Source organism: Podarcis liolepis, assembly GCF_965112155.1.
Source record: "Podarcis liolepis genome assembly, chromosome: 17".
Lineage (NCBI taxonomy): Eukaryota > Metazoa > Chordata > Lepidosauria > Squamata > Lacertidae > Podarcis > Podarcis liolepis.
Genome location: NC_139571.1, coordinates 35,655,002 through 35,775,623, shown reverse-complemented (window position 1 = coordinate 35,775,623; position 120,622 = coordinate 35,655,002). Strand labels below are relative to the sequence as shown.

General features: G+C 43.3%; 2 protein-coding genes across 2 annotated transcripts; one reads left to right on the top strand and one right to left on the bottom strand.

The window, feature by feature from the left end:
* Positions 1 to 15,222: 15,222 nt before the first annotated feature.
* On the top strand, positions 15,223 to 90,309 carry TNKS (tankyrase). Its single transcript, XM_083481668.1, has 27 exons — positions 15,223 to 15,885; positions 22,296 to 22,520; positions 24,215 to 24,310; positions 39,953 to 39,989; positions 40,659 to 40,734; positions 50,331 to 50,425; positions 51,871 to 51,937; positions 53,083 to 53,269; positions 54,114 to 54,235; positions 57,135 to 57,226; positions 57,317 to 57,395; positions 62,124 to 62,295; positions 64,417 to 64,496; positions 65,288 to 65,433; positions 66,005 to 66,170; positions 71,108 to 71,327; positions 71,523 to 71,632; positions 72,557 to 72,745; positions 74,007 to 74,244; positions 75,197 to 75,279; positions 75,544 to 75,664; positions 76,263 to 76,360; positions 77,715 to 77,789; positions 79,032 to 79,137; positions 80,277 to 80,463; positions 81,775 to 81,931; positions 83,385 to 90,309. Exons 1-27 carry the CDS (start codon positions 15,318 to 15,320, stop codon positions 83,469 to 83,471), a joined length of 3,879 nt encoding a protein of 1,292 aa, XP_083337794.1. The 5' UTR covers positions 15,223 to 15,317; the 3' UTR covers positions 83,472 to 90,309.
* Positions 90,310 to 95,283: 4,974 nt separating this feature from the next.
* On the bottom strand, positions 95,284 to 110,509 carry DUSP4 (dual specificity phosphatase 4). The gene is made up of 4 exons (XM_083481910.1): positions 109,619 to 110,509; positions 99,360 to 99,496; positions 96,566 to 96,785; positions 95,284 to 95,938 (listed from the first exon to the last, which is right to left on the bottom strand). The coding sequence occupies exons 1-4, from the start codon at positions 109,995 to 109,997 to the stop codon at positions 95,553 to 95,555; spliced, it is 1,122 nt and encodes a 373-aa protein (XP_083338036.1). The 5' UTR covers positions 109,998 to 110,509; the 3' UTR covers positions 95,284 to 95,552.
* Positions 110,510 to 120,622: the final 10,113 nt, after the last annotated feature.

Genomic DNA, 120,622 nt, shown 5'->3' with positions numbered 1-120,622 from the left:
CTTACATGTGTAAGAACCACACTGTAAAAGTGTCGTTGCCATTCTCCATAATTTCTTGGCTGGTGGCAGAGGATGTCGATTGTAAATGCTTGAGAAGGGTGGGTTTAAGGTGGAGGAAAAGGACGTTGAATGAAAAGCACCAAAAGACAGACACCCAGACAAAGCTGGTCCATTGTTTACAAATGTAGCAGGGATTCTGACATGCGGCATAAATGAAGGGAAGGGCTTGCCTGGTCTCTCACCATGCCTACACTTATGGAATGTCTCAAATTGCCAGTTCCAATATTTACCTTACTGTAATAGCCACAGGCCTCATTGTGCTACACCCTGTGTAAACACCTAGCAGGAACCGGCCCCTGTTGAGAAGCACACCCCTCGGCAGGTTGGAGTTGCTTGGCATATAACGTGGCTCCTGTTATGAAAAGCCAGAGAGTGTTCCTCCACCCGCTACAAAGGAGATGGAGAAGGAATGTGTCAGGAGGAGATCAAAAGTACAATTGCTGTGCAAAACCTGGGGGGGACGGGGACGATTAGGAGTTAAAAATGGTATAGAAGTCCGCTGAGAAAAGTACCTCAGAAAACGCACGGGAAGTGAAGGCCCTGTGCTTAAATTCAGAACATCTCTTGGTTTTTGTTTTACTGCTTATTTAGAACAGCAAGGCAATCCCGCGTATCGGTGGATATTGTGCGCTGTGAATTAGAAGTTGAAAAAGCAGCTCATTGCTCATGAGTGGTTGCTGGAGATTTGGAGTTCAGGGGAAAGGGAAGCCCCCTCCCTGCCATGTTGAAATACAGAGGAAACCCAATGCGTTGAACAAAGGGCCACTAAGCTAAGGAAACAACCATGGGCTGTGTATCATTTTCTAGTAGGTGTGATAAATTAAATTTATCTATCCTCCAGGATAAATTAAATTATATGGAAACAGAGATGCAGTGGATTTCCCTCTCCTCAAAAGAGGCATCCTGTTGCATTACTATGAGCCTGATCTAGACCTGGTCTTGACCTCTCTGGAGCATACTCAAAACAGTGCAAAAACACAGGGGTAAGTCTCTCTCTCTCTCTCTCTCTCTCTCTCTCTCTCTCTCTCACACACACACACACACACACACACACACACACACACCCTTCACCCAAAGGTCTTGGTGAGGTACACACACATATTTGAAGCCAAACTGACAATATATGAGCTAAAACCAAAATACATAAATCACGCTATGACCTCTGAGAAAAATGTCCTTTAGATGGCAGCAGGAACCAGACACTGCGTTAAAGAATTTTGTGGCGCATGTGCACCATGCTGTGGCTTCATGGAAGAGAACACATTCTGCATGTCGAAAGTTCAGGCTCTTCTCTTGATACCTCCAGCCAAAAGGCTCTCAGGTAGCAGAATTGAGGATGTTCTCTGCTGAAGACCTTGAAAAGCTGTTATGGACAGCTTAGGCTAGAGAGAGGAATGGACTGATGGCATAGGAGGCAACTATATGCTTCTGCCTGGGTCTCTCCCTCAGCGGTGGCTGCCCTGGTGCAGGAGGCAGGACTGACTCCCAATGTTGCTGCAAGCTAGGGAGTGATTCCCTTGCACTTGGGCTGGGATAAGTGACCCTTATTCCAGGTTCAGCTGCTGCAGCACAGCTAGACATAAAGACTGGACCTTTGAGAGGTTTTGCATTGGTCTGCGTTAAAGGTGAGATCAAAGGCTGTTTTAAAAAATTGCCAAAAATCAGATGTTATAATTACCAATCACTAAATGCCAACCTAGCAGTTCGAAAGCATGTCAAAGTGCAAGTAGATAAATAGGTACCGCTCCGGCAGGAAGGTAAATGGTGTTTCCGTGCGCTGCTCTGGTTCTCCAGAAGCAGCTTAGTCATGCTGGCCACATGACCCGGAAGCTGTACGCCGGCTCCCTCGGCCAATAAAGCGAGATGAGCACCGCAACCCCAGAGTCGTCCGCGACTGGACCTAATGGTCAGGGGTCCCTTTACCTTAAATGCCACCCCACCAGTTAAGTCAGATACTGTACTTAATTCCATTGCAACTATGAAAACAGTCAAATATTGGTCCACATATCTACTTGGGCAGGACCTCAGATGGTTATCCACAACACCAAGGTCTCATTTACTTGCTCATTTTCCAATGCCAGCAATGCCCTTCTGCAAAGGGCAAACAGGCTAGTTTGTGCAAAAGACTAATTGAATCTGAAATTTAATAAAGTTGTGGCCAATTTTAATCCTATAGCACTTTGTCTTGAGTCATTATTCCACTCAGGGGTCACCTGGGGGTACGGGAGACTCTGCCTGTCCATGCAAATGGAAATACTAAAAAACTAGCGGGGGAACATTTCATTTTTCTGGGCACTCAGTAAATGACCATCTTGGAGTAGTTACCCTGGAGCAATTTCAAAGGGAGACAGCAGCATGCAGTCACTGAATTACAATTCAGCAAGTTACAGATAGGTAGCCGTGTTGGTCTGCCATAGTCAAAATAAAAAAATTCCTTCCAGTAGCACCTTAAAGACCAACTAAGTTAGTTCTTGGTATGAGCTTTCGTGTGCATGCACACTTCTTCGTGCATGCACACGAAAGCTCATACCAAGAACTAACTTAGTTGGTCTTTAAGGTGCTACTGGAAGGATTTTTTTTAATTCAGCAAGTGTTTTATTGATATCACTTGTGGGCTGAACAAGACAAAGGATCATTGCTGTCTGACCTCATTGTTTACAACCTCACTCACCCCCTGCTGCCATGTATATATGTTCCTGCAACTTGGGAAAACGCTTCATGTATCTCATATCCTCCAACATTTCTCTGGTTTCATAATGATAATTTTACTATTTATACCCCACACATCTTACTGAGTTGCCCCAGCCACTCTGGGCAGCTTCCAACATATACTGTACAAAAATATAACAAAACACTAAACGTTAAAAAAAGCTTCCCTATACAGAATTGCCTTCAGATGGCTTGGGGGCTGGATATCTCCATACCCTCCAACATTTCTCCAGTGAAAAAAGGGACATTCTAAGGAAAAGTGGGACATTCTGGGATCAAATAAGAAACTGGGATGGCTTCTCTAAATCAGGGACATACCTGGAAAATAGGGACACTTGGAGGGTTGGGAAGTGGACTGTAGTCCAAGAGAACTTATGCTGTATAAATTTGTCACTCTTTAAGGTGTCATAAGACTCTTTGTTATTTTTATCCAACAGCGATAGAAACAAAACGTCAGATATAATATTTTATGGGGTGTCAGTATTCCAGAACAAAACAAAACACCAAATTATTTTGAGAGTATCTGATGAATTTTTCGCATCAAGCTTCATACTGGAGAATTTGGGGGAGCAAATTCATATACTGTACAGGGAGAGAGAGAGGACCGTTTTGCCTCAAATGACTGTTTTGTAATTCTGGAACAATTAATTTGTATGAAGGGTGAAATTAATGCAAACTTCTAAGAAACCTGTTGGGTTTTTTCCCCCTCAGGAGAGGATAATAGTTGGGTGTTTTGTTTAGATGGTCTTTTGGGTGGGGGGGTCTTTCAACTGATGTGCTACTCTGAGTGCTGTCGTGTTTTCTGGACAATTCAGCTTAATGTATTATTTCTTTTCCTTCCCGGTTTAATGCGGTAGAGATGACTGCTGGTTTTACAAGATATCCCAGGACCTTTCGTGCTAGGAAGGTCACTTGGAATTAAAAAGGGGCCTCTGAAACCGAATTCCAGCTCCAACACTACTAGGCAGGAGGAGAGAAGCAGCCTGTGAGCCTTTGAATTCTGTAGTCTCACATCTTGACTCTCTGTTATTCTCCCTGCCTGTGTATATTAGCCTGACCAGAGTGGCGCTAACGTTTTGTTTTCAGAGAGAGCTATCCAATTCTCTTTTGTTCTTGGAAGCATGAGATGCTAACCCCTTGGAAATTTTCCAGACTACCCATTTCTGGGGTACATTTGACCAGTCCAAGACTGTTTCATGAGGGCACTTTAAAGTGTCTCTTACTTTCAGTTTTCTATAAATATGCCCTCTTGGGAAAAGCAAGTCCAAAGCAAAATCCTCTTGCAGTTAGTTCCCTTGGCTTGGCCAAGCTATGTGCAACACAGGGCCTTGCAGGAGAAGGAAATACATACACTCTTGAACGTGAGCCTGGCCAGCGAGGTCTTCTAAAAATCATCACTGGCATCTTGATCGCAGATCTGTTATCACCAACTGTACCAAGGAAGTATTCAAAAACAGTTTTCTTTGGTTTTTCTCTTTCTGTTCGGGTTGCCTGTTTTTCCAGTGGTTTCTGGAGCTTGCTCTGCAGATGTTGTTGGTGATAATGCTGTCTACTCCAGGGGTGAGAAAGCATGTCTGAGAAATATGGGCCCTTTCAGGCTCCCAAGCTTCAATAATAATAATAATAATAATAATTTATTATTTTTACCCCACCCATCTGGCTGGGTTTCCCCAGCCACTCTGGGCGGCTTTCAACAGAATATTAAAATTGTTGTTGTTGTTGTTGTTTAGTTGTTTAGTCATGTCCGACTCTTCATGACCCCATGGACCAGAGCACGCCAGGCACTCCTGTCTTCCACTGCCTCCTGCAGTTTGGTCAAACTCATGCTGGTAGCTTCAAGGACACTGTCCAACCATCTCGTCCTCTGTTGTCCCCTTCTCCTTGTGCCCTCAATCTTTCCCAACATCAGGGTCTTTTCCAGGGAGTCTTCTCTTCTCATGAGGGGGCCAAAGTCTTGGAGCCTCAGCTTCAGGACCTGTCCTTCCAGTGAGCACTCAGGGCTGATTTCCTTCAGAATGGATAGGTTTGATCTTCTTGCAGTCCATGGGACTCTCAAGAGTCTCCTCCAGCACCATAATTCAAAGGCATAAATTCTTCGGCGATCAGCCTTCTTTATGGACCAGCTCTCACTTCCATACATCACTACTGGGAAAATAGTCTATTAAACATTAAAAGCTTCCCTAAACAGGGCTGCCTTCAGATGTCTTCTTCTTTCTCATTGTACATCCCCTTCCATCAGCCTGAGGGCCTCATTCCTTATTGCACAACCCTTTGGGAGCCACATACTGATAGTGGGTGGGGCTAGAGGCAAATGTAGACAGAGCAAGGGATGCAACTCTTAATCACATGCGCACCCCCCCCCCAATCACAGCATGCAAGAGGCATTACCAGGAGGGGGACACAATCCACTCAAGGAAGATGTGGAGTGAGACTGGTGATGGGTATAGTCTGGGAGGGCCATGTTTGTTCCTGGAATCTGTGCTTCCTGACCCCAGCTCTACTCCTTCAGTTACAAGAGCAAACCAGGCTTCTTTTTCTCTGGCCGGTGCCAGACCCTCCAAGTGTCCCTATTTTCCAGGGACAATCCTGGATATACAGAAGCCGTCCTGGTTTCTGATTTGATCCCAGAAAGTCCCACTTTCCCTTGGGATATCCCTATTTTCATCAGAGAAAGGTTGGAGGGTATGGAGTTCTGCGACCCCTGAGCCATGTTCTCCATGTAACTATACAACCTTTAAAGGTAAAGGGACCCCTGACCCTTAGGTCCAGTCGTGACCGACTCTGGGGTTGCGGTGCTGATCTCGCTTTATTGGCCGAGGGAGCTGGCGTACAGCTTCCAGGTTATGTGGCCAGCATGACTAAGCCGCTTCTGGCGAACCAGAGCAGTGCACAGAAACGCCGTTTACCTTCCCGCCGGAGCAGTACCTATTTATCTATTTGCACTTTGAGGTGCTTTCGAACTGCTAGGTTGGCAGGAGCAGGGACCAAACAACGGGAGCTCACCCCGTCGCGGGGATTCGAACTGCCACCCTTCTGATCGGCAAGTCCTGGTCTCTATGGTTTAGCCCACAGCGCCACCCGCGTCCCTTATACAACCTTTAGAAGACATATAAAGGCAGCCCCACATAGGAAAATTTTAAATGTTTAATTATGTTTTTATATATGTTGGAAGCCGCCCAGAGTGTCTGGGGCAACCCAGTCAGATGGGTGGGGTATAAATAACAAAATTATTATTACAAATTTTAATAAACAAAAATCTGCCCTTATTCCCTTATGGGGGACACAAGAGCCCTTATAGAGTCCTTTGTAGGTTCTATATCGGTAGGAGAAAATAACAGAGGCCAACCAGAGAATATTGAGAAGCAAAGCAGCTAGTAAGCCTGATCTTTATTGAGACTGTTGCAACAGGGTGCTCCCCTCACACACAGGAAAGGAGGAGGACCCAGAACAATGGTGTGCCCACCCTTATAAAGACATTTTAAATTGACCGCCTTGGAGTCCAAGACCACCTCCAGAAACATCATACATACATCACAGAAGGGGTGTAGCTCAAGACCACCCCCCAGATACATCATACCTACATCACAGAAAGGGCGGTCTACAACAGAAATCTGAGTGCGTTGTTTATCTCCTGTCTGGCAGGTTACCTGTTAATGGTTACTTGATTGGATTACCTGGGAAGCCTGGCCAGTCTTTTGTAATGATAAATACTTAGTTCCTGAGCCAGGTCACAGGCTCACCCTATTCATACACAGACATACCCTTAAGACAGGATTTGTGAACAAAAAGACAATGGGGAGGCTTTTCCTTAAAAAAAAAAAAAATGGAACGCTTCACGAATTTGCGTGTCATCCTTGCGCAGGGGCCATGCTAATCTTCTCTGTATCGTTCCAATTTTAGTATATGTGCTGCCGAAGCGAGCACGACAGTGGGGAGGCTTTTCCATTTTCCTTCGACCTTGCTGAGAAATATTTGAGGTCAATTTGGGAAGGACAAAATGGTTTCAGGACCTTTTCTGTGGGGTTTCAGACATGTGGTTTATATATGCAGTTATGAACATTATGTGTGTGTGTGTGTGTGTGTGTATACACACGGTATATATATATGGCCTTAAATTTTTTTATTTCACAATTATTATGGAATAGGACATCCCTATTTTCATCGGATAAATGTTAGAGTACGCAGTTGACAACCCTGCCACCTCTTTAATTTCTGCATTTGCTGCCCTATCAGTTGAGTTGGTGCTATTATTCCAATGCAAGGTTGCTACCTGTTTTATTGGCCCAGTGGCTCCTGAGTCTTTCATGACAGCCTGCAGTAAGGAAATCTAGCAGATGGTGCTTTTTCCAGGAATGGAGAGAGAGAATGTGTGTGTGTGGGGGGGGGGGGGGGAATTCTTTGGTTAAATCTCTGCACCTAAGACTACTGTTGAAGCACAAAGGGAAGGCTGGGGGGGGGGGAGGTGGGCCCCACATTCCTTAACACAATTGTGGAGATGGGGGCGGGGGGGGGCAGAGGCTTGCCAAAGGCCTCCTAGTACTTTCCACCGACCAAGGTGGCCTTTGAACTGGGATCATATGTGATGTGGATGCACGCTTCTGCTGGAGGCAAATAATGCTTATTCCAGAGAATTGGAGGAAACCTTGAAAGCAAGACTGACACTTGTGATAAGTGCAGACACCCCCTCCCCACAATTTTGCAACTGCGCTGGGAAAACAAGCCTGGCAACTTTCCATATCATCTCAAAAGCAGCAAAACGTGTTCCACCAGAAGCTGACTGCGGGACAGAATAAATGCCCGTGTGTCCAAGCGATGCCTTTCTTTCATCACTTTTCATCACCTCTCCTATAAGCTACAGTCTTATTGCTTTCCCTTGAATGGTGGTCCGTGCAGCCGGCTAGGCGAGATGAGCTCTGGTGATGCAGATACCGGGCTGCAGATCCAGAGGAGCACAGCATTGTGAGGAGAGAACTGCTGGGTGAGGTGGCTGCAGTCACCTTCCTTATCCACAAAGGGTCCAGCCTCCCCACTAGTACAAACATCCATTCGAAGCAGGAGAGTGGAACTTGTGAGCTGTGATACTCGCAGGGTGGCTTTAGGCCAGTCACAGTTTCTCAGCCTTAACCTACCTCACAGGGTTGTTGTGAGGATAAAATGGGGAGGAAGAGAACCATGTGGGTTGCCTTGAGCTCCTTGGGAGACGAGATGGGATATAAATATGGCAAATAAGTAATAAATACAAATATTTAAGCTTAGGCCCACATCGGCTCTCGATGGTCTTCTAAGTGTAAGCGAGTACAGTGGTACCTCAGGTTAAGAACTTAATTCGTTCTGGAGGTCCGTTCTTAATCTGAAACTGTTCTTAACCTGAAGCACCACTTTAGCTAATGGGGCCTCCCGCTGCCGCCGCACGATTTCTGTTCTTATCCTGAGGTAAAGTTCTTAACCCGAGGTACTATTTCTGGGTTAGTGGCGTCTGTAACCTGAAGCATCTGTAGCCTGAAGTGTATGTAACCTGAGGTATCACTGTATTTGACTAGATTGCTGGGGAGAGGGTACTTGAGTAGAGAGGTGCTAGGTGCCACACTTTGGGAAATCCCATTGCACTCTGCTCTGCTCCCTCTTTCTTCCCATCCAGGGCAGCCCTGCCCTCTGCCTACCCCCCACAGCTGCTGAGTCAAGTGGGGCTGAGCCTTGACAGTGACAGACTCTCTTCCTCCTCCTCCCCGGCACTCTAGTGATTGCTTTGAACTGCCCAAGGGAGGGAGGCAAGCAGCAGTGGTCATGGAGAAGCAATGGGATGCTGCTCCCTTTTAGCCGCCACTGCCACTGCCGCTTGAGATGAACATCAGCCCATTGTCTTCCCTGAGCCCTGCGGCAGTGCTGGTGGGGAAAATTGGGACATTCCAGGATCAAATCAGAAGCCAGGGGGGGTTTCATAATTCTGGGACCGTCCATGGAAAACAGGGAGACTTAGAGGGTATGAGAGTAGTGTTTTCCAGTACAGTGGTACCTCGGGTTACATACGCTTCAGGTTACATACGCTTCAGGTTACACACTCTGCTAAGCCAGAAATAGTGCTTCAGGTTAAGAACTTTGCTTCAGGATGAGAACAGAAATTGTGCTCCGGCGGCGCTGCAGCAGCGGGAAGCCGCATTAGCTAAAGTGGTGCTTCAGGTTAAGAACAGTTTCAGGTTAAGAACGGACCGCCGGAACGAATTAAGTACTTAACCCGAGGTATCACTGTCCAGTGGTACCTCAGGTTACAGATGCTTCAGGTTACAGATGCTTCAGGTTACAGACTCCGCTAACCCAAAAATAGTACCACAGGTTGTTGTAAACAAAAGTTGCCCTTTTCCCTTATGGGGTATCCAACAGCCCATATAGAGTCCTTACATTAGGTTCCCTATTGGTGGGAGAAAATAACAGAGGCCAACCAGAGAATATTGAGAAGCAAAGCAGCTAGTAAGCCTGATCTTTATTGATCTGTTGCAACAGGGTGCTCCCCCCACCCGCAGGAAAGGAGGAGGAACCCAGAACAATGGCACGCAAAGGCCTTATAAAGATTTTTGAAATTGCTACCCTGTATATCCATGGGGTCATGAAGAGTCGGACATGACTAAACGACTAAACAACAACAACAAAGATCAAGACCACCCCCAGAAACATCATACATACATCACAGAAAAGGCGGTCTAAAACAGAAATTTGAATGTTGTTTTTCCTTTTTCCCTCAGGTTATCTGATTGCCTTTCCTGATTGTCTTTCCTGATAGTCTGTCACCCATTAAAATGCTGATTACTCAATTCCTGAGACAATGGGAAGGCTCCCTGACCCCCTTCCCTCCTTGCAGGGAGAACATTTGGTCACTTTGGGAATCAAAAAGGTTTCAGGTCGGTCTTTCTGTGCTGATCTATGTACGTGCTTGGTTGGTACACTTATGAACATTACCATATATCTAAGACCTCAAAATTCCTATCACAGAGTTAAGAACTTTGCTTCAGGATGAGAACAGATGTCGTGCGGCAGCAGAGGGAGGCCCCATTAGCTAAAGTGGTACCTCAGGTTAAGAACAGTTTCAGGTTAAGAATGGACCTCCAGAACGACTTAAGGTCTTAACCCGAGGTGCCACTGTAAAGTGCTGGGGAACCTTGCAAGGCTTATTAAAGGTAAAGGGACCCCTGACCATTAGGTCCAGTCGTGGCCGACTCTGGGGTTGTGGCGCTCATCTCGCTTCACTGGCCAAGGGAGCCGGCATACAGCCTCCGGGTCATGTGGCCAGCATGACTAAGCCGCTTCTGGCGAACCAGAGCAGCGCACGGAAACGCCATTTGCCTTCCTGCTGGTAAAAGGTAAAGGTAAAGGTACCCGTGCCCGTACGGGCCAGTCTTGACAGACTCTAGGGTTGTGCGCTCATCTCACTCTAGAGGCTGGGAGCCAGCGCTGTCCGCAGACACTTCCGGTTCACGTGGCCAGCATGACGAAGCTGCTCCTGTGAACCGGCACCAGAGCAGCACATGGAACGCTGTTTACCCTCCCGCTATAAAGCAGTCCCTATTTATCTACTTGCACCCGGGGGTGCTTTCGAACTGCTAGGTTGGCAGGCGCTGGGACCGAACAATGGGAGCGCACCCCGCCGCTGGGATTCGAACCGCCGACCATGCGATCGGCAAGTCCTAGGCGCTGAGGTTTTACCCACAGCGCCACCCGCGTCCCTATCGGTACCACTGGAGCAGTACCTATTTATCTACTTGCATTTTTCGTGCTTTCGAACTGCTAGGTTGGCAGGAGCAGGGACTGAGCAATGGGAGCTCACCCCGTCACGGGGATTCGAACCACCGACCTTCTGATCGGCAAGTCCTAGGCTCTGTGGTTTAACCCACAGCACCACCCGCGTACCATTGCAAGGCTTATTAGATGATATTCAAAGAGAAGATCACTTTTGACAGGCATGCTTTCTTGAAGGATAACATGCCTGCTTCCACTGAACTTCTGCAATGTTTGGCGTGTCAGGGGGTCGCTCTTGGTTCATCGTGCGTTCCAAGAATCCTGGCCGGTGCCCTGCATGGGCAGAGCATGCTTTTTTCTCCCTCCCTCCCAAATATGCCCCAGGACAATCTGTAACGCACTGACAGATGTGCTCAGCAGACAAGCTAATGTGGAAAGAGTTCCCCGAAGGTGGAAAGTCTGAAAACTTCTCCCTTAACAAAGTTTTAACTGTATTTGAAATAAAAAAATTCCTTCCAGTAGCACCTTAAAGACCAACTAAGTTAGTTCTTGGTATGAGCTTTCGTGTGCATGCACACTTCTTCAGATACACTGAAACAGAAGTTGCCAGATCCTTCTATATCCTTCTTAACTGTATTTGGTAAGGGTTGCTGCTGGGAATTGCAGCTTTGTGGGAAGTCAGCGACAGTGCTCAGAATTCTTTGAGACGGGGAATGTGCTTTGAAGGTGGCTGTGGGTGTACGCCGCTGTAGCTCAAAAAAAGTTAAGGTTGGGAAAGGTTTGGCTGAGTAAGGTGGAATAAACTTAACTAGTAAATGCAGTAAGACTGCCTCCATGTGGTTATCTGAGTAACCTGATTAACTTTTGGCCTTGGCTGTTGACAGCAAAGATAAAAGGAAGACTTGTATCATCAGAGATCGCTGCAATTGGTTTCAACTTTGCATTTCAACCCCTGTTGCAAGCCTGAAATCTGTGAGGCTGAAATGTATCTTGTGATTTCCCCTCTCCCCTTTTTGGTCCATTTTGGATGCTGAACCTTTATTGTTGTTGTTGGTATATGTCTGTCTCCAGAGACAATGGAGTGTGCCTCAGGAGGTGAAGTCAAATTGCTGCATTAGCAGCACCAAAGTGAGCTACCCAGGGTGCAAGTCTGGGCAGTGTGTATGGACATCCTGGGCTGTACAGAAGACAAATTTGGCAGGGGCAGTTTGGGGATAGAATAAATTATATGCTATGCTCCTGGAAGGGACGCGGGTGGTGCTGTGGGTTAAACCACAGAGCCTAGGGCTTGCCGATCAGAAGGTCGGCGGTTCGAATCCCTGCAACGGGGTGAGTTCCCGTTGCTCAGTCCCAGCTCCTGCCAACTTAGCAGTTCGAAAGCATGTCAAGTAGATAAATAGGTACCACTCCGGCGGGAAGGTAAACGGCATTTCCGTGTGCTGCTCTGGTTCGCCAGAAGCAGCTTAGTCATGCTGGCCACATGACCCGGAAGCTGTACGCCAGCTCCCTCAGCCAATAAAGGGAGATGAGCACTGCAACCCCAGAGTCAGCCACGACTGGACCTAATGATCAGGGGTCCCTTTACCTTTTTATGCTCCTGCAAACAAACCCCTGCTTCTTCACATTTTGCAATGTATTTCTGTGCACTAGCAATTTTTTTTTAATGTAAAAAGTTGCATACAAATTTCTTTCTGGTGTATGCATTGAAAAGCATGTATTTCACATAAAGAGTGCACACAGCAGGATGGAACAGGGTGCAAGGAACCTCTGAGTTCCAGTGAGACCAAAAGCACATTGGAATTCTCTGATCATCCCATCCCTAGTAGAGAACACCCCCTGGTGACTATATTTTATATCTCGCACAATTCCCCTTGCAACTGATGTGTCGGATTCCTCTGTTGGACAACATTAAAGCTCATCTGAAAGAGAATGCTGGATACAGCCCAGCATAAGAAGTACAACACAAATTCCACATGCAAAACCAAACACCATCCCTAATATGAATAACAGTGCCACAATTTAAGTAACATAATCAAATGAAACTCTTGATTCAACTTTGGATGAAGTTGCCTCTGTTGTTTCCAAGGCTTTTGGCTGCTCAATCTGGTACAGTAGTTCTAGAATCCATCTTGCCTCAGCTACCAAGGGCTTAAAGAATTCTGATTGAAAGAGTCTCCCCTTAGGTGGAGATTCCTCCAGTTATTATCACAGAATGTGGAAATGGTGCATCCAAAATAATATGCAAAAGGTTAATGCTGTAGCACAGAATCCTGCTATGTCATATGCCTGAGGCATTTCCCACCCCCAGTTAGTTGAATTATCAACTGTTGTTAAGTTTTAACTGTTAGAGCAGCAAGTATATTGTGTTATGCTACTGTCTGCCTCAGAGTGAGTCTGTAAAGGTCAGTCAGTCTCAGATAATTTTGTTTTATATAGACGCAGGAGTTGGTAAACGGACAACTGAGGGATGAGGAATTTGCTTTAAATAAATGGATGTTAATTAGAGATAAATCTGCAAAATAAGCAGAATGAAAAAGGGGAAGAAATGGAAATATCTGAGAAAGAGACTGGGAATCCAGTTTTTTTTTTGGGAAATGTATTAAATTAGCTTTAATTTGGTGTTGATGTGTTATAAATTTTAAAAATAAATAAAAATTAATTGACAAAAGAAGAAAGTGAGGTTTGCGGCATAAACCAGCACTAAACCAGCACACCACTTTGGCACCAGTTTGCAATCAGTTGGACAAAGTTGGAGGTTTAGCCATTTCCTTGTGACCCCTGTCTGAGTGTGTTATAAGAATTTTAAGGTCTCAAATATAGAATATTCATAAATGCGACGCGGGTGGCACTGTGGTCTAAACCACTGAGCCTCTTGGGCTTGCCGATCAGAAGGTCGGTGGTTCGAATCCCCGTGATGGAGTGAGCTGCTGTTGCTCTGTCCCAGCTCCTGCCAGCCTAGCAATTCAAAAGCACACCAGTACAAGTAGATAATTAAGTATCGCTGTGGTGGGGAGGTAAACAGCATTTCCATGCGCTCTGGTTTCCATCATGGTATTCCGTTGCGCCAGAAGCGGTTTAGTCATGCTGGCCACATGACCCAGAAAGCTGTCTGTGGACAAACGCCTGCTCCCTTGGCTTGAAAGCGAGATGAGCGCCGCAACCCCATAGTCGCATTTGACTGAACTAAACCATCCAGGGGTCCTTTATTTTTACCTTTTTTATTCATAAATGCACACATATATGAACCATGAGTCTGAAATAGTATGGGAGAGTAATCCTGAAGCCATTTTGACTCTCCCAATGACCTCAAATATTCCTCGACAATGGGGGAAGTCTTCTCATTGTCTTTTTGATTGTAAATCCTGTCTTAAGGGCATATTTGTGTATGAATAGGTTGAGTCTGTGACCTAGAGTCAGGAACAAAAGTGTTAAGCATCACAAAAGAATGGCCAAACTGCCCAGGTAATGCAATCAGTGACAATTATCAGGTATCCTGGCAGACAGGATTTCTGCTGTATACCACCTCCTTCTGTGATGTATGTGTGATTTTTTTTGGGGTGGTGGTGGTCTTGGGCTACAGGGTGGTCAACTTCAACTCTATGTAAGGGTTTGCGCCCCATTCTTCAGGGTTTCCCTCCCTCCTGCTTTTGGTGAGTCGGGACCCTGTTGCAACTGTTTATTTTCCTTCAATAAAGATCAGGCTTACTAGCCGCTTTACTTCTGGTTGGCCTTTGTTATTTTTCTCGTACAGATAGGGAACCCACTTAAGGACTCTATTCGGGCTCTGGAATATCCCCAAAGGGAAAGGGAGCAGTTTTTTCTTATAACACGTGTAAATTACTCATTTCGGAGAGCAGCACAAAACATGAGGTTTGCAGCAAAAACTGCACAAAACTTAGGCACCTGCTTGAAGTCAATTGGACAAGGTTGGATTTATTGGCAATAACTTGTGACCCCGATTTGCTGTTGTCATTCAGTTTGGGGGGGCGGCACAAAACAACAGGGTTTCCGGCACAAAACTAGCACAAAACTTTGGCATGCAGAATTTCTGGGTCACACACTAATGAAGCTTGGGATAGTAAACATCCACAGAAACAAACAGAAGCTCAGCTTTAAAAGCAGAAGAATTCAAGTAGGCAGGAAGACTCTCAAGATTGCATGTGCCTAAGCTGAGATTGCAGTTATCTTGTTGTAAATTAATTAAGTTTGGAATTGGACTGTAAATAGGTTTCCGGCATCCCCTCCAGGCTTCGGCTTTTATAGCCCTTCCTATAGAAGTGGCCGATAAAAAGAGGTCAAACCAGCTAGGCGAGCTTAATCTAGCAGATAACCCCTTTTTTGTGAGGAGACTTTGCATAACTAAAGAATTGGCTAAGTACAGGTGAAATGGATAGCGGGAGTCCCTTCTGATGTCATCAAAGCGTGCAGGAAAGACAACAATAATAATAATAATAATAATAATAATAATAATAATAATAATAATAATAATAATACTTTATTATTTATACCCCGCCCATCTTCCAACAAAACACTAAAATACAAAGAAGAGAGTCTTAAGCCCTATCTGTCTGTTTCCTTGGAAGTAAGCTCCCCTCTTCAGCAGGGCTTACTCCCAAGTCAGCAGGCAAGAAAGAGCTGGGCTCACTTTTAGGCCCCGCGCAGGGAACCAGTTCCCTACGCGCTTCCGTAGCCATCACGACGCGTGACGTCACGTCCCCCCAGCCCGGGCGCTGATTGGCTGCGAGGAGGCGGAAGCGAGGGCGGGCGCTCCGTCGCCGTTGCCGCAGTGACAGGACCGGGCCGCTCTTAAGAGCTGGGAAATGGCGGCGGCTTCGTCGTCGCGTCGCTCCCAGCAGCAGCAGCAGCAGCAGCAGCAGCATCACCCGCCTCACCACCCGGCCGCGACACCCGCGTCGCCGCCGCCGCCGCAGAGCCCCAGCCTTTCCCCCCTCGGAGCTTCCCCTCAGCAGAGGCCCAGCCTAGCCGGACCTGAGGGGGAGGCTCACGGGAGCAGCGGCCGGGAGGCGGCGGCGGAGAGGCCTTTCTCCCCGGAGAGCGTCTGCGAGGCCGCCGGGCCTCCTCCCCCTCCGGGCTCGGGCGCCAGCAGCGCCGCCAACAGCAGCACCAGCAGCAGCAGCAGCAGCTCCGGCTCGTCGCCGTCGTCGTCGTCCTCGGCCGCTTCCAGCCCGGCCGCCGCCGAGAGCCCCGAGCCGCCCGCCCCGCCTCTGCAGCCGCCCCCCGCGCCCGTGGGAAGCGGCACTTTCCGGGAGCTGCTGGAGGCCTGTCGCAATGGGGACGTGACCCGCGTCCGGCGCCTGGTGGATGCCACCAACGTCAACGCCAAGGATATGGCGGGGAGGAAGTCCACCCCCTTGCACTTCGCGGCAGGTGAGGGGGCGCCGGGGGGGAGGGGCGGGCAGCTGCCTGGGGCGCGTTGCCCCGAGAGGGTCCTCTGGTGCTTGCGGGGAACGGCCCCGTTGCAATGCTTAAGTGTGCTTAATCCGGGAAGGGAATGTCGTTGTTGTTGTTGTTTAGTCGTGTCCGCCTCTTCGTGACCCCATGGACCAGAGCACGCCAGGCACTCCTGTCTTCCACTGCCTCCCGCAGTTTAGTCAGACTCATGTTTGGTCAGACACTATCCAACCATCTCATCCTCTGTCGTCCCCTTCTCCTTGTGCCCTCCATCTTTCCCAACATCAGGGTCTTTTCCAGGGAGTCTTCTTTTCCCATGAGGTGGCCAAAGTATTGGAGCCTCAGCTTCACGATCTGTCCTTCCAGTGAGCACTCAGGGCTGATTTCCTTCAGAATGGAGAGGTTTGATTTTCTTGCAGTCCATGGGACTCTCAAGAGTCTCCTCCAGCACCATAATTCAAAAGCATAAATTATTCGGCGAGTAGCCTTCTTTATGGTCCAGCTCTCACTTCCATACATCACTACTGGGAAAACCATAGCTTTAACTATATGGACCTTTGTTGGCAAGGTGATGTCTCTGCTTTTTAAGATGCTGTCTGGGTTTGTCATTGCTTTTGCACCCCAATATTCCACTCCTCCATCTGTACGAGGTTGAACATGGTTGCAGAAGAGGCAGAAAGGCTCTTTACTTTCATAATAATAATAATAATAATAATAATAATAATAATAATTTATTTATGCCCCACCCATCTGTTTGGGCTTCCCCAGCCACTCTGGGTGGCTTCCAACCAAGTATTAAAATACAGTAGGGATGCTCCTTCCACATAGATCAGAGGCAGAGAGGGCAGAAAACTTGTCTGTTTATAATTTGACACCCAGGTGGTTGGCTTCCTGCTGGAATGGTAGTGGGTGGGCGGGCCTCCGCTCTGCTTGTTGTGGTCCACTTTGCTTGTAGTGGCTGGATCAACAGCTCCTCCTCCAGCCCAGAGTCCGAGGGCTGCGCAGCAATCACGCACCTATCCTGTATGTGTGTGTGTCCCACACAGGGGCAGCAAGGGAAGGGGCATGGATGCAGTAGTTGCCCTTTCCAGGAGCAGCCTCTGCCTACTTGGCCCTTTCTCTCTGGGCTGCCCGATTGGGAGGATTGGGCCCTCTGACAGGTTCCCACTTCCCTACTAGGGGGGAAATGTGCAACCAAACCAAGGGGTAGGAGGTGGTGTTTGCTGCCTCCCTGGGGCAGCCATCCACCCCACTGCTCTTTTTCATTCACTTTCCCCTTTTTTGTGGGTGGTAGTCTCTGGAGGACGGGGGTCTAGTATATAAGTAAGTAAGTAAGCAAGCAAGGGGAGGAGTTGCTGCTGCCTCATCCTGCTCTGTTTGGGCAGTCCAGCAGGGAGGAACAAATCCTTTCAGGTAAGAGCTGCCTCTGCCCAGACTCCCCCCCCCCCCCACAAAGGAATAGCAAGGAGAATTGGTGATTAGTTAGCTGCCCAGAAGGAATGCCCATCTGTTCTTTCTCTCTCTCTGCTAATATTGGACTCACAGCAGGGGTGATGAGGGAAGACAAGAAGGCCTTGAAAGTTCTCTGACTGTGGGCCTGCTATAAACTAAGCCACCCTGGAGAGGTGAATGGTCAATGAGCTTTTTAAGTTCTTCATTCACCACCTCTTAAAGGACAAGGGTGTAAACTAGAGGCCCATAGGCCCTTGATGTCACTTTAAGGTGAAGCATCAGATGCTTCTAAGGACCACTTCACATATTGCAACATTACTGCTATTAATATTTCAGGTGTATACCATAAAATGTTGATGAGGCAACCACTTGTATCCTGTTGGTACAGATTTTAGCACAGGAGTAGTGAATGTGTTATGCTCAGCCCCAGCCTGTTTGCCATTGGTCAGGGATGATGGAGGTTGTAGTCCAAAAACATCTGGAGGGCCCCGCATTGGCTACCACTGCATTCTGTGGTTGAGGTTTTTATGATACCTTAGACTGGTATAAGTTTTTGTGAATTGGAATCTGCTATTTTTCTCTGCAGATAACTGCTACCATGAGTTGCCCACTCTGTGTGAGCAGTTTAGTGTTGGCCGTGATAAACTTGTGTGAGATTGCTGCTCTTGTCTCCAAAGTACAGTGTGATTTATTGAGTTTGCGGAATACGGAGGGAGAGTTTGCATGAGTTACTTTATTGGCCTTTTCGTGCAAATATTATATAACATTATTTATTACATTTGTTAGTCACTTTGTAGCAAAAAAGTCTCAAAGTGATTTAACAAGATAAAATAATAAATAAATAAATAATAAAAAAAAGAAATAAATTAAAGCCAAAAATCTAGCAAATGATGTGCAATACAAAATCCCTAAAACTCTTATCCTACAACACAATAGGAACAAGAAGTCCCATCTCGCCCCCACTAAATGATGAGCATTACATTTTAGAATGCACTGAGAAGAGCATTCTACAAATGAAAAGGCCACCACTGAAAAACAGATTTGTTCACATGAGCAGTTAATTGTGGAAGGGGGGGTTGTTGGGTTGTTGTTTTTTATTATGATTATCTACTTTGTGGTTTTATATTCTGATTTTATCCTGTGAATCTCCCTGAGGTATAGGGCGGTATAGAAATTCAATAAATAAATAAATAGGCTAGTTGTGAGAACTGTCTCAGAGAGCCAGCAGAGTCTGCACCTCCTAATTTAGTGTATTCTTGTTGGCAAACTTCAGCTTCTGTTGCCATGTAATGAGTGAAGAGTCTCTAGTAAGTATAGAACTAATGCTTCTCTTTTCTCAAAAGTATTGTGTATCTTAGTTAGAGCTTAGGACTTTTCCTGAAAGTCACACTAAAAGGACAAGTCCACATCTGTGCTTACAGAATCGTAGAATCGTAGAGTTGGAAGGGACCCTGTGGGTCATCTAGTCCAACCCCCTGAAATGCAGGACTCTCAGGAAGATCATACATGGCAGGTATATGCAACTCAGTGGTATCCAGAGTAGATCCACTGAGATGAATGGACCTAAATTGGTCATGTACATTAATTTCAAAGGGTCTAGCCTGAATATGACATAACACTAGATACAATCCATATTTATGTAGCTTTTAGATTCAAGAGGACATCAGACCAGTATCTGGTGTTTACTTCATATAAAATGTTTACTTTAATACCCACGGTTTTAAAGGATTTATGTCAACTGAAGAAAGTGTTCAAAAAGTTGGTTTAAAGGGGTTACATGAAAAAAATTGATGCAAATCCCATTGGTATTTATTAGATTTGCTGAGCTGACAAATAGGATGTGTCTGACCTTAAGGAGCTCAGCTTGGGATTTCCTAGGGTGTTTTTCTGTGCCATGTTCATGGAGCCTTTTTTAGTATCAAGGGCAACTGACCCACAGAAAAAAATCAATTGGGGGCTGCACACAACTATTAGTCAGGTAATTAACTGTACTCTATTCTCTTATAAATATCATAGGTTCATATATTGTAATGGCTGGAAGATAATGCTGGGGTTTTGCTTAGCTCCTCAGGTGGGGATCAAGTGATTAGCCTAAACCAGGCATGGCCAAACTTGGCCCTCCAGATGTTTTTGGACTACAATTCCCATCATCCCTGACCACTGATCCTGTTAGCTAGGGATGATGTGAGCTGTAGTCCCAAAACATTTGGAGGGCCAAGTTTGGCCATGCCTGGCCTAAACAATATAACTACCACTCCTAGAGAGAGGCGGGAGTGAAGACACTGTGAATTAATACTTCTCTTGGAGCAGGAAAGACAGGTGAGGGGGGAATCTTGGAGCACTTTCCAGTAGCAGCACTCAATTTGTTGCTGTACCCTCTGGCCCTTTCTGGAAGGAAGTGGCTCCCTAGAAATGCTTAGAGGCTGGTTGAGATTAAACATGTGACAGCATCCACCTCATAGATTAGAAGTTCCCATCCTTGGTGCAGGTCCCCCCTCTTCGAGGAGACATATGTTCAAATCTCTACTTAGCCATGAGGCTTACTGGCTGGCCCTCTCAGCTTATTCTACCTCATGGGGTGGTTGTGAGATAGAATAGGGGGAGGGAAGCATGCCCTGAGCAATTTGAAGAAGAGTTGGGGGGATGTAGTGTCTCCTGCACTACACGGATGACTGTCTTCTGGTGGGCCAATTTTTCTTTTTCCTTTTCTCTGAACAAAACTTCTTGTAGCTCAGTCTAGCAGCTGAACAGTATGAGGAGTAAGCAAGTTTTTCTTTTCCAAAACTAGCTATTCCTTCTTTCAAGTAGGTTTCTCCCAAACATAGGTGGCCCTAATTTCACACTAGTTACCAAATTTAAGAATTCCTGAAAGGCATCCATGTTGTCCCCTTCTGTCTTGCAACTCGCAGACAATTTTGACAAGAATCGGAAACTACTGTTTATTAGGTTATATGCGATGTGTGTTTTTTCCAAATCAAATTCATATTTTTGCTTGCATTACTTTTTTGTATGTAGGTACAATTCTACTCACTATTTGCAGTTATTATTTTTTAAAAAATGTATTGTTTACACCTTTGTCTAGGACAGCAGTTTTCAAACTTGTCATGGACCCTTTGAAAATGAGTGGGGGCCTCAGTGGATGACTTAAACATTTTTCTTCCGTGCACCATCAAAACCAGTGCAGTATTATGAAAAACATGATAGTTGGGTACCAAAGGAATAAAACTGGAAATTTGTTTGTCTCCTTTATATGCCGGTGCCTAAACCAGACAATCCCAATCAGTAACTTTTTGGCAGTTTGAGATATATGGCTTCATTGACTAATAACTAAGAAAGCTGAACATGTCTGGTACACTAAAATTACAGGTTGACTGAAAATACAGCATTGGGCACCCAGACTATGAACCCTAGGCCTTGTTACCCTATGCAGTAAATTCAGTATTGGCCCTAGCAAGCTTGATCACTTATGTAAAAAAAAATTACAAATCAAGTGCAGCACCAAGTACAAATATTCTTACCAATTCTGCATTCTTTCCACAGTCTACATAAATGGCATCGTAAGCCACCAAGAGCTTCTGGACTAGGACAATTTGCAAATAAAAATCTTAGTCAAATCCAGTACTAGGTAATTTAATCCTGTGCTCTTGGCAGTTAATAGCTAGTTTGGTATATGTTCTGGGGTTTCAACCCTGAAGGCAGAGAAATGTGGACCTCATAACTACAGAGTAGGCACATTTCATTTTGGGGTGTTGTAGAAAGAGACAAGTAAAAGTGCCATTATTAAAGCCGTTAGCGCTATCTCATTTGGGTTACAATACCCATCCTTAGTCAATTGTGTTCAGAAATGATGAAGTCAGATTACAAGTGAACATAATAGCAACTGGAGCTACTGCCGAATGAAAAACCTTCAAGAGATGAGGCTGGAAATAAAGGGGTCTCTTTATCCTTTTTTTTAAAAAAAGTGGTGAACTGTGAGAAGAGAACACTAGTTTTCCACATATCTCATAGGTTAAATATTCTAGTGTAAGGACTATTGATTTAAAATTATGGTTTTGTACTCAGGCTGAGATTATGCAGTAAGTGATGCTGCTTGCTCATAATCTCAGTTACAAAGAATCCTCAGCCTCAGAAGAAAAACACTGGGCATACTCAAAGTAAAAAAGAAGGTGCTAGTCTCTTCATGAAGTTCGGTTGTGTATGGGAGGCTGACGCAATTTACTAGCACCGTGGTCAATGGGTCATCTGGATCCCAGAATACCAAAAGAACTGTGCCATCTGCGGAAGCGTTTTGCTATAGAAATAGAGAAGCAAATATATTAAGCATTTCACAGGACTCTTAAGCAGGGATCTTGTGTTTGCTGCCCCATTTTCTTGAGCATTGTTAGCCTTACGGCATGGTATTTCAGGCTGTTCGGTTCTGTGTCTGTCCTCACCTGCACTAAAATAATTACTCATATGACCCAAAAGTGTGCCTTGGAACAGTACCTTTTCAGTGCTCTTATACCATTGATAACATTTTTGTTATTTAGACTGATAGGAAGGAGAACTTGCTAAAATGGCAGTTTCATCAGGGATTTCATTGGGGCTGTTTCAATAGAGGAAAGGGCTGAATCCCCTTCCACATGTTGTGTGATCCTAGTCCAGATTGGGACTCTCTGTGGTTACTTCTTGAAAACCACCACCAAATACACAGATGCCAATGCAAAAATGTATTTACTGTTGTGATTTGGCCCTCTGGTGGTACAAACAGGTAGGAAGGAGCTACCTTAAACTACATGAAATTAGCAAGAAAATAGTATTCCATATTCATGAATCCAATCTAAGTCTTAGTTTGCACAATGTACTAGGTGAACTATATATATATATTTGTTTGTTCTAAATGTTTGTATAGTTCAACATTTTAATGGTTTTTCTCAAATTACATATTTTTGCAGGTTTTGGAAGAAAGGATGTAGTGGAACACTTATTACAGACAGGAGCCAATGTCCATGCTCGTGACGATGGTGGATTGATACCTCTTCATAATGCCTGTTCATTCGGTCATGCTGAGGTAGTCAGCCTGTTGCTGTGTCAGGGTGCAGATCCAAATGCCAGAGACAACTGGAATTATACTCCTCTGCATGAAGCTGCTATCAAAGGCAAGATAGATGTGTGTATTGGTAAGTGCATCTTTCCAAAAATATGTCTTTTTTCAGTGGTTTTCAATAGTATTATATCTTATGGGCCCATAGTTGTTACTGTATTTACTCAAGTCTAATGCGTCATTGAATCTAATGCACACCTCAGTTTTCAGACCTTTGAAACCAAAGTATTTGCTGGCGAATGTAAATGTGTCATCAATTCTAATGCGCACATCAATTTTTGCAACTTAATTTGGCCCAAAAAGGTGAGCATTAGAATCGAGTAAATACGGTATCTTATAACAATAATACTGATACCAAAGCAAAAATATTCAGGTGCTACAGAATGTCTGAAAAGTCCTCTTTACATCAGTTCCTCTATATTTATCAGCAAACTATTATGAAATATACAGAGAACTTAACTGATACAATCTTTGTTTTGGCTGTTCATCAACTTCCTTGGTTCTTTGTTTTTTGATGAAGGATTCTGATTATATCTCCATTATCAGCTCACAGGTATTATCTCCAGACCAACTCGCCCATCGTGCATAAACCTCTTGTGTTTATCTTTCTTTCTGCAGCTAGATTGTTAGTGGCCTCCTGTTGGAAGTCCAAATCATGTCCTTCCTGAGAGGAGTGGCTAGCGAAAGATCAGAATATCTGACACATAAATGGAGAGTCCTTAAGTGTTCATTAAAAACATATCTTTTTTATTTGACATGGTAAAAGTTTTTTCATATCTTAACTCTGTTGAACAGCCCACTAAACCCCCCACAGGTAAACTTGTGGAGAGGCTTTATTGACAGCTGAATTGACTCTCTCTCACACACCCCTTTTTAAATATGTGATAGTTGAATGTGGTATTGAATTCTCAATTGTTTTCAGGTTTTCCTTCCCATTGTATTTTTCCTTTTATTTTTTCTATTTCTGCATGCATTTGTATTCAGGTCTCTTTTCACTTTTAAGGTATTTTTGTATTGGTTTATATTAACAAATTTCTATTTTTTAAAAAAATGAAGGATTTTGGTCAGATAAATTATATTATTTGTTCACCCTAAAGAATAAGGGAGAAAAAAAAGGAAAAGTGAGCATGATCCTTAATTATCTGGAATCCCTTTTGAAAGAAAAAGAAATTTACATGGCTACCTGCTAGTGTAAAACACTGCACAATACTTCAGTTTATTGCTTTAGTTTCATGCTTTCATCTGTATAGGAGTGTAATAGCTAATATATGAAAAACTAAGCTGAACAAAAGTCAGCATTATTAGTAATCCAAAGTCAGACAACTTGCTGTTACTGCTATGCTACCACCACACTATTCTATGCATAGCCTGTGCAGATTTACAGTCTAATAATTGTCTGGTAAGGCTTTGTAGCTTGCTAGCCTTCTGGAAAAAAGATAACTAGGGATGCAATTCTGTGAGCTCTTTTCTGGTAGCAAGGCCTGTTGAACTCAATGAGACTTGCATCTGAGTAGACATGGCTAACTCCATGGGCCAAATGAGACTGCTTTTTTCTTTGAGCAACAACTGCCCTCTCCTCTCCCTGGATAAGATACTTTTGAAACATGTTTCGAAGTCATTTGAAATGCAAAAATGGAGGGGGAGATGCTCTCTTGATTGTGGCCTTGTGTTTGTGTGTGTGTAATACATTATATGGTTACTGGGACTATTTATGGCCAATGTATTCATTCTGCAAGTCAGTTTTCAGAGCTTTCCTCCTTCTTTGCACAGTGCTACTGCAGCATGGAGCTGATCCAAATATTCGAAACACAGATGGGAAGTCGGCCTTGGATCTTGCAGATCCCTCTGCAAAAGCTGTACTTACAGGTGAGAAGTATTCAGGTTCTTGTTACCTTACAGTGTGTAATCAGTCTCTTAAACTACTCCTTAGTTTTTCTACTATAAAACGGCACAAATGTACACAGCATGTTTACAGATTTCATTGTAGTACTTAGTGAGGACCAAATGTTATAAATATTATTTATTTCATAAAATTTCATAAAGTTGCTTGTTGTACTTCCTTCCTTACGGCACTCTACAACTAACTTGCAGTTAATGTATTTTGGTTGAACTGTAGTGATACCGATATCATTTTTCTATATATTTACTTCATTTACTATAAACCATTTCAATCCTTTACAACTTATATACAGAAAGGAACTGATGATCATTTGTAGAATTAAAGAGAAAGTAGCATGTCTAAAGTTTACATGACCAAATATGCTGATTAAATGAAGTCTGCAGTTTTCCATATCTATTTAAAGGGCTTAGGAGTTGTAGCAAGGGATGAAAAGCTAAAATCTATATTTCTATTTTGGTGATCGATCAAGATGTCACTGTCTTTCTTGAGAGTCTCACATTTTGAGGATGTAAAAGACAGAGTACTGAGTAAAATGTTAGGAATATAGTTTATTTTCTCATCTGTTTCTTTATTCACTTGCAAGCAAAAAGGAAGTCATTTGAGACTCATGGGGAATAGAAATGAGGGGTGTTTTTTATTTACGTGAGGATGACACAGTAGCTTGCTAGAATTATTATGGAAAGAAGAGTTTTGCAAATTATGTGAATCCCTGATGACTTTTCTCATCAGAAGCTAAAATCATGCTCAAATCGAGTACAGGGACAGAAATTACATGGAGTCCATATGGAGCCGAGATTATTTAAGGCAGCATTTCTTTCCCTTGCCCTTTAGGGTGTTACACCAGCTCTCACCAAAATCCGCTGCAGCAAGGGTGTGGAGCTGAGCACCTGGGATCCATGCAGTTAGAGCAGGTGAAATACTCCTAGAGATGATAAAATAAATGTTTTTTAATGACACCAAATAAATTAGTCAGTTTTGGTCATTCCTTAGAGAAAATCTTCTAGTTCTTTCCTGCTAGACCTGTTAACCTTGGTTAGTCTTCAAGTAAGATAGCCATGTCTTCAAAATTTGTCAGCAGCTTGTGGCTTCTGAAAAATTTTCTCTGCACTTTGGATCTGACAGTTTAACTCTGTAGCCTGTAGTTTTTTAAGACAATGCTTAACCAGAGTGTTCTTTTTGGCACCACATCTTCATTATATTGATATGGCACAAATACATCAGGCCAACAATTTGGGTTGCAACTAGAAACATATCAGTTACAGTACTTTTGTTAGCATTTACTGTTTGTTAAAAGAAAGGTGCTATTGTTTATTCCTGGAGTAACAACGTTGCTTGGTCAGGAATATGGCTGAATTGCTCCATATGTATATTGCAAATTGTTTACATCCCTTTTCTCCACAAGGTACCTAGAAATGCATTCTGAAAAATAGAGGGTAAAAGATCACAGATCAATTTCATTGTTTTCCAAGACCCCAGTGTTTCTTCCTGCCTTCTATGTTCCTGAGTAGGCAGTGAGGGTTGACTTTTGTTTCACACAAGCCAGCATTCCAACACAGTTTAGGCCACTGTGTCAATTTCACAGGCAAAGTTCTATAAATGCATAATCAGATCCTATGTCTTCAGCTGCAGCTAGTGAGTTCTTCAGTCTGATGCTGCTCATCTGCCAGGAAGGTAGAGAGATTGCTTATTTTAGGCTCAGCTAGTGCTGTAGCATGTAAGACAAGCCATCAGCCTATGTCAGTTCTTAGGGAAATTCCAGAAGTTAAAACAATTTCCTGTTATTTATTTAAATAGACCACAATAATGAATTCTGTATGTTTTGTTAAGAAATCAAATTATTTAAAGTACAAGTGATATGATCTGATCAAAGGGGATTATGAACAACCTCCTATAGCATCTCAGTTCACATCCTTGCTTTTAGCTAAGCTACGGTAGAGTCATACTGTACTAAATTTGGTAGATAGTGGCAGCTAACAATCCATTGGTCTATTATTTTTATCCTTACGATAAGGTGAGGCATTTAGATGTCCAGTTAAATTGGTCTTCCAAGTGACCCCTACAATGTGCTGGGGTACAGAGAAGGCTAAGAACTCACTCATAAAGACCATTGGGTACATCACACATCTGGGTGAAAGAATACATGGAACTCAAGTCACTGAGGCCTCTGATACCACGTTTGGAAGACTCAAGATTCATATAAACCCTAAAGAGTTACAGAGAAGTTAAGTCAATACTCCACCTTGCCTTGTACCGTCAAGTCTCTACCTGGGGACCTCAGACAGATCTTTCCCAGTCATTTATTCTGAGAGTAATACCTGGAGATGTACTCCAAATCTCACTTAAGCAGCGTGCCACTAACCGACACTGCCTTATTCCTAGCTTTTGTGATGCTGGTGTGTGAGAGAATCTGCTGCGAAAGGTATAGACTTGCACTATTTTCAGTTTCAAGTGTTTTTCTGCCTTTAATTATATCACCCTTCAGTTTAACTTCCCTCTCAGTCTTTTATCTGCTTTTAATGAAGGAGTTTATGTTTTGGCAAAGAAATGAAAATCCTGATAATGTGAATTTTTAATACTACATCTGTTCACAGGAGAAAGAAAACGTGCATTCGCCAGCTTATAACAAAGGGAAAAGAAAAGCAAATGTTCCCAAGCAAGCACATTGCTAGGTACTTAAAAAGATTAAGGGCACTGGTCCATAGGCACACATTAGCATATGCTAAATTATTTGTATAGACGCAAATTGCAATTTAAATGCCACAGAAGGCAAGCCAACTAATTTCCCATCCAAATCACCCCATATAAATTATTTAATTAACATGCACCCCAGCCCAGATGATCCCAAATCATTCTTCTTCAGTGTATTTACCCCCAATTAATTTCCCAACAGATTTCATTCCAAATGATTTTGGTTTCCCTACGTATACCCCATCATCTATAGTGAATCTTAATTTATTCCTCAAATTTATACATTACCCAGTAACAAAGATCACCCTGCTCAGTTCAGATTCTTCAGCTCCGTTACCCACCCAGAAAAACTTTGAAAAATCTTTGAGGCTGTGGACTAATTTCTAGCAATGCCGCTGTTCCCAAGGAATAAATGCTGGGGAAAGGGAGAAAGCCCTACTCAAAAACTGCTCCAGTTTTCCCTAGCTTACTTAATTTCACACAAAAAGGGTGGGTGAAATTTTTGCCACTTTCGTTAACCTTAAAATACAACCTTTAAAATGTGTCACAGAAGCAACTAGTTTTATTATAGGTTGGTATTTTGTTGATGTAGCAGACTAAAATATCTACTTTTTGACATTTGTGTTACATTGGTTGTGCTTGGGGATCTTGGAAATGTATCCCTGCCCCAATAGAGGCTACACAAAGTAGGAGCATGCATTTTGAGGGGTAGAGCGAGGGTGACTCAGGGAGGGGAGATAGCATCACTTCTGGAAGCTGTACATCCCAAGGGACCCTCTGCTCACCTGTGCTCAGTTGCTGCGGGTCTGCCCTTGCCAGCCTGGTGAATCTTCTGGAGGGCACCAGGATGGCGAAAGCTGTTATTGGCTAATCTATATTCTTACAAAGGGACACGGGTGGCACTGTGGGTTAAACCACAGAGCCTAGGACTTGCCGATCAGAAGGTCGGCGGTTTGAATCCTCGCGACGGGGTAAGCTCCTGTTGCTCGGTCCCTGCTCCTGCCAACCTAGCAGTTTGAAAGCATGTCAAAGTGCAAATAGATAAATAGGTACCGCTCCGGCGAGAAGGTAAACGGTGTTTTCGTGCGCTGCTCTGGTTTGCCAGAAGCAGCTTAGTCCTGCTGGCCACATGACCTGGAAGCTGTACGCCGGCTCCCTCAGCCAATAAAGCGAGATGAGTGCCGCAACCCCAGAGTCGGCCACGACTGGACCTAATGGTCAAGGGTCCCTTTACCTTTACTATATTCTTACAAGTGACAAATAACTGCTAACAGCCTTCTGCTGTCCAATTAAATACATTTTGATTTATTAATTATCAGAGTTTTAATCTACAGACCTTGGACAAAGCGTTCAGTCCCATAGAACTTGGCAAACATGCAGTGGATTTAGTTGTGAGGAACTCGGGCTGATAGGTCATGCTCAGGGTAGATCTTCTTTTGGGTAAAAGTTACACTTCTGAATTCTAGTAAAAAAGCTGTTTGTAACTTGATGAACACAGCAAACCTTCTGTGCCAAGGGTAGGGAACCTTTGATCTTCAGATGTTGTTGGAATCTTAAAATCCATCAGCTCTAGCTAGGGTGTCTAATGATGTCAAATGATGAGTGCTGCAGTCCAACAGGGTCACAGGTTCCTCACTCCTCTGCCCTCAGGAACGTCCTCCCCAATACCCATCAGATTCATGTATGTATGCATAATTCCTCGTGATCCTGTTCTGAAATCATGAAGTAGAAGTTTCGCTAAAGAGGTATTGGCAGTATTGTAACTTGGGTAAAAATAAGTGAGGAATCGTAGCTAAGGGTCTTTATATTGGCCAAGGTACGACTTATGGTTCTTGGTTTATTTTCAGCTTCCTTGCAGTAGCATTTTAAATTTGCCAAAGTGTTTTATATTATTTTATTCTCACAACAGCCCTTTAAAGTAAGGCCATAGTGCAATTTTATCAAAACATGGTTTATTCATATGCAGCCGTTCCACAGCTAAGCCATGCTCAAGGTGGCTGCAATTTCCCAAAAAAATCACATAGTTCAGTCTGTTACAAAAATATAAGAAAATTTTAAATAGTCATAGACAATAAAGGGCAGGTGGGAACAGGCCAGCAAAACAGGGAGCAAGTCTTGTAGGTAAGATGAAAAGAACAGTACTACCACCTTAAGGACTATCCTGTAGATTATTGCATAAGCTTTCTTGGGCTAGAATAGTCTTCATCAGATGCATCATTCTTGGTATTCCTTGACGTTTATATGCAATGTTACTGTTACACACTTAAAACCAATTCATCTTGGCATAGCTACCTAGGTGGTGAACAAAAGATGAGAGCTAGTCTCATCTGGAGGTGGGAAGACATGCAGACTTGACTTGCTCTATGCATTGTGTTCAAAGCTATGGCTTTCAGGGGTTCCCTGGAAACCTAATGGGTAATGGGGGAACAAGAACTGTTTGACTGTTAATGCTGCGAGTCCTTCCACCTTATGCTCAGCCTTTCTCTCTCTGTGAATAAAATCATTTATCCACTGCATTCTCTTGTGACCTTCATTCTAAGAAATCAAAACCCAAGGTAAGCACTGGCACTCCCTAGTGTCTCACATTGGTTGGAGATTGCATTACACTGGCACTCTCACTCCTAAAGGAGTAAAGAGAAACACATTTCCTCCTTCTGAAAGCATCAATAGCTAGTTGTTTCTGTGTCAACATACATGTACTTGTGCAGATCTTTAGACATGTGCAAAGGGTGCTTAACAAAATAAACTGGTTTGACTGCTTTAGCAGTACCTTCTGCAAAATCTCATTTGATAGATATAAAACTAGAAGCCTGGAGGGACCCAAGATATCATTGAACCCAACCCAACCCTCCAATCCTTTATTAATACGTTTGCTATAGGCTTAAAATGCCACTGGGCAATCTAATTCATTTCTCTTGTAAGCAGTGGCTAGTAGGATATCCCTTTGAAAACATACCACATCGTTTTAAGGAATGGTACCCCACAGCAACACCATGCAGTGGGTCTATGGCAAAGAGGAGGAATGTTAAATTATGGCTCCAAATCAACACTCCCTGCTGGGCTGAATTTTCTGAATGGCTGCTTGGGTTGTAATTCTATATAATGGAATTAATAGTGAACTATAAATGAGGCCCCCCCCCGACATTTTATTGGAGATCAAATTATTATTTTGGTAGACTTGGTCTGCCTTTACAGCCTGACAAGTTGGCTATCCCCCTTTGAAGAGAAAATGTTCTATGAACATGCTAGCAGCTGCTATTCAGACAGTGGAATGTGCTACAGTGACCTAGCAAATTGAATTAAAATGTTAGATGTTATCATCTGCAAAGAATTGTAGCAGTAAATGGTCAATCATCCTGACTCCAACATCTTCAGCAGTAAAAGCAGTGATGTTAGGAGTGTATTACAACCGTGAACCAGAGAACTGCTGCTGATTTGCATGTAATTGCAGAAAATTGTAGCAGCTTGCATTTTTTTTAATGAGGTGATTGCGAGGACATAGCTGATGGAGAGCTTGTTCTCTTTCCTGTGATATATTTATAATTCACTGTGTGAGTCTAGACATAACAAATTTTTTAGAGACAGTAATAAAATATGGATTTACATTTAGATATCAAAATGACAGTTTGCACACTAACAAATTTTCAGCAGAAATATTTGCAAAGAAGTTAAAGTGGACATCTTAATGGAAATGCATAACGTAATCTGCTGAAAGACCAATATTACATACCAATGTTAATACTTAACCTTTTTAGCTATATGACCAGTTGAGATGAATGGGAATGAGTTTAGAAATCATGGTAGTTGGCATGATTCAGAACTTATTAACGCATATGTTTGAAGGGTGCTGATGAACATGTGAATGTGAATTTTGGACTTTGTAGTCTTGTTGCTTGATCTGTCATCACCTTTGCTATTTCTGTTCCTCCTCCCATGGCCCTTGTTCAACTGTCTGTTTTCAGCTGTCTTTTACTTCCTTGCAATTTCTGTATTGTTGTCTGGTTATAGCATATCTCTTTATATACAGGTATATTTCCCGCTATGACTTGGGGCAAGTTGCTTTTGCCTGCTTTCTTCTAACAACTCAAGGTCCTCTGGCAATTTTGATCGTGTGAAAATCTATCACATATTCCCCCTCTTTTCTCTATAGAGTAATGAGCTGTGGATACAGGAACTGCTTGTTTATATACAATCACAATAGTGACATCTTACAGTTGTGTTAAAAATCTCCTGGTAGCTCTAATCCACGCAACCCCAGTTGTTGGTTAACTTACTGTGATACCATGGAATGTTTACATACACAAATATTACCAAAAAAGCCTCGGGATTTTAAAAAATGCAACTGTGTGCCCTTCCTCTGCTGCTGTTCTGTCTCCATTGTGCTGCACTAACCCAGATGTCTAGCATCACCTGTTGACAGTAGGAGAGGCAGTTGGTATAGTGTTATAACAATTTACTGTCACAAATAGCACAGCACCAAAGGCTTTTAAAAGTCACTGTGTTGCATTAGATTTATGGCATCACTGTCTGTTTTTCTTGATAGATTAAGACAAAACATAAAAACTTTTCATCTTGTAATAATTTGCTGCTTCAGATTTTTTTATAGGAAATAGATCTCTGAGAGGCATTATTGAGTTTATATCTGTCCAAGTTTGACTTTTATGGTAGTTTGTTTGTTGCAGCCACAGTTCATCCACAACTTCATTGTAATGAGCTGCAGAAGGTGTGGATATAACTGATAGAGCAGTTTTGATATGATTCTTGTGCATTGTACAAAATGCATGTGGATCTATTTTAGCAGGGGTGGCGTGACAAGGCTCTCTGGGCCAGCTCAACTCCATGACAACCATAGGACTGTCCCACATTGTCGCTGGCCGAACACATGGTTAGGACATACCCTTGATTTTAGTCTGGGGGTTAGTCTGGATTATTTTGGTGGTGGTGTGTGATTTAACCCTATTGGAATGGTCAGACCATCTGTAGCTTGGTATTGCAGCGCAGATCCCCACTGCAAAGTTGAGGGGCCCATGAGGATGGCCTGCCCCTGGATACTTACAGAATCTGACAGATGCATGAATGCTTTGGGAGATTTTCCACAAGTCATATTTGGCAATTGTAATATATAAGCAGTTTATAAAGGCTAATTAATTAATTAACAACACTTCCCAGGTTACTTATCTTTTTGCTCCCCTGCCCCCAAGACCCATAGACTTTGGCAGCAATGACAAAAAACAAAAAGAATTAAATACAGCACTGGGGTGGATGGAGAGGTTTAAGACTCTCTGATTAACTGGTGCTCTGATGGAGATGCAGTTTTCCCCTTCTCCTGCCGCAATACTAATAATCTGATGAGTGGAGAGGGGACTGCAGATGTCGTAACTGCATAGGGGTGGCACATGAAAAAGTGCCTATCACAATGATATTAAATGCTGACATAGATAAAGGTGGTGGTCTCTGAGGGATGGGATAAATGACAAAATACCATCTACCTCAATGCTTAGATAATGTTTCCAAAGTCTGATAAGGGGTAAGAGCTCATCCACCTTACCATGAATCTTCATGGAGGCTTTTAGACTATGCCCTGGTCATGTTTGTTTTTAAAGGCACATGGCATAGCCACTTTGCTGAAGCCAAGCAGGACTGCGTCTAGTAATCAGCTTTGAGTTGTATGGTGGAGGAAGGCAAGATATACACACACTAAATAAAATACAGGTACCCCATAGCAGTGCTCTTACTTTAAGATTGTTTTCCTTCAGCACTCTCATTTTCAAAAGATAAAATGCCAAACAGGTTGTTTCCCTGCAGCGAAGCCATCACTGCTCCAGGTCTCTCCTTCATTATGTTGCTGCAATTCTAACACTACTGTAGTAGCATTGGCTACCCCCAGCATTGAGCTAAGGCAGAAATCCCTTCCCATCCAGCAAGCATGGTCATGTATCCTCCTTTGTTTGAAGGGCCGTCCAATCATCTTGTTCAAAGAAGGGAGGCAAGGGCCTTGACTTTGCCCATCAACAGTTAACATCTTGATTGCTTAGGCCACCTGGTCTCAGCCTTCCTTGTAATGTTGAGATTCATTGGATTAAAAAAAATAAATTCTAGTAATTGCTTCTAAATGTGCATTTATACATACATATTAGCACATGCACATTTTAGTGTGTGTGTGTGTGTGTGTGTGTGTGTGAGAAAATGGCCATTCTACTCCCCCCGATGCTTGTTGGTACAAGCCCTAAAGCCAGCAACCTTGTTCTTCATTTGCCCTTCTGGAGTGATATAGCTTACAATTTTTGGGTGCATCTTCCCTTAATTCTTCGGTTCTGTTGGCAGGCTGCCAACTCATGAGCCTGGGAGACACTCCACTCCAGTACTTCCTATATGCCTCTATAGTTTTAAAAATGGCTTCGGTGATTCACTTTGCAAGAGAAGACAAGGAGGCTGCTTGAGGCCTGCCTGAGGGAAAAGGTAGCTGAAGAAGTTGGTCATCTCAAGGGAGTGCATGTTGCAAGTCATATATGCAGGACATGACCCTGGGCAGTACAATCCAGTTAGCCATCAGTACAAAAAGTGCCCCTTCAGGTCCATTATTCCAGTTTAAAATCCAATCATGCTAATCAAGGAGTTGCCCTGTCAGATAAAGCAACAAAAGAAAACTCAAAAGTAGTAGTGGGGTAGGAGAACTGAAAATAATGCCAATATATTTCACATCTGGCAACCAATGTGACTCTTTGGTTTCAGATAGTACATGGGTAGATGAGTTTTAAAAGCCTGGGGCACAATTTTTCAGGGCACTCTAGAGGCTATGGTGGCTCATCTACCAGAAGTAATGTATTTAGTTTTAACTTTGGAAGTGTATACTCAATTCTGACCAAACTAAGCATCCTAAAGCAAAAGATACACCAGGAGACAGGTACTGGAAAACATGACTGCCCAGGAATTAAGCATTTCTTGTATCAAATCAGTTTTGGAATTTGCTCTAAAGCCTTCGTTTACAAGGGTCTATAAACTCCAGGTTTCCCAGTAAAAAATATTATGGTTGCCTAGATCCACTCTCCCTGTAATCACTTGCTGAATCACTCAAACTGCCAGGCCAGAACCTGTTGTCCTTCTTTGCTTTTCCTCCACTACATCTGGTTTCTGCTCCTTTGGGCACATTTGCTGTATGTCAGGCTTCCTCAACCTCGGCCCTCCAGATGTTTTGAGACTACAATTCCCATCATCCCTGATCACTGGTCCTGCTAGCTAGGGATCATGGGAGTTGTAGGCCAAAAACATCTGAAGGGCCGAAGTTGAGGAAGCCTGCTGTATGTAGTCCTCTTAAGGACTCCGTACAGTCTCCTGCCTCCTGATGGCTGAAGCAGGGTTCTCTTTTCCAGTTGCCAAGAAGCCTTTTTAAAGGGCTCCCTCTTACTTACTGTTCTTGCTCTTGGCTTCAACATGCCCAGGTTCTCTTTCCCATTGCCCAATGGTGCTTTAATTGGTGATTCATACTCTCTATTCTGCCTTCTGGAGAACCTTTCCTTACAAATCATCTGCTCCTTCTGTCCCCTGTGTGTGTGTGTGAGAGAGAGGTTTTTGTATGTCACCCTCTGGTCCTCCCTTCCCAGCTGTTCAAAACTGTGCCCTAGTTTGTAAAATGAGTCCACAGAGAAATGAGTCCACTACTGTTCTTCCTTAAGCAGCATTGACCTCCACCTCACCCACCCTTCTCTTGCACCCTGTGTGCTTGCTCTTTCTTGTATGCATGTTGTTAGGTTAGTTGTGGTTAGAATCAATTGGCTAATTCCCTCACACTAAAGAAATGTGTATTGTTACTGAGTGATCATCATTGCCATAAAAGAGATGCATTGTTGCTGAGCTATTCCTCACTGAAGTGTTAAATATTTATATTTTGATTCTCTCCATTTTAAGACCTGTGTGAGTATAAGTTTCTGGATAAATCTGCCAATGCACTTTGTTGCCATTGTCTACATATCCTAATTCATGACTCTTCTAGAACATGCATATGTAAAACAAGTGTCTCCTGAAAGCCTAAGTATACAAATAATTCTGCCATTTGTAGCTGTAACCATCTTTATGCTGCCCTTTCATATATGAATATATTAATTCATGGATCCGGTTTTCTTGGCTGGGCAGGAAGAGAGTGATCCAAGAGTGGAGGATATCAACATCAGTCCCTTGTCATGACTACATCACTTGTTGCTGAGATTTTGACTTTCAGCAGCTTACCTTCTCCGCAGAGGCAGGGGCCCTATTTGGATGGTTTGCTTTTGGAGTCTGATAGAGCAAATTGGTTTTCAGATGACCTAGAGCCGGTGGGCCAGGGGTGGGATTTTCTGATGGGTACAGTTGATGCTTTGTTGAAGCCCTGGCTGATCTGTGGAATATGCAGAAGGATTCTTGGTCTGTCAACGTTATCAGCCCTAGATACCCTCTCTTGCTTCATAAAGCTCTTCTAACTTCTTGGTATACACCAGAGCTTAGGGCAATGAAGCAAGGTGGGAGATGTCTTCTTCGGAGGCAAGTGGAGCAAAACTTCAGGTGAATACAACCAAACACCCGGGAGTGCTCTTTATCAAGCCTAATCTTTGCTAGTGAAGAAGACATACCATATTTTTTGCACCATAACACTCACTTTTTTCCTCCTAGAAAGTAAGGGGAAATGTCTGTGCGTGTTATGGAGGGAATGCCTACGGGTGGCATGCCTTCGGATTTTCCTCCTCTAAAAACTACGTGCGTGTTATGGTCGGGTGCGTGTTATAGAGCGAAAAATATGGTAACATTTTTGAATCCACTGAGGATTTCTTAAGGAGTGGTCTTACAATCACCTTCTTTAGGTAGGTATGGACTAACCCCTATTTGCAATGAGGCATTAATCACCCCCCTGGCCCAACTGGTGGTCCATTAGTTGCTATCAGCAAGAGCACAAGTGGATGACCAAAGCAAACCAAGCACTTTGTCGACATCCTTACAAACTGAAACTGATCGAGAACAGGAGGACTAGAAAGTGCTCTGGACACCTCTTGAGATTCATCTATAACAGTGGAGCCAAGATCCTGGCAGATGCACAAGACTTTATCCTCAAAATGCTTGGCAAACAAGACACAGCAAGCCATTGTCCATTCTATTGCCTCCTTTGGGCAATGTAAAAGGCCCCATACTACCTGGAAAAGCTCCACCAGACAACACGGTGTGGATGCAATGGAAGCAGCAATGTACCGGTAATTATCTAATGACCCCTTTGAGGGGAAGGTTCTTGAGTATTTGGTCGTGTGCCAGAGCCAAGCTCTTTTGGATGAAACCAATTTTCTAGAACCATATCAATGGGGGTTTAGGCCTGGTTTTCACACAGAAAGTGCTTTGGTCACCCTGTATAATGACCTTTGTCAGGAGAAAGTCAAGGGTGTGTGTATGTCTGTTAAATTTCTTTGATCTCTCAAGATGTATTATGGTATAGTATGTTGTTATTCTGGAGTGAATGTCCTAGTTGGGGTGGGCCGCACCACTCACATCTACATGAAACCACTGAGTAAGGTCATCTGGAGTTTGGGAGTGGTTGTCAGCAACATGTTGATAATAGGCAGATCTGTTTCTCCTTTACATGTGGCAATGGACTAGGTGAGAACCAATAAACTGAAGCTTAATCCAAATAAGTATTGGTGGGTTCTCTAGATTGGCTGGGTGGGCCCTCGCCTGTTCAGGATGGGGGTTGCACTCCCTTGGAATGAATAGTTGCACAGCTTGTGGGTACTTTTGGAACCACTACATATGTCTGAGACTGACATGGACTTAGTGGTCAAAGTGCTTTCGATCAGCTTTGGTTGCTGGCCCAGCTAGACCCCTATGAGGATAAGGATAGTCTAACTTCTGTGGTCTGTGTCCTGGCAATAGGTTAGATTACTGCAATGTGTTATATGTGGGGTTACTTTTGGAGACTGTTTGGAAACTGCAGCTGGTGTAGAATTCAGTAGACTGATGGCTGACCAGAGCAAGATGGACTGATCATATAGCACCAATCTTGGCACAAGTGCATTGTGTACTAGTAGGTTTGTGGACTCAATTCAGGATGCTGTTTGTGACCTATAAAGCTTTATGTGGTTCAGGGCCTCGGTATACCAAGAGCTACCTCTTCCACGTAAATCAGTCTGGACTCAACATTCATCATCTGAGGTTCATGTCTGTGTGCCCCCTCTGAGGGCCTTCTCAGTGGTGGCTTTCTTTTTGTGGAATTCTTTTTACTCTTAATTTGTAGGGGAAAGGCTCTTCTGCTCATTTTTTGAGTGGCGTGGGTTGATTTGGATCCACCCATTTGTGTACTGTGTACAGTATTATGGATGAACATTTTAGGTATTTATTTTATTCCTGTTCTTATACTTGGCTTTATTTAATGTTTTGTTTTTATATTGCAAGTTGCTTTGCGTCACTTTTGTGAAAAAGCAACCAGCAAATAATAATGTAGTTCTTTGGAATCATTCTGCAGATTGAACAAAGAAGCTTGTGCACTTTCCAATTTATTCATGCTTCAGCAGGATATGGTAAAGTCTGAAACATGCTTGTAACCTTGTTTTGTGTTGTGGTACGAGCAAGGTTGTTGAATGTAAAGCAAGAATGCCAATAATTCTCAAAATGCGTAAGTGTATTACACCTAGAGATAATAGGTTATCTGCTTCGAATAAAAAAATTATATCTCTCTAGCATTGTTAGCAGTTTGTATTTTGCATGTGAATAGTAATGTTTAGTGTTTCCACTTAGGTGCTGCATACAAGGTTGTAACTGATGGCCAGGATCCAAAGTAACAGCTGGACTAGTTCCACGTGCCTAAGGGGAATTTATTGAACAGCAGAACCTTGTCTAGTTTATGATATGGTATTATCCATTATTCAGAAGAATAAAAAATCCTACTCGTTGCACAGAAGTCCTTGGACACACCCAAGAATCCCTCTAGCACTCAGGCAACATGTTCTGAATTTCTTTTTTTCTTTGTGAAAGACCAAGGAGCAAAAATACAGTGTAAGGGGGAGTGAATAAAACTGTATCTCCCTCTAGTCCTTATGGTGATATTACAGTATGAGAAGGATTAGACGACATACATTGGATGCACAAGGTCTCTGGTACTTCCAGCTAAAGCAGGCATGTCCAAAGTCTGTTTTGGAGGCCTAATCTGGCCCGCCGGTTGATTTAATCTGGCCCCCGTGGCAGTACATGTCCTGGGGTAAAATTGTAAAAAAAAAAAAGCGCAACAACTTTGGGGTAAAATTGTAAAAAAGCTCAGCAAACTTTGGTCGGCCCTCACATATGTTCACTTCATAAAATCTGGCCCTCTTGAAAAAAGTTTGGGCACCCCTGCGCTAAAGGATCTTGGCTAGCAGGGTTGGAAGACATCTCTGCCTGAGGCTTTGAAAAACCATTGATAGTCAGTGTAGACGATGATGGGCTAGCTAGGCCAATAGTCTGACACTGTAAGGCCACTTCATAGGTTGAATCCTATGAAGGCAAGTCTGTATTTATTCTTCACAGATATAGGTTGCATTTGCATGTAACACTGAGCCCAAACTGCATGGTTTCTTTTAACTATAATATGTATGAGGTGTATTGCCAGTGAATACTCCTGTTTCCTCCTCTGTTGAGCTGGGAAACAAACCATAGAGTTACTTCTGAGCAAGGATTTGTGCTTTGTTCCTCTCAAACTGCAACAAAGGAGCCCATGTTTTGTTTTTGGTTTGTTTGAGAGAAACAAATCATGAATGCTGATTAAGATGTGATGTTAAGCCAGCCACTTCATGGCTTGTTTCCCCACCAACTAAGGAAGGAGTAAAGAGGGATCTCTTGACAAATCACACAGTGTGGCTTAGTGTTGTGTATCTGTGGCCATTGAATAGAAATTATGAGTGTGCTCTCCAAGCATCCCCACATTGATTTAACACTCATTCATTCAGTAGTTGTGTCCGTGTGTGTGGATTTGTGCAAGTGTCCCTAGCAGGTGATTTTAATGGATGTGTTTCTAGCCCTAATTGTAAAGTGCAATGGTTTTTAATTGTAATATTGCTGTGAGTGACCTGCAGAGTGAAAGGGCAATGTTAAGAGGGCCTGGATACTGCAGCTGCTATTGTGAGGATTATTTTAGTTGTAATTTCCTGACTTTATGGCTCTTAAATTGAGGTGTATTCAGCATTTCCCAGTTCAGGTTTTTGCAACTTTAAAATTTGAAGAACTGAGGCTTCAAATAATACTCTTCAAATCAAAAATTCTTCAGATATTCCACAGAACCCTTGGCACTGGGAGTTTACCTAGAGTTCAGGACGTGCATTTAGAATTTTGCCCTAAGATACGAAAACAGCCAAATAACCTTTTAATGGTAGGTTTTAAGTGCAGCTTTCTGAATGCTTTTGCCTTTGCCCTTCCCCATCTCTTTTGATGCATTGCTTTCCTTAAGGCCAGAAGCATGCTCTTATGAGGCAGAGGCTCGGGAAGTTCTGACGTAAAACAATTGCTTTGCAAGATACTGTCAAGCTAGAAAGGGATTCAGGGGGGTTGTGGCTTTACTTTTTCCCTTACGTTTTCACGCTATGCTAGTATGCCGTGATACAGTGAATAGGAAAAGTGGGGGAGGAGACGTTGTATTCAGCTGCCATGCTGTTATCGGAGGGATTGTTTCTAGATACAGGTTTAGCATTCATTGGTTGTCTGAAGAAAGCCATTTCATCCGAGGATTGGACAAGAAGCTGCGTCAGTTTGCTGCCCGTCTCCAAGGCACTGGTGATGCTGCCTCCTCAAGCTGGCTAACGTCACAGCTCCATCACCCAGCGGGGTGTGGGCTCACTCTCCCCCCCTCCCCCGTTCTGTTTAATTCTGTATTTGCTTCCTGCTGCATTTCTTAATCTGTCTTCTGCCAAATGCTAACAGCATGATATTTTGCAATCATTTAGGTGAATACAAGAAAGACGAACTCCTGGAAGCTGCTAGGTAAGTGCTGCTCAGAATACAAATGGTTTTTGAAGGGAGGATGTAGAAAGCCGGGATGAAAAATGGGCTTTTATGATCGCTGTCATTCTGTCATTACCCTATTATGAAATTATGCAGATAAACAAGGCTTGTTAGCATGGGTTTGCTTTGGATTTTAGCCACTTGCAAAAAGCAAAAGAATGTGTTTATTTGTAATCATGCAGTATGATGGGGGTGCTTGCTTTTTGACATAATGTACTCCCAATTTCATTTATGTTTAGAGTGATCATTTTAGAAAGAAACAGTATATTAGGACATTTTCTCTTTATTTTATACCTGAAAGGCATATTTCGCGTTTTCTTATTAAAGCCCATCATAAGAAACCTTGAGCAAGAGCTCTGAAGCTATTTATAGCGTCTTGGGGAATGTAACAAAAATAGGTGTTTGGGAAACGTCTTTTCAGCAGATACATAAAACCAAGTAAAATATAAATTAAACATTAAATTGATGTTAATCTTTTACATGGTGTATTCTTAAAGGAACTGTTTCAAGTGTCTGTTTTTTGCAATTTGAAATACATATTAGGTGGTTCTTTGAACATGCCAGTATATAGAACAGTATATAATGTGAAACTCCATTTCAAATATTTTATAAGGGGCTCTCCCTCTTTCTTACTTCTCTGTCATGCAGGAGTGGTAATGAAGAAAAACTAATGGCTTTGTTGACACCTTTAAATGTGAACTGCCATGCAAGTGATGGGCGAAAAGTAAGTCTGTGCATATTTAACGCATTTTGTCATTCCCCCCCCCCTGACAGCTAAGCTGCATGCCTTGTCAATTTGAAAATATTTCTAACCCATCACTTATGTGGAAGTGTTTTAATTCGTGTCTGTTAACTATGAAATTAAATGATGCTATGCCTAATATTGATGGTTTGTGACAGATTGACAGAGGCAGTGGAGCGTGCACTTGAAATCATGCTATTTGTTTCAAATGTCAGCTATTGGGCTGTGCTTCAGATAGTTCGGCTATAAAAATAAACTGCATGTTTGGGCTGTTAATAGCTGTAAAATAACAGTCTGCCTAGTATTTTCTTTTTTGTGGGATTGTTCAGTTAAGAAAGGTAGGAGTCCAAGCCCCTGCCACTATGCTTAGCATAGCTAATTCCATATCGGTATGATTTGTGCCCATTCAATTCTCTTAACTTTTGATATTTTTATGCTTTTGATGTCTGGCTGCAGCTTTATATAACGGGGATGTTGAATGAAATGGATTGGGTTAGAAGGGGAAGGGAAGAACCTACAGTGACAGGCTACCAGCCAGACTTCATGACATGTTCTCTTAAATTACATAATGTGCATTTGACCATTTAATTTTGCTGCTTAGCTTTGAAATTTTGTAATTGGTATACTAGAATTTGCTCTTGGGACTGACCCAGGTCCACACAGATTAGGAATCTTCTCCTTCGGTGGCTATTTTTAGGGTTTGCCAAAATCTTCACAGCATAGTCTCAAACAGGGATGACCAGCTGCTTTGGCCTGCAAGGCTGGATCATTCCTGCCCAAGCTGAGCTGGAAAGGGAAGACTCATAAAAACTGGGGCAGGTTGTGGCCCTTGGTCTCCAGGTTGCCTATTTTGGAGCTAAATCTTTTAAAAATAAGTTTATTCATTTGCAATGCAAAAAGGGCCAGTTTAAATATTTTTTGACACAAACACTACAGAGCAAGGCTCATGCAAGTGCCATTTATTTCAACGTTTATAACTGCTTATATTTTATGGGACCATGCCCTTTCTTTTTAATAATGTTGTCTGTATAATCTGTAACCGACCTAAAATTATACCCACCAGATTCTTGATTACCGTATTTTTTGCACCATAACACTCACTTTTTTCCTCCTAGAAAGTAAGGGGAAATGTCTGTGTGCGTGTTATGGAGTGAATGCCTGCGGGTGGCGGGGGGGGATCTGCTGCAGTCGTGAGCAGAGGATCCATGGTTCCCCTTCCTTTCCTCCTCCGTGGTTACAAAGCATGGATCCACATGGATCCTCAGGATTTTTGCATTGGGCTACTCCAGACTCACTGTCAGATCACATGTCTGTGGCCACAGCATGAACCACAAAAATCATATATCCACTATTTCGTTTAGAATATTTTTTTTCCTTGTTTTCCTCCTCTAAAAACTACGTGCGTGTTATGGTCTGGTGCGTGTTATAGAGCGAAAAATACGGTAGTTGTACTGATTTAAAACTTGGCAGCATGCATTACTTTTGTGTGTGTTTGTGTGATTATATATATTGTTTTGTTTTTACTTATATGTTAGAATGACCATCAGTTGGTTTTACTGTCACAATGAACTGTATACACTATCCCCACCCCCATTTGTCTGCAACTAAGTACTTCTGAATCTCCTTAGAACTGTCTGTGCAAGCAACTTATATTTAGGAATTATTCAGATGATTTGTAGTACTGTATTCTTAGTCTGATAGCATGGGGAAGTCTTTTAAGTGATGATATGCAACTGTGTGTGTTTATTTAAAGAGTTTTCTTTTATAATCAGTATTCTTAATATAGAAGTCCTGAGCAGAACTTTTTTGTGTAGCTAAATCCCCACAGATAGTTAAATGAGGCCCAAAACAATATGCCTTCAAGTATAGTATTAATGGTTCAGGAATATAATGTATCTGACTGTTCTGAAAGGAAATACAAAGGAAAGAAGTTCAGTGTATTTAAAACAATTGAGATGCAGTAGCAGATAAATTGATCAAAACCAACAGATTTCTATTAAAAACAAAAACAAAATTATTATTAATAACAACAAAACATTTATATAATGAGTATATTTGGTAGCTACTGTTGAGAGCTCCTCTGTTGAGAACTGTTCCTACCATGTAATGGATCTTGGGGTATACTTACAGGTCAGCAAATGCTTAGTTCTTTTTAATCTATTACTGTAACTGTGAAGGCACCATTCAGTTCTCTCCCCTATCAAAATGGCTCATGTCTTCTCTGTTGAAAGCATACTCTCCAAGATTCAAAACTCTGCAGGACTCTGACCTGTTCACAGATATCCACCTGTGCAGCGATTGCCCTTGCTTCTGTCAGGGAATAAGTCACATATCGCATAGGGAACAGTGCATACGTAATGCTTTTGAACCTTGAACCTTGATTGGGGTTGGGGAATGCTGCTGGCTTCTTCATTGACCAAAGGAATGTGATTTTGAGACTCTTGCCTTTCAATATGTTTCATTCTGTGATACTTCTGAAGCCTTTTGCTCCTTTCCTTCATCTGGCATTCCCAAGGTTCACTAGTGTACCAAATTGGATAAGTGTCTTGTTGCTCTGGCTTCACCATTAGTATTAAATCCACCCTAAAAGCCACCAAAATCAACAGCTGGCTTCAGGTAGAATTCAGCATGGCACTATTATAAATGTTCCGTCTATGCAAGCATATCAGCTTGCCAGATGACTCCCCATGTGCTGTTCGGGGTATGTGTGTTCTCCCCCCCCCCCATGCCATGGGGGGCACATTGGGATGGTGGTGATACAGAGAGGAAAGCCTCATTGTGCAAGTTGAAGTCATTGGTCAAGACTTCATTGAAGTTCGTTGGGTGAACCCCACCCTTCATCTATGGGTTTCAAGACTCCACTATATTAGGCAGGAAACACCTAAGTTGAGTACCAGGTTACATTCTGCCATCTTTCCATGTCTAAGCATCCAATTAGGCTGAAAGGAGTTAACCAGGGGTGTGACCTTTTAGTTGGCCTAGTAAAGATTGCCCTCATGTGGATTTGGAATTTATCTGGGAAATTCCCTTCATTCTCATTCTCTCTCTCTCTCTCTCTCTCTCTCTCTCTCACTCACACACACACACACACACACACACACACACGTACTCCCTTTACCTCTCTCTATTATGTTCAGATAAATGAGTAAAATGGTTTGAGCTTCAGATACTTGACATCGTTGATATAGGAAGATAGGCTATGCATGCCTAAATAAGAGACCATGGAGCAAGCCTTAATTTTGGGTTAGGAAATCCCAGCAGTCAGAGTAATGACTGCTGGCTGTGAAAGATTCATGCGCACAGCAGTCATTACTTAAAACACTAGTGTTTGTGCAACACAAACTGGTTCTAGGCACCAATATTAATTGCTTAGCTGAAATGTGAGGATGCACTTTTTTGTTATAAGAGGCTGTAATTCTTCAATAAAATCTTCAACACTGTATATTGTATAGAATTTTGAAGAAACATGTATACTCTTGAATTCCATCATTCAAGCTCGTATTCTACTGAAGTTTTAGTACCTAATAGTCTTTGCTTATTAATAACAGCTAGAGGTTGGGGTTTTGCGTGGGGAAAAATGACGCCAAGATACTATAAATAATCCTATCAGTCATCCTATATATTTTTAGAATCCATTTGTGCAGTTTTTTGTATTTCTAATGAACCCATGACCCTATTATCTGTCAATTGTAAATGAAGAATTGGCTAGTATCTGTGTTTGAATTCAGAATGCCAAGTGATGATACATATTGGCAGGAAATCAATGGCAAATATGCTCATCAAAGATTAAAAAATTAAACAGGAAAAATAAATTCAATTAGATAATTCAGTTAGACAAACTATGTATATTGTGTTGACACAATACAGAAGAAAATGATACAAACTCAATTTTACATTACCAAACAACTTTTACAATATTGCATTAAAATAAATTGCCTCTGCATTACTCTCCAAAAAGGTCTTTTAAAGCTTAGCTCTGCATAAATGCTTCTGCGCGACATAAGGGAAGTTTTTATAGTGGGCAGCAATGGAAACCCAGTTATCCCTTTGGAAGCAGTCATATACAGCAAGGCTAGGAAACAAGAAGTTACTGAATTCCTTCTCCCACCAGTCAAAGCCTGCAAGGCCCAATGGTCTGGGATAATGTTGTTGTAGTCTGAAGGCATCCGGAGGGCTGCAGGTTCCATATCGTTGCAGTGATGCCCAGAGTCCTTTTACCTCAGCAGCCCTAGTGGTTACTGATATAGTGGTACCTCAGGTTAAGTACTTAATTCGTTCCAGAGGTCTGTTCTTAACCTGAAACTGTTCTTAACCTGAACCACCACTTTAGCTAATGGTGCCTCCTGCTGCTGCCGCCGCGCCGCCGGAGCACGATTTCTGCTCTCATCCTGAAGCAAAGTTCTTAACCCGAGGTAATATTTCTGGGTTAACGGAGTCTGTAACCTGAAGCGTATGTAACCCGAGCTACCACTGTACACTATTTAAAATGGTAGTTACTTATTCCAGCTTTACTGCTGGTGCCCAAACCATCATAAAACACATTATAACAACATCTGCTAATTTATTTACTTCAAAGCAGTGGGATTCTGAGGGTTGTCATCAGTGTTTGTTTACACCGGATGCGAGTTTAGACCAGAAAATGTGTGATCTGTTTGTGTAGACTGGCCCTTAGTGAGTTGCAGTTCTCCAGACTGCTAATTCTTTTAAAAGTTCTGCCCCTCACCCCATTAAACCTTTATAGTGCAAGTTCGGATCTCTGGACTCCCTTAACTGTTTGCTTTCTGTCATGTTAAAGTGTGTTTCTGGAACTTTCTGCAGTGTTGTTTCATGGTGCTGGAAACTGGAGAATAAAAGCAGCTTGATAGAGAAATTAACTTCCTTTTCACGCTGTGCATACTTAACAACAAAGCCCCTAAACATAAATGGAGGCCCATAGGGAGATGCAAGACCAATGCAGAGCCAAAAAATAACTCCTCATGCTTTCTGCAGATACAAATGAGCCAACTGAGTGCAACTTATTTCAGAAGACAGAGCCTTTATAGTATTTCACTACTTTCCTTAACTATCACCTAGGGAGAGGGAGCCATTTCATCTTCTTGCCGTTGCCTTGTACGCAAGGTGGGAAAATGACTAGCACGGGAAGTCTTAAAAGCCTTTTCAATTCTGCATGTGAGACTAAATAGGGCAAGTGTTTCCTTTCTCGCTTTGCTGTTATAAATCCATATAATTACAATGATGTATCATACCCAGGCAATCTTTTGTATAAACTTGAAAAGAAAACTAGGCACATCGGTATTTGGAGTGGTTTTGGACACTTCATGTGGGGGGAAAAAGGAAGTTCTTACCTTCTGTTCTTGGTTATTCATATATGCTACCCTACTTGGGAATCATATATTATTGTTCTTCGTCCAAACCCTGTACCCCTTTTATCCTTCAGCAGCCCTGTAATGACACATGTAGTTAGAGAGACATCAACTGGCCCAACGTCTCCCAGTGAGCTTCAGGACTGATTCAGCGACTGCACCATCCTAGTTAGTTCAAGTTCAAATTCAGATACAGTGGTGCCTCGCAAGACGAAATTAATCCGTTCCGCGAGTGTCTTCGCCTAGCGGTTTTTTCGTCTTGTGAAGCAACCCTCTTAGCGGATTAGCGCTATTAGCGGTTTAGCGGCTATTAAAGGCTTATCGGATTAGCTGCTAAAAGGCTATTAAAGGCTTAGCGGCTTAGATAAAGGGGGGGGGGAGCGAAAAAAAAATATCAAGACTCGCAAGACATTTTCGTCTTGCGAAGCAAGCCCATAGGGAAATTCGTCCTGCGAAGCAACTCAAAAACGGAAAACCCTTTCGTCTAGCGGGTTTTCCGTCTTGTGAGGCATTCGTCTTGCGGGGCACCACTGTATTAGAAGTCGCTTGTTTTTCTTATTCACCATACTGTACAAAGCCATTCTTTGTTGACAGGCTGTAAGCCTTAATTCTTGAGGGAAACAAACTCAAGTCCCCATTTTGGATTAGTTTCCCATTGTGTTTACATTTAACTACCATAAACAGGATTCTGGAAGACAATATTTGCTTTTGTTTGGCTTTTAAATGAGGATGCAATTGGAAAAGTTAATGGATTTTCACAAGAAGATTTTCTGTTTTCCAAGCATTGTGTGTTTCTTACCCTTAAATACAAAGTAATTTGAGAAAGTTCACTCTTACTGGTTACCTACTGAAATGCAAACTGGAAGATTTTTGTCAAACCCAGCAATCACATTCTGTATAACCACCCCAAATAACTTGCCCTAAGACTGCTTCCATTAGTCCCCAGATGACATCAATAAACTATTCTACAGTCAGGAAGAAATCTTCATTTGTTTACACAAAGATATTAAAGAGGATCATTCACAATGCTGGAAGTGATACCTGTGGAAGTGATAGGCTCGTTGTGGTATGAGCAGAGGTGACATAATGGTTAGACTGAGTGTTCAGCTAATACAAGGAAGATGCCACTGAGCCATTCAGCTTGCTGAGTGATCTTAGCCAGTCACCATCACACTGACACGATAGATAGATAGATAGATATAGGCACTGTTTACCACCCTTCTTCAGTTCCATGAAAGAAAGATGGCATATAAATGTAAGACATACTAATACAAAAACAAAAAACAGCCTTTCAGTTTGAGCAAGGAAAAAGGTTTCTTTTGTCATTTATGTGCCCTTCATTGTTTGTCTCATCTGTAAAGTAAAAAAACCTGCTAATGTACACATTCTTACAAAAGAGTGCCAATTTCTTACACTTTTCTTCAAAAGAGGAACCGTGATGTCAGTAAAACTCTAATCATTAAAGTTTCTTAAGTAACCAAAAAGATAGTTAAATGTCTTCAAAGTCACCCTTTTTTCTTTTGGGGAGATATGTTAACAGGATTGTAAAGTAGGAAGGTCCATTTTCCTTTTGAAAATGCAGGGTGGGAAAGCGGTTTTGCAAGGCTTACTATGATGATTTTTCACTACTAGGTACTAAATTACTTTAGACATAAGAATTTGAAAAATCAAGTAATGCAGTGCATCACTTTGGAATGTTTTAGGTGTTCAATATTTGGAAGGAAGAGTTATAGGGTTCCATAGATGGAAAAAAAGCAGTTTGTTTTCAGCTTCAACAATTCAGACTATAGTAATGTTTGTTTACCGTTTACCTATGGCCAGTCACCTCATGTTTACCCTCAAATGAAATAATGCTTAAGGCATTATATTTATCATTTTAAAAGGGCCATGTTTAGGACAAAAACACTGTCCTTTTGCATTACATTGGTACTAGTTTCTTTGTACTGCAGGGGTCACCAACCTTTTTGAGCCCCTGGGTAGGCACACTGAGGTTGATGAGCAATGTGTGTTCTTAGGTGTAATATATTTGGTTACTTCTCTTATGGAGCTCCTGCCAAAATGTTTTTTTGCATCTGATTCTGATCCAGATTAGATGTGCTAGGATACCCAGTTTGCATCTATTAGAAACTGACTGGTGGTGTCGTGGTATAAACTCTTTACAATCAAAATACTTTCTCCCTTCTGCAGTTCTCTTTCCATAGGCAGAAATCTGTTTTCAACACCAAAGCTAAAAAGGCTACGATCGCCATATTTCCCTCCACAGAAGATGTCCACTCCAGGTTTTCTGGTGACCTGCTATTCCCTAAGAGCACCTCAGTTTTCCTGCACGAAACCGGCAGGGAATCTTCATCCTTGGTGTTTATCTTTAAACAATTTCCTTAAAACTGTTTCCCCCTTTCTGGAGTGAGAAGTGAGGTATGAGGGGAGAGTCCTGCTCTGAGTGTACCTCTGCTGTAGAAGCTGCCAAAGAGACTGGAGAAAAATTATGCTGAGATGAAGTCACAGGGAAGAGTGGCAGATGAAGGCAAATACAGAAATACAGAGGCAGGAGCTGGCATGGAAATGTAACACAGCTGCCGGCAGGGAGAATGCTGACCATTTAAAGAAAAATAAATACCGTATGTTTTGCTCTATAAGACTCACTTTTTCCTGCGAGTCTCTTCGTCTTGCGGTTTTTTCGTCTTGCGAAGCACGGCTATTAGCGGCTATTAACGGCTTAGCGGCTATTAGCGGCTTTAAGAAAAAGGAAACAAACTCGCAAGACATTTCGTCTTGCGAAGCAAGCCCATAGGGAAATTTGTCTTGCGGAACGACTCAAAAACCGGAAAACTCTTTCGTCTAGCAAGTTTTTCGTCTTGCGAGGCATTCGTCTTGCGGGGCACCACTGTAAGGGGAAATGTGTGTGCGTCTTATGGAGCGAATGCAGGCTGCGCAGCTCTCCCAGAAGCCAGAACAGCAAGAGGGATTGCTGCTTTCACTGCGCAGCGATCCCTCTTGCTGTTCTGGCTTCTGAGATTCAGAATATTTTCTTTCTTGTTTTTCTCCTCCAAAAACCAGGTGCGCCTTGTGGTCTGGTGCATCTTATAGAGCAAAAAATACGGTAAATGCCAAAGGCTAGCACTGGTCACACTACAGAGCTTGCCCCAAGCATGCATGTGTTAGGGGGGCACAGAAGGAGCCTACACATGGCAGCTGCTCATTCTTAATTTCTTCAGTGCAGACATGCTAATCACATGATGCACCTTCAGTGTGTGAAGAAGACTCCTGGGACTTAACCTGGCCAGAAACTATACCCTAATTCTGTTCACCAGATATAAACTCTTGCTTGCCATGGCAACTGTAATTGTACTTCCTGGTTGCTGAGAGGACCATGATGGGACAGCAGGGTCACTTAAACAGTCTGGGCTAATTTCCCCAAAGCTGTAATGCAAGAAGCGTTTTTCATTAATTTTGGGGAAGCTAGACTGATTTAACCTAGAAAATGCTAATTAAGTTGAGACTTGGATTTGGTATTTGCAGTCAGCGAGAGAAGTTGAAAGTAGGGCAACTACTTTTAATCAATTGATCTGTTCAACAGATTAAATACCTTTTACATCAGTTTAAAAAAACTTGATCTCTTGGGTAGTGGTAGCTAGATATGTCATTGGAAATATTCAGTCTGTTGATAAAATACATATAATGTTATATATAATGATGTTATAACAGGATCTGCGCTGTAGCCTTTTAAACTAAACTTATTGAACATTTGTAAATGTTTTTTTCTGTCTAAGATGAAAGTAGCCAGTTTCTCTTTTGTTGTGAAAGAAAGCAAATGAACACACTCAAAATGGAGACCGTATTTTAATGGTTAAATAGCGGGTAGAGGATGCACTTTTGATAGATTAATAGGGAGCTACAGAGAAGGCAGTAGCCAGAAGAATTTTTTTAATCGACTGGGAAGAGAAAACAGAGGAGAGGGGTATATTATTGATGATACGTTTATCTCTATGCCCACTTCAAGTAGCTTATGCATGCAAGCTGTTCTGGTGTTTTGAGGCTGCTGCTCATGTGAGGTGGTTCCCATAGGAAATCTGTGCAGAACATAGAAGGTGCTTTGTAATTGCTCCCCAGCCAGAGTTGCCATTTCTGCCTGCAAGTATCTGTCTGTGTGGAAACTTGCCTTACCCAAGGAAAGAGTCTTAATTTCATTCTTTTTGTTTCTGCCTTTTCTTACAGTCTACTCCGTTACATTTGGCTGCAGGATACAACAGAGTCCGGATAGTCCAGCTTTTGCTCCAGCATGGTGCTGATGTTCATGCTAAGGATAAGGGGTATGTAAGACATTATAATGAACTCACTGGCTTTTTTAGCACTCATAAAGCAGGTGGATACTAGTGAAAGGGCCTCTTAAATAGTGGTACCTAACAAAGGCTTGGAGGGATGCAGGTGGCGCTGTGGTTAAACCAATATCATACCATTATAGTCAAGGGACGCGGGTGGCGCTGTGGGTTAAACCACAGAGCCTAGGACTTGCCGATCAGGTGGTCAGGGGTTCGAATCCCCGCCACGGCTTGAGCTCCTGTTGCTCGGTCCCTGCTCCCGCCAACCTAGCAGTTCAAAAGCATGCAGTGCAAGTAGATAAATAGGTACCGCTCTGGCAGGAAGGTAAACGGCATTTCCGTGCGCTGCTCTGGTTCGCCAGAAGCGGCTTAGTCATGTTGGCCACATGACCCGGAAGCTGTACGCCGGCTCCCTCGGCCAATAAAGTGAGATGAGCGCCGCAACCCCAGAGTCTGTCACGACTGGACCTAATGGTCAGGGGTCCCTTTACCTTTCTAACAAAGGCTTATCCTTTGGGAAATAGTAAAACCTTGATTATTCTCCCAAGCATTTCAAATCTTGTAGATGTTACAATGATGTACATTTGGAGTTTGAGGTCACAGAATTGATTAAGTATCACAAGCTGCAGGTCCCCCCCGCCCCAATGGCTTAGAGCGGTGGTTTTCAAACTGCATTCTGGGGGAGGTATAGTGGTTCCTCGACAGATATGTCTGTGTGGAAAGTGGAGGGAGATAAACAACAATGCTGTAGAGTAATTCAGAAATATCTTAAGACTTTTTCATATTTCCTACTGCATTTTTTTCTAGTAGGAAATGGGGTGTTTGCACGCCATATTTTTATTTGTCACACCTTTACAAATCAGTCTGTTAGATTATTGTAACAATTTTCTGTTCTTCTAAAGCTTTCCTTTGTGCTCTGACCTCATTTTTGCATTCAGGAATATATATATTTTTAAGCTCCTCTTCCCTTGCTTGTGAAGTAGTCGGAACCTTTGTACAAAGGCAAGGAAGAGGCGCATTTCAAATGCTGGAATAAGATATAGCAAAGTGCTTTAAAAAGTGGCTTGCACCTAGGGCTCAGAAAGGATTTTAAAAGTTGGTCTTGTGGAACAGCTGCTGTGCTGCCTCTCTGGATGAGTTCAAGCAATCTTCTCATCTGTGCATCAGAATTCCCATTTGTGCAAGCCTGAATCATGTGACTGATACCCTGCATGAAACTGGGCAGTGCAGTGTTGCTTTTGTTACATGCTCAGATTTTCATAAAATCCTGCACCTGGCTAGAATCTATGACCAAGCATCTGTTTGAATAATAATGTTATTGAGGTTAAATTACATTTTGCATCTTTAAATGTCTCTCTTGCTGCAGCCAATTTGGTTCTAAGTTGCCTACTTATTGCTTTTTAGGTAATGTCATTTTAATGCTTTATTTATTGCAGTGGACTTGTGCCCCTCCACAATGCATGTTCCTATGGACATTATGAAGTTACAGAACTGCTGTTGAAGGTAACGTTAAAGAGAAGTAATTCCTTAATGTTACGTAATTAATTGAAGGAAATAATTAACATGTAGTGTGCTGTCGTGTTTACTATTTGTGTGTTGTCCTTTATTGTATGGTTATTTGTATTTTTAAGTTAAATTGTGTAAGCAGCCTTGAAGACCCCATGAACTGAACATGGCAATAGCAATATAAATGTCCTTAGCTGCTGTGTACAGCATATGTATGGAAATACGGTATAGCTTGTGGGGGTCTTTCTGTGTGGTCAAACAAACGAAAGAACAATGTTTGAGGGACACACATTTCTCATCAATGAGGCCATTTTTCAAACAGTAGCATACGATTAACTGAATTTGTGTGTGATTGTGACATATTTGTGATTGAAATGTCACACCTCTGAAGAATACGCTGTAAAAATTAGGTGTTATTCCATCCATAATACGTAAATTTGCTAAATCAATGGGGCCGCTTTAGCTGAAGTCCATAATATTTTCTATTATGCCATCTTATTAAAAACTAAGGGAAAATAACAGACCTGGTCCACATTCCACACATAGGAGAGTATTTTCCCCATATTACAGAAACCGGGTTACATCTAGCTAAATTATTACGTGATTGGAGTGACTTCTGCTCACACAATTGAACTATTCCTTCTATGCCTCACTGCCACATATGTATGTGTTCCAGAGGGTTTGGGAAACACCCCAAACAGATTTGGAGGGTTGGAGGAGGAAGTTCTGTTGTGTAAGTGGAAGTCATGCAATAATTTAAGTTAGATACAACCTATTACTTGCCCCAAGCAAACCACTGTTTGTGGCTGATTCGAGATTCAAAATAGGATGTTTTTTACCTTCTATGCTACACCAAGTCTTACTGAAACTGACTTTTTAAAAAAAAACAACAACAAAACTCCGTAATCTCATATTCTGAGAGACTCTGGGCTTTCATTAAACATTTGTAAGCAGCAAACCTGGAGCACATTCTTTCTATCAAGTGCATATTATTTGAACATGTATTAAAATATCAATTCATTATAATCAAAGTTTTCATTAGATAACACCTATTCTGTTTAGCACTGAAAGTTAACTGTGGTACTGACACTACATACAGGTACTGACCTGTACAATTTAACTCTTATTCTTTCCTTACTTAGCATGGTGCCTGTGTTAATGCGATGGATCTTTGGCAGTTTACTCCATTACATGAAGCCGCTTCTAAGAATCGTGTGGAAGTTTGTTCTTTGTTACTCAGCCATGGCGCAGATCCAACGTTGGTCAACTGTCATGGAAAGAGTGCTGTTGATATGGCCCCAACACCTGAGCTGAAAGAGAGGCTTACCTGTAGGTATCACGGGGGTGCAAAATACTGTATTTCACATCTAGAAAGGGCTCTTTGTGCTCTACGGAGTGTGATATTGATCACAGAATTCAGCTCCCTGTAAACCTCAACTTTTTTTTTTATTAAAGCAAAGATGGTTGCAAAGATCATTTTGATGTGGGCATTTCTGGTGAAATCTCAGAGGGATTGCTGTGTAACATTTTGAGCAGTCATAGGGTAGGGTTTCAATGCCTGGGGTTCCTTCGCATCCCTCATCATGACCAGCAGAAGCAGAATACATTGTTCAAAATAATGAAAATTATGTAATAAATTATGCAAACTGAGAATAATCATGCTAGTTGCTTGTGTAATATTTACTTAATTACTGCCCTTATAATATCTGCTTCATATGTGTTAATATATATCACTATTGTCACAAAATTTGGGTCACTTTGGGACAACATTCTAATTTATTTCAGGCATTAAAAGTCAGTTCAGAAACCTTTCCCTGCAACCTTTTTCTTGTTAATCTTTTATCAACATATTTGGCAGATCAGAAGTGTGTGTGTGTGTGTGTGTGTGTGTGTGTGTGTGTGTGTAAAGTCCTTTAGGCAGCATTTATACAAGTCACTGAGCATCTAAACTAATTTTGCATTTAGGCTGAGTAGCATTGAAATAGAAACCCCCCTTTTACCTCTCAGCCCAAGAATGTTATTTTGTCTTCACAATCTTCACTTGAGAGAACGCAATAGGACAGTTCTTGGTGAACTGTGTGGAATTATATTGTCCCTCTTAACTGTTGTTTGGCTTTTCTAAGCTAATGCTGTATAATTCTGACAGTCATGAATATTGTTTATTCCCCTGCAGATGAATTCAAAGGACATTCCTTACTACAAGCAGCAAGAGAAGCTGACTTAGCCAAAGTAAAGAAGACACTTGCCTTGGAGGTCATTAATTTCAAGCAGCCACAGTCCCATGAGACAGCACTGGTGAGATCATAAGTCACTTCGCTTGCTTTAGGCAGCATGTAAGGTTTTGTATACATAATTGTGGCTGAAGTTATCCCATAGTTAAGACTGGCGTTTTCAAGGTAAATCTAGTTCAGCCCATCACATATCTAATGATGCTTGACCTGCCAGTGACTTAATGCTGAGCTAAGGAAGAACCTGTAGTAAGCATCTTCTTTCATGTTTACACCATTTTAGCAGGGATCTGAGAATTCTGCCATTCAAAATTAAATGTTTTTCAGTTGTCTGCTTTGAAATGAATAGTTTGATCCTTCAGTACATCATGTATTTTTGCAACTGTAATTGCTTCAGCAGCATTCAAAATCTGCTAGAGTAAAAAAAAAAAGAAAGGGTTGCGTATCTGTATGCGTGATGGCACAAGCTGTAGCCTGTGCTGTGAGAGGCAAGGGAGGCAAGCAAACCAACTAATTTAGCTCCTCCCTTTATCCTCACTGCTGCCACCAAGTGTGGATAACCTGCCTGCCTCCACTAAACAGTCCTTAACGTCTGGAATTTATTTAGTGGCCCAGCCATATCAAGTGGTGTGGTAAGGCAATTAGTGTGGTGTGGACTACAAAGCCTCTTACACATTTAACCCAAATTTAGATTTTGCAAAAGGTTTTGTAAGGCGGCAATGTAAAAAATCATGAAGGTCTTTATTCAACAGTAATGATTTGAAACAGTTTGAGCAAAGAAGATAAAATGAAAATAAATAGGAAAACACGCTCATCTAAACCTAGTCTAGATTGTTTCCCTACCCAAGTTGATACTTTCATCAGGCAGTGTCCATCTCTCTCGTTGTTCAGCATCTTCTGTTCCTGGAATCTGGATGTGTAGCTGTCCTTTAGCTTCCTTCTTTTGAGTCCAGCTCTTTCCTATTTCACCAGCACTGTCTTTCTAAACTCCATTTGCTAGCTTTACTTACATGCATTATTTCAGGTGACCAATCAGAAGGGCAGTAAAATTCTGCTTGAGGTTTTCTTTTCCATAATTTCATCTTATTCATGTTCGGGTTTCATTTGCACCTCACATGTTTGCTTCATGCAATGAACTTCTGACCTGCCTGGTTATAGAACAGAGAGCGAAAAGCAGCCATTTTATAACCCAAAAACAATAGACAAAATGTTTGAAACAGTTTCATACTTCCAACAGTTTCATACTTCCACAGACTGTAGAGCGCCAGTTCAAATATATCATAGTACGTCCTCTAACAGTGACCATGCTGAGGTTAAGGTGAGGGATCATACTGTCCCTCTGACCAGCCCCTCCTCATTGGTGCTCAGATTCCCTTGCCACTGTTTGCTGTGATTAAGGGCTACGTTTGCATCACCAAAGAAGTGTGTGATCTTGTAACCTAGGGGTAATGAACCTGTAGCCCTCCTGATAAAGTTAGACTTCCACCAGCCACAGCCAGCATGGCCAGTGGTCAGGAATGATGGAGTTGCGGTTCAGTAACATCTGCAGGGCCACAAGTTCTCCTTCTCCCAGGACCAGCGCGTTCATGCCTCAGGTGGTAGAACTCAAGGTGCACCCTCCCTCCATATCAGAGAAGTACCTGCGAAGGCTTCCGTGTTCTGATAAGATCTTGCAAGAGCCCCACGAAGTCCCCCTGGGCTCTTGCAAAATCTTGCTAGAAGCCACAGCCACACAACCCCAATAAGTGAGGCTTTGGCGGGGACGCATGGCACCTTCCTGTTTTGGCTCAGGTGGCAAAACGCAGTGGGCCGCCCCTGCCAATCTCTGGGATACATAAAACCTATCCCAGAACATCTTGTGCTTTCTATTATAGTTTTGTACTAAATACATATGGAGTAGAAGCAACAGTTCATGTTTACTCCAGGAAAATGGAAAACGATTGATGCCCCCAAATTATTGCATTACACCTCAGCACCCCCTCCCCCCCAAAAAAAGCTGTTAGAGGTTCTAAGTGCACTTTTTGCATTTGTACTAAGATTTTCACATGAGAACAAGTTCAAAATATGATAGTACAGTACGTGCACTATATTTTATATATTACATGGTGTCCACAGAAAGGATACATGCATATGGAACTATGGACATTGCTGGAGCTCTGTTTGTCAATTTGTCATGGCAGTTCCTACAGAAGAAGCAAGCCGTGACTCCATTTACTGTATTTTTCGCTCCATAGGGCGCACCTAGTCTTTGGGGGGGGGGGGAAATCCCACCCTAGCCCCCAGAACAGGTCCAGGAGCGGCGGCAAGATTGCGCGCAACCTCGCCGCTGCTCCCAGAGCTTGCGAGGCTGGGGATGGGGGAAGCCTGAGAACAGGCTGCTATCTGCAAGCCTTCGGAGCCCAACAGCTGCCTGCCTGCGGATAGCTGCCTGAAGCCCAGGGAGCGCAGCGCCAACTCCCTGGGCTTCAGGCTGCAGGCTGCTATCCGCAAGCCTTCAAAGCCCGGCGGGAACTCCCGCCGTGCTCAGAAGGCTTGCGGATAGCTGCCTGAAGCCTGGAGAGCGAGAGAGGTTGCAGATAGCTGCCTGAAGCCTGGAGAGCGAGAGAGGTTGCAGATAGCTGCCTGAAGCCTGCATTCGCTCCATAGGACGCACACACATTTTCCCTTCATTTTTGGAGGGGGAAAAGTGCGTCCTATAGAGCGAAAAATACGGTAAGTAGCTGATGGCATCTTCGGCACAGGGAATTACTCTGGCACCTGAAGGGCTACTTGAACTTCAATCACTTGCATACATTTCCATTTTGAATCCTGACCCAGTCCTGCATCCTAAGAAGCAAATTCCTCTTTGTACACTATTACGATTTATACAGGTTAACTGCAGCCTTCTCATCTTGTATTTCCAGCATGTCCTTCAGTTTTGATTTCCAGCCCTTGGCTTAAGTTTTCCTACATTGCCTTTTTTGCAGCACTGTGCTGTGGCTTCTCTTCACCCCAAACGGAAACAAGTCACTGAGTTACTGCTTCGGAAAGGAGCGAACGTCAATGAGAAGAATAAAGAGTACGTTTTCTTCTTTAAAACAGCAACATTTGTGTTTAGATGAAATGGACGGATTCTGAAACTTATTTGTATCTTTCTTTTCCAAACTAGTTTCATGACACCTTTGCATTTTGCTGCTGAACGAGCTCACAACGATGTTATGGAAGTTCTTCATAAACATGGAGCAAAGGTAAATATTGGACTATGCTTAATTTTCCACACACTGTATTATACCTGTGGTCTTGTGTGCTAGTCCTACAAATGTGAAAAATTAGGGAAACATTTACTCTGATATTTATTTGTGGTTCTGTGGAAACAGTGGGGGTTCAACTCTTTGCCTCTTTTCACCCAAACAAATGTACTCGTTACATTTTCATTGATACTAACTTTGATAGTTGGAAGTAATTATTTGCACACGTTTCCTTTCCAGACATCTGAACAGAAGTCTGGGTCCGCTAGCATGAGGTTTTGGAAGAAGCTTGTTTGTCATAAGTTCTTTGACTTTGTAATCTCTGCTTGATACGATCCTGGTAAAAGTCTGCCTTGGCTTTGAAGAATTTACCGGGATAAAATGTTCTCCTTGTATAATTTCCTGCCAAGCTTTTAAAGATTCAATTTGGATGAGAGCTTTGATATTAGACAGGAAATCATAGGGTGCTTTCACATCTGAAGTCTGCAGCTCAGACCATGATAATACTGAATATTATGGAATAAGAAGAGCTGCAATATGCCTTTTTTTCAGCACACCTGTTAACTGTCTCTGCACTGAACCATCACAGCTACATTTTGCCCATTTAATTGTTTGGCACTAATGTCCTAGCTGCAGCTGGGCCACAAAACTCGTAATCTACCCACTTTTGTCTAAATTTACATCTTTTTGTTCCAACTAACCAGTGTATAATCAAATAAAAATGCTAATTCAAATTGCTCCTGATATCCAGAGTGCTTGGGTGCATGTAATGTTTACATATTTTTCAAAGATAAAATAATGTTTTTCAAAGCCTATTGGGTAAATTGTTGTCACTGAGGCTCTGTCATTAGCTGTCCTTTTCAAGTTCCTTTTTCTGTTTCTTTAAAACACAGAGGTGCAATTTCATAAATTAATGTATAAATGTTGTTACATATACTTCTTTCTTACTTGAGTATAGACTTGTTAGATTCTTGTTAGTTTAACTTGTTTTATGTCTTCTTTAAAGTACAAGTTTCAAGATGCTTATAAAGTGAGGGTTTCATATATGTTGCCAGAGGTCCCCAACCTGTGGCTCATGAGATTTGTTCAATTGGCACGCTGCATGTCCGCATTCATATTGATTTTTAATTGTATTCTATTGCTTCTTTTATTTCTTGTATTGTACCACATGTTGAATTTCTGCGGCATTCAGAATGTAATACAATATAGGAAATAAAAGAAGCCATAAAAATACAAATAAAGATCATACAGCATCTAGCATCATGCATTACAATTTCTATAACAGGTAAAAAAAAACTTTAAGTTGCCAACCAAGACATTCAGTAATTTTCAAGTGGTCCATCCTGGGAATCAGTGAACTCCTGAATGGTGAATTATACTTCTGATTCTGTGTGTTTGGGGTTCTTCAGAGTCTTTTCTGGAATTATGGTGACACGAGCCATACTTTTGGCTGAGGTATGGTCAGTTTATTATTTGAGAGTATTAAATAGAGAAGTTCAGATAAAGAGATCTTGGGTGCAGTTCTCAAGTGGTTGTCATGCTGGCACAGGCAAATGAAGCCTCTAAGCCCCAAGGGTACCAAGGCTTCAGGAAGCTGGAAAGCCCCATAGCTTTGCAATAAGTACCAGGCCTTGCAGTAGTAGCAATAGTGACTCCTATTCTTAAATGGGTGGGTCCAGATTTGCAGTTCTTAAGTGCAACCTTTGAGGCTTCTTGGCGGCTGTTGTATGGCCTGAATTGAGGGGACCTTGAGTGTGGAGGAGGGGAAGAGAGAGAGTTTGTGGTTTGCATTCAAACCCCCAAACAGTTAAGTATATCTTCTTTATTATATCTTATTAGAGAGATATAACATATATCAACAATTCTTCAATTATGTCAGACAGATGCGTTTTAATTTAGGAATCTATTATATAGAAGTGCTATTCTCCAGACCTCTGTTTCTGTATTTGTTCCAAGCAGGTTTAATAGGATCATAAAATACAGTGATATACAGAATCGTGAATGTGTAGTGTGTTATGTTCCAGAATTTTGAACCAGCTGTTACCTTTTTTCTGTGGGGAAACATTTTAGAGAAGAGCCTTTGCGCTCAGTGAAATGGCAAAATTGTTTACTCAGGCTGCTAATTAAATGACTTCCCCAAATTGCCGTCTAATAAAATTTCAGAAGTGGGGATCCTGTTGGTTGATTAAAATAATGTATCTGGCCAATGGGTTACAGGAAAATGAGATTATTTGAGTAACAGCGTCTTTTGAACCCAGTAAAGAAGCCTTCACCCACAGAATAGATGAGAAATGTACGTCCAAATGTTCTACCTTTCCATCCTCTACCTCTAGGAAGTAAGGATTTAGGAAACACTGAGAATTCGAAACGGGAAGGAAATCAGTAATAAGAGGCCCTGTCAAAATAGTCTTCAGTTGCTGAGCTATTACAGATGATTGGCAGAACATAGGACAGATATAGGTGCGAGTGCTGCATTGCAACACAGGAGCAGTAAGAAGTGCTGAAGTAAAAAATAATTGCTCGTTGAACAATGACATACATCCATGTTGACTTTCAGTAACATTTCACATAGGGAAGGGACTTGGATGTAGTGAAAATAATTCATTCCAATGGCAAACCCTTCCTTGATAGACCTGGGCAACATGACTTTGAAAATGATGTTAGCATTGCTTATTTTAGCAGGTTTAAAACATGTGACTATCAGGTCTGCGCTGATGTCTGTCTGGTGGAGCTGATAGACCTGTCACTTTATAAGCTGAAAGAGCTCTTCACAGTCTGCAGGGCAATTCATCACTGCATCAACATAATGTGCACAACAACAATCAATGTGACTGCCACAGTTTTTTGGGGAGGGGTTGGTGTAGCTTTAGCGAGCAGTGTAACTTTTAAGTGTATATATCCTTGGGAAACCAGCAGTGGGCTGATGAATGAAGCTTTCATTCCATACCAGGCAAAATAGTCGTTTTAGTATGTTAGCTCTCAGCCAGTTTACTTAGGTCAGTTGGAATTTTGGTGAACTACAGATTTTGAAATTTGCAGGGTGCTGAATTGATATGTTTTTTTGTTTTGCTTCATATAAATTTAATATGGAGGAACCAGATACTTCAGGCAAGAAATTTGGGTCAGCATGGTGAGGGCCTTCTGGCCAGGGTCTCTAAGAAGCCACCTCTACCTACACTTGGGGAACTTGGAGCTATCAATTTAGCCCTCACTTTCCATAAATGAGGAACGCAGTGTGTGCTGGTTAGGACAGACAGTATGGCAGCTAAAATGCATATGTCACAGGCAGAGAGGTAGTTGATCAAAATCAGTCCTGAAGGAAGGAAACTATTCTCTTATGTAAACACCCATCTGCCCACAAGGGCAAAAACACTGGAAAAGGTTCATTTTTAACCTTCATCCAGATTGGCTTGGTTAACCCCAGTGGAGTAAGCCTTTAACCCAAAGATATTTGATCAGATCTGATTCAGTTCTGAGGACTGATCCTGTGTCTTTTTGCTTCTTCTTCCAACAAGACGTTGTTGAGGTTCAGCATAAGTTTTCAGGTAGGAGGAGAACCAGTTGATGCCCCAAAGGCAGATTAGCCATGCTGTTAACTTTGTACTTCCCTACCATAACCTCTTCTTCCAAGAGTAATCTGGAAAATCAGGTATAAGTGTTAATTGGCCCAAGATTGCTAGCTATAACACCTCCGATACCATGAGAGAGCTTGACAACTCAAAGGCAGTTTTGCAGGATGTGTCCTTATTCACATAGCTGGGATGATGTCAAATGGTTCATGGCTGTTTGATTTCTGACCCTGGATGCACTGCAATTTCACATTCTTGTGCTTGTTGCCCTCCCCTTGAAAAATTCTGAATTTACCTGTGAAGTTCTGCTCTTCTCAAGGGAAGCAGGCTAGCCAAACCCACCCTTAGTAAATCTGTTCCTACATACAGAGGTCCGTATATTATAGCCAGACGTGTATGCCTAGAGGGGAGAATCAATTATCTACAGGGATCCCCTTTCTGACCCTGTGCTTAAGTTCCCTTGATATCTGGGCAAATTGTTCATCCTAAGTGGTAGGAGAGCTGAGAGATGGGTTATGTGTGTTGATTGAAGAATATTCAGCAACTCGAGTTAGTGTTTTGCTACGTACTACTGTATGTACTATGCTTTGATCTGCTCTTCAGTTCCCCCCCCTTTTCTCAGCCAGACAGGTTCTTGTACTCTCAGATTGATTATTTTGACTACAGGGGAGAGTCCTTCCTCTAGGCACAAAAATGGAAACTGGTCTGTCAGAGCAAAACCATATTTAAAAGCTAGCTGCCCCCTTCCTCTCCCAAAACACATTTTCACATACAAATCCAGCATTTATGTTTCCATTTGTTACAGTAACTGGATATTATTTAATTTGTCAGCAGAATTGGAAAGCATGTATTTATTTTACAGTTACATTTAAATTTATGGTAGCCCCATTATTATTTTTTACCTTGGTAACAATTTCCGTTAATCACCTACTTCATATGAAATAAATGTGCCTTCAAAGTAACGTGGAAGGACTTAATTGATCCTTTATTGTCCTGCTGTGTTACTGTTTAAACACAGCAGGAGGGGTAATGAAATTAGTGTCTTGTAGTCTTGGTTAACTTTTTCCCTTCCATCCACAGATTGTGAGGTAAGGTAGATTGTAAAGCATTTATAAGCTCTGTTTGGGTTAAGCACATGTATATACATTTCCCCCCTCAGATGAATGCACTAGACACACTTGGACAAACGGCTTTGCATAGGGCTGCTATGGCAGGTCACCTGCAGACATGTCGCCTCCTGCTGAATTATGGTTCGGACCCCTCCATCATCTCCTTACAAGGTTTTACAGCAGCGCAGATGGGCAACGAAGCAGTGCAGCAGATACTGAATGGTGGGTGTTCTTTCAGACGATAATGATAACCAATGATGTGCATTTGTAATTTGCAGGAAAGGCTGATTGGTTCTTATTTTAATTAAAATAAAATTGCTTTGCAAATGAGGCTCAAGGCAGCGACTGAAAAGGATAAACAAAATGACACACTGAAACAATGTGACTCTATTTACAATGACTGTTAAAAAGTCATTGTAAACAGGATGACAAGCTCTACATGAGCTAATTTCAGACCTGGGAACTCTTTCCAATGTTTAATTATGTCAGTTCTCTTGATACTTTAGTCACCCACTCCCTCTCCCCCTCCTCCTCCTGCCTCCCAGACTCTTTTTTATGATTTCCTTTACTGAGCTTGTTTTGAATCTTTTACATGCATCGTGTACCTACTTGCCCTTGGGCTAGGCAAATGGGAAACTTCCCAGTTAGTTAACTCATTAGGTGAATTTTTGAGAGCTGCTTTTGATGTTCCAAAGCCAAAGTGATTCTAAGACCACAGATCATATGGAACGGGGGTTATTTAACAGCTGGAAATATGAATGGCCAATCTTGGGGTTTTAGCTTTTATAACAACAAAGAATCTTCATATGCAGAGTTCTGGCTGGGGGATCAGAGAGAGGAATGGTAAATGCAGCAGCCCTGCCCAGCTGCTCAGATCAGGACATAAATACTTTAAAATCATAGCTTCTAATAATAAAAGCTGCAGCTCCACTTGAATGCTTTATAATTCTTTTCAGATAAACATATCCCTTTAAGAAAATAAGTATGTTATAAGAAATATCCAGTTTACTACACCAAAAGCCAATTAGCCTTTTTTATCCATATATTTAAAATTCCAGCCAGCACATTATTTTGTGCAGTGTCCACAATCATGCAATCAGACTTAAGATCACGCAGTGGAATTTTCTTTCCTCTTCCCTCCCCTTCATCCCCCTGAAATTTGTGGAAGGTAGTGTGCCAGTAGTGTCCAGCCTGCCAGAAGACAGGCACCATTAGATTTCTTGGGTTTTCTTTTCTTTTTGTTCTTGTTTTTATGTGTTTTTCTATGTAGTATATTTATTATGTGAACCGTTCTGAGATCTGCAGATGAAAGGTGGTATACAAAACAAACAAACAAACATCTCCCTTTGTCACTTCCATGAAATAATTAGTATTAGTTACCCGAACTTCACCAGCAGATGCAATGATGGGTTGCAACAATTTGAAATTCAATATCAAAAACAGTGAACACATTAGACGTTACAAAATGCTTTACTGTTGCTAATTCTTACAGCTGCATAAGATCAGCTAGGCTGGATCAGGCCCTGGGCCCATCTGGTTGAGCACCCTGTTTTCACAGTGGCCAACTAGATGTCTACAAGAAGCCCTCAGGCAAGACTTGAGCACAACTGTGCTCTGCCAGTAGCTGGGAAGCATAAATAAGGCATGGAGAGTGCATGAACTCAACAGTGCTTAGCTTATTTTGTTGTTATTGCTATTTTGTTAATGCTTTATAGATTATAAATGCCATATTGATTGATTATTCATACAATATTATGCTGTAATTGGGTGGTGTTCAGCTTCTTTTTTAGTTGCTGTTTTGTTAATAGTGTTTTATATATTATAATTGTTTTATTGATGATTTGTGGATTATTTTATATATTTTATGCTGTATTTGCAGTGTTCTGTTATTGTTCTGTATTGTTTGTAAGCCGCTTTGAGATTCATTTGAATGAAAAGCAACATAGAAATTCAATCCATCAGTCAGTCATTGCCCTTTCCCCCCTAAGCTAGAAATCCTCAAATGTTATAACATTTCCTAACTGGAGAGTCGCTCCAGCCCCATGGTATGCCCCAGTATGTTCCTCATATGGGGACTGCAACTGACATGTAATTACTTGTCTAAGTTGATCCATTGAACTCATGTGGAAGGTGGGATTTATAGAATTGTAAAGTTGGAATGTACCTCGGGGGTCAATTAGTGCAACCCCCTGCAATGCCCAATGTGGGGTTTGAACCCATTGAGATCAAGAGTCTCATGCTCTACCAACTGAACTGGAACGTCCTGGTTTGTAGTTCATATTTTTGCTTAAAAGTTGTTTCTATGAATTCAACCTGTTTATAATTTTTTTGTCTCTTGTGTAGAGAGCACTCCTGTACATACATCTGATGTGGATTACAGACTGTTGGAAGCCTCTAAAGCTGGAGACTTGGAAACTGTGAAGGTAGGTTGGAGCAAATAACATCCATTGTGTTCCTGTATACAGTGGTACCTTGGTTTAAGAACAGTCCTGTTTATGAACGATTCGGTTTACGAACTCTGCAAAACCGGAAGTAGTGTCCCGGTTTGCGAACTTTACCTCTGTCTAAGAACGGAATCTGAATGGTAGAAGGGCAGGGGAGGCCTCATTAGGGAAGGTTTAAGAATGGACTTCCAGAACGGATCTAGTTCGTAAACCGAGGTACCACTGTATTACTGTCATTGCTTGTGTGATCTGCCTAAAAAGATAAGAGGAAGTATTTGGCACCATCAAAATCAGCCCTACCTTTTGTGTGTGATAATTCCCTTTTTGGTGCATTATAATTCAGCTTGCTGGTGGGCAGGTGCGTTTGACTGCTTTAGAATCAGTGGGATTAAATCGATCACAATTGCAAATAGAGCACAGTAAGACAATTATGACTCACAGACCAGCTTGGATGTCACGATAAACCCATGGCTTATTGTGAGTAGACTTAAAAACCCTGTCTTACTCAAAAACATTTTGAATTGGTGTTCTTTATTGCAAGAGAGTCACTTCATGGTTTAAAATTTAAAAAAGCAATTCAAGAATTTGCATCTGTAAGGCAGGACATGGCAGTAGCCACTGAGGCAAAAAAAAAAAAAAGAAAAGAAAAAGATAAGCAGCAGCAATGAAACCTCTCATTTTTACACTTTGAGAAGGTGGTAACTGCTTGAAAAGGTCTCTTTCACGAGTTTCTTTATGGATGTTTTTCCTTTTCAATTTTCATTTCACAGCAACTTTGCAGTCCTCAGAATGTGAACTGCAGGGATTTGGAGGGGCGTCATTCAACCCCATTGCACTTCGCTGCAGGTTATAACCGAGTGTCAGTCGTGGAGTACTTGCTTCATCACGGAGCGGATGTGCATGCAAAGGATAAAGGGTAACCTGGGATTCAATTTACGGTTTTGTGTGTGAATAGAATAGCTTCTTGCTTTCCAAGTCCTTTTGCTTCTGTGCTTTTCAGTACCTTATTCTTCAGCTGTATGGCCACAGTCCAGAGGTTCTATTTATATGCTCCGGTTTTGCAGCCAACAAAGGCAAACTCTTGATTAAATTTCAACCTGTTGGCCCCATCCACTGCTGCCAGATGCTGGTTTTTTTGGACGAAGATTTCTGCTTCTGGATCTCATGAAGAAAAGGGGTTGCGTTTCATCAGTGTTCTGATTATACCTGTCTGTGGACAAATGCCGGCTCCCTCAACCTGAAAAGCGAGATGAGCGACGTACCACATAGTCGCCTTTGACTGGACTTAACCGACCAGGGGCCATTTACCTATGTTACCTTTACCTTTTTACTAAATGTATATAATTTTTAAGGTTTGGAGGTCCATCACTTGTCAGAGACAGTTGTCATCATTTGGAATTCTGATTTATCTTGAAGGATAACTACAATTTTTACTTATTTCTAGATCCTGACATGTTAAAAGCTGACATGTTTCTTTCTTTGATTAGTGGCTTAGTGCCCCTCCACAATGCCTGTTCATATGGACACTACGAAGTGGCAGAGTTATTGGTGAGACACGGGGCATCTGTCAACGTCGCAGATCTGTGGAAGTTCACACCGCTACATGAAGCAGCAGCAAAGGGAAAATATGAAATCTGCAAGCTCCTTTTAAAAGTATGCAACTTAAAATTTCTTTAGACTTTTGAAGACGTGAGAAAGAGCTGAGTAACAGCAGGGCTTTATTTTTTAAGAAATGGGGATCAGCTTTAACATCTAGCCTGACGATGAGTTCTAGAGAACGTGCTTACCAGTTGTGACATTTTGTCTGTTCTAATCAAATTTCAAAATCCAACTGGATTTTGAAATTTTCCGACTATTGAATTTTCTTCTAGTAAAGCGCCTTCATCTAATGGAACCTGTGGAACATGGTACCGCAGGCAGTGTTTCTGAGCTAGACAATAGGTCAGTTGGTAGAACATGAGCCTCTTATTCTGAGGGTTGCCCACATGTTGGGCAAAAGATTCCTGCATTGCAGGGGGTAGGGCTGGGTGATACCAACTTTGCAACATTGTGGTGTGTCGCCAGCCAAACATTGTGGTTTGGCGATATACCGCAACATTGAAAAAACAAGGTGCATTGGCCTCTGCCCGCGAGACACTGGGTGAAACTGCCCCAGCGCTCACCTTGAAAGCTGAGGCGGTTTCATCCAGGCTCGTGGGCTGGGACAATGCAGCTTGTTTGCGCAGCTAAGCTGGGAGGAGGGAACATTCCGCACCCCAGCTGAGACAGCCCCAGTGCTCTCCCCACTTGCCTGTGAGTGGGCGGAGCAGCAGAGCTCCTTTAACTGCTTGCTGCGGGGAGTGGCAACTGTGTTCCTCTCAGCCCAAGCAGTTTCACAGAGCCCCCACTCCACCGCCAACTTGCGGGAGCCAGCACAGGACTGAGGGCTCCTTTAACTGCTCGACTGAGGCAAGGGCAGCTGCACACTCTTCAGCTGAGCAGTTTAAAGATGCAGAAGAGAGAAACAAGGTGTATCGACACCTCACCATCATATGAGGGCAGAGTGGGATGGTGGTTTCACCAGCGATATATCACTGAGTGAAACCAACATTGCGGTCTGTTCCTCATACTGCTCCTGGGCGATATATTGATAAATCACCCAGGCCTACCAGGGGGTTGGACTAGATGACCCTTGTGGTCCCTTCCAACTCTAGGATTTTATGATTTCGTGATTCTATGAAAATGATAATTAAAATTATCAATTACAAAATTAAAATGACATAATGAATACAATTGTATTTTTACTTATAGGTTAGACATGGTACTCTTTTTTCAGATTTACAGGCAGCCCCCCCCCCCCCATTTATGTGGGGGTTACGTTCCAAGGCCCTGTGCCCATTGATGAAATCGCACATAATTGAAACCCATTGAAAAAGCCTGCAAACACCCCAATTCACCCTGATCCTCTACCATTTCACTCATTTCGTGATGGTTCAGTGGCGTCTTTATGATGTTTCTGGGTCACTTCTGGGTTCAGCGCAGTGCGTGTATACACAGTCACGCGTACATGGGGCTGCCTGTATAGTATCTCTGCAAACCGGCATACCTTTGCAAATAAAATCAGTAGTTTGTATGTGCAGCATGCCATGGAAAAATCTGAACTCATATTTCCTGGTTTCTAATTCATTGAATGTTAGCTGCAAGAATTAGGACAAACTGTTAGAAGTAAATCTGTTGGGGTCGGAGAGGCAGCGCATTAGATTTCTAAATGTAGTATTTGTGTTTATGCTCTTAACAGAAGTGGTTCCTTCTACAACTTAGTTGCATTTTTCTCCCTTTCTTCCCCCTCACCCTCCTTTATCTGATAAAGGTCATGTATCACTCAAATTGCCACCATTGTGAAAACAATTTGAGTCCCTAACTGATGTTTCATAGGTTTGACTCTGGACTTAAAAGGAAATTGCTCTTTATGTCTGCAGAAAGATATGCATTGCATCAAAGCCTTCCCTACAGACTGCATAAAATGTTAAAATTTCCTTTTGGTAAACTTACTGTCACAACTTCACTGTATTAAAGTGAGCATGTGCAAGTCCACCATTTTGCTTCAAATGGTTTCCAAGATAAGCATGACTTTTCTCCCACTTGTCTCTTGTGGGAAGCCATTTGAAGCTTGTCCAAGCATTTTTAAAATGTTCAAAGCATAGACTCTCTATTTGCTGGATTCTCTGCCTTGAGAACAATTGGAACAATCGTTTAATCCAGACCACCATTTTGATTCCAACAGTGGTCATCCATATTATTCTGGGGAGCTTAAAGGAAGGCACTAATACCCCTTCTCTAGTTTTTTTCTCAGCAAAGAAAGGGGTGTCACCCCCCCCTGCACCTGTTATATAGTATTGCTGGATTGCTGACGATGTGAATGGGTTCCACATCTTTCTGTTACCCCCACAGCTTGTGGAAGAGCAGATTTAGGTGCTTGTAATGAACATCTGTTTGGGGCTATTTTTGCAGGAGGAATTTTGCAATCTATTTTTACAGGAGGAACCAGCTTAGTGGGGGAGGGAGTGTCCCTTCCTGGTCCTCCTCCATCAAATTATCAAGATAATTATTTACAATGTGAAGTTGTGCCTGCAGCTGTCAACATCTACTTCTGCACTGCTGTGAAGCAATTTCAGGGCAAGGGCAGGATTTTCTCTTTGAAAAATCACAACACCTGTAGTCAGACTTGTGGCTAACTGATTAATATTCTTTCATGGGCTTCTCACAGTTTCCATGGTATCAGCATTTCTGTTCCGGAAAGTCTCTACCCACAAGCCATTCTTTTTTTGTATTTTTAAAGGAACGTCTTCAGGAAGGTAGTATGAAAATTATAAAATCTGCTTTTACTACTGGGCCTAGTTGAGGAGAATTGATAATTTTAAAGAAGAAGCAATCAAAATAATTACAAACCTTTTCTTCTTTTCTCTTTCCTCCTTCCTTTTCTTTGAGTTATATGTGGAACAAACCATTTAGTGAAGATATTCATCTTGTAAGGACTCATAGAATAATGCTACTTTCCTGAAATGGTGGGGGGATATCCCTGTTTGGGGTTGCACCTCCCACTCACTTCAGAAGGCAAGGCTATGTAATTTACCTTGCACGAGAGAGAGAGCACCCCTCCCAGTTTTCAGTCCTGCCTACTCCTGGAGACAGGCTCAGGCAATGTTTGTAGCTTCCGCCATTTTCTATTTCTGATTTTATTCTGTTTGCCTTGCCTTCCTCCCAGCTAGTCTGACTTGCCCTGAGAAGAGGGATTGGGGGGGGGGGTCTTGGCTTGGAGATCTCCCTGAGAGGCAATATAGAAAGACATCAGGGCATCTTATCACCAGAAAGATGATAAAAGGTAAAGGGACCCCTGACCATTAGGTCCAGTTGTGACTGACTCTGGGGTTGCGGCGCTCATCTCGCTTTATTGGCCGAGGGAGCCGGCGTACAGCTTCCGGGTCATGTGGCCAGCATGACTAAGCCGCTTCTGGCGAACCAGAGCAGCGCACAGAAACGCCGTTTACCTTCCCTCCAGAGTGGTACCTATTTATCTACTTGCACTTTGACGTGCTTTCAAACTTGCTAGGTTGGCAGGAGCAGGGACCGAGCAACGGGAGCTCACCCTGTTGCGGGGATTCGAACCGCCAGCCTTCTGATCGGCAAGTCCTAGGCTCTGTGGTTTAACCCACAGCGCCACCCGCGTCCCTGTAGAAAGATGATAGACCAGTGCTGTTGTTAGACTTGTCCAAAGATCAATTTGAAAGAGCATTATCAAGTTGCTGCCAGAGCTTTGGCTTGTCATCAACTGCTCAGGGGACAAAGCTCTCCCAACTGGACATTTTGCTTGGTTCTTGATGCACACCTTCTTTAGGGGGTGACTAGTCACATGCAATGAAGTATAACTAGAGCTGCAGCCAGGACCAATTCATTTTCATCCTAATGAGCTATTTAATCTGGTTAAAAGATGTAAAATAAGCAAATGGATTAAGGAAGAAAAAGCAGATTTAGTTCTGTTGCAGTGAACACATTTCAAGCCACAAGAATCTCACGGTTTAAGCACTGTATTGAAAGGAGATTCTCTTCGCTTGTGCTGCGATAAAACACAAGGAAGTGAATACTTAGATCTTCCAACAAAGGGTATTTGGGTGTTTATAAGGATATGTGTTTGTAAGAGTGAATATTGAGAAGATAAGATTGACAGTAGTGGATTGAGTTTTGGATTTTAAGGTTTTCCTATGGTACTTCTGAAAGAGAGAGTGGTGTGTTGGATAATTATTGATTGGAGATTTCACAGAGTTTATGAGCTTCAAGGCAGAATAACGTAACACTCAAACACAGTGCTAATCTTAGCCTTAAGAAATGAATAACTTATTGAGTAGAATAATTTATTGAGTAGTGATGGAAAATGCATCTCTTTATCTTGAATGTGTGGTGTATATTAAAATACGTTTGCCCACATACAGTGGTGCCTCACAAGACGAAAAGAATCCGTTCCGTGATTCTCTTCGTCTAGCGGTTTTTTCGTCTTGCGAAGCAAGCCCATTGACGGATTAGCGGATTAGCGCTATTAGCGGCTTTTAGCGGCGTATCTGCTGATCGGATCAGCTGATAAGCGGCTTAGCGGCTTAGAAAAAGGGGGAAAGGAAAAAAAACCAGCAGGAACTCGCAAGACATTGTCGTCTTGCGAAGCAAGCCCATAGGAGATTCGTTTTGCGAAGCACCTCCAAAACGGAAAACTCGTCTAGCGAGTTTTCCGTCTTGCGAGGCATTCGTCTTGCGGGGCACCACTGTATTCTCTACTGGCATATACTATTAAATGCATTAGGGTCTGTTTTAAGTAACACCTGCTGGTATTTATATATTCTTTCTTTGACTACTGCATTACTTTAATATAGTATTAGAGGGGTATACACTATGAGTTGCACTCTTGAGTAGACCTATTTTGGTTTTATTTATCTAGAAATATTAAACTGTAAACAGTATATACTATTCTGCTTTTGGGGTCCTGTGGGGAGGGTGAAGGAACCGGAATCTTAGCCACCCTGCATGTTATTTCTGCTAGTAAACAGTAGAAATGTTGTTTATAGCACGGAGCAGATCCAACAAAAAAGAACAGAGATGGCAACACTCCTCTAGACCTCGTGAAGGAGGGAGACACAGATATACAGGACCTGCTGCGAGGTGACGCAGCTCTGTTGGATGCCGCCAAGAAGGGCTGCCTGGCACGAGTTCAGAAATTGTGTTCTCCAGAAAACATCAATTGCCGAGATACCCAGGGACGAAACTCAACTCCGCTGCATCTTGCTGGTAAGTGGTTTGTCAGGCTTTCTTTATCACAGCCACATAATTTATTCACCCAAAAATTGTCTTGGAAACGGTCCCAGCTATTTAAAGAATCATACATGAATGCAGCAGGAAGTGAGAGGTTCTCCATTAAAAATACAAGCGATTTTTCTATTAACCGCTGGATGTTCCGTTGATGCTTTGTTTCTCTTCATAAAGCCGGTTACAATAATTTGGAAGTTGCTGAGTATCTTCTGGAGCATGGTGCTGATGTCAACGCTCAAGATAAAGGAGGATTAATTCCACTACATAACGCAGCATCCTATGGGGTAAGCATTATTCATTAATGTATAGATTTGCAAGACTCTTATTCCCCCTTTCTGTAGAATTATCAAGGCACCTTACAATACAAAACAAAGAAAAAGAAAAAAATAACCCCAGCAAGTAATAATAACAGCAATAAATAATGAAGAAAACAATCTGTACCCCCAAAGAAGGTGCAGCAGCAATATACTATAAAAGCTTGCTAAAACTGGTAGAGGTGTAGAGTATATTGGTAGCTTCTAATTACTGCAGTTTCCCCTTTAAGTGGAAAGCCTGTCAGATGGGAAACAGAAACGTCTTTCCAGGACTTTTAATTGAAATAGGGTGAATAGATCATTTTTACCGAAACTGTTCCGTGCGTGCATATAGCTATTTGATAAGCTGGAGGTGAGAATTTTGCACCTGGCCAAAAATCTGAGCAGCAGGGGACTGATGATTCTTTGCACGACGTGGCAGAAAAATGCACGTGACTGTTTTCTAGTGGTCACATGACTACCATGCTAAGTTACCCCTTGATAAATAGTCATCAGTATTTGCCAGTGGACTGGTGAAATCCCGATCAAAGTATTAGGGGAGTTCTACCTTATCCTGCTCCCTTTGTTTCATATTTGCAATCAATAAGCAAGCCTTTTTCAATTTCTTCTGCTCCCATCTTCCTATGTAGAAATGGAAAAAGGCTTGCTTATTGATTGCAACTAAGAAAAGCCCACTTTAGGGAAACTCCAGGTAACTGAAGAACTGCAGTAGCCTCAGTATACTGCAAGTATGTTAGGGAGCTTCCAGCACTTAATATATCCATCCATCCAAGACTTATAAATGCATAACCCATCATTTAAGAATGCTTTCTTTTGCACTTCCTTTATGGGTAATGCCTGGTTGCTATTCTACTCTCTTTTTTTATCTCTCTCTCTCTCTCGCCCCGCCGGCAGCATGTGGATATAGCTGCTTTGCTGATTAAGTACAATACCTGTGTAAATGCCACAGATAAATGGGCATTTACACCATTGCATGAAGCAGCACAAAAAGGAAGGACGCAGCTGTGTGCCCTACTTCTAGCTCACGGAGCAGATCCAACGATGAAGAACCAAGAAGGCCAGACACCTTTGGATTTAGCTACAGTAAGTCCATTCTGAAAAAGAAACAGAAGCTATTTCTATGCTGCAGATCACTAACTAGTACAGCAGCATGCTTTTCACTCACCATATTTTTCACTCCATAAGACGCACCAGACCATAAGACGCACCTAGTTTTTGGAAGAGGAAAACAAGAAAAAAAATATTCTGAATCCCAGAAACCAGGACAGCCAGCAGGATCGCAGCGCAGTGATCCTGCTGGCTGTCCTGGCTTCTGGCTTAGCTGCACACAGCCTCTCCCAGGGAAGGGGAGCCTTCATCCCCTGCCCGGGAGAGGCTGCGCGCGGCTAAATCTCCCCCAAGAGCCGTTCTCCCTTTAAAGAGCGCATGGAGTGTGTGTGCGGCTCTTGGGGGCTTTTCCTTCTCCCTCCTTGGGGAAAAGCCCCCAAGAGCCGCACGCTCTTTAAAGGGTGCACGGTTCCTGTGAGCTTTTCTACGAGGTGGGGGAATCCCCCCATCTCCCACAAAAGCCTGCAAGAGCCGCGCAGATTGTGTGTGTGGCTCTTGTGGGCTTTTCCCGCCTGCCTCCCACCTGCATTCGCTCCATAAGACGCACACAAAATTTCCTCTTACTTTTTAGGAGGGAAAAAGTGCGTCTTATGAAGCGAAAAATACAGTAATCAGCCACATTTATATCCTGACCTTTCTGTTAAGGAGCTCAGGGTGGCATATGTAAAGTAGGCCCAATTTTATCCCCTCAAACGACCTTGCAAGGTCAGGTAGACCTCATAGTGAGTTTCAAGACTAAGTAGGGACATGGGCCTACTTCTCTCCAGCCCAAATCCAGCACATGATTCATTATACTACAATTCTCTTGTTTTACATGAAGAGCAGGCAGAACTATGAATCTTATACAGATTGTGCATCTTTGTTTGTAAACCCATCATTTCGTCCAGGCAAATTCACGATGTGTTCATTCATTTGGTTACTACTGAACGATTGCTTTCCACCTTAAATTAGATTTTGACCCTGCTCCTTGAACTTTTATACTGAACTTTAAAAACCAAGTGATGGCACCTGAAATGTGAACATGCGTAAAAATAATCTCAGTTTCGAAACAGCAGAACTTAATGCTTCCAAATTTGGTTTCCAAGGCTGATGGTATTTAACATTCACAAGCGATGCCAGTTTAAAGAACAGCTCAAAAATTGAAATAAAAATTACCTAATCAGGGTACATCTTCAAGAAACAATTGAACACTGGTTCTAAATATTACTTTTTGTATATGTGATTTTCTTGTTTTCAGGCTGATGATATTCGAGCCCTGCTGATCGATGCGATGCCCCCAGAGGCCTTGCCAACCTGCTTTAAACCTCAGGCTACTGTTGTTAGTGCCTCTATCATTTCGCCAGCATCAACTCCATCCTGTCTCTCTGCTGCCAGCAGCATAGACAACCTTGCAGGACCTCTGGCAGAAATAGCGGTGGGAGGGGCGTCCAATGCTGGTGACGGAGCAGCAGGAACAGAAAGAAAAGAAGGAGAAGGTAAGTTTGCCGACAGCGCGAAACACTCAAGCTACAATCCTGTGCACACTGACTAGGGAGTGAGCCCCCTGGTACCTAGTGGGACTTATTTATATTTATTCATAAAAATATTTATATATCGCTGTATCACAAAAATGTATCAAAGCGGTTTACAACAGTAAAAACAAATATATGTAGGATTGCACTGTGACTACTGTAAATCTCTCACATTATCCTAATAAGTTTGCTTCATTATTTTGTCCAGCTGTAAAATAAATGACAGAGTCCTGGGATTTGCTTTAATCAAATGAAATTTCATTTTGAATCAATAATCTTCCTGACTTTTTGTTAGCAATTGATTCCTGGGGGCTTTTATATTTCTAATTAGTGAAAGATGTGTTCTGTTTGTTTGTTTCTTTTCTGCCTATAGTGGAAGTTTGACTTGTAGAAAGGAATACATGAAAATGTAACCAAAGTTGTAAGGCTTTAGAAATAGTGATGATCATTAAGAGGGGATTAATATGTTTGTGTAATTTAACTATTGACAGTTATGAGTGGCCTCCTCATGCAAGTGATGCAATATCATAGGGTGATACTGATAGAAAAGCAGGCAGGAAGCATTGAACATGCAATTCCTTATAAAAGAAGCAGTTGCTTAGTTTTCTTTGAGAAGTATTCTGTAGCATTAACCTATACCTAACAGTTTAAATGTCACAAACTGTGAACCCGCTTTTGGAATCCACTTTGTAGAAAAAAACACCTCAGCAGAAATACACCTAGTCTTCATCTGAATTCCTTAATAATTCTTCATATTTAGATTCCTCCCCCTCAATCTACTTTCAATGAAAGTTTTCTCAAAAATGGATTAGTTTTTGCATTTAAAAATTGCATTTTGCAATTGATGTTTGGTAGATTGTTCCGATTATGTTTGCATCCTTTTGTGAAAAACATACTACTGTGTCTCTTATTGTAGTTGTTGGACTTGACATGAACATCAGTCAGTTCCTGAAGAGTCTTGGTCTGGAACATCTTCGGGATATCTTTGAAACAGAACAGGTAAGATCCTGCTCGCTCCAAAGTGGTGTTCCACTATTTTTTAGTCTTACAATACACCTAGAATGGTAGGAGATATTGTCTAAGATTGGAGGAACTTTGCAGCTAGTTTTGTGCACGCAGGGGCCTTTGGACCTTAGTTTCCAATCAGCACAGGCATTGGTAGTTTTACTTTCCCATTCATTTCAGTAGGGGTAAATCAGTAAAAAAGATAGATCCCTGTCCTAACGTAAAATACTTATTTTTGTTCTTTTCTGTGCTTCTCAGATTACCTTGGATGTACTGGCAGACATGGGACATGAGGAGCTGAAAGAAATTGGCATCAATGCCTATGGGCATCGTCATAAGTTGATAAAAGGTGTAGAGAGACTTCTAGGTGGGCAGCAAGGTGAGTCTGCTAAAGCATCCTGCATCGAAATCAATTGGAGCTTTGTCTACAAACATTAAGCTCCATCCTTCGTATACTATAGAAATCTTTCAGGAAGGTCCTTAGGTAATGAGCGATCTAGGAACGTTATCTATTCATTTTTGTAACCTAATCTGTTAAGAGAACCTCAGGCTTGAGCACAGCAGTTTTGCCTGATGGACTTGAAGGCAACAAGGAAGAAAGCACCAGAATAAAATATAAACCTCTTTTAAAAAATGCAAATGAAATGAGATGGTTTTATTTTCATGCCTAAGTCATGACCCGAATCTCACACAAAATCAAGCTATTCCTATTGCCACAGTGTCAGAAGCGCCGCTTGTCACCAACCCTTCCCATGCGCCTTCCAAACAGCAGTTCCTCTTACGCTCCTGCCCAAGGAACCACCATGCCAACCTATTTCCAAAGCCCTTTCTCTTAACGGTGGTCAGGGAGTCAGCATGTTACATGCATTGGCTAAGGTCTTGTGCAGTTATGTATTATCAAGAGAATTGAGGGCTGTGGAATATAAATTACTTGTAGAATGGATGCAGTATTTCAGTGTGCATGTTCTGTATTTCAGGCACCAATCCTTATTTGACTTTTCACTGTGTCAGCCAGGGAACTATCCTGATAGACCTTGCTCCTGACGACAAAGAGTATCAATCTGTGGAAGAAGAGGTAATTACATCTGTAAAGACATTTGGGACTGACTCATTCATGAATGTATTAAACTTAAGGGTGCTTCCACACCATATGGAGAACTGAAAGTTGGCGATCACCTGATCGTTCAGTAGAGGGACTAGTAATTTAATTTACTAATTACCTAAACCTTCTGAAATAGTACTTTATACCTGTCTGTTGCAATGTGGGACACAAAATAATTTCCTGAAAGACACAAGTAGTCTAACAAAGAGCAACACATGGGGATGGAAGGTTGTGCTGTGAAATTTTGTTTCTCCCTTTATACACTTGAATCCATCTTTTCCTGGAGGAAAATTCCATTGGGAGACAGGAGCCTATCCGTGTTTGTAAATACAGTTTGTATTGTGCTGATAGAGTTGCAAAATATCCTAGGGTTAATTTTGTACCTCTTGTTTCCAAAACCTGTGTAGTTGTACTTTAAACATGCCGTGGCTTAGGGCTATGTTGAATGCTTCGTGTTTCTCACCCTCTAGAGATAAAATGAGCATTCCTAATTACTATGTCTTATGTTTTAAATGCTCCAAATGCTAAGGCTGCTGGATAACTTCTTGTTGTTAATACATTTGTAGCTGGAGTTACTCAGGGCCCTGCCCTCCTAGGCCAGGTAGAAAAAGCCCTGCCAGGCAGGAAGCAGGTCTTCCAGGACTCACAGCCAAGATGGTCTCTAGATATGAAAAAGAAAGAATTCCTTCAGTGAATAAAAGTTTATCTACCCGCTCTCAACAAGGTTACAGGGGAGCAAGTAGTGGTAAGCCTGATAGGTTTCTCAGTGCCCATAACTCAGTGCAAGTTCTCACTCACTAAAGGGAAACAGTATTCAACCTTTTATCTGCTGTGCTCATCTGGTTAGATGCCCTTACAGCCCCACGAGGGGTTGAACCTTGTTGGGAGCAGATAGGAGCTCATATTAATTGAAGGAGGTGCATGAAATGAGGATGGGAGCAACTCAGAAACATGCCTCCTTTCCAGATTATACTGGGCATGGAGCAGGTGAATGGGAAAGTTCCTTCTCTGTAACAAACAAGACTGCGGGCATCACTATCTCTTATTCATTCTTTTACTGAAGAAAGAAAAAAAATTGCAGAAATACCTACCTTTCTCTTTTCCATTTCTGCCTCCTTCCTCAGAAGGATAGGAAGAAGAGCAAGAATGGTTTATTCACAGCTTGCCTCTCTCGGCTGGGAAGATAAACACTGCTTCTGTATTTGTTTCCCCCTCCACACAGTCACAGAACGTAAAAGGCAATAGATGTAAACACCAGATTAAAATGCGGGCAGTATTTCTGAGATGTCCCCTTCTGGGTGTCTTACCACTTACCACTGTTTTACAGATGCAGAGTACCATCAGGGAACACAGAGATGGTGGCAATGCTGGGGGGATCTTCAACAGGTATAATGTCATCAGGGTAAGTGTCAATGACTTTGAAAGCCTTCGTATGAAACAGCTACCAATTTTGCTGATAAAGAAATCCTTGCCTAGCAGGATAGAGGACCCTTAGGTCCTCTAAATAAAGCGATCGTAGGAATGGATGGAGTACTGTTGAGAATTTGAGCAGCAGCTTTGAACAGAAAGCCTTTACATTACTGTTTATACTGAGCTTTTAGACTGGGGGCCATAATTAAGGAAGCAGGTGAAAAGGGAGCACAAGTAGGTGGTTTAGTTTAGCCATATATTCACGAGGCTAATATATTTCCAGTTCAGGATCTTCATAAGTAATCACACCCAGTGCTCCTCCTGACCTTATTTCAGTTGCGTTTTATGACCAGGCACCCCCAAGCTTCGGCCCTCCAGATAATTTTGAACTACAATTCCCATCATCCCTGACTACTGGTCCTGTTAGCTAGGGATCATGGGAGTTGTAGGCCAAAACTTTTGGAGGGCCGCAGGTTGGGGATGCCTGCTTATGACCCTTCAAGGTTGGGAGAAACCAGTTCAGTGGTGCTCATTTTCCATATCAGAGTGCTTGTTGCCCCTGCCTTTATCCTCTTTAAAGGTAAGAGACCTGCAACAGCACCCACTGCTTTTCCAGTTTAGAAAGTGTGCCACAGCAGCCTTTGAAACCTGGTGGAATAATGTTGCCATGTGCCTTTTCTCCTTGGGGCCAAATCAAATGTGTTTTGGTCCAAGCCATTTCTTCTCTGAATTATACTACATTGTACTTAATCTATTAACATATATTCTCCAGAGTGTGTTAAGTATTTCTCTTCTGGAGGAATCGTGGGTGAAGCTGCAGCTTGTTATACAGGGCTACAAAAGGGGATAATTATTATAATGCCCCCCATTGTTTGTGCACATGACCCAAATTCTACAGAGGCTCCCACTGGAGGAAGGATGGGGGGGGGGTGCAGTTTTCACCAGTTCCTGCTGCAGCTCTGAGTACCACTTCCCCTTCCTTTTCTGAAGGATCCCCCAATTCTCTGGTCGCCTTTTCATGGGATTGCAGGAAAAATTGCCTCTCCTCTCTTTCATTCAGTGGAGTGTCATACAAAGAGAGCTAGCCCTAAGACTTCCCTTATATTTAGTAATACTGTTTTCTTTTATTTAAGGTAATCCCACATATTTTTAAAATGTCAGTTTATATGGAAATAGTTTATCTGGAGTTCTGTTTCTCTGGTTCAGTTATTGCTTATCTTTTATCCTTTTAAAGATTCAAAAGGTGGTGAATAAGAAGCTGAGGGAGAGATTCTGTCATAGACAGAAAGAAGTCTCAGAAGAAAACCATAACCACCACAATGAACGCATGTTATTTCATGGTGAGTAGCCTTGCCTCATCTAGTCATCTAGTCCAGGCTTCCTCAAACTCGTCCCTCCAGATGTTTTTGGCCTACAACTCCCATGATCCCTAGCTAGCAGGACTAGTGGTCAGGGATGATTGGAATTGTAGTCTGAAAACATCTGGCCGGCTGAGTTTGAGGAAGCCTGATCTAGTCCAACCCCCTGAAATGCAGGAATCTGAGCTACTTCATATATGACAGGTGGTCATCCAACCTCTGCTTCAAAACCTCCAAGGAAGGAGAGCCCGCCACCTCTCGCGGGAGTCTGTTCCGCTGTCAAACAGCTCTTATTGCAGAAAGTTCTTCCTGATGTTTCATCAGAATTTCCTTTCTTGTATCTTCAATCCATAAATTGTGTTTTTTGTTCCCTTTGGGTTGTATCCAGTGTTAGTCACACACACAGCAGGCCCATTGAAATTAATGGACATTGGTTTTCTGTTTCGACATCATTTCTTCACCCCCAGTTCTTCCTCTGTTAGTTAAAAGTAGGGTGCTAGGGAAAATGATGGAAGAGGCACCCTACCACTGGAGTCACAGGAGCTTGCCAAAGATTCTGGAGAGTTTAACAAATGTTATTGCTCATTGGTGGCAGATGTTGAAAAGGATCAGAAGTCCATGTTGGTGCTGGTGGTGTTCAGAGATTTCCTATACGCCCCTGGCAGTCTCTATCAGAGAAAGGGATTGGTTGAGCCTTAGTATTAGCCATGTAGTATGAATGACTATATTTCTATTGTACAAGTGGGGGGGGGGGGAGGGGGAGAAGAGCCTTCCTTCTTTCTTTGCAAACAAGCCCAAACTCTTTCCAACACTGGTGGTTTGTCAAACAACTTAATCAGTAGAAATTCAGAACTCTGGCTGTAAGTGACAGTGCTATCTAATCCCAGAGAATGGCTTACAAAGCTAGGCGGCTTTGTTTTTGTGTATATTCAGCAAAATTTGAAGTAGGGAGCTTGCCGTTTCCTCATATATATGGAAATCATAAATATGTACTTGAAAATCTCCAGTGCAGTTTCTTACCCATTTGTACATTGCTTCCGAATTTGATTTAATTAATTTGCATTTGAACATGGAGGCTGTATACCACATGCATAAGCAACGTGTTTTGCGTTCTGTTCCAGGGTCCCCTTTTATTAATGCTATTATTCACAAAGGATTTGATGAGAGGCACGCATACATTGGAGGCATGTTTGGAGCTGGGATTTACTTTGCAGAAAACTCCTCTAAAAGTAACCAATACGTATATGGAATTGGGGGAGGCACAGGTTGCCCCACGCATAAAGACAGGTCGTGCTACATCTGCCACAGGTGGGTTTCTGGTGACCTGTATCACCCCGTCAGCCAAATGTAATGTTTTTTCTTTTTCTTTAAGAGTTCTTGGGATGAAAAGTGCTGGTTGAGCATCAAACTGGAAATAGAAGGAAATGCTTTAAACTTGTCAGGTCTTTCACCCGGAGAAATGTTTCTGTTGTGCACACTGACAAATTCTGTGTACTAAATAAAACCGCTGATAACAAAGTTTTGGCTTCACTGCCACTTTGGCCGTAGTCCAACATGCAAGTAGACACAGCTTGGGGAGCTAGTTATTGACACAGGACTTTCATCAGATCTGCTCCTTAGCCATGCCTGCTTTCCTGGGTTAGCCATCTTATTTCTCCCTTCAATCATGAATCCTGAAACGGGGGAAATCTGAATTCTTTTTCACCTCAGTAAAAATTTAGTCATGGTGTGTCGTTGGCTAACCACTCTGAAGCCACGGATTATTGTTACAGTGGTGCCCCGCAAGACAAATGCCTCGCAAGACAAAAAACCCGCTAGACAAAAGGGTTTTCTGTGTTTCGATGCGCTTCGCAAGACGAATTTCCCTATGGGCTTGCTTCGCAAAACGAAAAGGTCTTGCGATTTTTTTCGCTCCCCCCCTTTTCTAAGCCGCTAAACCGCTAATAGCCTTTTAGCTGCTAAGCCGCTAAGCCTTTAATAGCCGCTAAACCGCTAATAGCGCTAATCCGCTAAGCCGCTAATAGGGTTGCTTCGCAAGACGAAAAAAACACTAGACGAAGAGACTCGCAGAACGGATTATTTTCGTCTTGCGAGGCACCACTGTAGCTTGCTGGTTGTGGCTTTTCACGCAAAGCAATTGGGCAGCATGTGAGAGCATGTTGCCATTTCTAGATAACCTATAGTAAGCCAGAAAGCCTGTACAAATGCAGCCTAAAATACAACTTTTGACTGCTCTAAGAACTTTGGGCATTCAAAGTAAATAGCTTAAGAAGTTTCAGGTAGCTGCACACTGGAGCCAGTGTGGTGTAGTGGTTAAGAGCGGTAGACTCGTAATCTGGTGAACCGGGTTCCTATCTCCGCTCCTCCCAATGCAGCTGCTGGGTGACCTTGGGCTAGTCACACTTCTCTGAAGTCTCTCAGCCCCACTCACCTCACAGAGTGTTTGTTGTGGGGGAGGAAGGGAAAGGAGAATGTTAGCCGCTTTGAGACTCCTTAAGGGGAGTGAAAGGTGGGATATCAGATCCAAACTCCTCCTCCTCTTCTTCTTCTCATCCCAAGCATTCCTTCTTTCCTGCTAGTGACATTGCTTTGTTCATCTTGTTTTCCTCCCCCTTTCAGGCAAATGCTCTTTTGTCGTGTGACGCTGGGGAAATCCTTCTTGCAGTTTAGCACCATGAAAATGGCCCATGCCCCTCCTGGGCATCATTCAGTCATTGGCCGGCCAAGCGTCAATGGACTTGCATATGCTGAGTATGTTATCTATAGAGGAGAACAGGTAAGCAGTGTATGTGGTGCTTCTGTACAGCTGGGTGATTGATGTGCTAATTGACTGTACCAGTCAACTGATGCGCACTGCCTATGTGTCACTAAAGTCCATCTGGACTGCCTCATGCTTTGCGCAGCAAGCTCATCCACTGAGTGTACTGTCAGAGTGGCAATGCTGTTTCCTGCAGCACATTTATAGTTTGCTGTCTTGGTTGGCCAGGATATATATATATATATATATATATGGATGTTTAAAGACACATGTGCCTTTCATGCTTCACAAAGCAGACGTGATTGCTACATGTTTCCTGCCACAAATGCATAAAGCATGGGTAGGCAGACTAAGGCCCGGGGGCCAGATACGGCCCAATCGCCTTCTCAGTCTGGCCCGCGGATTGTTCGGGAATCAGCCTGTTTTTACATGAGTAGAATGTGTCCTTTTATTTAAAATGCATCTCTGTGGTATTTGTGGGGCATAGGAATTTGTTCAATTCCCACCCCCCAAAAAATATAGTCTACCCTTCCTGGTAACCCTAAAGGCTCCTAAAAGATCCAAATTGTTTTATAATACATGCAACAAGAGAGATCTCTTTGCCACTGGAACATTTGAGCATTTACCTGTGGTAAAACAAAAACATTTCATTGGGTTTCATTCCATCTGTTTCACTGATTCATATTCAGTGGCATTTTTTTAAGCACCCCCCCCGAAAACCCTCTCTCTGTTAGTCCTTGGGACAGACACTCCCCCTCTGTCTTATGATGCAATGTTGAAATTGGTTAACTTCCCTGTATTACCATCCTGAGCTTCTCAGAGGAAGGCGGGGATATGAATGTGGTAAATAAGTCCCAGCGTGCTGCTTGCAGGAGGCAAAATAGTGTCGCTTGCCTACCAGCTCTGAACATTGGACAGAAAAAAGACTCCAAGCGACTTCCTGGACCAGCAGCTGCCATTGTGGTGGATGCTTTAGAAAGCCTAACGTCTAAAACGTAGCTTTCAACCTCCCACGCCCTTTTGACATTCAGTTCTTAATGCTCTGCCCTTTACCTTTAGTAGCACTTGTTCAGATGGAAGTTTCTTTCTGAAGAAAAGGAAGAGCTTAGGTGGGTGAGAGGGCTCCTGCGGCCTTTTGCAGGAGGGGGAAATGAGCATCTGATAACTATGGTGGGCAGCATGGAGGGAACATCTTCCAGATAGAGGATGCCATGTCTGGAGGGGGAATGGATGCCTTATGAACGTGGACATAGTGTTGCAGTACACTGGAAAAGGGTTGTATTCTGTTGGAAGCCACCTAGAGTGGCTGAGGCAACCCAGCCAGATGTGCAGGTTACAAGTAATACATCATCATCATCAGCAGCAGCAGCATCATAGGGAGGGGTGGAATAAGTGGGCTGAAATGTGATTTCTTTCTGAACCTCTGAAATGCATAATTTATTTGTATTTGTATTTATCTTCTTGTTCTTAGGCTTACCCCGAGTATCTGATTACATACCAAATTGTAAAGCCAGATACTCCCTCACAGACAGCAACGGCCGCAGAGCAGAAGACCTAGTAAATGCTGTTTTGGTGGAACAAATCTGATGACTTTAATAATTTACGGACTGGATGGATGACATTAGTTTCAAAACATCAACGTTTTATGAAATGCTTGTCACCCTGGAACTAAGCTGTATGTGTTTTATAAAGCATTGCTCTATAAACAGATGTGAGTAACGGATACGTACTCAATTGCTACTATTCCTTTTGAGGAAATGTTTACAAAGGTTTGCCTTTTAACAACATATCTCAGGCTCACTTTCCCTGCAGTTGCCATGTGTGTGACGACATCATTGCTTCAATCTGGGTGTTTGGGAACATTATTTAACAAGCAGGGCTAGGTCAAGACCATATTTTTAAAAATAAATTCTGACGCCACTGCTCTGGTTGTGTGATGTGTGCGTAGCTTGTATTGAACCCATGCCGCCTTTTCAGAGTTGGTTGTCTTTTCGAAAAGTCCTTAGTTGGCTATTTATTTTACTCCCCCCACCCCCCCTGCCCACTGTGTTACGAAAATGAGCCAGGCCCTTCTTGAGGATATTTTTTGCACAAAGTCAAATTGACTAAAATCAATGAACAATGCAATAGGAATTTCTTGTCCAAGAAGGTGTTAGAGATCTAGTTCTTTGGTTTGGGATTCTTTTTGCACTTTTTATGAACTCTTCTTTTTTTTATGTTACTAGAAGCGTAGTTTCAGGGTAGAAACCTGTCCTTTTGACCTTCTTGAGTTCCTCTTTCGATAAGAGGAGTTCATACTAGTATTCATGTAGCAACCTCATTTTAAAAACGGCCCTGTCCTTGAAATGTATGAGTTACTTTGCTAGGATGAACACAAACGGATAAATCGGCCAGAGGAACCTGTGTTTAATGGCATGTTTCAGTCATCGCTTTCTCTCTGGAAAGAGATCAAGCAATGGGCCTTGATACTGCTCCTTCTGCCCATCCCAGTGCTTAACAACACAGGGAGAAATGAGCAAGTGAACAAAAGCCCCAGTGGTTGTTTGAACTGAACATCTCATGTAGTTCTCTCCATGAAAACAAGCCGGGGGGGGGGGGGTGAGCCAGGAGCCATTGGTACAATCCAAGAGAAAAAAATCTTTCCCACACAGGAGCTGTGAGAAAGTGAAAATTGTCCTTAAGCTTACAGCCAGAATAAATTCTAAACTGTTACATTGCCGACGGTCTCAGTCATGTGCTGTATCAGCAACTGTCTTCTGACATGCAAATTGTGCGGGGTTTTGTTTTTTTAAAGCACCAATTGATCAAGTAGCGTATTTGCATTTATCTAATCCCAGAAGCCTGACAGTTATTTTCCCTCCATTAAATTTGTCCCCATAAATCTTGTTTGTATGTGAAGAAGCCTCTTTGTGACCCACCTGTCTATTTTCAGAGGTCTAGCCACAAAAAAAATAATTTTTCCAAGAGAAGCAACTTTTTTTAAAAAAAACAACAATGCAAAATAGCTTTAGGGGAGAAAGGAAGAAGTTGAAAATTAAGTAGCAATAGAGGTTTATAAATAGGATATGTAACAGAGAGATTGCAGTGTTTGTTGTAGAAATATAACCTTGTAAAATCTTTAGTCTGAGGAGGTCAACAGCCAAAGAAGGTTGAATTGCTCAAATTACAGTTCTTCCATTAAAGGTTTTATTATGATTATTTCTTTAGAGTAACAACAGCAGACTGTGGCAATTATTTTACAACATATACTGGCATCTGCTTGGAAATGGTGGCAAAAAATCTTACCTGCTGACACAGCAAGAACAAAACCCAAAAAACCTTTTGGAAAAAATGTCTTTGCCAATAATAATCATGTAGACTTTGACATTGGTCAAGATCAGTACTTGATTCAAGCTGACGAAATGACTTCTAATATTAAGAGAGATGAAACAAGCTTTGACAACTGTGAGCCTTTCCCTTTGCTTCTGTTGTCCATGGCCACTTAAGTCTCGTTGGGTTTGCTGGCTTACAGTGTAGGACTTTGAAGGCCAAAGCTGACCAAAATAGTTTTTCTTTTCATTAAGAAGGCGTGTTGGGGCTTCACCGTTAGAATTCTGATTACCATTCATGTTGGGATTTATGTTTTTAAGCATAGCTGGGGGGATATGGCAACTGCATTGCAAGCTAAAAGACTTTTCCGCCAGCTTCACGTAGTTGCTAGTCGTAACCCAGCCGTACTTCATAGTTAAGTTAAATGGTTAACTTGGATGTGGAAGTTCAGTGTTCCTTTCTCTCGGGAGAGAGAAGTCCCAGTTCTGTGGTTGTCTTTCTCCTCCAGTGTGCGAGTTCACCTAATGGATGTTTTAGATTTCATCTTGAGTCCTAACAGCCAGATTCTCAAACTATGGCCCCGATCTTTTAAACTGCCCGTGTTTTGTAACTGATGTTTTGTGCAGAGTAAAAGGTGCTGTACGAGGAATTCCATTTGCAGTGGCTTTTGTCTTGTAGTTACGTGATTCTGTTAACCCTTTCTTGGTCGGACCTTGAAAAATACGCATTGCATGTTTGCTCCAAGTCTTCAGAGATCTCAAAGCCTAACATGGATAGTCTTAGAAAAATGAAATGCACACCTGGTGTTTACTGTCCTTCAGAATAAAATGATAGCCACCTTTCTCTCATACAGGAGCTGGTATTGCCCCAAAGAACTCACAGACTGGATTCCTAAACCCTCTTATTTCAGAATAAATTCCATAGTAATTATTTCAGTACAACTTCTTACTTGCTCTGGAGAGAAGGCCTGGTAAGAGCTTTGGGCATAAGCACACTCCTTCCTTCCAACTGTGAAGTCAAAGTAACAAGAATTGTGTTATATTTAAATAAATGCAGTATCTCCTTGGCCATTGGGTAAAAAACCCCAAAAACCACTCCTTACAGGATGGATCAAGAAGATGCTATAAACATTGCACAATTTATTAGCTTCATCCTGCCCTGGGAACGAGGGCTACTAGTTCACGAGAGTGAGGGCTGACTCACTGGGTTGAGAGACCTCAGAATTTAGTTAACAGACCTCAGTCACAACATTATAGAAACACAACATTATATAATGCCATTGCATTATCTACAGATCCCTGACAGATGTACCTGTATGATGCATGTCTTGGCGAACGAGACATTTATCACATTGCATTCTACATTTTTTAGTACATAGCTGCAGATGTAAATGTGTGACAAAGCCCATGGTGATTATTTTTGGATGCCCCAAGTCACACCATTTCTGTGACTGGTATGTTGCTGCTACAGCAGCAAGGTTAATTTGTTTGCCGAAAATGGGGTTTGCAAGAAACAAAACGTTATTTGCAGAATTTGCCTTTTTTTAATGTCACATTGAATACTTAGTAGAAAAGAGATGTATAAATCTGCACCATAAAAAAAAAAAATGTTTTCAATGAACTCTCTAAGAATAGCTCTTTCCCTTTTCCAGGGAACCCTGACAAATTGTAGCAGGTTTTTGTTTTTTTTGAAGAGGGTGGGATAATAAAAGATGGCAAGTCCCTCTTTTCTGGCTAAATTATCTGGGCCTCGTGATCTTGGGGCAAAACATGAATATTCCACGAGCTATGATTTGAACTCCTGAAGTGGTGAGGATGTGTATGGATTTTTTGTTTGCTTTAAACCAGGCATAGGAGACTCTGATTTTGATAGAAGCAACGGGGCTGCCGGGAACTGTACTGTGCTGTTTCCACCTCTAAATTGTGCCTCTCCCCAGCTGCTGTAAGTCCAGCAGCAGGAATAAAGCAACATGTGCCTCTGTTGTAGGGGTTGTGTTTTTTATTGCGGGTCCACAGGACAGTTTAGAGCAATGGAATGACCCAAAAAGAAGGATGGGGGGAAAAAATCCTCCTTTAAAGCAAAAGAAGAAGAAGAGTAGATCAGTTACTGGATCTTCTTTATACAGGCGACTCCCCACTTACACAGGGGTTACATTCCGGGGCCCAATACGCATAAGTGAAATTACGTGAAGTGGGGAGCGCCCTCTAAACACCCTTTAAATGCCCTCTCTGCTGCTGTCTCTTCAATCCATGCCAAAAATACTGTATCCAAAAATATCCACAAACTAGAATTGAAGCTCTGGCGCTGGCAAGAGGCTTGAGGATGCAAGGGAAAGATCCTGCATCTGCTGTGCTAACCTGCGCGGCTGAGCAGCGTAAAGAAAGCCCCGCTGGGTCTCCAGTCTCTTCAGGGCTTCCTCTGCTTTCACTGACGTCCTCTTCAGGCTCCGGGGAGAGTCTCCTTGCGAGCCATGAGGTCTCTCCTACTCCCTCCCATCATTCCCAGGTTTGAATTGAATGATTTAATTAATTGACTTATTTAAAGAGCCTGGGCAGCTCAGTTGGTTCGATTGTGGTGCTGATAACACCAAGGTTGCAGGTTCGGTCACCCTTTTGGGACAGCTGAATATTCTTGCATTCCAGGGGGTTGGAATAGATGATCCTCAGGGTCCCTTCCATCTCTAGAATTCTACGATTGTATTTAATTATTACCCAGTGCTGCACGTATACATGGCCACTTGCAAGTAGGACATGCATTAAGTAGTGGGATGCCTGTATATGTTCCAGCTCTTAAGAGATTGGCAGGAGGATCTGCTAGCAGGGCTACCATTAGGCGGAGGAGATTTTGGCGTACCACTTAAAGGATAGCGAATCACCAGCTAGTCAATATTTTGACCACCGTGGATGGGGAGGGTGTTGAATTTTCGGCCTTGCACATCAAAGCATCTGCCAGGATACTGAATTACAGCCCGTCACGGGGGGAACTTTGGATGCTGTTTTCAGTGCTATTAATCTGCTTAATTTAGTAGTATACTTGGCAGCATTTTAATAACGACTGGAAAAATTAAAATGCCATGTTTGTGTGGCTGATGGATAAAATGGAGCTGGTTTGTTCCCTTAGTTCACATTTACAGTAGCCTTCTCAGCATCGGCAGAGGCTGCAGTCAGGTTCTGTCACATGGAAGCCTTAGTATTTGAATGTGAGAGCTGTATCCATGGCCGCTGAAGTTCGCATTGCAAACAAAATTGCTGCGAGAGAAGCCTAGCCTTCGCTGCTCCCCAGGCGATGGTGTGTGGGCTGCTGTGAATGTGAATAGAGCCTGTGAAATTGGTGGCTGAAGACTGCTGCATTTTATGCTGCGTTTGCTTGCAGCAATCCTGGTCTCAAATGTTAAAATGTCCATATGAATATGAGCTCTAATGTTTCCACCCATTGTACATCTGATTATTGTGCATCCTAATATCAATACCACTTCGGGGGCTTTCTGACACTCCCAAGTATAAATCTCCCATTCTTAGCTGGCTTCATGCATGCAAGTGGAACTAGATTTGTCATTATTGCTGCAACACCCAGTGTCGGTGACAGAAGCCTTCAACTGTTCTCAAAGGAATTCTCCTAAAGTTGGGTTCCTCACATATGTAGAAATGGCTCCCCAGGATTGTACCCAGTAGGAGCAAAGCTGCATGTATTCTGTGATTCTTCAGTAGCACTGAAAAAAGTTGCAGGATAGTATTGGGTGTAGGACTCCTGCTAACCTCACCTGCACCAAAACACAGTTTTCTGGTGCTTTATACTGTGTGGGCAATTAGTCTGATGAAGTTAGAGGGCTGGTTGAATAAAATTTCCATAAATTGAGGCTAGGACTTCAGTATCCTTCATAGCTCCTTGCTATTCCCTAATACAAAGGTAGAACAAATAGTGGAAAATTGTAGAATTACATGAAATAGTTAACACATGGGAAATAAGATCATGCATATTTGCATAGTACATACTGTATATACTCGAGTATAAGCCTACCCGAATATAAGCCAGGGCACCTAATTTTACCACAAAAAACTGGGAAAATTTATTGACTCGAGTATAAGCCGGTTCACCACACCACAAACCTAGTGGTGGCGGCAGCGTCGGAGGAAGAACAAGCAGCCCGAAAGGACCCTCATTTGAGTATAAGCCGTGGGGGGCTTTTTCAGCATAAAAAATGTACTGAAAAAGTCAGCTTATACTTGAGTATATACGGTAATTTAGACAAGCTGCAGAAACTGGATGCAGAATTTTAATTTTTTTTAAGAATGGAATCTCGCCCAGGTTACCACCATGAGGTACCACTTAGAGGTTTTGTGAAGCACAGAGTTGGGTTTTCTTCATATGAATAAAAAGAACGTTTTTATTGGAGGAAAATATGGCTGTGATCACAGAGGACGGTAATATTTTCACCTTCACTACCTATCATGGTCCTTGTGGTTTGTTGCTGTGAAGGTGGAGAAAGAAGACTAATTATGCATCGAAGGTGAAATGTGTCTGTGGCGGTGAATACTCATTTGTGTTTGTAACTTCCTGATCGACCAGAAGGTAGATTTGTGTGTGTGCTGGTTCAGTTCAAAGTATTACTGGTAAAAGGGTTTAAAAGCTTGTCTGTTACAATGCAATCTCAACTTTCTTTTCCTTTTTTTTTGCAATTGGCAACTTTGCAGTAGCCATCAACCTGTGTATACAACCCTCCTAACAATTTTAACACCTAGTTATTTCCATAGGCACTACCAACTACTAGCTTTGCATTAAAAAACAAAACAAAAAAACCCTTGTATAACTTGCTTGCATAGCTAGCCTTGTGTTCTTGATACCTGTTGGCCATAGAAGAACCTATGAAATCCCAAAATGGCCTTTCATTGTTTGTGACCTGGAACTGGGATGTTTATTCCCTCCCCCCTCTTGCTAAAAGAGGATATTAGAGTCTCTTAACTTAACCAATGTGATGGAATTTTGCATAAAGCCAATGTAACAACTTAGATCTTACTGTGCTTTAACTTAATGTCTGACCTATAAGTACTTGTGACAGATTAAGATTCAATAAACACACTTTTTAAAAACGTTTTTGGCGGTTTTTATCATGTGTTAGGTTGTTCCACTTTCTTCAATTGCTTACTCCAAAGGCTGGTTGTTGCCAGAGCTGTGTGTATCTCACTGTTCTTTCCACATTGCCGCAATGTGTGGCATGGGATGCACAAGCTCACTTCATTTCTTTTAAACTTTCTGGTTCTTGCAGCTTATTCTACAGCGTGAGCAACGCTTCCTGAAATCTCAGAAGACAGGAAGAGAGAAATCTGTAAGAAGCTAGTGGGAGGGTTTGTCTTGTGTGGCTCCTTACCTCTCCCTAGGACTAGCCAAACAAACAACAACAACAACAACAACAAAACAGAATAAAGTAGTAAAATATTTTAGGGGGAATTGCTGATATAATAATGCAGTCATCCAACTTCAAGGATCTTTAATCTGCAGTAGTGACTGTGAGGGAATTATGACAGGTGCAGCTATTTTTAGCGAAAATTACATATGCAGTAAAGCAGTTATCTAAAAGGTACAGGAGTTCTAAAGCTGATAGGGTTGATCCACCCCCTTGTAGAGTTTAGTCAGTGCCTGGTTTTCCTGACACTCAAATGGCATTCTGCAGCATAGCTCAGCTTATTACTATCTGGGTAAGTGGTCTTTCTATTTATACATTAAGCGCAGAAGAAATAATGTAAGGGCCTTTTGTTTTATGGTGCAAATTTTTACACCTCACCACTTTAGCCTCTTTCCATCCCCCTTAAACTGTGTTCCGGTGTTGGCTGGGGTTCATTGATAAAATGAGGAATAGCAAATTCCTTTCAAATAAACTAGCTTGTTGCCATTTTTCCTCTCCAAGATCATACCCAAGTAGGACCAAAGAGCCTCTTATTACTTTGTATGAAAGGAGACAATTACTGGAAATTTATTTCGAATGATCATTGTCAGACAATAAATTATAACCTAAAACACACACACACATGCATTTGAGACAGGCTATACATAAAAATATAGAGGTGGGAGTTTGGGCTATTGCACTGGTGGGAGGTGTATCAAAAGCTCATTCATAAAGGTGAGTGGACTAAGCCACCTGCTTTCAAGGAGGTATCTATGCTTCCTATCCTTTGGCCACAGAGAGAACAACAAGCTGGGCAGTGCCTGTGCAAGTAGCATAACTAGGAGGGGTGGGTGTAAATCTGATTTAAAGCGTTGGGACTGAAAATTGAAGACTTCAGTGTAATCATGCCATACTTAGATGAGCTGAGAAGAGAGGGCCCAGACCAATTTGCTTTCTCGCTTAAGGCTTGCTTGCAGGGGTACACACGGGGTTGGGGGCTGTAAATTGGCTTTTGCACTTGGGGTGAAGCATTCGTAGCAGCAGAATGTACGGATGTGAGGAACCAAGGGAAGCCCAGCAGGTTTTATTTGAGCCATCACACAATCTGCAGGGGAGCATTTCCACCCCTTTCTAACATTGCCTAAATCCCATTGGGGGGGAGAAAGCCTTTCCCCTCACCCCACCCCACTTTAAGCAACAGATTGGAGTTGTACATGGTGTAGTATTTTGAAGAGAATGGACACCTAGCAAGGAGCAGAAAACATGCACCACAGTAGCTTCTTCCTATGCGTCCATTTCCTCCTGTGACACCACAAGAGTCTGCCATCACCTCCTCCTCTGCCTGGACTTTTCTCTTATGAACAAGAAGAACAGAGTCACACAATTGCAGAGTCCTGTGCACTGGGACTGAAGTTAACTTTGTCCTCTCCTCTTTGGTCTGCTATAGGATATAGAAAGCGAGCTTTCTGCTAGGCTTGTGCAAAAGGGAAGCAGCAGCAGATTCTTTCAGAGCGCCCCCAGGGAGGGAGTTCCTTGTTTGACGGCCTCGACACTCTAGTGGTCAAGGGCAGCAGCTGGCTACCACATCTGAAACAACAAAACAGCTACGGATCCGGCCTACTTCCGGTTGCCTCCTCTCTGGAATACAGAGGAGGCTGCTTTTTAGGTGATGTGGTAGAAGAACAAACGCCCCACAGTGTACCAGATTTCTGCACGAAAGTCTCATTGAAATAAAAAACAATCGGTGGAATTGAAGTATAAAATTTTCTTCGAGCTGCGGCACAAGGAAAATAAGCGGTTCGGGAAATGAAAACGGGAATAGGATATTTAAAGGGGGGAGGGGAGGGGGAAAAGGGAGAAGTAGGCCGATGTTTATCAACTCTCAGAAATAAATGACTTAATTGCAAGTATTACTGAAAGCCTTTGTGCAGTTGAAATTGATCAGGAGCAGGTCAAGAAAAGAAGCACTCCTGGACACAATGCTGGAGCCATGAGTGAGTGACGGGTGAAACTGAGTCCCCATGTTTAGGGAGTGGATATATTGAGGGCAAAGAAGGGCTGGTCTGAATCCTTATGACCCACTTCAGAGAATCACAGTGAGCACAGCTAACCCCTGATCAAGCCGTGCTTCCTGCCTTTTACACCCTGCAGTAGACAAGTTTGGTGAAGTTCAGCCTTAGGGTAATAGACATATTTGACATGTTTCTTTGTTCGATTAGTAGCTTAGTGCACCTCCACCATGCCTGTTGATATGAACACTATGAAGTGGCAGAGTTATTGGTGAGACACAGGGCATCTGTCAGCGTCGCAGATCCTTTGTCCTATGCCCTTTTAAAATGTGGGTTTTTTGGGGGCCGTTGTTGGATTGTTTTTATTTTGATGATGGATTTTGTGGCTTTATATTTTGATTCTATTCTGTAAACCACCTGAGACCTGCAGGTATGGGGCGGTATATAAAATCAATAAATAAATCATCATCATCTGTGGATGTTCCCACCACTACATGAAGCAGCAGCAATGGAAAAAATATGTAATATGCAAGCTCCTTTTAAAAGTATGCAACATATATTTTTTTAGAATTTTGAAGACACAAGAAAGAGCTGAGTAACAGCAGGGCTTTATAGTGGTTTTTTTAAAAAAAAGGGTGATCAGCTTCTGCATCCAGCCTGACAATGACTTCTAGAGAACTTGCTTTACCAGCTGTGACGTTTTGTTCGTTCCAATAAAATTTCAAAATCCAACTGGATTTTGAAATTTTCGACTACTGAATTTTCTTCTACCCAATAGCCTTGAACCCGGTAGAGCATGAGACTCTTAATTTGAGGGTTGTGGATTCGAGCCCCACATTGAGCCAGGTTCCTGCACTGTCGGGGGTTGAACGATTCTATGCCCTAGGAGTTTTCACTACAGGATATTCCTTCACAGCACAGCTTCTACCAACACTACCATGTGGTCAGATATAGAAGAAAGTTCCTTGCTATTTTATCCAATTGAACTAACACGCCCACACTGTCCTTCTGCCCCACATAATAAAATAGTGCTTCAATATTTGAAGTTGCAATATGCAAACCTCAGAGACAAATCTGGGGCTCTCCAGATGCTGGATTCCCATCGGCCCCAGCCAGCATGCCTAATGGTCAGGGGTGATGGGAGCCACAAAGTCCCCCCCTTTACCCTACCTGATGCATGCCAGTGGATGCACCATGTTTGTGAATAAAGCTTTGTCCATGTTTTGGGGGGTGGGGGAAGCATTCACCGTTAGGTTAGACACCCCAACGAAAGAAAGGTTAGGAGAAAAACCATCCTAAGAGTATGGAGGCTAAAGCCATCAAACTTAAAAAACATCTTACTTGAGAAAGGCTCTGATTTGTGAAATTCTCTTCCACATGTCAGTAGTAGAAAGGACCAGGCTTAAAGCTGCTGGAGATCTTGGTGTGACTCTCCCCTCTATGGACAGAAGGTAACTAAACGGTACAGCGCAATACTCGGTCCATCTGTACCAAGTGTGGAAACGTTGGTCTTTGGACATTGCTGAACCACAATTTCCAACACCCCTTCCCAATGCAGCAACATCTGTACCGAGGTTCTCTGTGAATCTGCTCTTCCCTGCTCCTCTTGGAAAGGGGTGGTTCCATATTTGTCTGCACCGCACAGAAGGTAAACATCAAGAAATCCGAGAGCCAAAGAATCAACGTGAAGTTGCCTTTTTATTGTCTGCCTACCCCTCCAAGAGGTGGTCTTCCTCTCCATCTCTACTGGAGGGCTACTCTGATGCACACAGGTATTGCTTAATTTTGCTGCTGCTTACGTGTAGCAGATTACAATATAGCTGATTAGAATGTTTCGCTTCTAGACCAACTGCTTTTTTGAAAAACTGCATTAGGAATATTTTAAAGGGCACAGATGTCAGGTTGGGGGAGACCCTAGATGCTGGTGAAACCAATATTGGATCGGGCCGTGCAGTACCCAGGGAGAAGAGGCTACATAAGCTAGCTGAGCCTTCACCAAGTTGGCACTCTCCAGCTGTTGTTGAACTACAACTCCCATCATCCCCGACTATCGGCCACATGGCTGGGGATGATGGGGAGTGAAGTCCAACATCTGGAGGGACCAGGTTTGCCACGGCTGGTAGCTTATTGCTCTCTAGAACCACAGAGAGCGGTCCATATAAACAGGGCGTCCAAACCAGGGGTTAAGTCATTTTCCTTCCAATGCATGCAGGAAGGGCACTGCTTAGGCAAGTAACTGAAAGTGCCAACCATGAGGAAATTCCACACTGAATATGGTGGATTCCAGCTCCACACCAACATTTCCTAAACAAGTGTGTTTGTTACTCTTGGCCAAAACAGAAGCCATTTTCGATCCGATTATTTTTACACAGAGCTGCTTCGGTGGAATCCAAGAACGGCTTTGTGAGGTAATAGCCACCCCTTTCTCCTACTTCAAAACCACCCTGGGCCTCTTAATAAATAATAATAAGAAGAAATAATAGCAGCAGCAACCAAAAACCAGGCACTTTGAGAAGCTGTGGCTTCAAACCCCATGCTGTAGGCCTCCTATACGCACCGGGAACCAGCTGGGGAAATAAACCAAGAGGAACATTGGCAAGACAGTGAGCTCCCTCCTCCTGTCTCAGGGCGTGCGTCTCCCTCACTCTTCCCCACACACCAGAACGTGACGATTTCACAATTTCAAACGTTTTTATATATTATATATATACTTTAAAAAATGAGGTAAGTCATCTTGCCACAAAAAGACATGCTGCAGCCGCCTCCCTCTCCCCACCCGAATATTCCAGCTGCAAGGGTAGCTGTTATTGCTCTGTCTCTGGGTGGACTCTGATGGGCTGCTGGGTGGGCAGAGTACGTTATTGCCATTATTGGTGGCCAACGGGGCTGCCCGGCTTTCTGTCCTTCGGTCACCCCCAGGCGCAACCCACAGAGGCCTCCTCTAGCAAGTGGGAGAAGTGGTGATGGGGCTGTGCAGGTACGGGAGGCTGCCGGCAGTGGAGTGCACAGCCACCGAGACCGGGAAACTGAAGACGAACTGGGAGGTGGGCGTGGAGGAGCTCTTCCCCCTTTCCCTCAGCGTCCCCGACGGGCTGGCGGCCTCGGCGGCGCACGACGTAGCCAGAACCTGGGACTCGAACTGGAGGAGCTGTCCCATGAAGCTGAAGTTGGGGGAGATGATACTCCGGCGTTGCTTGACAAACTCAAAGGCTTCCTCCAGCTTCACCCGCTTCTTCATGATCAGGTAGGCCAGGCAGATGGTCGCCGATCGGGAAATGCCAGCTTGGCAGTGCACTAGGACGCGGCCGTGACAGGCCTTCACGGAGTCTGGGGGGAGCAAAGCAGAAAGGTCAGAATAGGTTTCATACGCTTCAGGTTACAGACTCCGCTAACCCAGAACCTCCGCTAACCCAGGTTAAGAACTTTGCTTCAGGATGAGAACAGAAATCGTGCTCCGGCGGCGCAGCAGCAGCAGCGGGAGGCCCCATTAGCTAAAGTGGTGCTTCAGGGTTAAGTACAGACCTCCGAAACGAATTCAGTACTTCACCAGAGGTACCACTGTAATTATTATTCATACAACAAAACTTCTCATCTTATACAATGTTTTCTTTGGACTTCCGTCAACACCTCTGATGATTTTCCGTTCTTATCACTTCTTATGCATTTCTTAATTTCGTATTACCTTTCATTATCTTTAACTAATAATTCTCCCCATTGTCTTTTTTTGCAATATTTCAAATAATTCACCTTACTAAACTTCTTGCAAACCTACTACCGTAATCTGTTCATCACAATTATTTTTCAGATAGTCCGTAAATTTACTCTAGTTTACTCTAGTAGCGAGAGACCTGAACATTCGCTCCACCGTTTGGAGCTGGGCCCACAAGCTTCGGTTTTGAAGCCTGTGTCCCACTATCTCTGCCTCGCCCACCCAACCTGCCAAGATGAATGTACCTATGTATTCAATCGCTTCCATGAACCAGGAACTGATGTCGGTTTTGTGGTTGTCTTCCACTGGGATGCATTTGTATTGAAAATGTCCTTCAAAGTGGTTTGGGCAGTCCGAGGAAACATTTAACAAGGCGGTAATCCTCAAGGCGTCCAGCATGTCTCTCCGGGCGGCGTGATGTGCGCTGCCAAGGAAGAGGAACGGAAGGATTTCCACGGGGCCACCCTGCTCTCCGGAAGGGGAAGCAAGAAAGGAGAAAAGAGAGGGATCACTATGACTGAGAGACGGAGAAGAGAAGTCCCAAGAGGAAAAGGAACAGGCAGAGATGCGTGATGCTCACAGAATTCATGAGCTCCACAAAACACATCTGGCGAATGCCAGTGACATTACTGGACTCACAACAGGGACAAATAAGCAGCTGTTCCCATTCACAATTCTCTAGTGATTCTCAATCGTCGCCAGAGATTCACAATAGCATTACGTTTGAAGCCTTCTGATCTTAAAGCTGTGGGACCCCAGCTTCCCCCCTCAAACCTGTGGAGGGCCTGGTTTGAAATGGAGTTGGCTATACCATGTGGTGTTATATATTCTGTAGGCTTACGGTGACTGAGCAAAAACACAAAACAAAAAGGGTGCAGCAGGAATATCACTCTGAATTGCAGTTAGTGATGCAATTTAGCTTGCTGAGTAATGGTGAGCGCACAATTTCTAATCAGGTCTTGGGCATCTGTCTCTCTTGAGAGCATTATGCCGCTATCCCAAACAAGATTCTGTGTCACTTGCTGACAGGACGCCTGCAGCAAGGTTAATTGGTTTTAGAGTCACTTAATAATAGTTTTACCAAGCTGTCCATTCTGAAACTTTTTAACATCGCTCTTCATTGAAAATCTGAACTCTCCTAATAAAACCTAGCCCTTTTGATTCATGCAACTACACTTGCCTGGGAGATTCCACTCCAAAGATCTCCAGATGTTGTGAACTGCATTTTCCATCACCTGTCCTTGACGACTGGGGATGCTGGCTGGAGCTGATGAGAGGTGTAACCTACAATATCTGGAGGGTGTTGGCTAGACTATCCCTGCTCTACTCCTAAGCAAAGGAAGGCCACCAAGTTCAAATCCCTACACCATGCACTCTTGAATTACGACTGTGTGTCAGCCAGCATGACAGTAACACCCACGCAAGAAATAACAATCGCTATTGACTGTCTCCCACGTTAGTCACCCTCGGGAGCTAGAAATTAATGGACATGACTAACTTAGGCTCCCTAATTATAGTAGGTCTACGCCAAGTATAACTTGGTTGGTTGGATGCAACCTTATGGCTCCATGGCTAGACTAGAAGCCACTGGATCCAAACAGTGTACCTGTAAAATTTTTGAATGCTGATGACATTGAAATGAATTGATGGGGTTCTAGCAGCAAGGTAAAATGTAAGATGGGATTGATAATAGATAAACTAAATAGGATATGAATTTGCTGAACCAATTCTTAAAAGGGATACAAAAAAGGGAGGCGTGAGGAAGTCAGGAAAATAAGTTACCGTATTTTTCGCTCTATAACACGCACCCGACCATAACACGCAGTTTTTAGAGGAGGAAAATCCATAGGCATGCCACCCGCAGGCATTCCCTCCATAACATGCACAGACATTTCCCCTTACTTTCTAGGAGGAAAAAAGTGAGTGTTATGGTGCAAAAAATACGGTAACTAAAGATGAGAAATCAAGAAAGAGGGAGTTTTGTTTTCTTTTATATGTGTTTCTTGTTCTTTTTTGTGTTTAATGTTTGTATTTTTGTATTTTGTAATTTTGTATTTTTCTGTTTTTGTATTTTTCTGAACTTTTCTATTGATAAAACTTAATAAAATATTAAAAAAAAAAACCTGTACCAAAACATCTTCATTGTTCAGCAGACAACAATAGGTGTACACCTTCTCCCAGCAAGGGAGATCTATATACAGAAGCAGGTTCCTGGACATTCTCCTTGCTGGATTGAAAGACACATGGCCAGATGCACATCTGCATTACTTGGACACCAACACATTAGAGTGGCATCTTTTTACAAAGTAAGAATGGGGAGAACTAGTCCGGCCACACACAACGTATAGTCGGGAACTGCTTGCTGGTTTCTCACTGGCATCCAACTGGCCACTGTGAGAACCGGGGGCTGGACTGCATGGGCCTGATCCATGTTCTTATACTATCCAAATTAGTATGGTAAAGGGACCCCTGACCATTAGGTCCAGTCGTGACCGACTCTGGGGTTGCGGTGCTCATCTCGCTTTATTGGCCAAGGGAGCCGGCGTTTGTCTGCAGACAGCTTCTAGGTCATGTGGCCAGCATGACTAATCCGCTTCTGGCGAACCAGAGCAGCGCACCGAAACACTGTTTACCTTCCTGCCAGAGCGGTACCTATTTATCTACTTGCACTTTGACGTGCTTTTGAACTGCTAGGTTGGCAGGAGCAGGGACCGAGCAACGGGAGCTCACCCCGTCACGGGGATTTGAACCGCCGACCTTCTGATCGGCAAGTCCTAGGCTCTGGTTTAACCCACAGCGCCACCCGCGTCCCCACTATCCAAATTAGGCCAGGCCATTTCGCCACTTCTAAAATATTCCGATGGAGAACATATTCTCCAGGGCTCGGAGATCCTGTTCAAAGTGCAAAACCAGACCTCTGTTGTTTTAAGGACAGACGGATAATACACCAACCAGGAGACTGAATTCATATTGCCAATTCAGACAAGGGTCTCTGACAAGAACGAGGGTTTAAACGGATATAAGCCCCGGAAAGCCAACCTGATCGTGTTGCGGTGTCCCACAGGAGCTGCAGCTGTGCTCAAGGTACTCTGCAGTCGCCACAACGGACGCAGCAGTCGGAGATTTTGTCTTTGCACAGAATTCCGGATATTCCGAGTGAAACCTCTCATAGCCGCCTGAAAGATAAGCAACATCACAGTGTTAAGAGTGTTGGACCTGGGAGATCAGGGTTCAAACCCCCAATTGGTCGTGAAGCTCATTGGGTGACCTTGCACCAATCGCAGCCTCTTAACCTTCCTCGCAGGGTCGTTGTAGGGCTTAACTGAGGAGGTGGGTGAACCATGTACTTCCTGGAGGAAAAGGTTGCCTATAAATGCAATAAATAACCTCTTCTGCTTACCTGCTTAAGAAAGCAGGAGGAGATGGAGATGCCAGAGATCTCCACGCGCTTGCAATGGGACCCATGGCAGTTGCAAAACGCGCCTGGCACCTGGCTAATTTCTAACACTGAATCCAATGTTGCATTTTCAAATATTGTCCAAGCTCTATTTACTACGGATGACTTCACAGTTTCCCACCGACCAGGCTGCTTATCGCTGAGGTCTCGAACGCTATCCATCTTTTAACAAAAAGTGCTGTTTTCTCCACATCCACAGTTCACCTGCTGAGAGGCCCACAAATCCAGCTGCCAGGTGGCCAACAGCTCCTCTCTCCCCTCTGGGGACTGATCCTGCTGCATTCAAAGGGCTTGGCCCCAGAGGCAAAGCAACCTGCTCTGGTACCTGGAGCGGCACTCATCCCAGGGGGCATGGCGCATGTCCCAGGGGGCGTGGTGCGCTGCCTGGTGGGTGCACGGTGAACAGCGCGTGCCCCGGGGTGCCGCTGATCGGGGGTCGGCATTTTGTCCCTCCCCCTTTTGGAATGGCACATGGAGCGGCCCAGTCCGCCCCCTTGGAACGCCACTGCTTGGCCCAACACATGGCGTTTTACTGCAAACGGGAAGTTAACTTGGGGCGGGAGGAATTTATGCGCTGGGTGTCTTCTCCAGCACATGCAGAGAGCACAGGAAGACCTTGCTTTGGATTTGAAGGAGGAGGAGGAGGAGGAGTTTGGATTTGATATCCCGCCTTTCACTCCCCTTCAGGAGTCTCAAAGCGGCTAACATTCTCCTTTCCCTTCCTCCCCCACAACAAACACTCTATGAGGTGAGTGGGGCTGAGAGACTTCAAAGAAGTGTGACTGGCCCAAGGTCACCCAGCAGCTGCATGTGGAGGAGCAGAGACGCGAACCCGGTTCCCCAGATTACGAGACTACTGCTCTTAACCACTACACCACACTGGCGTAGAAAAAAGCAGTGATAGCCCCTCGTGTCACTCCTGCTTGTCCCCAAATGAACTGACTATAGAATGATCTGATCCACTGGGTCTTCTGCTTTGTTCGTTGGCTGAACTTTATGAGTTACTTCTGTTGAAATTTACAATTTGATACTATGAATCGTATATCTTATTTATCCAAGAACACAGCCGGTTACGTCTCATGTGTTTATGGAGTATGCTTTACGTGACCATAGGTTTGTTGGTTGTTGCTTTGTCCCCAAAGCCCTGCATGAATTTGGCCGCAGTTCTATGGTGCATGCAAGATCTTAATAGCCGCCGTGGAACGTATTAATCTGTTCAGCAGTCATTGGCACTCATAAGGATGTGGTAAGGACCACATCACAGTGATCTTTAGCTTGGACAACGACATAGTCTAAAAGGTGCCCGTGGTTCGACTATGTTTTATTTTATTTTCTGTCGAAAGAGTGTGTTGGTAATACAGTGGTACCTCGGGTTACAGATGCTTCAGGTTACAGACGCTTCAGGTTACAGACTCCGCTAGCCCAGAAATAGTGCCTCGGGTTAAGAACTTTACCTCAGGATGAGAACAGAAATTGCATGGCGGTAGCGGGAGGCCCCATTAGCTAAAGTGGTGCTTCAGGTTAAGAACAGTTTCAGGTTAAGAACAGACCTCCGGAACAAATTAAGTACTTAACCTGAGGTACCACTCTATAGTCAAAAGTAAAATTCCGTTCTGGTTGCTGTTGCTAATTCCTTCTTTCCCAATCGGCTACGTGTGATTGCCAAAGAAGCAGCAGCAGCAGCATGCAAGAGAACTTGGGAGGAGGCAGGCCATTGTCTCACTCACCCATTTTCAGAGTTCTCTGCAGCTGCGAGAGGACTCGAGGAAGGCGATGGGGCTCAGTGACAAGCACAAAAGCTGGCTGGCTAGCATGCCAACTCGCCATCTGTCAATCCAAACCTTTTTAGCACACTCACAAACCTAGCCCTGGGGCAAAAATGATTAGTATCACCCCTGGATATTTTTGGAGCAGGGGCAGAAGTCCCACTTCGATCACAGTGCAAGACAGTCACGATATGTGACTTCATAAGCTCATCAGCCCAGTATCACAAGAGCTGCGTAGCCTGACGGATGGAGTGCTGCGGAATCTCTCTATTCTTGCCATATCAAACAGGTACAAACACTGCACTTATCAGGATCCTATCTGGCTGGTATGCTGCATTCAGCTGACTCACAAACCACACCAGGCCCTTTCAAGTATCTACACTTTTTCCTTCAGGGACTTCCCTTTTGCTCGTTTGTTTTTCTATGTTCTGAAGTTTTATTTATTTTTAATAGGCATTTTAAATTTTCATTCTGTAAACTGCTTTAAGCTTCGTTGTTGAAAAGCGGTATACAAATATTGCATGCACACACACACACACAAACACACAAGTTCCCTATCCAAATTTGGGGCTTCCCAAATCATTGTTTGAAGTCTCTCTCCCCCCCCCTTTAAAAACATTGAGGTCCCATTCAAAAGATGTCCTGGTCTCCCTTGCTCCAACACACCTCCCACTATTGGTGTGGAGGGTTGGGGAACAGGATCCAACCAACACACTCCAAAGAATCCTGCAAATTCCATTCAACAAGAACCAATGATCCCTATATTCAGAACAAAATGCTTGTTTAACCTGGAGGTAGGCTATATGAATTGTGTGTTGCTTTGTAACGATTTGTTGGGTCTCTGGAACGTAATAAAGATTGTTGTTGTTGTTTCTTTCTTTCCATTCAACACTTCCACCTTTCTTGCAGCCCTTGGCCCTCAATACTTCTACCACAGAAATGTCTTCTTCCAGTCTGCCTCCACATTTCATGCATTCCTCTTTTACCAAGCCCTCAACATCCTTCGTTCCCACAAAGATCAGAAACTTTGTTCTGGGAAAACCACTCACCTTCCCAAGGGGCCGGAGTTGCAGACTGGCCACAAGCAGTCCCCATGTACAGCGGGGGGCGTGGCGATGCCGCCCATATCACACCCCACAGCCGACCAATCGGGTCGACGGTGGGGCGTGGCTTACTGGATTTAAACGTCCACAAGGCTCCCGCATCGGATCCCCCACCCTATTTTCATGCATTCGCCATCTTGGCCTTGCTATGGACTACGGTTGGTCGCCGGTTGAGGGGGCCCAGTAGGAATTTTCCCACTTGGCAAATCGGCACCAGCCATGTGCTTTTCGCCTGCCTGTAGCAATCGTCACAACTTTGTAAGGTTTGGCGGTTAAAGGTAAAGGGACCCCTGACCATCAGGTCCAGTCGTGACCGACTCTGGGGTTGTGACACTCATCTCGCTTTACTGGCCAAGGGAGCCAGCGTACAGCTTCCGGGTCATGTGGCCAGCATGACTAAGCCACTTCTGGCAAACCAGAGCAGCGCACGGAAACGCCGTTTACCTTCGCGCCAGAAGGTATTTATCTACTTGCACTTTGACATGCTTTCAAACTGCAAGGTGGGCAGGAGCAGGGACCGAGCAACGGGAGCTCACCCCATTGCGGGGATTTGAACCGCCAACCTTCTGATCGGCAAGTCCTAGGCTTTGTGATTTAACCCACAGCGCCGCCCGCGTTTGGCAGTTAGGCATTGGTAAACCTGGTTGATGGGAGGGGAGCTTGTGTCCTTCACCTCCCCCTCCTCTTTAAGGGTATTCCCTTAAAGGGATTCAGGGGTGTGGATCCTGTCTGAAGCCCGGGTATGGGCTAGGGCCATGCCACGACCCCATCGGGGACCCTGGGGGAGCTCGCAGTTGATGTACATCAACAGGGCTCCCCCTACTGATGGTTGACCCTTAGGAGACTACTTGCATGACAGGCAGGAGTCAGATATAGCTGGTTCAGTTCCAATGCCTAAGCCAATACCACTCACATCTGCAGCCAATAAACCTGTGGCCTTATTTATCCCATTAACCCAAAATATTGGTGTCTCTATGTTTCATTATCAAAGACATGGGGTGGTCTCAGGGCCTCGCCATGCAAAACCTAACCATCAATTTCTTGCTTGGCATTCTGCATGCAAATGAGCGCACTCAGCACTTGGGTTACACGAACCTTTCTGTGTAGAGAACAGCAAGCCAGTGGTCTCATGACTCTCATGAACACATGATTCTCCGAAGGTAGTATTATCCTAAACCACCTACCAACAAAGGGAGGTTTGACAGCAGCCAAAATACTGATATCAATTCATTGGAGATAATACTATGGCCTCCTTTGATCAATTGATAGAAGATACGATAACTCTCTCAACATACAAACAAGATTGCTTTTAGATGCAGATTGTGTATGGATAGATATAATGATATTTGGAATGCATTTATAAAAATTAGCATGACTTGTTAATAATTTTACATTCCTTGGAATAGTCGTACTACTTACATACCCATTTATTGTATTGTTATCAGCTGCAAGCACTTTTTTCTTTTTTCTTTTCCCCCTTCATTTTATTTCTCCACTGAATTTTTAAATTAAATAAAAATTTTGTGGCGGGGAGGGATGATTCTCCAAGGGTGATCTAACTAGGTACCAAACATACAAAGGATCGCATGACTGGAAACAGAAGTACTTTGTGTGACTGTTGAACTGGCTAACCAACTAACAAACAAAATGCACCAGCCTGAGTAAGGAAGATTTATTCAGTAAGATGTTCAAGAGACTCTAAAGGTAAAGGGACCCCTGACCATTAGGTCCAATCGTGGCCGACTCTGGGGTTGCAGCGCTCATCTCGCTTTATTGGCCGAGGGAGCCAGCGTACAGCTTCCGGGTCATGTGGCCAGCATGACTAAGCCGCTTCTGGCGAACCAGAGCAGCGCACGGAAACGCCGTTTACCTTCCCACCGGAGCGGTACCTATTTATCTACTTGTGCCTGTATGCTTTCGAACTGCTAGGTTGGCAGGAGCAGGGACTGAACAACGGGAGCTCACCCCATCGCAGGGATTTGAACCGCAGACCTTCTGATCGGCAAGTCCTAGGCTCTGTGGTTTAACACACAGCGCCACCTGCGTCCCTTAACAAGAGACTCTATTTGCTCCATTTACTACCCTCCAATTTTTTTTTAAAAAGCCCTTTAACTTGGGCAGATATAAACAGGGTTGTGTGTACTGCTGCATACTTAAAGATCAAATTCTGTACCCAGGCAAGCTGAACCAATTTCAGTGTCCTGAATAAATTATTTGAACTGTGTAAATTTGAACATTACTGTATTTCCAATGCTGTTAGTCCCAGCCCACAAGATGCAAAGTTTCTGAAGAAACCACTCAAACTCTTATTCATGCACCTCTCTAGTTTCCAAGATTTTAAACTGGGTGGCAACCATATATTTTTTTAAAAAAATAATCTCAGTTGATTCTTGGTTTATTCTTAGCTTCAAAATGTACGACAGCATGTAAGATTGGGACCTGTCACTAGAGCATCATTGCCAAACTACAGATAATGATAGCTGAACAAGCTGAAATACATTCCTTGTGATGTATATCAAATTTTTTAAGACTCATTTAATTATCTGCTTCGGTTGAGAGAACACTCAGTTTAAACTTTATACTGCTGTGAAGCATGAATAGTGCGCGGGCAGGCCTCTGTGTGCTGCTATTAATATAAATTACTCTGAAATATTTGGGGATTTTCAAACCACTCTGCACTTGATCTATCCCAGATCTGGCCTTATCAACACCCAAAACGTTTTAATTGCACTTGCGTACGACTGTTGCAATCACAAGCGTTTCCATTACTTTTCACACATTCATGGTGGTGTCACAATTTTCCAGCAATCGCTGGCACATGGTGCACTCTGTAAGACTTTGTTTCCTATTGAGTCAAAGGAAAGAAAGACAGGAATTCCATGGAGCTTCAGAGCAACAGTCCCTCAGCTGATTCACGGGTTAAGTGACAAATCCATCGCCCTAAGACACCAAAACGTAAACAGCGATCTGGATGATCACCCGAGATTTGCACACTGGTCACTTGGCTGATCAAATATTGTCCGCTGGTTATTACTTGACGGTCAAATATCCAAAGGAGCCATCATGCTTGAAAAATTAATCTCCGCACAAATGCCTTTCAAAGCTGACTTTTGTTTGTCTCTGTATAATACAACTTATTTCTATTTCTACCTCTTTCCCTACTTTTGTAACTCTAGTCTGACCGTAATTTTTAAGCATAAAAGCAAAAGGCAAACTGAATAAGCGAATCGTTCACAGAAACAGCCGCTAACATGGCTAAAAATTGTGATAATTCATTGTATTTGTTGGAATATGGTTTATTGTTTTGCCGTAACAGGCAAGTTTGTTTTTGCACTTAAATATATACGATATATTTATTGTCATTGTCCCATGCAGAACAATGAAACTGAAAAACTACATAAAACATTCAACCCCCCCTAAAAACTCTGAAACCCCATTTTAAAATACACTATACTATAGAGACCCCTTATGCTGCATTTAGAACCAGAAGTGCATTTGCATAGAAACTGTTTCTCAGACGGCTAGTCCTGGCCTTTATAACCCTATACCTTCTTCCAGAAGGCAGAAGCTGAAAGAGATCATTTCCGGGGTGCGTACTATCCTGCGCTATCTCTGCCGCTTTCTTATGGCACCTGACAGCATAGATTTGATCTAAGGTGGGAAGAGTGCACCCAATTATTCTCTCTGCAGTCTTTACAACCCTGGACAGCATTGTTTTTCTGCCTCTGTACCAAACCAATTGGGGTTGCCAATGGGGAATCTGTGAACACAAGGGGAGCTTTAAAGTCTCCCACCAGCAAAGTCTCAGAGCCCCCCCTCCCCACTTGGTGATAGGTGGTTATCTCTTTCTCCTTTGAAAAGTACATAGAGCTGCAAGAGGAAGTCCGAAGAGTGGCCTTCTTTCCCACTTCCTCTCTCTGTTCTTCCTGCTTTTCAAGACTCAGATTAAGCTACCAGATCCGACATTTACCAAGATCACTTGAAATTGCAAAGAGAGAAAAGTTATGTGTGTGAGCATGAGTTTTCCGGGAGAGGAGGGGAGGTGATAAGAGAGGGAAGGAGAGAGTGGTGCCCACAGCACTCACTCAAAATCCAACTGTGCCCTTGAGCCTAATTGAAATTGCAAAGGATCTTTGGTTATTTTGTTTGACCCAATCTTTCGGAGCAGTCAATTACCCAATCTAGGACCACCTCTAGCCCCCAGTATACACTGAGGCAGTCCCCAACACAGCAATTAAAACAACTGGAGAAAAACGCTAGGTTTGTTTGGTTTTACCACGTGCTAATGCAGGAAGCCCACTAATCTTTTTTAAATGCTAAAATATAAAACGGAACAGCAGCTTGCCTCTTCAGCAGTAAAAGTTGATGCAGTGAAAGCCCCGAAAGAAACCAATAATCTGGATATATGGCATCATAGTTTTAAATCGGAATCTTCTTTTTCATGTATTTTTTATTCATTTTCAAATTATTATGGAACCACAGAGACAGGTAAACAAGAGCAAAAGTTCAATAACGTCTCCAACTAAAAGCATTGCATACCAAACCTAAACATATTAAATAGCAACACTCAATCGAAAATCACAACAACCATATTTCTCTAGATGTCATGTGGCGAGACACATGTAAATCTAAAACAAAACTATATGAAATAAAATCCCACCATACTGAATAGAAATTATGTGGCTCTCCCTGTCCTACAGACCTGTAACTTACGTGCTATGTTTTTCTGCAACAACTAAATTCCAGAAATATTTAGACCAGGCATAGGCAAACTCTGGGCCTCCAGATGTTTTGAGACTACAACTCCCATCATCCCTAGCTAACAGGACCAGTGGTCAGGGATGATGGGAATTGTAGTTCCAAAACATCTGGAGGGCCGGAGTTTGCCTATGCCTGATTTAGACCATAAGGATGTAGTCAGAATTTTTTCAAGCATCATGGGGTATAGGCGAAAAGGAAGAAGATATGTACTGCTTGTTCTTCGCAGACTGCCAGAGCAGCAACGTTCAGCACAACCTTTGCAAACCACTGGCTTAAGATCACAACCAGGTATTTGTTTATTTCTGAGCCAACCTCACTCTCAAAAGTGACTTGAAACACAGAGAGAGAGCATGGCTCATACCTTTCCAGCAAATACCTGGGCCCAAGGCCTGGTCAAAAGGCAACAATATTCGGCTGAATGGACCACACTGTATCTGACAGAACAGATCAGGGATAGGCACCAGGAGGCCAGATCACCAGCCCTCCAGCACAGCTCCTGCCTGCAAATCCATCTTAGTCCCCAAAGCATGTCGCCTGTGAGTAAGCAGCAGGGGTCCCTAAGGCAGGACGCACAGGAAACTGGGAGGGAGCAGCTGAGATGCCCCAAGGGGAGAAGATGAGCTGGTCCCTCTGCTGTAGGAAGAGGAGGCAAAAGACTCATCAGCCAACGACAGCCCGTGCTAGCTATGGATGCTTCTCAGCCCTTGCGGAATTCAAAACACGGCCTCCATTAAAAGGTTAGGCCCTGACCAGGGTTATAAGCGCAGCTTTGCACGTTTGCAAAATAAGAAAAATCCTCCACTATCTTGCAATGCTTCCTCTACATCGTTCTCAGGAGCTGGTGCCATTTTTCTACAGAAACTGGTGCAAATATCCTTCCAGGGTACATGAATACATATACCCAGGCATGGTATCAAGGCTGTGTGTTGCTTTGTTCCTTTTTTTTTTATCCTTGAGGATGCATTCCTAAGTCCCGAGAAGGGAGAGGCTGTTCCTGGGACAATAAACCAGGATCTTTCCACCCACCCAGAGCTTTTGCAGTTCAAAAGGTCACCAGCAGCCTTCATGCACACACACACACACACACACACACACACACGCACAAAGCCCAGATGACAGGTCAGATGGGCAGGAAACAATCTCCGGATACAATTCAGTCTACTGTTTCCAAAGACCACACCAGGAGGGACCGTGAAAGAGACTCCCGCTACCCGCACTCCCTGGCTGGGACGGATGTGAAGGAGGTTGCAAGAGGGTGCTAATAACTCCCTCTTTTTTCTGAGTATTGCATAGTATTTAAGAAGCACATCTGAGGGAGGGAGAAATGGGTGCAAAACCTCACGGTTACGGAGCCCGCGCCACTAATGCGTGGCACACGCAGAGTGCACGGCGCTGCACACAGGACAGAATCAAGGCTGTCTCTTGCCGAAAGAAATCTCTTCCTACTAGGTGGAGCTGCCCGGCATAGGGAAGGGATCGCCCGCACAGTTTGGTGGTGAGGGAAGGGAGTAGGCAAGGGTTGGGGAGCCAATCTGAGCCCTACCTTAACGAAAGAGTGTTGTTCCCAGGGTTCAAGCCAGGTCGGGAAGCTCCCACTCTCTGGGCTTGAAATGGGAGTCGCATGTGGTGGGAGACACGCATTGCCCTAAGAGGCACTCTTGCTGGGCAACACGGGTGTCAGAGAGAAGTGCGCAGGCACGATTCACAGAATGGTAGCGTTGGAAGGGACCCCAAGGGTCATCTAGTCCGACCCCCTGCAATGCAGGAATCCTGCTCACAGCCACCCCTGGGTGGTCTCGAACCACCAACCTTCTGGTTAACAGCAGTGGCCCATTCTTGCGCGCCCTCGGCTGGGTCCGCACAACTCCTTCTCCCCGGAGGTCTTGGGCCACCCCCGCTCACCTTTCGTTTTCCCCAATTTTTTTTATTGGTTTTCACAACATTATAAACAAACAAACAAACAAACACATAAGACAAAAAAATAAATCATAGCCTTATTGAAAATTACACTTATTAACATTGTTAAGTGACTTCCTCGCTTCCCCTTGGTTGGATTTCATTGCATATCCTTTTAACGGTTTTCCAAACCACAGTTCTTGTAAAATTTAAACATTAACATCCTTAGGTCTTCACATTATGAAATTAAACCTATTAATTCACCCCTTAACATAAATAAAACCCTCGGCCAATTAGGGAAGGTGCCCCGCTCACCTTTCAGCAGGCAGATGTCGGCGTGCTGCGCGTCCCGGCGCAGCGCCCGCACCACCAGCGCCACGGTGCTGTCCTCCCGCAGCGCCTCCGCCCGCCCGCTGCGCTCGTCGTACACCACCACGGCCGAGTAGAGCCCCGAGCGGAGGCGGGCGCGCGCCTCGTCGTCGGCCGGCAGGATCTGCTCCAGGCTGACGGAGCCCTTGGCCCTGCGCCGGACGATGGTGTTGCAGCGCACGTTGAGCGCGCCGCGGATGTGGCCCGCGCTGTGCGCCAGGAAAGGCCTGCAGTCCAAGAGGAGGCACTTGCCGCCCTGGCCGGAGCCCCCGCCGTGCAGGAGGCGCTGCAGCCCCACGCACTCCATCTCGCGCAGCTCCGCCATGGCCGCCGCCGCCGCGCAGCCTCCCTCTCCCTCCTGCTGCTGCTGCGGGACACGGGCCTTAGCGCGCTCCTCTTGCGCGCAGCCCTAGCGCGGCCGCGGAGAAGGAAGCGCAGCTGCTGTTACCGCTGGTGGCGACGGCGGTGCTGGCCGCGCGCCCTCCGGAGCGCGTGGGAGGGTCGCTTTTACTACCTCGCCCCGCCCTCCCGGCTCGGCTTTCCCTCTCCCCGCCGCCGGGCCCCATTCTTGCCTCCGCTCGCCTTGAATGGAACGCGCGACGTCACAATGGGAGGAATCGAACGCGGCCCCGGCGCTTGTGCGCGCGTTCCATTCATAATAATAATAAAGGAGGAGGAGGGGCGGGAGGGAAAGGAAGGAGGCGCGTTCTCCTGGCGGCGGCCCCAGGCTTTGTGAATGGGAAGTGGAGCGCGGAGGGGCGGCGGAAAAAGGGAACACCCAAGCAACTCAAGGCCCCGCTTCCTGGCTTTCTCTGTCATTCTGGCACTTGGTTCGTTCGTTTGTTTGCTGCTGCGTCAAGTTTCTCAGGAAAGCCCTTCGGTTTTTCGTGGAAAGCAGCGCCGGGTCGCGGCCTCAGCTGCGCGCACATCCTGGCGCCGGGTTTGGGGTTATTTTTGGCTTTCTAATGGGCGCGCACACTTGCATGTGGCGGGGCGCTTCTCAGGTAGAAATGAGAGGCCCGTCACCCTTTTTAAACAGGAAAAAGCCACTTCCAGTGAAGTGGGAGGCGGGGAGGACTTGGCCCTTCCATCTGTCGAATAACTTCCGCCCTGACATCAGGCATGTGTCGCCAATCTTTACTTTTCGATGCACGTTTCTAAAATTCTCAGCATTCCTGGGTTAGATACTACAGGCCAAACGCCACTTACCTGGGATTAAAAGCAACTGAATTCCATGGGGCATGGTTAGGATAGTAGCTCGACTTTTTCCAGTCTATTCTAGTCGTATTAAATAGTATTTATAATACTTTACTGATTGGCAGGGTGGTGTCTTTTCCCCCAGCCAGAACTGAGTTCCGGCACCTCTTTTGTAGCTGTAGTAGTGTCAGGCTTCGGGCAGCGCGACGGAGGCAGCGTTGTAATGGGGCCACAGCCAAGCGGCGGCGAGGCAATTGGGCGGAGAAGCGCCCCCCCCTCAAAAAAAGTTTTTGTTTCTCCCCTAAAACATCTTTGGCTCCCCCCTAAAAAAGCGCAACAACTTAGGGTTGTCCATAAAAAAAACCCCCACGGCTGACTGGTTATATTTGTTGGTCTTGCATTTTATTGTACACCACTTAATCATCAATATTTTAAAGTACTGTCCTATAAAATAATAATAAGATTTGAACCTGAGACTGAATAAATCTTTTTATTGTTTATTTCATTGATGCCGAATTTTGCCAAGTCCACATCCAGCCAAATTTAGTAGATTGCGTCCCAATTTCTTCCTTTAAAAAAAAATTTAAAATATTCAAAATTAAAACAAAACATATTATCCAAAAACATATCATCCTTATCCCCCCCCCCATTTTTCCTCCCTTTCCCCCCCTCCAACACCCCCCCCGGCTTCCCTCAGTTCCAGTCTTTGGTTTCTCTGAGAATGCTGTTTTCTGCATGTTACAAAGTTGTATAGAATCTCAAACTATATAGCTGATTATTATCAATAAAAAGTTTGTGAATGTTTATTCAAAGCCAGCCAAGGAGTCCAGTTCGCTTTGTTGTGTCTTCAAATACTTTCTAAAGGGTTCCCATTCATCTTTAAAGTCACAGTTATCCTTGTCCCATAGCTTATATGTCGGTTTTGCCAGTTCTGCATAGTCCATCAATTTTTCTTGCCATGATTCTTTAGTTGGGGTTTCTTCAGTCTTCCATCCTTGTGCTATTAGAACTCTCGCGGCCGGATTGCATCCCAATTTCTTGCCAGTATGGAGCCAATGACAACTCACTCCTGGAGGAAATGGGTTTTCACCAGGACTACCACACTCTGTGAAAGAGTTGCCCACCACCATCCGTTTCCCCCACTCAGTTGTCCTGATTTGCTGCTATTTAACCAAGAAAAAATATACACAAAATACGCACATTTCCTGTTATCTTTAATTTGGACCTAAGCTGAGACATAGTAATTGTTCAAAACAAAACAAAACACCCCAGAGGTCTCTGCACTTTCAGAGTTTGTCAGAAGAGAGACTTGAAAAGATTTGAACGTGGGACTGAATAATCTGTACTCCTGGCTTCTCGCCAAAAACTCCCTGGATAAGATGATCTTCCTATTGCATTATTTAATTAAGATGTCATGTTGCCCAATACATTTTTAATACCTTAATTTCACTTTAAAGGCACACTCAGTCCTAGGCGGCACTTCGTTCATGAATGAGGAGACTGAATCACATGAGCACACGAAAGTCCATGTGAACTGACCTTCCACAGGATTTTGACATCTTGAAAGGGCATGGCTTCCTGGCAGGCTTCTGAAGCGGCACATCTTTTTGTAGAAAGTAACGATGGATAGAGGCCAAACAGGGACACATTCCAAATACTTAGATGTCTCCCCATGAAATCACTGGTCCTTAAAAATACTTAATGTTGGCTGTATTCAAGCACTCAGTGTTGAGCTTCGCGACCCTTGTTTCTGCAGCTGCTACAAACTGAGATATTTCTCAGATGTCTGGCTAGAGACTATAGTGAGGAAGCCGGTAAAAGAATACTTCCAGGTACTTATTTGGGGAGCTGCCTGGCTAGGTGCGTGTAAGCCAAACATCAAGAGCTAAATAACTCTTTGCCTTTGGCTCAAAGCCTGAAACACTGAAAAAACAGAATTAGGTGTGTGCGGATGAAGACATAATTTAGTAAATATTTTCACGGAAATGAAGCAGTCAGGATTTCTGAGGAGCAGAGAATCTGTGCTTATCAGGCAGTATAGATAATATTACATTACTTAACATTTAATTGCCAGGTTAGATTTAAGTGAAACCTGAAATTGCTGGGTGTCTGTGCTTTTTTTTATCGTCCTTGCTATTCCTGACCTAAACCCACAATATATGTCTTCGTTTGGAGAGCAGAACAAACACATAAACAAACTTTTCAGAAATGTCAGCTATCGCTTTGAAGAAAGCCTGCTCTCATGCTGAGGCCTTGTCTTATTAACCTCGGAGTGCGTGAGAATGTTTTCAGCACCTGTTCTGCAACTTCTGTCATAAGCCAGCTTGCGCTCTTTTTCCCCGAGGGAGCGACTTTGACTCTATTGAGGCGATGGGAAAGTTCAGGTCGATTCATAGCAGTTACGTTTTAGGAAGTCACGTGGTTTGCCACAGTGATGTGTTACTCTCTCGTACACCATAAATAGTAATTACCTCGGGGATTCGTACTGAAATTTCACAAAGCGAGGAGGTTCCTTTCCACACCTAGTAATTATAGTGTGCACAGAGTTCTCATCAGTCTCTCAGGGAAAGTAAAGAAAGGTGCTTATGAGGAGAGCCACATCGCTCACAAATCTATAATGAAGAGGAACCTGTTGAACTACTAGTCTGAAGCGAAAGCATATAAGTGTATATAGATTTAATATGTACCACGATAGCTTTTATATACAGTGGTACCTTGGTTCTCAAACTTAATCCGTTCCAGAAGTCCATTCCAAAACCAAAACGTTCCAAAAGCAAGGCATGCTTTCCCATAGAAAGTAATACAAAATGGTTTAATCCGTTCCAGACTTTTAAAAACAACCCCCTAAAACAGCAATTTAGCTTGAATTTTACTTTCTAACGAGACCATTGATCCATAAAACGAAAGCAATAAACAATGTACTGCAGTCACACAATCAATCAATAGCTGAACTGGGTTCCACACAGTCGCAAAAGAAAAAGCCACAAAAAACAAAAATGCAAAATAAATAGCAAAAACAGACAGACCTCAGCGTAACACTCAGATCATCAGTGTAACACTCAAAACCGAGCACATTCAACTTCCAGAATAGTTCGCAAACTGGAACACTTCCAGGTTTGCAGTGTTTGGGTTCCAAGTTTTTGAGTATCAAGGCGTTTGAGAACCAAGGTTCTACTGTGTGTGTGTGTGTGTGTGTGTGTGTGTGTGTAATTGTTATGATATAAATGCATGCATCTTATGTGAGCACTTTTAAATTCTGAAGGGTAGTATTCAACTAATGCTGTGTACATACTACTAGCCTTTTAAAGCACTTTTGAAGTACATTTTCCCCCCTCAAAGAATTATGAGTACTGGAGTTTGTTAAGGATTACTGGGAATTGTAACTCCATGAAGGGTAAACTACATTGCCCAGAATTCTTTGAAAGAAAGCATGTGCTCCAAAGGTATTATGGGTACACAGCCTAAATTTCACTCAGAGTGGACCTATTGAAATAAAGAACTCCTAGTCATATTCATTAACTTTTGTGTGTCTGCTCTGAGCAAAACGTAATTGAATACCACCCATTGGTATTGGTAACCAGGGAAAGTTACAAAATGTGTGTTTAATTCCCACCACTGAAATCAAAGAGATATAGAAGTCTTCAAGGACAGCTAGAAACAGCTTGGAATAGAACAGCATACAGTGGTACCTCGGGTTACATACGCTTCAGGTTACATGCGCTTCAGGTTACAGACTCCGCTAACCCAGAAATAGTACCTCGGGTTAAGAACTTTGCTTCAGGATGAGAACAGAAATCGTGCTCCGGTGGCACGGCGGCAGCGGGAGGCCCCATTAGCTAAAGTGGTGCTTCCGGTTAAGCACAGTTTCAGGTTAAGAACGGACCTCCGGAAGGAATTAAGTTTGTAACCAAAGGTACCACTGTATTTAAAATCAAGCTCTTGAATGTCTGTGTTACTTTCCACAATCCATTTCAGGAAAGGGCATTCTGTGCCCCATGCAGCACAAAATCCAACAATGTGGAAGAGCCCACAGTCTTGAGAGCCAACCAGGAAAATATATTCTGTCACTGAGTTCACTTTTGGAGCTACCCGATTCACGATCCTCAGCCGTGATCTGCCCAGATTCTGCCCGCTTCTGTTCTTGAGTGGGCCAATACAACTTAATCCATCCTGTCTCTGCCTTTGGCCAACATTTGATCTAAAAAAACCTCTGTAGTTGTGATAGCTACTGCAGCAGCACCCAGAGCGGATGGGAGGAGATTACACCCTCCAACGGTCTCTATTTTCCAAGGAGAAGTCTCAGATTTACAGAAGACGTCCCGGTTTCAGATTTGATCCTGAATGCCCTGGTTTTCCTTAGGACGTCCCTATTGTCATTGGATAAATGTTGGAGGGTTTGGAGTTATCCAGTACCCAAGGTATCTGAAGGCTGAAGTTTTTAAATGTTTTATTATGTTTTTGTATATGTTGGAAGCTGCCCAGAGTGGCTGAGCCAACCCAGTCTGATGGGTGGGGAATAAAGAAGAAGAAGAAGAAGAAGAAGAAGAAGAAGAAGAAGAAGAAGAAGAAGAAGAAGAAGAAGAAGAAGAAGGAGGTGGTTCTTATTTTCATCACATAAATGGTGGAGGGTATGGGAGATGTTAGTGGTAGAACAAGGAGCTTTTTGCCAGTTCCTAGAAGCCACATCACTCTGACATTAACCAAAATTTAATAATAAATAAACAAGGGAGTCGCTGCACTCTGCAAGTGCATTGCCCCATTTTCAAAAGACATACCTAATTCTGTTCAGACTTGAGCTCTGGGAAAACTGGTTCTACTTGTCTGCTGCAGAAGCTGACTCTGAGCCATAGTGACCAGCTAAGTTCTCACATCTCACCACCAGCTCATATCACTTTTCAATTTCATTTCAATTTTTTAAAAAAAGAATGATCCCAATATTGTTGTTTTCAGATATAAGGCAACAAGGGACATGGTTGCAGAAACCTACCAAATTCCTTTCAAGATACATTTGTGAAAAGGTGGAGGTCATGTGGGGCATGTGGAGAAAGACCAGATTGTCTGTCAAACATTCTTTGGAAGTGTGGAAGGAGACTGGCTCAAGCTGCAAATGTGGGGCTGGAGTGGCCGGGCAGTGAGCTCTGATCTCTGGGTATGCACTCCTACCTTCACTTTGGCAGATGCTTTGAGTAGATTTAGTAGGGGGGAGAAAAGATATTCCTGATGCATTTTCCCAAAACAGACATCACAAGAACAATGAAGGAGCTGATAGCAAAGTTCATCACTCTTTTCTTCTTACAAAGTGAACCTGATCACCTCTGCATCTTTTCCTACAGTCCTGCTGCCTGCTGTTTATCCCAGGGCAGTTTGATGACACCCAAAAGCCTCCTGCCTCAATCAATATTACATATTCGTGCAAACACTTGCGTTTTTCTCATCCCAAACTTGACTCTGCTGAGGTTGGACCAGCAGTTCTTGCCTGGACTTGACCCTTTCGGGCCTTTGACACGCAGATAGTGAAACCCGCAGAGGAGGGAATAAATAGGGCTGTGCAAGTTGTGGGCAACAAGAGGTAAAAGAAGGCAGAGTAACCAATGCAGATCTTAACTTTGGACGCTGGGGTAGTTTGTGCACACACACACACACACACACACACACACACACACACACACACCCCTTTCATCCAGGCAAACAGGAGGCATGAACAAAGTTCAGCAACACACTCCAGCCAGGCAAAAACTCTGGATGCAAAGCAGGGACAATGATTGGTGTGGCCTTAGGACAGTTCTAAGGGCCAGATGGAAAGGCTTTGAGGGCCGCATTGAGCTCCCTGACCTGAGGTTCCCCACTCCTAGGTTAATATATACTTGGTTACTGAAGAAGGCTTCCTTGCCAAGGCTGCAAGGCTAACTATCTACTCAGCAGCAAATCCTACTGAATTCAATGGGGCTTACTCCCGGGTAAGTTGGGTTAGGATTGCAGGCTAGGTTGGGCAAGACAGATCAAGAACTCTGCTCCAAATGTCCACATGCCCCGGGAATGTGGAAACAAGCGAAAGGGCACGATGGCATCTGCCAACTGACAGAGCCACCAAGGAATTGCACCATTTCTTTATTGTTATTATTTTAATGAAATATCCCACCCTAAGGAATTGCACAGTTTCTGTCTGAGCAAGATCAGCCTCACCACATTATTCTGGCACTGTCATATTGGCTCTCCCTCCGGTCCACACTTTCACTCACATGATTTGTGTGGTTTTTAAAATTTGTAAAGGCCTTTGTATTATTTTTTTAGCCACTCTGGAATATGGTCCTTTGTCTGTACAATAAAAATATAATACAAGAAATAAAAGAACAGCACAATTCTGAAATTACTTCCTCCTCCTCCTCCTCCTTCTTGCCCACCATAACTTTTTATAAAGTAGGGCTGCCATATGTCCAGATTTTCCTGGACATTACCAGGATTTCAAAGGCGAAATTGACATCTAGGGGGAATTTCTGATAGGCGGCACTTTGTCCTAGATCTTTGGCAAGTCAAAGCTCAACAACTTTCGGGGTGTCCTGGTTTGTATTTTTTGAAATGTGGCAACCCTATATAAGGTAAAGGTAAAGGGACCCCTGACCATTAGGTCCAGTCGTGACCGACTCTGGGGTTGCAGCGCTCATCTCGCTTTGTTGGCTGAGGGAGCCGGCGTACAGCTTCCGGGTCATGTGGCCAGCATGACTAAGCCCCTTCTGGTGAACCAGAGCAGCGCACAGAAATGCCGTTTACCTTTCCGCCGGAGCGGTACTTATTTATCTATTTGCACTTTGACGTGCTTTCGAACTGCTAGGTGGGCAGGAGCAGGGACTGAGCAACGTGAGCTCACCCCATCGCGGGGATTCGAACTACCAACCTTCTGATCGGCAAGTCCTAGGCTCTGTGGTTTAACCCACAGCGCCACCCGTGTCCCTATATAAAGCTTCTTTTAAAAGTTCAACTGTATATTTTTGCCCATGGAAACCCTAACATGTTATAATTCAAATCCTTGATAGATTATTCCACTAGTGCCAGAATGTATCCAGGATTCACAGATATACTGCCTCTGAACTTGGGGGGTCCATTTGGACCGTGCCTCCATTAATATGTCTAAAACTAGACATCCTCTTGTCTTGTTACGTCAGCTCATTCACATGTTTTAAATTACTTTTCCACTAAAACTCTTGTGGTGCACTTGAAATATACTCATGGATCTTCTTGCTTCATGATGATTCAGGGGTTCCATGTTGCGAATACTACAGATCACACAACACAGTATGCCATTGTTGCAAAACTGCATGCGTATCTTCACACTGCATCATAGAATTGCAGAGCTGGAAGGGAACAGCAGAATCATCTAGTCCAACCCTCTGCAATGCAAGAATCTTTTGCCCAACATGGGGCTTGAACCCACAGCCCTGAGATTAAGAGACTCATGCTCTACTGACTGATCTATTGGGATGTCAGTGACTGGTAGTGCTTGCATGCACTACACAAGAGCCGCTGGATTTTTACGCAGCGCTCAGCATTCCTGAGAAACATTTCTGTGACTCCAGCAGAACACAGCAAATTTCTCCAAAGGATCGGAAGCAGAACTAATCTAATTTTGGCAGCAGATAACTTTGATGGAGTATGTGATAGAAGGGATATATATATATATCAGACACTGCTTAAGGCAGTCACCCAACTGTGCTTTTACCATGGCAGAATAATATGAGGTTGGGGACATTTGGGGTGTGTGTATGTGGAATGGCAGACAGGAGCAGGGTTACCTAGTCGTTCATCCTTGTTTAAAGCTCCCCCAATGGCACTGTAATCTCTTTTCCCTCAACTAGGCCTAGACTGGAAACAAGCCCAGATATTTGTGAACTTATCACTTTGCACCTCTTCATTCAAAATCCATAGGCACATTGTTATAATAATTTTAAGGTCTTATATATATAATTTTGTTGTTTAGTCGTGTCCGACTCTTCATGACCCCATGGACCAGAGCACGCCAGGCACCCCTGTCTTCCACTGCCTCCCGCAGTTTGGTCAAACTCATGTTCGTAGCTTCGAGAACACTGTCCAGCCATCTGTCGTCCCCTTCTCCTTGTGCCCTCCATCTTTCCCAACATCAGGGTCTTTTCCAGGGAGTCTTCTCTTCTCATGAGGTGGCCAAAGTATTGGAGTCTCAGCTTCAGGATCTGTCCTTCCAGTGAGCACTCAGGGCTGAGTTCCTTAAGAATGGATAGGTTTGATCTTCTTGCAGTCCATGGGACTCTCAAGAGTCTCCTCCAGCACCATAATTCAAAAGCATCAGTTCTTCAAAAAAATGAAGATCATGGCCACTGGGCCCATCACCTCCTGGCAAATAGAAGGGGAAGAAATGGAGGCAGTGAGAGATTTTACTTTCTTGGGCTCCATGATCACTGCAGATGGTGACAGCAGCCACGAAATTAAAAGACGCCTGCTCCTTGGGAGAAAAGCAATGACAAACCTAGACAGCATCTTAAAAAGCAGAGACATCACCTTGCCAACAAAGGTCCGTTTAGTAAAATAAATGTTCATAAATGTACCAAGCAAACATACACAAATATGTATACCGCATGTATGAAACCCACAGAAAAGTCCTGAAACCGTTTTCTCTCTCCCAAAATGACCTCAAATATTTCTCTGCAAGGTCGAAGGAAATGGGAAATCTCCCCATTGTCTCTTTCACAAATCCTGTCTTAAGGGCACATTTAATAGGGCATGCCTGTGACCTGGACTCAGGAACTGAGTATTTACCATTGCAAAGGAATCGCCAGGCTGCCCAAATAATGTAATCAGTTATCATTCTCAGGTAACAGCAACGAATTCCAACTAACTACCCAATCGGTGAAAGCAACTCTCAATCCTTCATTTGCATACTAGTGGCCCAGAGTGAGAACTGCAGCCAGTCTGAATACATATCAACAACAACAACAACAAATCCCTGCTCCTTTCTTTCTTTTTACTTTTGCAGGGGCTTCTTCCTGATGTGCTCACCTGTGACATGCAAGGAGTTCTCTGGAGGAATGGTGGTGATACGTGCATCCTGCTCCCAGCCAGAAGTCTGAAGGTGGAGTCCATAATTCTACCACCTCCTTCTGCCTCAGGTGCAGAAAGGCTCCTAGAGTGGGACCGCTGGGAGACACACTCTCTACAGCTGCCCCCCCCACTCTGCTCCAGCAACAGGATTTTGTGAGGAATTCCCTTGGATACCAAAGGCTGAGAAAAAGGCTTTCGAAAGGTCATCCTGCTCAAAAGGCTGTAAAAAGGAAGCAGAAGGTTAGCAGTCTTTGGAGTTCAGGCGGTAATTTGTGCAAAGGAAATGCCTTTTTTTACTTTGTCTGCAAAAGTGCTGAAGTGCCACAAAAAAGGTCCAACTAGAGATCTGGGGGCAGCAGCTTCCATCAACAAAAGGGGCTTTAACTACCACAGACCCTAAAGTTTCCCTATTTTCCAGGGACGTCCCTGATTCAGAGAAGTCATCCCTGTTTCCGATTTGATCCCGGAATGTCCCTCTTTTCCTTAGGATGTCCCTATTTTCACTGGCCTTTGTCCATGGAGTTTTCTTGGCAGGGATACTGGAATGGCTTGCCAGTTATGGTGCTGGAGGAGACTCTTGAGAGTCCCATGGACTGCAAGATCAAACCCATCCATTCTTAAGGAAATCAACCCTGAGTGCTCACTGGAAGGACAGATCCTGAAGCTGAGGCTCCAATACTTTGACCA

What these genes read in the sequence shown, in the direction of transcription:
- TNKS (XM_083481668.1), top strand. Translation starts at nt 15,318, where the DNA reads ATGGCGGCGGCTTCGTCGTCGCGTCGCTCCCAGCAGCAGCAGCAGCAG. An exon ending in TTCATAAACATGGAGCAAAG is followed by an intron (nt 57,396 to 62,123) that starts GTAAATATTGGA and finishes TTCCCCCCTCAG; the next exon opens with ATGAATGCACTAGACACACT. An exon ending in AGTGCAGCAGATACTGAATG is followed by an intron (nt 62,296 to 64,416) that starts GTGGGTGTTCTT and finishes TCTCTTGTGTAG; the next exon opens with AGAGCACTCCTGTACATACA.
- DUSP4 (XM_083481910.1), bottom strand. Translation starts at nt 109,997, where the DNA reads ATGGCGGAGCTGCGCGAGATGGAGTGCGTGGGGCTGCAGCGCCTCCTG. An exon ending in CGACATCTGCCTGCTGAAAG is followed by an intron (nt 99,497 to 109,618) that starts GTGAGCGGGGCA and finishes CTTATCTTTCAG; the next exon opens with GCGGCTATGAGAGGTTTCAC. An exon ending in GGAAGCGATTGAATACATAG is followed by an intron (nt 95,939 to 96,565) that starts GTACATTCATCT and finishes TGCTCCCCCCAG; the next exon opens with ACTCCGTGAAGGCCTGTCAC.